The sequence below is a fragment of the Hemitrygon akajei genome, chromosome 2 (assembly GCF_048418815.1).
Source record: "Hemitrygon akajei chromosome 2, sHemAka1.3, whole genome shotgun sequence".
NCBI classification, from domain to species: Eukaryota; Metazoa; Chordata; class Chondrichthyes; order Myliobatiformes; family Dasyatidae; genus Hemitrygon; species Hemitrygon akajei.
Window position 1 is genome coordinate 197,478,059 of NC_133125.1, and position 101,003 is coordinate 197,579,061.

Consider the following 101,003-nt stretch of genomic DNA (forward strand, 5'->3'; position numbering starts at 1 on the left):
TCTCCTCTCACCATCCTTCTCCCTCAGCTGCCCATCGCCTCCCTCAGGAGGCCATCCACCTTCCCTGTCTCCCATGCTCCAGTCAGATTCCTCCTTATGCCCTTCACTCTACCTGCCGCCCCACCCTCACTCCTCCCCCTCCTGCCCAATAGGTGCTGAGTGGAGTGTTGGTGTTTGTTAGTTGAGGGATTGAGTTCAAGAGCCACAAGGTGAATTTGCAGCTCTATAAAACTCTGGAGTTCAGTTCTGGTCCCCGTTCTAGAAGGATGTGGAAGCTTTCGAGAGGGTGCAGAGGAACGTCCCAGGACGCTGCCGGATCAGAGAGCGTGTCTTATGAGGATAAGGCTTATTGAGCAAGCCAGGCCTTTTCTCTTTGGAATGAAGGAACACGAGTGGAGACTTGTAAAGGTGTCCAAGGCATAGATCAGGGCAGCTGGAGACCTTTTCCAGGGTGGAAATGGCTACTATGGAGCAGGGGGGCAACAATTAGATCCACGGCTGGGAAGATGTGGAGCAAAGGGCAGGACTGGGCATAGAAGTCATGGTCACCCACAGGCAAACCCCGTTTGTGACGATTACTCGTACCACTGGAGCTGGTGAGTCAGAGGAACTGCCCCGGTGCAGTGGTTTTTCCCTAGCTCTCCTGCACGACTCCGTAAGATACAGGTGTAGAAATGGGCCACTTGGCCCATCGAGCACATTCTGCCTTTCCATCATGACTGATATATTATCCCTACCCACCCTGTTCTCCTGTCTTCTCACCGTAACCTTTGATGCCCTGACTAATCAAGAACCTATCAACCTCCACTTTGAATATATGTCCTCCACAGATGCCTGTGGCAATGAATTCCACAGATTCTCCAGCCCGTCTAAAGAAATTCCTTCTACTCTCTGTTCAAAATGATGTCCATCTATTCTAAGCCTGGTCTCTGGTCCTAGACTCCCCCACTATAGGAAACATCCTCTCCACATCCACTCTATCTGTGCCCTCTGGTCCTAGACTCCCCCACCATAGGAAACATCCTCTCCACATCCACTCTATCTGTGTCCTCTGGTCCTAGACTCCCCCACTGTAGGAAACATCCTCTCCACATCTACTCTATCTGTACCCTCTGGACCTAGACTGCTCCACTATAGGAAACATCCTCTCCACAGCCACTCTATCTGTGTCCTCTGGTCCTAGACTCCCCCACTATAGGAAACATCCTCTCCACATCCACACTATCTGTGTCCTCTGGTCCTAGACTCCCCCACTATAGGTAACATCCTCTCCACATCCACTCTATGTGTGTCCTCTGGTCCTAGACTCCCCCACTATAGGAAACATCCTCTCCACATCCACTCTACTGGGGCCTTTTACCAGCCAATAGGTTTCAATTAGATCTCCCCCCCCCCCCCCACTCCAGCGAGTACAGACCCACAACCACCAAACCCATGAATTTCCTCTAATACATCTTTTCTTAGATAAGGGGCCCAAAAGCTCTCTCAATCTCCAAGTGTGCTCTGCCCAATCCTTATAGCGCCTAGCATCACCTCCTTGCTCTTACGTTCATCCTCTCGAAATGAACGTTAACATCGCATCTGCCTTCCTCACCACAGACTCAACCCGCAAGTTAACCTTTAGGGAATCCGGCACAAGGATTCCCAAGTCCATTTGCATCTCTGAGCGCTGAATTTTCTCAGCATTTAGAAAATAGTCTACACCTTTATTTCTTCTACCCAAGTCCATGACCATGCATTTCCCTACATTATATTCCACCTACCACTTCTTTGCCCACTCCCAATCCTTCTGCAAATTTGGCCACAAAGCTATACATTCCTTCATCCAAATCTTTGACATATAAGGTGAAAAGATGTTGCCCTACTGATGGAGCTCCACTAGTCACTGGCAACCAACCAGAATAAGCCCCCTTTATTCACCGTCTGCCTCCTGCCACTCAGCCAATCTATCCATGCTGGTATCTTTCGTATAATGATTTTTGGTTCCTTAAGGTTGTCATAGTCAGGGCTCCCACTACCTATTAAATGCTCCCAATGGTGAGCAGCTCTACGAGCCTCCAACCACCAAGTCCAGCTTCTGGTGTTTACATGGGGCTCAGCTACCAAGCCCTGCAGAACCATTTCTCCTGACAGGAGGAGGAGCAAAGGTGGGTTACTGTCGCCTTAAATCCAGTTGCTCTGGGCAGAAGGAGCTCCTCAGCGAGGAGAAGGAAACCTCTGATCTCAAACCTCCGCTGCCTCATGGGGTCGGCTTTGGGAGCAAACACCCAAGAAGAAGCCAGAGCTGGAGTCTGGAAGGCAGTCCGACGTTGAGCTGAACGTTTACCGGCAACTTCGGTGATGTTACTGGTGTCAAACTTTGGACTCATCAGCTGGGTGTAGAGGGGGAGCCTGCCACGTGGAACAGATTTCTCTCTGTACCGTCCTCTGCTGGCTTGTGTACCACATAAACAGCTACATGGTCACCTCTGACCAGACAGCCTCATGGGCTCTTACCTTGTCAAAGGCCTTCTGAAAATCCAAATAAATAACAACTCCTTTCTCCATTCTGCCTATTATTTCCAACATATTGGGCAGGCCAGATTTCCCCTTAAGGAAACCATGCTGACTTTGGATTACACCTCTTTCCACCATTCACTTGTAAAAATGCTAACCCCTTCTCTCACAAGAGAAACTCTGTGTGTGTTTCTTAGGATTTCCAGCATCTGCAAAGTACTGGAGGAACTCAGCAGGCCAGACAGTGTCTCTGGAGAAGATATTTTGGGCTGAGACCCTTCATCAGGATTCAATGAAGGTGTCGACTGGAAACATCGACTGTTTACTCTTTTCTATGATGCTGCCCAGCCTGCTGATCTCCTCCAGCACTGTGTGTGTGTGCTCCTCTTCTCTCAGTTCCTCCGTTTCCATGGCATCTGCTCTCAGGATGAGGCTTTTCACTCTAGAACTACTGAGATGTCCTCTTTTTTTACAAAACAAGGGCCTTCCCCTCCTCCACCATCAACACCACCCTTATCTGCATCTCTTCCATTTCACACACGTCTGCCCTCACCCCATCCTGCCGTCGCCACACCAAGGATAGGGTTTCTCTTACCAACCCACTAGCCTTGGTGTCCAGTAGCTAATTCTCCATAACTTCTGCTATCTCCAGTGGGATTCCACCACCAACCATTCCCCCCCCCCACTTTCCACAGGGATCGCTCCTAAGTGACTCCCTTGTCCATTCATTCCTCTCCACTCATCACACTCCTAGCACTTATCCTTGCAAGTGGAACAAGTGTTACACCTGCCCCTACACCTACACCCTCACTACCATACAGGGCCCTAAACAGTCCCTCCAGCTGAGGCAACACTTTACCTGCAAATCTGTTGGGGTCATCTACCACATCTAGTGCTCCAGGAGTCGCCTCCTGTATATCAGTGAGACCCAAATTAAGTCGGGCTTCACCTTCGCTCCGTCTGCCAGAAAAAGCAGCATCTCCCAGTGGCCACACGGGAACACTGATTTCTCAAATTTCCGGTAATTACGCACCCTTACTTATCTCCTTACCTGTCCACCACCTCCTGCTAGAGCTCCTTTCTTCCACGGTCTTCCACCCTCTCCTATCAGATTCCCCCTTCTCCAGCCCTTTCTCAACTTCTCAGCTCTTACTGCTCCATTTTGCACTTTGACCTCTCACCTACCACGTCCTCTCCTCTCCCACCTTCTTCGTCAGACCTCTCCCCTTCCTTTCCAGTCCCGATGACTGTACTCTTTTCTGTAGATGCTCCTGATCTGCTGAGTTCCTCCAGCATTTTGTGTGTTGCTTTGCATTTCCAGCATCTATCTGCACTTCCTCATGTTTGTGATGTTGACTTTGGCTTGCTTCATCATGAGCCTCCAAGTAGCCTGAAACCTCATCTTTAATAACGGACTCCAACATCTCCCGAACTACTGAAGTCAAGCTAACCGGTTTGTAATTTCCTTTCTGCTGCCTTTTTGAAGAGTGGAGTGATATTTGCAATTTTCCTGTCCTCCGGAACCATGCCAGAATCTACTGATTCTTGAAAGATCGTTACTAGTGCCTCCACGATCTTTCCAGCCACCTCTTTCAGAATTGTGGTGTGTAGTCCAGCTGACTTAGCTGCCTTCAGACCTTTCAGTTTCCAAAGCACCAGCTCCTTAATAATAGCAAGATCAATCACATTTACTCTCGAATTTCTGGCATACTGCTAGTTTCTTTCACAGTGAAGGTGGACCACCATTTCTTTGTTCTCCACCACCCCCCATTACCTCTCCTGCTTCGTTTTCCAGCAGTCCGCTAAGTGTCGCTCTATTGTACACCACAAGACATCGGAGCAGAGTTCAGCGCATCGAGTCTGCTCCGCCATTTCATCATGGCTGATCCCAGATTCCACACGACCTCTGATTTCTCACTGTATCCTTTGGTGCCCCAACTGATCAGAAAACTATCAATTTTCGCGTTAAATATATCCACAAGTCTCTGGCTAAAAAAACTCCTCCTTTCCTCTGTTCTGAAAAGTCGCCGTCAATTTTGAGGCTGTGTCCTTTCAACATTTGGCAGAAATGAGATTCCCTCCCCTCATTCTTCTAAATTCCAGAGAGTACAGTCCAAAACCTGCCAAACGCTCCTCATACATTAACCCCTTCATTCCCAGAATCATCCTCATCAACCTCCTCTGGACTCTCTCCAATGTCCACACACCCTTTCTGAGTTACGGAGCCCAAAACTGTTGACAGGTGCCACCTGCCTGTCAGCCATTCCTCTGTTCATGCCAGCATTTTTCCTGTAATGCCATAGGATTTTCTTGTTAAGCAGCCTTTTGCCCTCTCTTTTGTTTTTACATTGGCTTTGACTTCCCTTGTCAGCTCATCGGGACGTGTCTGTCCTGCACCTACTAACTGCCCCGGAAACTCCAGCCACTTCTATTCTGCCATCCCCCCCACCCCCACTGTGTCTCCTTCCGATCAACGCTGGTCAGCTTCTCTTTCTCGCCTCCACAATTCCCTTTACTCACTGAATACTGATAGTGAGACTTCGACTTCACCATGCAGTTTGAGAGAGAAGCTGTCTCCCAAAGCTCCAAAATCAAATCCGGTTTATTACACACCACTCAATCCAGAATACCTCCTGTCACAGTTTGATACGTCAGACAACTAACATTCCTTACAGAAAAGTTTATTGCTGACAAATGCCACTGCGACTGTGGGAATGAGCCAGCACTTCATACTGCACCCGGGGGAGATCCCACTCAGCTCCACTGGGGGCTACTTCCGGAAGCGGTCCAGAGCTGTAGTTGGACGAGATTCTCTCCGGGTGCTCGCTTGTCGATCCCTCTGGGCCTTCTGTTTCTGTTCCACGCTCTCCCGGATCACTTCCTGAAAGAGGAGAGAGATGGGGAATGTCAGGAAGCCAGCACCAGACTCTGGCAGTCAGTGACACATGGGGTGGCGGGGTGGAACGTCACTGTGTCCAGTATCTGCCGTCCACGTGAAGCTTGAATCGTAGGGTAGGGAGGTAGAGAGGAATGTACAGTTGAACTTGCTCAGATCACTCTTGGTCAATCCTTTTCAGGAAGGATGTAGAGTCTTTCGGGAGTGTGGAAAGGAGATTTACCTGAATGCTACCTGTATTAGAGATAGTTATTATGAGGAAAGGAGTGAGAAGGGGCTTTTCTGTTTGGAACGAAGGAGGCAGAGAGGTGTACAAGACATGAGGCAGGGGTAGTTTTTTATCCAGAGTGATGCGTGTAGAACACACTGCCGGGGTGGCTGATACTTTAGGGCAGGGGTCACCAACCTTTTTTCGCACTGCGGACCGGTTTAATATTGACAATATTCTTGCGGACCGGCCGACGTGAGGGATGGGTGGGGTGGTGTTAATCACGACCGGAATACAGCGATATTCAATGGGGTTTCCTTATGTCCAGTCTATTTTGCAATTTAGTTTTCGTGGCTCTCAGCACTTGCTTCTGTCCCGCTTGCTCACGTTTTTTCTGCTCAAAAAACTCAACGGGTTTGTCTCTAAGTGCAGGGTGCTTGGACTCAGGGTGCCAAGGCGGTTTTGAGGGCTTCATTGCCTCATTAGACAGCCTCTGGGCCCAAACTCCAGCCTCCTGCCCGCCCACCGCCAGACGCCATGGCCAGGTGCGGTTGGTCGTGGGACAGGTGAGAGGACAAGGTCAGGGCCGGAGGTCCCCGTGCTAGGGCCGCGGTGGTCGCAGTCCGGAGAGAGCGACCGAGCGAGGAGTGCGATAGGGCGCGCGCCTGCTCCCCTTGTAGGACCTATCAGCCGACCAAAGTTTGGCTTGAGGGATGACGTTCAGTAGATCGCAGTGAGGTAGCTGCTCTGCTACTTACGAAACACTGAGCCCGAATGAGGTTGTCTGAGAATATTTTAGCACCGGGTTCCCCACGAACATTCGGTGTGCTAAACAGGTTCAGAGGCGGCGCCCATCTGTCCGCGCCCCAGGCCAGTAGCAACGGCACTTCTCGCATCGGCGAGGCCAACCAGTGGTCCCTGGCGCGAGGGTATCTCTGCGTTTAGGTGACTGATGACCTCGCGTGTGTTCAAGTTCAACAGGGGGCGTGACAGGGAATGAGGAAAGGTGCATATCGTTTCATATCGCCAAATCACATCGTTTCCTCGCTTTAGGGACATTAAAGAGACATGGATGATAGAAAATGGAGGGTTGTGTAGGAGGGGAGGGTTAGATTGATCTTGAAGTTAAAAGGTCAGCAGAACATTGTGGGCCGAAGGGCCTGTGTTGTGCCGTGATGTTTCACGTTATACAACCTCACCTGGCGGCAGGTGTAAGTGAATGAATGTTGGACAGGACAGGGAGAAGGGAAGAATGGCCATCGGCAGAAGGATCGTGCTCCTGAAAGCTGGCCTCACGAGGTGCGAGGAGGTCAGTGAGTGAGGGAGATGCATCAGCAATAGGTCGACTGTTCGGCCCTTCGAGCCTGCTGTCCCAGTGAATCAGTGGCACTGGATGTGGTCCCACCCCGCCCCAGTAATGATCCCTCTTCCTCTCCCAAACAGAAGGAGACAGTATCCCCACCCCGCCTGGACCGACTGTACCTATCCTGCCATCACCCATTGCTGGCCCTGGACCACAATTATCCTCCTGCCCTTCACCCCACACTTTCATGCACCCCCTCCCACGCCACAATCTCACCCGCTGCTGGCCCTGGACCACAATTATCCTCCTGCCCTTCACCCCACACTTTCATGCACCCCCTCCCACGCCACAATCTCACCCGCTGCTGGCTCTGGGCCACTAGTTTCTTCCTTCGCTCCACGTGGCCGCTGGAACTCCGGCCCTTCGCTCTCCGGCGTGGCTCGAACTTCACTTTCTCCATTGGGTCGAAGCCCTGCAGACACAGCACAGTTAGAGAGGGGGGACGGGGAGTGGCAGTGTATCTGAGCTCAGAATGCTGGGGTTCGTGGTTCAAATCCGGCATCTTCTGCGAGTTCGTACATTCTTTCCTGCGTGCGCATGGGTTCCCTCGCACAGCCCGAAGCCGTACCGGATTTCAGCTTAACCGGTCATTGTGAATTGGCCCGTGATTAGGCGAGGGTTAAATCAGTGCAGTTCACTGGGCCGGAGGTGCTCTATTAATAAAGCACACCGAGGGGAGGGTGGGGAAACACAGTGGAGAGGACAGAGCAGGAGCCGTCAGTGGGGATTGACTGGTGCACGGAGGAAGGAAGGGCCAGAAACATCACGAAGAATTCCACACTCTGCTCATGGACTGCCTGGCCCACTCATTCTGGCGGCCACATCACCGACGGGAGCAGCACACAGTGAGGAGGTTTCTCACAGGTCGTTTAAAAGGTGAGCTTCGCCAGTGTTCGGTATCATTCCAACGGCCCAGTCAGTGGCGAGAGCGGTGGAGAGAGGAGTAAATAACAATCGGGGGGACAAGCGGAGCGGCCATTCTTGGGAGTGGGAGTGTCAAGCTTTGGCTCGGAAGAGGCATTGGCTCTAGGTATGTTTCTGTTAAAACACAGAAAACCTACAGCAAAATACAGGCCCTTCGGCCCACAAAGCTCTGCTGAACATGTCCATACCTTAGAAGTTACCTAGGGTTACCCATAGCCTTCTATTTTTCTAAGATCCATTTACTTGTCCAGGAGTCTCTTAAAAGACCCAACTGTATCTGCCTCCACCACTGTTGCCGGACTCAGCACCCTCTGCGTAAAAAACTTACCCCTGACATCCCCTCTGTACCTACTCCCCAGCACCTTACAACTCTGCTGGCAGCCCGTTCCACCCACTCACCACTCTCTGAGTAAAAACTTACCCCTGACATCCCCTCTGTACCTACTCCCCAGCACCTTACAACTCTGCTGGCAGCCCGTTCCACACACTCACCACTCTTACCCCTGACATCCCCTCTGTACCTACTCCCCAGCACCTTACAACTCTGCTGGCAGCCCGTTCCACCCACTCACCACTCTCTGAGTAAAAACTTACCCCTGACATCCCCTCTGTACCTACTCCCCAGCACCTTACAACTCTGCTGGCAGCCCGTTCCACCCACTCACCACTCTCTGAGTAAAAACTTACCCGTGACATTCCCTCTCTACCTACTCCCCAGCACCTTACAACTCTGCTGGCAGCCCGTTCCACACACTCACCACTCTCTGAGTAAAAACTTACCCCTGACATCCCCTCTCTACCTACTCCCCAGCACCTTACAACTCTGCTGGCAGCCCGTTCCACACACTCACCACTCTCTGCATAAAAACTTACCCCTGACATCCCCTCTGTACCTACTCCCCAGCACCTTACAACTCTGCTGGCAGCCCGTTCCACACACTCACCACTCTCTGAGTAAAAACTTACCCCTGACATCCCCTCTGTACCTACTCCCCAGCACCTTAAACCTGTGCCCTCTTGTGGCAACCATTTCAGCCCTGGGAAAAAGCCTCTGACTATCCACACTATTAATGCCTCTCATCATCTTATACACCTCTATCAGGTCACCTCTCATCTTCTGTCGCTCCAAGGAGAAAAGGCCGAGTTCGCTCAACCTATTCTCATAAGGCATGCTCCCCAATCCAGGCAACATCCTTGTAAATCTCCTCTACACCCTTTCTATGGCTTCCACATCCTTCCTGTAGTGAGGTGACCAGAACTGAGCACAGTACTCCAAGTGGGGTCTGACCAGGGTCCTATATAGCTGCAACATTACCTCTCAGCTCCTAAATTCAATCCCACGATTGATGAAGGCCAATGCACCGTAAACCTTCTTAACCACAGAGTCAACCTGCGCAGCTGCTTTGAGCGTCCAATGGACTCGGACCCTTAGATCCCTCTGATCCTCCACACTGACAAGAGTCTTATCATTAATACTATACTCTTCCATCACAATTGACCTACCAACTGAACCACTTCACACTTATCTGGGTTGAACTCTATCTGCCACTTCACAGCCCAGTTTTGCATCCTATCAATGTCCCACTGTAACCTCTGTTCCACAAAGCAATGTCCCCTCGGATTCCATGCCTCCTTACTTTCTCAGTAAGACTTGCATGGGGTACCTTATCAAATGCCTTGCTGAAATCCATATACACTACATCTACTTCTCTTCCTTCATTAATGTGTTTAGTCACATCCTCAAAAAATTCACTCAGGCTCGTAAGGCATGACCTGCCCTTGACAAAGCCATGCTGACTATTCCTAATCATATTATACCTCTTCAAATGTTCATAAATCCTGCCTCTCAGGATCTTCTCCATCAACTTACCAACCACTCTGGTCTATAATTTCCTGGGCTATCTTTACTCCTTTTCTTGAATAAAGGAACAACATCTGCAACCCTCCGATCCTCTGGAACCTCTCCCGTCCCCACTGATGATGCAAAGATCATCGCCAGAGGCTCAGCAAATTCCTCTCTCGCCTCCCACAGTAGCCTGGGGTACATTTCATCCGGTCCTGGTGACTTATCCAACTTGATGCTTTCCAAAAGCTCCAGCACATCCTCTTCCTTAATACCTACATGCTCAAGCTTTTCAGTCCATTGTAAATCATCCCTATAATCGCCAAGATCCTTTTCCGTAGTGAATACTGAAGCAAAGTATTCATTAAGTACCTCTGCTATCTTTTCCAGTTCCATACACACTTTCCACTGTCACACTTGATCAGTCCTATTCTCTCACGTCTTTTATCGTCTTGCTCTTCACATACTTGTAGAATGCCTTGGGGTTTTCCTTAATTCTGTCCATCAAGGTCTTCGCATGGCCCCTTCTGGCTCTCCTAATTTCATTCTTAAGCTCTTTCCTGCTAGCCTCATAATCTTCTAGATCATTACCTAGTTTTTTGAACCTTTTGTAAGCTTTTCTTCTTGACTAGATTTTCAACAGCTTTTGTACACCACAGTTCCTGTACCCTACCATCCTTCCCATCTCATTGGAACGTACCTATGCAGAATGCCACACAAATACCCCCTGGACATTTGCCACATTTCTTCTGTATATTTCCCTGAGAACATCTGTTCCCAATTGACATGCCAATTGATATTTAGGAAATTAAAATCTCCCATGACAGACATACTTTATTGATCCCGAGGGAAATTGGGTTTTGTTATAGTAGCACCAACCAAGAATAGTGTAGAAATATAGCAATATAAAACCATAAATAATTAAATAATAATAAGTAAATTATGCGAAGTGGAAATAAGTCCAGGACCAAAAATATTGGCTCGGTGCCTGACACCCTGAGGGAGCAGTTGTAAAGTTTGATGGCCACAGGCAGGAATGACTTCCTATGACGCTCGGTGTTACATCTCGGTGGAATGCGTCTCTGGCTGAATGTACTCCTGTGCCTAACCAGTACATTATGGAGTGGATGGGAGTCATTGTCCAAGATGGCATGCAACTTGGACAGCATCCTCTTTTCAGACACCACCGTCAGAGAGTCCAGTTCCACCCCCACAACATCACTGTCCTTACGAATGAGTTTGTTGATTCTGTTGGTGTCTGCTACCCTCAGCCTGCTGCCCCAGCACACAACAGCAAACATGATAGCAAACAACCCTGTTATTATTACATCTTTCCAGAATCTGTCTCCCTATCTGCTCCTCGATGTCCCTGTTACTATTGGGCGATCTATAAAAAGCACACAGTAGAGTTATTGACCCCTTTCTGTTCCTGACTTCCACCCACAGAGACTCCGTAGACAATCCCTCCATGTCTTCCTCCTTTTCTGCAGCCGTGACACTATCTCAGATCGACAGTGCCACATCGCCAACTCTTTTGCCTCCCTCCCCGTCCTTTCTGAAACATCTAAAGCCTGGCACTCGAAGTAGCCATTCCTGCCCCTGAGCCATCCAAGTCTCTGTAATGGCCACCACATCATAGCTCCAAGTACTGATCCATGCTCTAAACTCATCCGCTTTGTTCACAATATTCCCTGCGTTAAAATCGACACATCTCAAACCATCGGTCTGAGCTCGTCCCTTCTCTATCACCTGCCTATCTTCCCTCTCGCACTGTCTCAAAGCTTTCTCTATCTGTGAGCCAACCTCCTCTTCCCCAGTCTCTTCAGTTCAGTTCCAACCCCCCAACAATTCTAGTTAAACTCTCCCCAGTAGCCTTAGCAAACCTCCCTGCCAGGATATTGGTCCCCCTCGGATTCAAGTACAACCCATCCTTTTTGTATAGGTTACGCCTGCAGAAGAGGTCCCAATGTTCCAGAAATCTGAATCCCTGCCCCCTGCTCCAATCCCTCAGTCACGCATTTATCCTCCACCTCATTCTATTTCTATTCTCACTGTCATGTGGCACAGGCAGTAATCCCGAGATTACTACCTTTGCGGTCCTGCTTCCCAACTTCCTTCCCAACTCCCTGTAGTCTGTTTTCAGGACCTCTTCCCTTTTCCTACCTATGTCATTGGTACCAATATGTACCATGACCTCTGGCTGTTCTCCCTCCCACCGCAGGATATCTTGGACGTGATCTTAAACATCCTGGCACCTGGGAGGCAAACTACCGTCCGAGTTTCTTTCCTGCGTCCACAGACTCACCTGTCTGACCCGTGACTATAGAGTCCCCTATCACTACTGCCTTCCTCTTCCCTTCCCGACCCTTCTGAGCCACAGGGCCAGACTCTGTGCCAGAGGCACGGCCACTGTCGCTTCCCCCTCTGGCTGTTCTCCCTCCCACTTCAGGATATCTTGGAGTAGAGTCCCCTATCACTACTTCCTTCCTCTTCCTTTCCCTACCCTTGTGAGCCACAGAAGTTTTCCTTTGTTCTTACTGCATCTTACTGTAGTTAAAATGTCCTTTGTTTGTTCTTCATGCTAGATGCTGGTGTCCTGGGAGGCCCAGCGTCTCTCCGGGAACTACATCAGCGTGGTGCAGTCCCCTGAAGACGGTGCTTGGGATCTGGAGCAGCAGCTGGATGACCTTTGGCTTGTACGGAGAGTGAGGAAATAATCGATCAGAGTTACAGGGAAGCAGTCACCCTAAAGTTGCAGGAGACGGGCAGCTGGGTGACTGTCAGGAGAAGGAATAAGCAGTTAGCATAGAGCGCCCCTGTGGCCATTCCCCTCAGTAATGCTAATGCTGTTTTGGATACAGTTGTGGAGAATGATTTCCCAGTGGAATGCCACGGCAACCGGGTTACTGGCGTTGAGCATAAATCTGTGGTGCAGAACGAAGAGAGGGAGAAGAATAGAGCAGTAGTGATAGGGGAGTCAACGGTCAGAGGAAGAGACAGGAGATTCTGCGGACGTCAGCATGACACCCGGATGGTGTGTTGCCTCCCACGTGCCAGGGTCAGGGAAATCTCGGATCGTGTCCACAACATTTTGGAGAGGGAGGGGGAGCAGCCAGATGTCTTGGTACGTATCGGTGCCAATGACTTAGGAAGGAAAAGCAGTGATGTGCTGAGGAGAGAATTTAGAGAGCGAGGCAGAAAGCTGAGAAGCAGGACGTCCCGGGTAGTAATTTCTGGATTGCTGCCTGTGCCACGTATCGGTGAGGGTAGAAACACGATGATTTGGCAGGTAAACGCGTAGCTGGGGCAGGGGGCAGGGGGCAGGGCTTCAGGTTCTTGGATGATTGGAATCTATTCTGGGGGAGGTATGACCTGTACAAAAGTGACAGGTTGCACTTGAACCCGAGGGGAACCAATATTCTCGCGGGCAAGTTTGCTAGAGCTGTTGGGGAGGGTTTAAACTAATTTGGCCGAGGATGGGAACTGGAGTGAAGGGACTCAAGATAGGACAGATGGGAAAAAAGTAAAGATAGCATCCAGTCAGACTGTCAGGAAGGGCAGGCAGGTGACAGGACAAAATTGCAGCCAGCAGGTGAGTATCCGTGCATTAGGGATGCAGAATCAAAAAGCGTAGCGAATGCAGCTCTGAAAGTTTGATATCTCAATGCACGGAGTAGGAGAAATAAGGTGGATGATCTTGTTGCACTTTTACAGATTGTCGGGTAGGATGTGGCCATCACTGAATCGTGGCTGAAGGATGGTTGTAGTTGGGAGCTGAATGTCCAAGGTTACACATTCTATCAGAGGGATAGGAAGGTAGGCAGAGGGGGTGGTGTGGCTCTACTGGTAAAGAATGGCATCAAATCAGAAGAAAGATGCGACATACAGTCGGAAGATATTGAATACTTGTGTGTTGAGTTAAGAAATTACAAGGGTCCAAGGACTCTGATTGCAGTTACACAGGTCTCCCAACGTGGCTGGGAGGTGAACTATAGATCATTACGTAGCATCCACACCAGGACCACCAGACTCACACACAGTTACTTTTCTCAAGCATTAAGGCTGATCCACCCAGCAACACAACCATCACGACTTTATCATTTTGTGTCAGGCACCTCTGTCCAGACACTCCTGTGCCTGTGGATCTGCAATCCAAGCTATCTCTGTACTGATACTGATTGTGTCTGTTGTGCTGTATTGGATCTGAGGGAACAATTATTTCATTCTGCTTTACACTTTGTACTGGGAATGATGTTGAACGATCCTGAGAACTGACGATGCATGAGAGGACAGACCCACGGGGGTTAGAAAGGGCTTGTGGAGAGGGACATTGGGGTTAGAAAGGGCTTGTGGAGAGGGACATTGAGGTTAGAAAGGGCTTGTGGAGAGGGACATTGGGGTTAGAAAGGGCTTGTGGAGAGGGACATTGGGGTTAGAAAGGGCTTGTGGAGAGGGACATTGGGGTTAGAAAGGGCTTGTGGAGAGGGACATTGGGGTTAGAAAGGGCTTGTGGAGAGGGACATTGGGGTTAGAAAGGGCTTGTGGAGAGGGACATTGGGGTTAGAAAGGGCTTGTGGAGTGGGACATTGAGGTTAGAAAGGGCTTGTGGAGAGGGACATTGGGGTTAGAAAGGGCTTGTGGAGAGGGACATTAGGGTTAGAAAGGGCTTGTGGAGAGGGACATTGGGGTTAGAAAGGGCTTGTGGAGAGGGACATTGGGGTTAGAAAGGGCTTGTGGAGAGGGACTGAGGTTAGAAAGGGCTTGTGGAGTGGGACATTGAAGTGAGAAAGGGCTTGTGGAGAGGGACACTGGGGTTAGAAAGGGCTTGTGGAGAGGGACATTGAGGTTAGAAAGGGCTTGTGGAGAGGGACATTGGGGTTAGAAAGGGCTTGTGGAGAGGGACATTGAGGTTAGAAAGGGATTGTGGAGAGGGACATTGAGGTTAGAAAGGGTTTGTGGAGAGGGACAGTGAGGTTACAAAGGGCTTGTGGAGAGGGACATTGGGGTTAGAAAGGGCTTGTGGAGAGGGACATTGGGGTTAGAAAGGGCTTGTAAAGAGGGACTGAGGTTAGAAACGGCTTGTGGAGAGGGACATTGGGGTTAGAAAGGGCTTGTGGAGAGGGACATTGAGGTTAGAAAGGGCTTGTGGAGAGGGACATTGAGGTTAGAAAGGGCTTGTGGAGAGGGACATTGGGGTTAGAAAGGGCTTGTGGAGAGGGACATTGAGGTTAGAAACGGCTTGTGGAGAGGGACATTGAGGTTAGAAAGGGATTGTGGAGAGTGACATTGAGGTTAGAAAGGGTTTGTGGAGAGGGACATTGGGGTTACAAAGGGCTTGTGGAGAGGGACATTGGGGTTAGAAAGGGCTTGTGGAGAGGGACATTGGGGTTACAAAGGGCTTGTGGAGAGGGACATTGGGGTTAGAAAGGGCTTGTGGAGAGGGACATTGGGGTTAGAAAGGGCTTGTGGAGAGGGACATTGGGGTTAGAAAGGGCTTGTGGAGAGGGACATTGGGGTTAGAAAGGGCTTGTGGAGAGGGACTGAGGTTAGAAAGGGCTTGTGGAGTGGGACATTGAAGTGAGAAAGGGCTTGTGGAGAGGGACACTGGGGTTAGAAAGGGCTTGTGGAGAGGGACATTGAGGTTAGAAAGGGCTTGTGGAGAGGGACATTGGGGTTAGAAAGGGCTTGTGGAGAGGGACATTGAGGTTAGAAAGGGATTGTGGAGAGGGACATTGAGGTTAGAAAGGGTTTGTGGAGAGGGACATTGAGGTTACAAAGGGCTTGTGGAGAGGGACATTGGGGTTAGAAAGGGCTTGTGGAGAGGGACTGAGGTTAGAAAGGGCTTGTGGAGTGGGACACTGGGGTTAGAAAGGGCTTGTGGAGTGGGACATTGGGGTTAGAAAGGGCTTGTGGAGAGGGACATTGGGGTTAGAAAGGGCTTGTGGAGAGGGACATTGGGGTTAGAAAGGACTTGTGGAGAGGGATATTGGGGTTAGAAAGGGCTTGTGGAGAGGGACATTGGGGTTAGAAAGGACTTGTGGAGAGGGACATTGGGGTTAGAAAGGGCTTGTGGAGAGGGACATTGGGGTTAGAAAGGGCTTGTGGAGAGGGACATTGGGGTAAGAAAGGGCTTGTGGAGAGGGACATTGGGGTAAGAAAGGGCTTGTGGAGAGGGACTGAGGTTAGAAAGGGCTTGTGGAGAGGGACATTGGGGTAAGAAAGGGCTTGTGGAGAGGGACATTGGGCTGTAGTTGGAACGGTGAACCTCGCGAGGGGTGAGTGGATGTGTTGGACACTCACCAGCCGCTCCACCCGGTCCTGGTGTTTCTGCTCCATGGAGACAGCATCGACCTGCCCCAGTTTCGTGGGGTCGAGGGTGATCAGTTCCGGTTGGATCTGTGGGCAGCAACGAGAAGGGGGCAGGTAATGTCCCAGTGCCTGTGGGGGGAGGCTCCAGCCTCCTACACCTCCCTCTTCATCCCCTTTCCACTCCCTCCTGCCACGCTCTGCTTTTCCTCGCCACACTAACCTCTGCCTTCCCTACTACCCCACCCTCCCTCTCCATCCCCTTTAGATCCCCACAACAAACACACCCCTGCCCCTGCATTTTCCCATCCCACCACCCCCTCCCCCCGGCTGTGGTACCTTCCCTATCCCTCCTCTGTGCTCTCAGGGTGTGGCATTGCCCCCCACCCCCATACCTTCTCGAGCATGGCCCCCACCTCCCTCTCCTTCTCCCGTAGGTCATATCTTTTCAAACAGGACACCTCTCACTCCACCCTTCCGTCTCTCAGGGTGAGGGGGCACATATTTCCACCCCACCCTCGGCGATGGGAACAGGTCTTACCTTCTCAAGCAGGGCCTTCACCTCCCACTCCTGCCGCTGCTTCTTGCTCTGGTAGGGGTTACACTCCAGCCCGTCGAAGTTTGCCTCCCCGGCACCTGTGGAGATCAGAGAGAGGGGCTCACCTCTCTGTGGGTATGAAGTAAATCCAAACCCAACACCTCCCCTCCCCCGGACCCCAGCTGTACCCCCCTTACCCCTCTGTTCCACACCTTCCTCTCTGCTCTTCTCTTGCTCACCTATTGCACAGTCCAGTGCTGCATTACAGAGATGCGCACACTCGCACGTGTACACACACTCACGCACACACATGGACGCGGACACGGACACACGCGGACACGCACACGGACACGGACACGCACACACAGAGACACATGCACAAAGAGAGTAAAAGACAAGTTTGGATAGGTACTAGATGGAGGGCTATGATCCAGGTCTGTCTGTCTCTCTCTCACACTCACCCTCACACACAGACAAACACAAAGAGTACAAGACAAGTTCGGATAGGTACTAGATGGAGGGCTATGATCCAGGTCTGTCTGTCTCTCTCTCACACTCACCCTCACACACAGACAAACACAAAGAGTACAAGACAAGTTTGGATAGGTACTAGATGGAGGGCTATGATCCAGGTCTGTCTGTCTCTCTCTCACACTCACCCTCACACACAGACAAACACAAAGAGTACAAGACAAGTTTGGATAGGTACTAGATGGAGGTCTATGGTCCAGGTCTCTCTCTCACACACACAGACACAGACAAACACAAAGAGTACAAGACAAGTTTGGATAGGTACTAGATGGAGGTCTATGGTCCAGGTCTCTCTCTCACACACACAGACACAGACAAACACAAAGAGTACAAGACAAGTTTGGATAGGTACTAGATGGAGGTCTATGGTCCAGGTCTCTCTCTCTCACACACACACACAGACAAACACAAAGAGTACAAGACAAGTTTGGATAGGTACTAGATGGAGGGCTATGATCCAGGTCTGTCTGTCTCTCTCTCACACTCACCCTCACACACAGACAAACACAAAGAGTACAAGACAAGTTTGGATAGGTACTAGATGGAGGTCTATGGTCCAGGTCTCTCTCTCTCACACACACACACAGACAAACACAAAGAGTACAAGACAAGTTTGGATAGGTACTAGATGGAGGGCTATGATCCAGGTCTGTCTGTCTCTCTCTCACACTCACCCTCACACACAAACACAAAGAGTACAAGACAAGTTCGGATAGGTACTAGATGGAGGGCTATGATCCAGGTCTGTCTGTCTCTCTCTCACACTCACCCTCACACACAGACAAACACAAAGAGTACAAGACAAGTTTGGATAGGTACTAGATGGAGGTCTATGGTCCAGGTCTCTCTCTCACACACACAGACACAGACAAACACAAAGAGTACAAGACAAGTTTGGATAGGTACTAGATGGAGGTCTATGGTCCAGGTCTCTCTCTCTCACACACACACACAGACAAACACAAAGAGTACAAGACAAGTTTGGATAGGTACTAGATGGAGGTCTATGGTCCAGGTCTCTCTCTCTCACCCTCACACACAGACAAACACAAAGAGTACAAGACAAGTTTGGATAGGTACTAGATGGAGGTCTATGGTCCAGGTCTCTCTCTCACACACACACAGACACAGACAAACACAAAGAGTACAAGACAAGTTTGGATAGGTACTAGATGGAGGTCTATGGTCCAGGTCTCTCTCTCTCACACACACAGACACAGACAAACACAAAGAGTACAAGACAAGTTTGGATAGGTACTAGATGGAGGTCTATGGTCCAGGTCTCTCTCTCTCACACACACAGACACAGACAAACACAAAGAGTACAAGACAAGTTTGGATAGGTACTAGATGGAGGTCTATGGTCCAGGTCTCTCTCTCTCACACACACAGACACAGACAAACACAAAGAGTACAAGACAAGTTTGGATAGGTACTAGATGGAGGTCTATGGTCCAGGTCTCTCTCTCTCACACACACAGACACAGACAAACACAAAGAGTACAAGACAAGTTTGGATAGGTACTAGATGGAGGTCTATGGTCCAGGTCTCTCTCTCTCACACACACAGACACAGACAAACACAAAGAGTACAAGACAAGTTTGGATAGGTACTAGATGGAGGTCTATGGTCCAGGTCTCTCTCTCTCACACACACACACAGACAAACACAAAGAATACAAGACAAGTTTGGATAGGTACTAGATGGAGGTCTACGGTCCAGGTCTCTCTCTCTCACACACACACACACAGACAAACACAAAGAGTACAAGACAAGTTTGGATAGGTACTAGGTGAAAGTCTATGGTCCGGGTGCAGATCGATGAGACCAGGCCCATTAACTGATCAGCATGGCCTAGATGGGCTGAAGAGACGTTTCACACAGGCACCCAGAGCAGAATTGCAGCACAAGCCGTTCCCATGCTCAAACTCAGGGCTCCCCTCCCCCCCCCCCCACCACTCTGTACAGTTCTCTACAGCCCCCAACATCTTCCACGTCCATAGACCCCTCAAAGCTGCCATGCCAGTCGATAGGGAGGTTAAGAAGGTGTTTCGTGTGTTGGCCTTCATTCATCACGGGAGTGAACTCAAGAGTCGTGAGGTAATGTTGTAGTGAGTGCTGTCGAATCTTTGTCAACACATGGTGACAATGTGTATATAAACCTACAAGAGGAGAGGCTGTACTTGATCTGGAATTGGGAAATGAACCTGGTCAGGTGTCGGGTCTCAGTGGGAGAGCATCTTAGAGATAGTGATCACAATTCTATCTCCTTCACCATAGCACTGGAGAGAGATAGGAACAGACAAGTTAGGAAAGCATTTAATTGGAATAAGGGGAAATATGAGGCTATCAGGCAAGAGCTTGGAAGCATAAATTGGGAATGGATGTTCTCAGGATCGAAATGTGGCAAATGTTCAGGAGATATTTGCGTGGAGTTCTGCATCGGTACGTTCCAATGAGACAGAGAAAGGATGGAAGGTACAGGAAACATGGTGTACAAGGGCAGTTGAAAATCTAGTCAAGAAGAAAAAAAAGCTTATGAAAGGTTCAAAAAATTAGGTAATGATAGAGATCTAGAAGAGTAAAAGGCTAGCAGGAAGGAGCTGAGGAATGAAATTAGGAGAGCCAGAAGGGGCCACGCGAAGGCCTTGGTGAGCAGGATTAAGGAAATCCCCAAGGCATTCTACAAGTATGTGAAGAGTGAGAGGATAAGATGAGAGAGAATAGGACCAATCAAGTGTGACAGTGGAAAAGTGTGTATGGAACCGGAGGTACTTAATGAGTACTTTGCTTCAGTATTCATTACAGAAAAGGAGCTTGGCGATTGTAGGGATGACTTACAGCAGATTGAAAAGCTTAAGCACATGGACTTTGAGAAAGAGGATGTGCTGGAGCTTTTGGGAAGTAACGAGTTGGATAACTCACCGGGACTGGATGGGATGTACCCCAGGTTACCGTGGGAGGCTAGGGAGGAGATTGCTGAGCCTCTGCCAATAATCTTTGCATCATCAATGGGGACGGGTGAGGTTCTGGAGGATTGGGGGGGGGGGTTGTGGATGTTTTTCCATATTCAAGAAAGGGAGAATAGATAATCCAGGAAATTATAGACCAGAGAGTCTTACTTCAGTGGTTGGTAAGTTGATGGAGAAGATCCTGAGAGGCAGGATTTATGAACATTTGGAGAGGTATAATATGATTAGGAATAGTCAGCATGGCTTTGTGAAAGGCAGGTCGTGCCTTATGAGTCTGATTGAATTTTTTGAGGATGTGACTAAACACATTGATGAAGGTAGAGCATCAGATGTAGTGTATATGGATTTCAGCGAGGCATTTGATAAGGTACCCCATGCAAGGCTTATTGAGAAAGTAAGGAGGCATGGGATCCAAGGGGACATTGCTTTGTGGATCCAGAACTGGCTTGCCCACAGAGGCAAAGAGTGGCTGTAGACGGGTCATATTCTGCATGGAGGTCGGTCACCAGTGGTGTGCCTCAGGGATCTGTTCTGGGACCCCACTCTTTGTATTTTTATAAATGACCTGGATGAGGAAGTGGAGGGATGGGTTAGTAAGTTTGCTGATGACACAAAGGTTGGAGGTGTTGTGGATAGTGTGGAGGGCTGTCAGAGGTTACAATGGGACATTGATAGGATGCAAAGTTGGGCTGAGAAGTGGCAGATGGAGTTCAACCCAGATAAGTGTGAAGTGGTTCATTTTGGTAGGTCAAATATGATGAATATAGTATTAATGGTAAGACTCTTGGCAGTGTGGAGGATCAGAGAGATCTTGGGGTCTGAGTCCATAGGACACTTAAAGCTGCTGCACAGATTGCCTCTGTGGTTCAGAAGGCATACACTGTATTGGCCTTCTTCAATCGTGGGATTGAGTTTAAGAGCCGAGAGGTAATGTTACAGCTATATAGGACCCTGGTCAGACCCCACTTGGAGTACTGTGCTCAGTTCTGATTGCCTCACTACAGGAAGGATGTGGAAGCCATAGAAAGGGTGCAGAGGAGATTTACAAGGATGTTGCCTGGATTGGGGAGCATGCCTTATGAGAATAGGTTGAGTGAACTTGGCCTTTTCTCCTTAGAGTGACAGACTACGAGCTGTGACCTGTTGGAGGTGAATAAGCTGTTAAGTGGCATTGATCATGTGGATAGTCAGAGGCTTTTCCCCAGGGCTGAAATGGCTAACATGAGAGGGCAGTTTTAAGGTGCTTGGAAGTAGCTACAGAGGAGATGTCAGGGGTAAGTTTTTTTATGCAGAGAGTGGTGAGTGTGTGGAATGGGCTGCCGGCAACTGTGGTGGAGGTTGATACGATAGGGTCTTTTAAGAGATTCTTAGATTGGTACATAGAGCTTAGAAAAATAGACTATGGGTAACCCTAGGTAATTTCTAAAGTAAGTATACGTTCTGCACAGCATTGTGGGCCGAGGGGCCTGTATTGTTCTGTAGGTTCTCTGTGTTTCTCTGGATAGTGTAATTGTCCACAGGGGTTTTGTGTTCAGGTACGGAAGTAGATTTCCAGGCCTTTCTTCCTGCTGCTGCCCAGGTCGGGACCCAGCCGGATTTGAACTTGGCACCACTGGCCATGAGATAATGGGGCATCTGTGTAACACCCTAGTTGGACCACACTTGATGAGTTCATTATAGGCAGGGTGTGGAAGCTTTGGAGATTTCCCAGGATGCTGCCTGAATTTGAGGGCATGTCTGATGAGGTTAGATTGAGTGATCTCGAGATAGAGCTGGGCACTAGCCACGAGGTCATCTTCGTGGAGTGACGGGGGTCCTCCATCTGCAAGGACATGCCCTCATCTCACTGCTAACTCAGGTTGAAGACTCAATGATTCAGGAACAGCTTCTTCCCCTCTGCCATCACATTTCTGAATGGACAATGAATTCATGAACACTACCTTATTTCTTTTTTCTCTTTTTGCATGCTTACTGAATTCATTCTTATCTATATTTACTGCAAGTTAGGTTATTTTTATAATGTATTGCAATGTACTATTACCATATGACAACAGATCTCACAAGATCTGCCAGCCTGATTCTGATTTTCTCTTTGGAGTGAAAGAGGCTGAGAGGTGACGGACAGCCAGGGCTGAAACGGCCAATAAGAGGGGCACAGTTTTAAGGTGATTGTGAGGATGTCAGAGGGAGGTTTTGTGCTGGGTGTACACGGCAGCACGGGTCGATACATTTGGGTGCATTTAAAAAGCTCTCCGATATGCAGATGCATGGATAAGGGGAGGGCCCTGTGGGAGGATCCCGTTGGAAGTGACAGAAACTGAGGTGCTGGATATGGAGTTTCTCAGTGCCCCCACCCCCACCCAGCCAACGGACGTCAGCACTGCCCCAGGATGGACTCCACTCACCTGGTACCAACACACTGGTGAAACCGAGTCCGTGGCCCACACCCAGCACGTCCTCGTAGGGGCAGAACTGCAGCCCGTGCACTGCCTGCCGGACCGGGTGGCTCAGGTAGGGGCTCCTCACGGCCACGTTCTGAATGTCTTTGTAAACCTGCGGGCGACAGGGGCTCAGAGAGGCACAGAGCTGCCAGTTGCACTAGTGACGTGCAGCTAACCCACCACACTGTGTGCTTACTTTGTAAACCTGCGGGCGACAGGGGCTCAGAGAGGCACAGAGCAGCCAGTTGCACCAGTGACGTGCAGCTAACCCACCACACTGTGTGCTTACTTTGTAAACCTGCGGGCGACGGGGGCTCAGAGAGGCACAGAGCAGCCAGTTGTACCAGTGACGTGCAGCTAACCCACCACACTGTGTGCTTACTTTGTAAACCTGCGGGCGACGGGGGCTCAGAGAGGCACAGAGCAGCCAGTTGTACCAGTGACGTGCAGCTAACCCACCACACTGTGTGCTTACTTTGTAAACCTGCGGGCGACGGGGGCTCAGAGAGGCACAGAGCAGCCAGTTGTACCAGTGACGTGCAGCTAACCCACCACACTGTGTGCTTACTTTGTAAACCTGCGGGCGACGGGGGCTCAGAGAGGCACAGAGCAGCCAGTTGTACCAGTGACGTGCAGCTAACCCACCACACTGTGTGCTTACTTTGTAAACCTGCGGGCGACGGGGGCTCAGAGAGGCACAGAGCAGCCAGTTGTACCAGTGACGTGCAGCTAACCCACCACACTGTGTGCTTACTTTGTAAACCTGCGGGCGACGGGGGCTCAGAGAGGCACAGAGCAGCCAGTTGTACCAGTGACGTGCAGCTAACCCACCACACTGTGTGCTTACTTTGTAAACCTGCGGGCGACGGGGGCTCAGAGAGGCACAGAGCAGCCAGTTGTACCAGTGACGTGCAGCTAACCCACCACACTGTGTGCTTACTTTGTAAACCTGCGGGCGACGGGGGCTCAGAGAGGCACAGAGCAGCCAGTTGTACCAGTGACGTGCAGCTAACCCACCACACTGTGTGCTTACTTTGTAAACCTGCGGGCGACGGGGGCTCAGAGAGGCACAGAGCAGCCAGTTGTACCAGTGACGTGCAGCTAACCCACCACACTGTGTGCTTACTTTGTAAACCTGCGGGCGACGGGGGCTCAGAGAGGCACAGAGCAGCCAGTTGCACCAGTGACGTGCAGCTAACCCACCACACTGTGTGCTTACTTTGTAAACCTGCGGGCGACGGGGGCTCAGAGAGGCACAGAGCTGCCAGTTGTACCAGTGACGTGCAGCTAACCCACCACACTGTGTGCTTACTTTGTAAACCTGCGGGCGACAGGGGCTCAGAGAGGCACAGAGCAGCCAGTTGTACCAGTGACGTGCAGCTAACCCACCACACTGTGTGCTTACTTTGTAAACCTGCGGGCGACAGGGGCTCAGAGAGGCACAGAGCTGCCAGTTGTACCAGTGACGTGCAGCTAACCCACCACACTGTGTGCTTACTTTGTAAACCTGCGGGCGACAGGGGCTCAGAGAGACACAGAGCTGCCAGTTGTACCAGTGACGTGCAGCTAACCCACCACACTGTGTGCTTACTTTACACTGCTTGGACTCGATACAGTGCAGAACAAGCTCTTCCGAGTTGTGTTGCCCAGCAACCCCTGATACCCCCCGGTTTAACCCGAGTCTATCACAGGACAATTTACGTTGACCAACTAACTGGTACATCTTTGGACTGTGAGAGGAAAACCACATGATCACAGGAATGATCGTACAAATTCCTTACATACGGCACTGGGATAGAGCTCCGAACTCCCCCGGACCGAGCTGTAATAGTGTGCCGCTGACCGCTATTTGGGGAGGGGGGAGGGGGGGAGGAGAAGAGAGGGCTGAGGTGTGACTCGTAGGGGCAAGGAGAAGAGATAAAGGAGCAGGACTGTGTGTGTCGTCTCCCACTCAGAGTAAAGAGCAGACCGGGCAGGGGAAAGGAGGAAGGCAACAGTGATGCTTGTAATCCCATCAGCAGAGGTATACAGGACATCATTTTTGTTAGTGTGGAACAGAACAATTTATAATGACCAATTAGCCTACTAACTGTACATCTCTGGACTGTGGGAGAAAACCAGAGCACCCTCGAGGAAACCACGAGGAGAACGTACAGACTCCAGAGAAACCCACGTGATCAGTGGGACAACGTACAGACTCCAGAGAAACCCACGTGATCATGGGGAGAACTACAGACTCCAGAGATACCCACGTGATCATGGGGAGAACGTACAGACTCCAGAGAAACCCACGTGATCACGGGGAGAACGTACAGACTCCAGAGAAACCCACGTGATCACGGGGAGAACGTACAGACTCCAGAGAAACCCACGTGATCACGGGGAGAACGTACAGACTCCAGAGAAACCCACGTGATCACGGGGAGAACGTACAGACTCCAGAGAAACCCACGTGATCACGGGGAGAACGTACAGACTCCAGAGAAACCCACGTGATCACGGGGAGAACGTACAGACTCCAGAGAAACCCACGTGATCACGGGGAGAACGTACAGACTCCAGAGAAACCCACGTGATCACGGGGAGAACGTACAGACTCCAGAGAAACCCACGTGATCATGGGGAGAACTACAGACTCCTCTGGAATTGAACTCTGAACATCAATGCCCAGAGCTGTAGTAGCATCTCGCTAAACGCTACGTCACTGTGGTGCCCATGTGTGCAGGGTTTGTGGATAAGGTGCAGGGACACAGTCTTTTCCCCAATGCAGCAGTGTCTAACCTAAACGAGACAGATTCATGGGGAATCATTGTAATGTTACAGTTAGTGTAATGTTTTACAGAGACACTGGTCAGGGTTCAATACCCCCACTCCCCGTCTATAATGTGTGTGTTATCCCTGTGACCGTGTGTTCTACACAGACACTGGTCTGGGTTCAATACCCCTCTCTCCCGTCTATAATGTGTGTGTATGTTATCCCTGTGACCGTGTGTTCTACACAGACACTGGTCTGGGTTCAATACCCCCTCTCCCCCATCTATAATGTGTGTGTATGTTATCCCTGTGACCGTGTGTTCTACACAGACGCTGGTCTGGGTTCAATACCCCTCTCTCCCGTCTATAATGTGTGTGTATGTTATCCCTGTGACCGTGTGTTCTACACAGACACTGGTCTGGGTTCAATACCCCTCTCTCCCGTCTATAATGTGTGTGTATGTTATCCCTGTGACCGTGTGTTCTACACAGACACTGGTCTGGGTTCAATACCCCCTCTCCCCCATCTATAATGTGTGTGTATGTTATCCCTGTGACCGTGTGTTCTACACAGACGCTGGTCTGGGTTCAATACCCCTCTCCCCCGTCTATAATGTGTATGTTATCCCTGTGACCGTGTGTTCTACACAGACACTGGTCTGGGTTCAATACCCCCTCTCCCCCATCTATAATGTGTGTGTATGTTATCCCTGTGACCGTGTGTTCTACAGAGACACTGGTCTGGGTTCAATACCCCTCTCTCCCGTCTATAATGTGTGTGTATGTTATCCCTGTGACCGTGTGTTCTACACAGACGCTGGTCTGGGTTCAATACCCCTCTCTCCCGTCTATAATGTGTGTGTATGTTATCCCTGTGACCGTGTGTTCTACACAGACGCTGGTCTGGGTTCAATACCCCTCTCTCCCGTCTATAATGTGTGTGTATGTTATCCGTGTGACCGTGTGTTCTACACAGACACTGGTCTGGGTTCAATACCCCTCTCCCCCGTCTATAATGTGTATGTTATCCCTGTGACTGTGTGTTCTACACAGACACTGGTCTGGGTTCAATACCCCCTCTCCCCCGTCTATAATGTGTGTGTTATCCCTGTGACCGTGTGTTCTACACAGACACTGGTCTGGGTTCAATACCCCCTCTCCCGTCTATAATGTGTGTGTTATCCCTGTGACCGTGTGTTCTACACAGACACTGGTCTGGGTTCAATACCCCTCTCCCCCGTCTATAATGTGTGTGTATGTTATCCCTGTGACCATGTGTTCTACACAGACACTGGTCTGGGTTCAATACCCCCTCTCCCCCGTCTATAATGTGTGTGTTATCCCTGTGACCGTGTGTTCTACACAGACACTGGTCTGGGTTCAATACCCCCTCTCCCCCGTCTATAATGTGTGTGTATGTTATCCCTGTGACCGTGTGTTCTACACAGACACTGGTCTGGGTTCAATACCCCCTCTCCCCCGTCTATAATGTGTGTGTTATCCCTGTGACCGTGTGTTCTACACAGACACTGGTCTGGGTTCAATACCCCCTCTCCCCCTGTCTATAATGTGTGTGTTATCCCTGTGACCGTGTGTTTTTCCTCCTGGTGCTCCGGTTTCCTCCCACGTTCCATGCCACGGGTTAGTGAGCTGCGGGCGACGATGCAATGCTGGCACCAGAATCGTGGTAACACTACGGGCTACCCCCACAACATCCTCGAGCTGTGCAAACGAAACGATTCACAGTGTGTTTCGATGTATCTGTGACAAAGAACTCTGATCATATCTTTGGGCAGCCCTCGGGCTGAGTGGCACAAGAGGGGGGACACAGTGAGAGATCCCTCAGACGTCTGCTGAAACCCACCCTGGTTGCCACACCATCGGGCTGCTGTGGGGAGCTCCAACAGCACTAAGTCCTGGTACATCAGGGACGCGTTGACGTGGTGAGGAGCATGGGAAGGGTGGGCCCAAGGCGAGGTACAGGGAGCACAACGGTATGGGAGGGGATCTCCGGATCCCGCCGGGACCAGCTCCATTTTCAACAGCAGAAAGTCGAATTGACGGAGACAGGTTCGATTCGTTCCCTTCCCACCCTGTCCAATGGGAACTCACGTGCACGGTGTTGCCACAGGCAAGGCCCAGCAGGCTGCGCTGACTGAAGGTGAGGTGACTGGCCCCCGTCGGCAGCAGGTACGAGTGAAGTGGTTGGTAGGTGCGGAGGTCGAAGATGTTGAGCTTCTGGTCCAGCCCCGAAGTGGCCATGTACCTGACACAGAGCGAGGGAAGGGGTCAGCAAATGCCCACAACAACACACAGGACCCAGAGTAACATCCAGTGCCAGGTTTACCAGGCAGGGAATTTCCCATGCAACATCCCACAGCCACCGTGCCCAGTGTAACACCCCGTGGAATCTACAGTGCCCAGTATAATACCCAGAGGAACGTGCCCAACGAAGACCAGGTCATTGCTGGTGCCTACACCCAGTTCTGAGAGCGATCTAGCCTGGCACCCGCGTGCCCGTTAACACTCACACCTACGGGCCGCACTTCACACCAACCACCCCTGCTATTACTTAGCGGTATGGTGCGGAATACGCCCTTCGACCCAAACACCATCGCACCCTCCCAACAATCGCAGTTAAACCTAACCTAATCGCTGCACAATTAACCTACACACTGGCACTGGACCGTGGAGAAGACCTTGAAAGGAACTCTAAACTGCAATGCGCCAGCTGTAACAGCCCGGTGGTAACCACTACACTACCAGAGCGCCCATTAACTGCCCCCACCCACCGTCGCCAGGCACCCAGTGCCATTTCTGCTTACGTGCCAGTCTTGTCGACGGCGATGGCTCGCACAGCGCCTCGGTGACACAGCACCTTCACCAGTGGCTCCTTCACACTCGGGCTCCACAGCGTCACTGTACCTGCAGGAGACGACCATACAGTCAGAGTCGGAGCGTAGGAGGGCCCTGGGCCCACATCGTGATTTTCCACGGCACGCGTGTCAGAATCCCTCCTCCCACACACCGTTAAACCTGTTCCCTCTGCCAGTCCGAACCCCCGTAACAATAACACACAAAATGCTGGAGAAACTCAGCAGGCCAGGCAGGGGGAATAAACAGTCGACATTAGGGGACGAGACCCTTAGGGACCGTGAAGAAACGGGGAAAAGCCAGAATAAGGTGGTGGAGGGAGGGAGGGTGAGCAGTAGAAACCAGAAGGTGGTGGGGGCGGGGGAGAAGTAAGAGGCTGAGAAGTGATAGGGGCTGAAGAAGGAAGCTGAGAGGATAGGACATGGACCATGGAGAAAGGGAAGCAGGCGGGGAGTCAGGTGGGAATGGAAAATGTCGGATGGGATTGGGGGTAGGGGTAGAAATTGATGTTCACGGCATCAGGTTGGACACAACCCAGATGAAGTGTTGCTCCTCCAGCCTGAGCTTCATCGTGGCAGGAGAGACGGTCACGGGCAGACACGTCCAGACAGGAGAGATGGTCACGGGCAGACACGTCCAGACAGGAGAGACGGTCACGGGCAGACACGTCCAGACAGGAGAGACGGTCACGGGCAGACACGTCAGGAGAGGAGAGACGATCACGGGCAGACACGTCAGGAGAGGAGAGACGATCACGGGCAGACACGTCAGGAGAGGAGAGACGGTCGCGGGTAGACACGTCAGGAGAGGAGAGACGGTCGCGGGCAGACACGTCCGGACAGGAGAGACGGTCACGGGCAGACACGTCCGGACAGGAGAGACGGTCACGGGCAGACACGTCCGGACAGGAGAGACGGTCACGGGCAGACACGTCCGGACAGGAGAGACGGTCACGGGCAGACACGTCCAGACAGGAGAGACGGTCACGGGCAGACACGTCAGGACAGGAGAGACGGTCACGGGCAGACACGTCCAGACAGGAGAGACGGTCACGGGCAGACACGTCCGGACAGGAGAGACGGTCACGGGCGACACGTCAGGAGAGGAGAGACGGCCACGGGCAGACACGTCAGGAGAGGAGAGATGGCCACGGCCTGGCACGCCCGGACAGGAATGGGAAGCGGAATTGAAACATTTGGGAGATCCTCTATTTTGTGGTGGATGGAGTGAAGGCACTCGACAAAGTAGTCCTCCAGTCTTTGTACACAAGTCTCAACAGCTGCCTCATCGTCAGTCCAGCACCAAGGAGTCCCTGACGGATCGGGAACACTGAGGATTGGAGTGGCGGGGTCCAGTGCTGAGGCAGACGGTTAGTGTTACACCTGGCTCCTGTATCCTCATGTTGGTGCTGGAGGGACGATGAGACAGCTGTTGAGATCTCTTAGTCTTTCCCATCTCCCACCAACCCAGGGAGACAACCAGGGCTGTGCGAGGGGGCAAGGGACGGAGAGCGATAGAGGGTGCAGCCTCGAGGTTGGTCCTTACCCTGCGGGTGTCCCAGATGGATGATAGCGTTGTGAGGGTTCTGAGCCATAACGTCCAACCGTCCGGCCTTGGTACAGGTAGCCGCCACTTCCTTCCCCACCGAAATGTCCAGATACTGCAGGAACCCACGGGCACTCTGTACGCGGGGAGAGACACCCACACAGGTCAGAGGAGAAGGGACATACGGCAAGGAATGTAGTTAACAGAACACGTGGAGACACGTGAGGTAGAAAGCACGTCAGAGCGTTACAGGCAACCAAACAGTGACCCACCGTCCCTCCATCTCTGACACCCGACGATAACCTGACCACATGGAGGGGTTCCCTGCATGTACCAATCACACCCACCAGGCTCCCCGAGTGGGGCTGCTCAGGGAGCCAAGGACGGCAGCACCCATGGGTTCCCCCTCCCCTTTTTGTTCTCTCTCTGCCCATCACTGTCTCCATCTCCCTCTGGTGCTCCCCTCCCCCTTTCTTTCTCCCGAGGCCTCCTGTCCCATGATCCTTTCCCTTCTCCAGCTCTGTATCCCTTTTGCCAATCACCTTTCCAGCTCTTAGCTTCACCCCACCCCATCTGGTCTTCTCATACCATTTCGCATTTCCCCCTCTCCCCACTACTGTCAAATCTCTTACTATCTTTCCTTTCAGTTAGTCCTGACGAAGGGTCTCAGCCCGAAACATCGATAGTGCTTCTTCCTATAGATGCTAAACATAAAGTACACTGCAGGTGCTGTGGTCAAATCAACACGTACAAACACGCTGGATGAACTCAGCAGGTCGGGCAGCATCCGTGGAATTGAGCAGTCGACGTTTCGGTCCGAGACCCTTCTATAGATGCTGCCTGGCCTGCTGTGTTCCACCAGCATTTCGTGTGTGTTGCTTGAATTTCCAGCATCTGCAGATTTCCTCGTAGATGATGGAATAGATGGCTTTGTTGCCAAGTTTGCAGATGATACAAAGATTGGTGGAGGGGCAGGTAGTGTTGGGGAAAAAGGCAAACTGCAGAAGGACTTAGGAGACTGAGCAAGAGAGTGGCAAGTGAAATACAATGTTAGAAAATGCATGGTCATGCACTTTGGTAGTAGAAATTAATGTGTAAACTATTTTCTAAATAGGGAGAAAATTCAAAACACTGACATGCAAAAGTACTTGGGAGTACTTGTGTAGCACACCCTAAAAGTTAAAATGTTAGCATTCATGTCAAAGGTCTAGAATACAAGAGCAGGGATGTGAGGCCTCACCTTCAGTATTGTGAACAGTTTTGGGCCTCTCATCTAAGAAAAGTTGTGCTGGCATTGGAGAGGGTCCAGAGGAGGTTCACGAGGATGATTCCAGGAATGAAAGGGTTGTCATATGAGGAACGTTTGATGGCTCTGGTCTGGAATTCAGAAGGATGAGGGGAGGGGAGATCTCATTGAAACCTTCCAAATGTTGAAAGGTCTAGACAGAGTAGATGCAGAAAGGACGTGAGGGAGTCAAGAACAAGAGGGCACAGCCTCAGGGTACAGGGACAATCTAAAACAGAGATGTGGAGAAATTTCTTTAGACAAAGGGTGGTGAATTTGATGCCACAGGCAGCTGTGGAGGCCAGGAGGTTGGGTGTATTTAAGCCAGAGCTTGGTAGGTTCTTGATTGGACACGGGATCAAAAGGTTACGGGGAGAAGGCTGGGGCGTGGGTCTGAGGAGGAGAATGAGGATCAGCCCCGATTGAATGGCGGAGCAGACTCAACGGGCCAAATGGCCTAATTCTACTCTTATGTCTTACAGGCGCTGCCTGGCTTCTACCCCGGGAACAGTTTGTGTGCACTGTCCTGACGTCTTCAATGTTTGAATATTGAAGGACCAAGACAGAGTGGATGTGGAGAGGATGTTTCCTGTGGTGGGAGAGTCAAGCACCAGAGAGCACAGCCTCAAAATAGAATGGAGATGAGGAGGAATTTCTTTAGCCAGAGGGTGGTGAATCTGTGGAATTCACTGCCATGGACAGCTGTGGAGGCCGAGTCTTTGGGTGTATTTAACGCAGAGGTTGATCGGTTCTTGATTAGTCAGGGCATGAAAGGTTAACCAGGAGAGTGGGATTGAGAGGATTAATAAGTCAGCCACGATGGAATGGCAGTGGCCTAATTCTGCTCCGAGTCTCCTGTTCTGCACAGGTCTCCCGATGGCCTGCTGCTTCCGTGGGCTGGAAGAGACAATTTACGATGTGTACACAAAGTGTGTGAGGCTGCAGCCCACTTTCACATTGCAGCTGCTCCTTGCCTATTTATACTTGGTCAGGAGCAACACAGAAACGTGAGGTGGGAAAAAAGCAAGGAGTCAGTCCTTAGTAGTGTTGTGGAGCAGAGGGATTTTGGGATCCAAGTTCACAGCGCCTTGAAAGTGGCTACAGCAATCGATAGAGTGGTTAAGGCTGCTTACGGAACGCTTGCTTTTATTAGACAAGGCACTGAGTTCAAAAGTCAGGAGGTCACGTGCAACTTTATAAAAGTCTGGTTAGGCGTTCTGGTTAGCGCAGAGCAGATGTTGAGGCTTCGGAGAAGGTGCAGAAGAGGTTTACCAGGATGCTGCCTGGTTTAGAGGGCACGTGCTGTCACCAGAGGCTGGATAAACTTTCGGTGCTTTCTCTGAGAGAGATTTACAGGATTATGAGAGGCATAGATAGAGTTGGCAGACAGCACCTGTTTCTCAGGGATGAAATGTCTAACACCCGAGAGCAGTCACTGAAGCTGAGACGGGACGGGTTGAAGGGCGACGCGAGGGTAAGGGTTTTTTCACTCAGAGACGCGGATGCCTGGAATATGCTGCCTGCTATGGTGGCAGAGGCAAATACGTAGGAGGCTTTTAAGAGATGTTTAGATAGGCATGAGGTAGATTGGGAAAATCACTCTAAGAGGGGAACCTGTCGAATGCCTACGAGTTGGCTTTTTAGAGCACTTCATGATCCACCTAGGGGATCAGCTAATCTGGTTTGGGTATTGCGTATAAACCGGACTAATGCCCTTCCCTTGGACAACACTGGTGGTGTGGAGAGGGGAGACTTGCAGCTTGGGCAGCTACCTGTCTTCCATAAAAAAAAACCTTGCCCAGGCTTGCGCCCTGGAAACTTTCCAAGGTGCAAATCCATGGTCAGTCGAGACTAACGGAGGCCTACCCATAAACCGGAATTGATTAGAGAGCCTTAGGGAAGCGTGATCATGATATGATCGGATTCACCCTGCAGTTTGAGAGGAGGAGATCAAGTGGAGTAAAGGGAATTGGAAGGGAACCTAACAGGGATGACAGCACAGCAGCAAAGGCTGGAGCTTCAGGGAGCAATTCGAAAAGCGCAGGATAGATACACCCCGAAGAAGTATTCTCAGGGCAGGATAACGAAATCGTGGTTGACAAAGCCAACACTAAAGCCAAAGAGAGGGCATATAATAGAGCAAAAATCACTGAAAAGTTAGAAAATTGGGAAGCTTTTAAAAACCAACAGAAGACAATGAGAAAGGTCAAAGAAGGAGAAGATGGAATACAAAGGTAAGCTAATCAATAATATTAAAGAGGATTCCAAAAGCTTTTTCAGATAAAGTGTAAAAGAGATGTTACAGTAGATATTAGACTGCTGGAAGATGATGCTGGAGAGGTAGTACTGGCCAAGTTTGTGGATAATATGAAGATGGGTGGAGCGGCAGGTAGTGTTGAGGAAGCAAGAAGGCTACAGGAGGACTTAGACAGATTAGGAGATCGGGCAAAGAAGTGGCAGATGGTACACCATGTCTGGAAGTGAATGGTCATGAACTTTGGGAGAAGAAATAAAAGTGCAAAGAGAGTTGGGAGTCCTTCTGCAGGATTCTCCAAAGGTTAATTTGCAGGCCAAGTCTGTGGTGAGGAAAGCAAATGAAATGTTAATATTTATTTTGAGAAAACCAGAAAATAAAAGCAAAGGTGTAATTTATAAAGCACTGGTGTGGCCTCACTTTAAACTGAGAACAGTCCTGGGCCCCTTATCTAAGAAAAGATATAATGACATTGGAGAGGGTTCAAAGGAGTTTCACAAAAACTAATTCCGGATTGAAAGGAGTGTGTGATGACTGTGGGCTTGTACTCTGTGGAATTCAGAGACTGGGGGGTGGGAAGAAATCTCATTGAAACCTATCAAATGTTGAAAGGCCACAATAGAGTGGATGTTTCCTATGGTGGGGGGAGTATAAGACCAGAGAACACAGCCTCAGAGTAGAATGAAGATGAGGAGGAATTTCTTTAGCCCGAGAGTGGCAGATCTGGAATTCATCGCCATAGGCGGCTGTGGAGGCCAAGTCATTGGGTTTATTTAAGGCAGAGGTTAGCAGATCGTTAATTAGTTAGGGAATTAGAGGATAACGGGGAGAAGGCAGGAGATTACGTCGGAGAGATGAAATGAATCAACCATGATGAAATTATGGAGTAGACTCAATGGATGAAATGGCCTAATTCTGCTGCTATAAGACCATAAGATAGTTAACGCTAGTAAGTATAGTTGTTTGTGGTGCTGGAGACGGACAGAGAGGGTGCCACCCAGGCTGATTGTCTGATAATGCAGAGAACTGGAGGCGTTGTAAATGTCATCCTGGGTAGTGATGGAAAGATTTTAATTTTGTTCACGTTATTATTGTTCACTTGTAGAATAGCAAAGTTACAACAAACATTTTTGTAAAACTAAACAGTAAACCTCATCTTATAGCCCTAGATTGGAAAATCGTATGGGTAGTGGAAATGGTCCATCCACTGGGTGAAAATGCATCATCTGCTGGTGATGGGAATGCTTTAAAGCAGCTAATGCTCATCACTGCAAATGTTTCTGTGATTTGGAGAATAACGAAGGGTAGTTTTGTTTAAAACAAAGACAGTAGATCACAGCTCTGCTCCAGGTCCCTGGAGAGGGGAAGAGAGAGCTTGGAACAGACACTCACACAGGTGGCCAGCAGGAAGTGATAGGGCAGAAATTCCATCTTCAGCACGTCGTTGAACTTCTTCACACAGTGCAGCTCCACACCCTGGTTATCGTAAATGTACAGCCACTTCTTCTGGGCCACCGCATACATCGTCTCTGTGTGCAGCCACCTGGAGGGAAAAGAGCACAGGATATGGGTTACACCACTGGGTTGGGAGTGGGGGGAGTGCCGCTGGCCATGGGGTTGCTGGGGTGGGGGGGAGCAGCTGGTCATGGGGTTGCCGAGGTGGGGGGAGCAGCTGGTCACGGGGTTGCCGGGGTGGGGGGAGCAGCTGGTCACGGGGTTGAAAGGGTGGGGGGAGCAGCTGGTCACAGGGTTGAAAGGGTGGGGGGAGCAGCTGGCAACGGGGGTTGCCGGGGTGGGGGGGAGCAGCTGGCCATGGGGTTGCCGGGGTGGGGGGAGCAGCTGGTCACGGGGTTGAAAGGGTGGGGGGGAGCAGCTGGTCACAGGGTTGAAAGGGTGGGGGGAGCAGCTGGCAAACGGGTTGCCGGGGTGGGGGGAGCAGCTGGTCATGGGGTTGCTGGGGTGGGGGGGAGCAGCTAGATATGGGGTTGCTGGGGTTATGGGGGAGCGCGGCTAGTCATGGGGTTGAAAGGGTGGGGGGAGCAGCTGGTCATGGGGTTGCCGGGGTGGGGGTGCAGCGTGGATCACAGAGGGTCTGACGTCAGTCAGTGCCTGTGGTTGACAGACAGATGGGTACTGTGGTCACCAGACTGGGATGCGGGTGTACAGACAATCTGTGGGGTACACGGCGGTATATACCACGGAAACTGGTACGTGGATAGGCCTATCGACAGTGGGATGAGTCTGGCTGCTTCCTTTGCATGGCACGGGAGGTGTGGGAGGATGTGCATGAGTTAACAGCCCCAGAAGGACAGGGAGGGGAGACATGGGTGTGTACCGGATGTCGTTGACACGCTCCATGACATTTATCTCACACAGCAGACGCTTGCTGTGCCAATCCATCGCGGCCACGTGTCCTCTGCGCCCAGCCAGCACGAGGTGCCTGAGGACAGAGAGAGATCAGGGTCAGTGCCGTCCCTGCGCGCGCACACACAGTCATAGTATCATAGAAATGTACAGCAACAAACACCCTCTTCGGCCCATCTAGTCCGTGCCAAACCATTTAAAATGCTGACTCCCAGGACCATACCCTGCTATCCACACTTTCCTTAATCGTTGAAATCATGCTCGCGTGCACCATTGGTGCTCGTTCCACACTCTCATGACCCTCTGACTGAAGGAGTTTCCCTTCATGTTCCCCTTAAACTTCTCACCTTTCACCCTTAACCCATGATCTCTAGTTATCATCCTACCCAACCTCAGTGGAAAAAGCCTGCTTGCATTTACCCCATCTATACCCATCATAATGTTGTACTCCAAATTAGGCCTCACCACTGTCTTATACAGCTTCAAGATAGCATCCCACCTCCTCTACTCAGTACAATGATTTATGAAGGTCAATCTGCCGAAAGCTTTCCATCCCTGCGCTACCACTTCCATGAATGATGGACCTGTATTCCCAGCCCCCTTTGTTCTACCGCTCTCCTCAGTGCCCCACTGTCCACTGTGTAGGATCTGGTTGGTTCCACCAAAGTGCAGCACCTCACACTCTGCTGTTTTTCAGCCTATTGTCTCCAGCTGCAAGCCACAACAGCCTCCCTCGCTGTCCAGTACACGCCCCATCCACATGTAACGGGGGTTTTTTTTCTTTTTCTTTGTTACTGTGTATGTAATCAAAATGGCGTCTTTGTTTGTTACAAGTAGGAATCCTGGCGCCTGTCTTAATGGTAGGAATGCTATTGTCTTTGTTATGATAAGTGCTGGAAGCTTGTTTGGGACTGTAAACTGATTGTTGGTGGGGACTTTTGGGAGTCGGCACGATGGAGTGAGAGAGAGAGGACGGGGTGCTGGAAGCTGGGCGACGGTACGGACCCCGAGCGGGAGTCCCCGGCCCAAGGTTTTCGGTGATGAGAGGAGACGGAGACAGAGGAGTGTGGAGCGACTGGTCGACCACCGTGGGGGTCCCAGGAGGCGGGTCGAGGAGTTCGGAGGGGGATCGAATACCAGAAGACTTCAGTAATTGAGCTCCAACGGTTGTGCACGAAGTGGTTTGGACTTTGATAAGTTTGGCGCCTTTTCTTTTTTTTCTCTTATTCATATATACTGTATCGTTAGTAATCGCTTAGTTATAGTAATCTTTATAAATTGTACTCATTTAATCGCATAAGGTGTACTGTGTTTCTTTGGGCGAGGCGGGGACATCACACAGCATCCACACCAGCTGATTACCCAGCTTGGCGGGGCCGAAGGCCGCTCCCCCTAGACTAGAACGAGTTTGAGCGAGGCCTGAGGTGACCCAGGGGTTACATTGTGGGTGCGATCGTCCGGGATTGATTTCTGTGGAAGCTGTGTGATCGCCCTCTTTAAATTGTGTCTGCGGCGAAGAGCTGGTGTGCTATTGCCGGTTATCTCTGCATGTGTGTTGGGTGGGGTGGCTGCTGTTGGTAGCCCGGAGGTCGTTGTTCGAGTTCCGACTAGCGCTGACGAAATGGTGGTGGTACCATGGGTTGTCCGTACTGTTTGGAGAGTGAGGAGTGACAGGTTGGGATGTTTCAGCTATGGTGGGCTCCGCCCGGTTGTTGGAATAATGTCCAGCCCTAAAGGGGCAGAGACATGGGCGGAGCAGACCTCTCAGTTGTTGGGTGAGTGGCAGTGCTTGGCTGAGGGAAAGCGACAGGGATTGGTTGAAAGTTTGAGTAGGCGGGCTGGTAGCGTTGTTAGAACTGTCGGGCGAAATTACCTCGGAGTGACAGCTGCCAGTTCTGGGAAAGTGTGGGAAAATGCGTGTGGTTCGACTGGAAGTCAAATGCCGCAGCTGGGGGGCTTATCATATCCGTGGCAGGAGATTGGTGGGAAGTTTTTAGGGTATCCCTTTTGGTTAGGAGGGCAGATAAATTGCTTGCGGAGCCAGGGGGATCTGTCAAGGGGATCGGTTGTTCCGTTGCTCCGAGAGATGTCGGGAAACTTAGAGGAGGCCCAGTGGGGGAACGGCTTGGGGTCTCTGGGGGAGCACGTTCCCAGCAATGTACCAAGGAACTCCCGCAAGGAACAGACCCTATTCCTGAAGGCTTAGAGGGACCACGCACTCAGGTGTTGTTACGGATGGATGGAAGTCAAGTTAAAGCCATCCTCGGCACCGGGGGCACCGGTTAAGTTGCTGTACAGTTTGTTTTATAACCGTTTTTGGAAGCCTTTACCTTGATGACATTGACGACACTGGAGATTTGGGGTACCAGTGCCGGTGATTATAAAGACGACGGTTGTTGGTCAGTGAAAATGGAGTTCTTAGAGGCAAATGTGGAGGTGACTGAGGTTCGTGAATCGTTAATGCTGATGTGTCCGGACACTGTTGAGACGGGCCGCGTTTCGGTTATGGAGAGAACCAATATCCTGTTGGTGCGCTTGGGGGCCTGCCCGGAGGAGGCGGGTGAGAGCTGTTTGGAGGCATTATCGATGCACCCAGAGTTTCGAGCTGCTTGTGCGGACGTGTGTAGCAGCATTGGGCCGATACCGAATTCAAACGAGAGCCGGTGGTGGTATGGCCTGGAGGAGTATCTGAGGGTGAGACCCTCTTAGTGGACGCTGCGGAATGCCACCAGGGAGGGGAGTTGACTGCTGAAGACACCTCGGTGAGGCAGAGGTTGCGGCGACTGTCCCCTACAGCGTGGCAGACGTAGGCAGCGTGTGTGTGGAATATATTGGGCCGTAGAGGCGATGGCCTATCTGAGTGGTGCGAAGACGTTTAAGGTGCTGGATCTGAGGAGTGGATGTTGCCAGATCCCGATGAGCGAGGCCGCCAAGGAGAAGACGGCGGTTAAAAGTTTCCTAGGAGTCTTTCCGGTCCGAAAAGATACCACAGGGTATCTCCGGAGCCCTTGCAACCTTCCTGCAGGGCATGTGGAAGACCATGGGGGTGTGGAGGCGTTTGGAATTTTGACGTATGTGGATGATCTCCTGGTATTTGGATTTGCCTCAGGAGAATATGAAGTGAGGTCGTTGCTGGAGCGGCTGAGAACTACAGAGTTAGTGTTTTCTGGACACGTGCCAGGGCTGGCGAAGGTCGCAGCTCGTGAGTGTCTGTCTCTACGGAATCAAGTTTGAAATGAAGACTGAGAGACCGGAGAGAGTGATCTGGAACCATTTGAAAGACTTACAAGTTGGAGAGAACGAAGAAAGTTGTTTGACTGAGAGCCTGGAGAAGGTAGTTTGTGGAGGTGAAGAAATTGCGGACAAATCTTGGAAGGGGGAAGCGGTAGCTTGAAGGGAACCTGAAGATGACCATCGACAGTTCAAATGAAGTGCAAACCTGACGGTTGATCTGGAAGAAGTCATGAGGGGAAAAAAAAAAGAAGCTGGAGAGAAGTGCAGTGAATACTGAACTGTAGGGTGACCAATCGTTAACTGCTGCTTTTCAGGTCAGGGTGGAAGAAGTTGTTGGAGTAACTGCATTCCAGATTGAGATGGCCGGGATGCAGGAGTCAGAACTGCTGAGCCAGGGGCCAGAGAAGAGGATAATCTAAATTGCAGGAGGCTGAAGAGACTGCAGGAGCAGTGCAGGTCACGTGTTTCCGTTTGGAGAAGATCAAACAGCAGCTACCGATCAAAGAAATGAGGAAGAATACGGATTCAAAGGCTGATGGCTGGATGTGTGGTACATGCTGCCTTTTGCTGACTTTCCCTCGATTGAGGAAGAGACCTTTGGCCCTTCTTCCACTGAGTCAGGTGTAGTGGGGAGGGTTAGCTGTGTGCAGTGTGGGGTATGAGTGAGAGGTTGAAAGAGGAGTTGGTAGTGGACCCAAGGTATCCCCAGCTGTGTCCTAGCCTAAGGGTTTAGGTGAGGGGGGTACGGAGGTCTCAGAAGGGTTAGGGAACGCCCAGATAGTTGGCCTATATAGCTCCTAAGGAACAGGGCGTGAGGTTTACTGTGTGGGGAGGAGATGTCACTGCTGGTGTTTGGGTTATGGTGTGTTGGCAGGAAAGGTGACGAGTTATCTAATAGTCATGAGGACATGACTTTTATTTGGTGGGGGGAGAGTGTAACGGGGGTTTTTTTTCTTTTTCTTTGTTACTGTGTATGTAATCAAAATGGCGTCTTTGTTTGTTACAAGTAGGAATCCTGGCGCCTGTCTTAATGGTAGGAATGCTATTGTCTTTGTTATGATAAGTGCTGGAAGCTTGTTTGGGACTGTAAACTGATTGTTGGTGGGGACTTTTGGGAGTCGGCACGATGGAGTGAGAGAGAGAGGACGGGGTGCTGGAAGCTGGGCGACGGTACGGACCCCGAGCGGGAGTCCCCGGCCCAAGCTTTTCGGTGATGAGAGGAGACGGAGACAGAGGAGTGTGGAGCGACTGGTCGACCACCGTGGGGGTCCCAGGAGGCGGGTCGAGGAGATCGGAGAGGATCGAATACCAGAAGACTTCAGTAATTGAGCTCCAACGGTTGTGCACGAAGTGGTTTGGACTTTGATAAGTTTGGCGCCTTTTCTTTTTTTCTTCTCTTATTCATATATACTGTAATCTTTATAATCGCTTAGTTATAGTAATCGTTATAAATTGTACTCATTTAATCGCATAAGGTGTACTGTGTGTTTCTTTGGGCGAGGCGGGGACATCACACAGCATCCACACCAGCTGATTACCCAGTTTGGCGGGGCCGAAGGCTGCTCCCCCTAGACTAGAACGAGTTTGAGCGATGCCTGAGGTGACCCAGGGGTTACACACAAATTTGCTGATCTAGTTAATCACATAACCATCCACATCACTGACAACAACACCCATCCCGGCGGCATTCTGCTAGTCGCAGACCTCCAGTCAGAGGCAACCATCTGCTACCACTCTCTGGCTTCTCCCAAAAAGTCAATGTCTACTCCGATTTACTAGCTCATCCTGAATACCAAGCAACTCAACCTTCTTGACCAGCGCCCCCATCCGAGCCCTTGTCAAATAGACAACATTCATCCACTTACCTGGCAATTCCCTCGAAAAACTGGTTTTTGATTGGTTAGACACAACCTACCATGCACAAAGCCGTACCGACCATCCTTAATAAGGTCATGTCTATCCAAATACTCATATCCAGTCCCTCAGAATACCTTCCAATAACTTTTCCAGTACTGATGTCAGGCCCACAGGCCTGTAATTTCCAGGTTTATTCTTAGAGCCTTTCTTAAACATTAGCTATCCTACGATCCTCTGGCACTAAGGATGATTTAAATATCTCTGCTAGGGCCTGTAGAGTTTCTGCACTTGCCTCCCGTAGGGTCCAGAGGAATGCCTTGTCAGCCCCTGGGAAATTATCTACCCTGATTTGCCTCAAGATAGTGACACCACCTTCTCTGTAATCTGTCCATGAAGTTGATGCTGATTTCCCTCACTTCTAGAGACCTTTTGTGCATCTCCTCCGTAAATACAGAGGCAAAAAATCCATTTAAAATCTTCCCCATCTCTCTTTGCTCCATGTATAGATTACTGTTCTGATCTTCCAGAGGACCAGTTTTGTCCCTTTCAATCCTTTTGCTCTCAACATAGCTGTAGACCCGTTAGGATTGAACTGCCAGTCCTGTTCCTCCTGCAACCACGTCACACTAACGGCTACAATATCACACTCCATGTCCTGAGCTCTCAGAACATTATTTGCACATTTGCCTTTTGATTCCTGAATTTGTCTGAGGTCCTAACACCAGTCTCCACAACCACTCCACTCTGGCACTCTGGTTCCCATCCCTGTGGACACACACACACACAGGGACACCTGCACTGCCTCTGCAGCCCCGACAGTCTTTACATCAGTCACCACACACACACACACACACACAGTCACTTACACACACACACACACACACACACACACACACACAGTCACCACACACACACACACAGTCACCACACACACACTCACTTACACACACAGTCACTTACACACACACACACAGTCACCACACACACACTCACACACACACACAGTCACTCACACACACACACTCACAGTCACTCACTCACACATACACAGTCACACACACACACACAGTCACTCACTCACACAAACACTTACACACAGTCACTCACACACACTCACACACACACAGTCACTCACTCACACAAACACTTACACACAGTCACTCACACACACACACTCACACACAGTCACTCACACACACACAGTCACTCACACACACACACACAGTCACTCACTCACACAAACACTTACACACAGTCACTCACACACACACACACACACACAGTCACTCACACACACACACTCACAGTCACTCCAGTCACAGAGTTGTTTCACATGTAACCCCCCCCCCCCATTGGGATTGCTTCACGAGCACGAACACCCAGCAGGCAGGCCACCCTGACACAGCTGCCGACACTTGGGAGTGGGGGGGGTCAGCAAGGCTGGAGAGGGGGGTGGGGTTGGGGAAGGGGTGGGGAGGAGGTGAGGTGGAAGCTGAGCCTGACGATCGGGGCAAGGATGAGCCAGAAGGGGTTTGGACTGTGTACAGTTCATCCACAAATGAGGGAGCATGTGACACCACCAGGTCTGCTAATGTTTACAATGATTCAAAGGGATGTGATACCTGGATGGGAATGTGGGCAAGAAAGTTCAGAGGGATTTGGGCCAAGCGTGGGACAGCTAAGTTGGACTGGAGGGCCTATTTCTTTGGTGTGTTATTGAACAGCTTTATCAACGTCAGAAGGACAAGGAATTCAGGAAAGTCAAGGGAACACACACCAGTATTCCTTGAGGGGTCTGCAGTGAAAACGGTGAGCAGTTTCAGGTCACTGGGTGTCACTGTCTCTGAAGGCACGGCAGTGGCTATATTTCATTAGGAGTTTGAGGACACCTGGTATGTCATCAAAGACTCGCAAATTTCTACAGATGCACCGTGGAAAGCATCCTGACTGGTTGCAATGGATGGGCTACTGCACAAGATCAGAAAAAGCTGCAGGAAGTTTGAAACTCAGCTAGCTCCATCCCGGGCACTAGCCTCCCCAGCATCGAGGACACCAAAAGGCGATGCCTCAAGAATTTGGCATCCATGATAAAACATCCAGGGCACGACCTCCTCTCATTTCTAGCATCCAGGAAGAGGCCCAAGAGCCAGACACTCACTCAACAGCTTCTTCCCTTTGTCAGATGTTTGGATGGTCCATGAACCCAACACAACCTCACTTATAATCCAACGTATAACCCTCCGTAACTTCCGCCACCTCTTACGTGATTCCACCACCAACCACATCTTCCCCCCCCCCCCCCCCCCCCACTACTCTCGGCTTTCCGCAGGGATCGCTCCCTACGCAACTCCCTTGTCCATTCATCCCCCCCATCCCTCCCCACAGACCACCATCCCAGGCCCCCGACAGTCCTTTCAGGTGAGGAACCACTTCACCTGCGAGTCAGCTGGGGTGATATACTGTATACGGTGCTCCCGATGTGGCCATTTATACATTGGGGAGACCCGCCGCAGACTGGGAGACCGTTTCGCCGAACACCGGCGCTCAGTCCTCCAGCAGTGGCGGGATCTCCCTGTGGCCACACACTTCAATTCCACAGACCACTCCCACTCCCGACATGTCTGTCCATGGCCTCCTCTACCGTCAAGATGAGGCCACACGCAGGTCGATGGAGCAATACCTTATCTCCTGCCTAGGTAGCCTCCTACCTGCCGGCATGAACATCCAACTCACAGACCTCCGTTGACACCCCTGCACCCCCCCCCCCTTAACCCCATCCCTATCTATTATTTTAGTCTGGTTCTCTTTCTCATTTTCCCCCCTCACTATAATCTCCCCCCCAGCCCTACCTTTCTTTCTCTTTTATTTCCCATAATTCTCCACCTTCCCCCTAGCCCGTTTCCCTCCAACCTATCACTTCCCAGCTCTCTACTTTATCCCTCCCCCCACTTCTTATCCCCCCTCGACCATCCCATGTTACTTCACTCCTGATGAAGGGCTTCGGCCCGAAACGTCGTCACTACCTCCTCCCATAGATGCTGTCTGGCCTGCTGAGTTCTGTCAGCATTTTGTGTTTTTACAACCTCACTTTACTTTTTTTCTACACTCTTGTAATTTATTGTGCTTTTTATGCTTCGCATTACTGCAAAACAACAATGTCAGAGCTGACAAACCAGATGGTACGAAATGTAGAGGAACATGAAGACAGTTGTTGTAGCCCTGCTCACCAGTGAATACCCGAAGACTGTCCCACAATGACACACTGCTCCGACATGTCAGTCCGGACTCCCTTTCTTCCCCAGTGAGGAATAACTCAGGGTGGAAAAGCAATATCTGGTTGGGTAGCCTCCAACCTGATGGCATGAACATTGATTTCTCCAATTTCCAGTAATCCTTTCCCTTCTGCCTTCCCTCTTCTTCAATTCCCAACTCTGGCCTTTTATTTCTTTTCCTCACATGCCTATCACCTTCCCCTGGTGCCCCCCTCCTTCCCTCTCTCTCCCATGGTCCACTCCATTCCAGCCCTTTATTTTCCCCACCCACCTATCATCATCTTGCTAGTCCTCCTTCCCTTCCCCCTCCCCTACCTCCTTCTTCTGTCCTGATGCGGGTCTCGGCCAGAGAAGTCGGCGGTTGATTGATTTCCACGGATGCTCCCCGAGCTGCAGAGTTCCTGCAGCATGTTGTGTGAACCAGCACTGTTCCAGACTCTCCCTCACATTATCACACAACCATCACCCGACACTGAAACCAGCCCCTGCCCAGTCCGGTTCGGGAATCTGCACACTGTCCCTGCTCTGTGCCCAATACCTCCCCTACCCTGCCCCCGTACCTGCCATTCCGTGTGTAGTTTATTCTGTATGGTCCAAACTGTGTGAGGTCGAGATTGAAGTGCTGTGGACAAAGGTTCAATATTATTAAAGTCTGAAGGATGAAAACACTTATGACTCAGTTAGACAGATGGCAACAGAGATTTACAGAGACACAATTTACAGGAGCGCGGAGCAGGGACTCGGGACAGTGTGATCGCGGGACCGTGGCAGGAGGAGGAGGGGCTGAGGAGCTGAGGTGAGTGTGCTTTAAAAGGAGTGTGGAGGACAACTGAAGGGTTAAACAGAGTGTTGATTAGTTGATTAGAGGGAGTGAGTACTTGAGATAATTGTCAGGGACAAATAAAAGGACGGGTAACTGAAGAGGAGTGGCCAGTGTGTGAGTGGCTCAGGGTAGGAGTGAAGATTTGAGGCTTTGGCTCGAGAGGCTTCGGCGAGCAGAGGCTGAGGACGAGCTTGCACACAGTGAGGTAAGGCCGGGTAAGTTCCTTTAATTAATTTAGGAGTAGGCAACAGTTAGGGCAGTCGAGTGCTCCATATGCAGTATGTGGGAAGTCAGGGACAGCACAAATTCTATAAATTGTAAAGTTTCTGCATGTTAGACAGAAGCTCGTCATGAGCCGCCAGAGAGAGAGAAGAATTCTGTCTCTCTGATGTTTGGCTCCGAGCTTCTCGTTGACTGAGCTCGAAAAAATAAACCGTTGAAAAGGATAAAGAACCGTGTGATGTGATTATTGTTCCAGTGAATTTAAGTTTACATAGGAAGGTCGAGCTGAGGATGTTGTCTCTGTGGTTTGGTGAAGGTCGAGCTGAGGATGTTGTCTATGGGGGTTTGGGAAGGTCGAGCTGTGGATGTTGTCTCTGGGGTTTGTGAAGGTTGAGCTGAGGATGTTGTCTCTGGGGTTTGGGAAGGTCGAGCTGTGGATGTTGTCTATGGGGTTTGTGAAGGTCGAGCTGTGGATGTTGTCTATGGGGTTTGTGAAGGTCGAGCTGTGGATGTTGTCTCTGGGGTTTGTGAAGGTCGAGCTGTGGATGTTGTCTATGGGGTTTGTGAAGGTCGAGCTGTGGATGTTGTCTCTGGGGTTTGTGAAGGTCGAGCTGTGGATGTTGTCTCTGGGGTTTGTGAAGGTCGAGCTGTGGATGTTGTCTATGGGTTTTGGGAAGGTTGAGCTGAGGATGTTGTCTCTGGGGTTTTGGAAAGGTCGAGCTGTGGATGTTGTCTATGGGTTTTGGGAAGGTTGAGCTGTGGATGTTGTCTATGGGGGTTTGGGAAGGTCGAGCTGCGGATGTTGTCTATGGGGTTTGTGAAGGTCGAACTGTGGATGTTGTCTATGGGGTTTGTGAAGGTCGAGCTGTGGATGTTGTCTCTGGGGTTTTGGGAAGGTCGAGCTGTGGATGTTGTCTATGGGTTTTGTGAAGGTTGGGCTGTGGATGTTGTCTATGGGGTTTGTGAAGGTTGAGCTGTGGATGTTGTCTATGGGTTTTGTGAAGGTTGGGCTGTGGATGTTGTCTCTGGGTTTTGGGAAGTTCGAGCTGTGGATGTTGTCTCTGGGGTTTTGGGAAGGTCGAGCTGTGGATGTTGTCTATGGGTTTTGGGAAGGTCGAGCTGTGGATGTTGTCTCTGGGTTTTGGGAAGGTTGAGCTGAGGATGTTGTCTATGGGTTTTGGGAAAGTTGAGCTGTGGATGTTGTCTCTGGGGGTTTGGGAAGGTTGAGCTGTGGATGTTGTCTATGGGTTTTGGGAAGGTCGAGCTGTGGATGTTGTCTCTGGGTTTTGGGAAGGTTGAGCTGAGGATGTTGTCTATGGGTTTTGGGAAAGTTGAGCTGTGGATGTTGTCTCTGGGGGTTTGGGAAGGTTGAGCTGTGGATGTTCTCTATGGGTTTTGGGAAAGTTGAGCTGTGGATGTTGTCTATGGGTTTTGGGAAAGTTGAGCTGTGGATGTTGTCTATGGGTTTTGGGAAGGTCGAGCTGTGGATGTTGTCTCTGGGTTTTGGGAAAGTTGAGCTGTGGATGTTGTCTATGGGTTTTGGGAAGGTCGAGCTGTGGATGTTGTCTCTGGGTTTTGGGAAGGTTGAGCTGAGGATGTTGTCTATGGGTTTTGGGAAAGTTGAGCTGTGGATGTTGTCTCTGGGGGTTTGGGAAGGTTGAGCTGTGGATGTTCTCTATGGGTTTTGGGAAAGTTGAGCTGTGGATGTTGTCTATGGGTTTTGGGAAAGTTGAGCTGTGGATGTTGTCTATGGGTTTTGTGAAAGTTGAGCTGTGGATGTTGTCTATGGGGGTTTGTGAAGGTCGAGCTGTGGATGTTGTCTATGGGTTTTGGGAAGGTTGAGCTGTGGATGTTGTTTATGGGGTTTGTGAAGGTCGAGCTGAGGATGTTGTCTATGGGTTTTGGGAAGGTTGAGCTGTGGATGTTGTCTATGGGGTTTGTGAAGGTCGAGCTGTGGATGTTGTCTATGGGGTTTGTGAAGGTCGAGCTGTGGATGTTGTCTATGGGGTTTGTGAAAGTTGAGCTGTGGATGTTGTCTCTGGGGTTTTGTGAAGGTTGAGCTGTGGATGTTGTCTCTGGGGTTTTGGGAAGGTTGAGCTGTGGATGTTGTCTATGGGTTTTGGGAAGGTTGAGCTGTGGATGTTGTCTATGGGTTTTGTGAAGGTTGAGCTGTGGATGTTGTCTATGGGTTTTGTGAAGGTTGAGCTGTGGATGTTGTCTCTGGGGTTTTGTGAAGGTCGAGCTGTGGATGTTGTCTATGGGGTTTGTGAAGGTCGAGCTGTGGATGTTGTCTATGGGGTTTGTGAAAGTTGAGCTGTGGATGTTGTCTCTGGGGTTTTGTGAAGGTTGAGCTGTGGATGTTGTCTCTGGGGTTTTGGGAAGGTTGAGCTGTGGATGTTGTCTATGGGTTTTGGGAAGGTTGAGCTGTGGATGTTGTCTCTGGGGTTTTGTGAAGGTTGAGCTGTGGATGTTGTCTCTGGGGTTTTGGGAAGGTTGAGCTGTGGATGTTGTCTATGGGTTTTGGGAAGGTTGAGCTGTGGATGTTGTCTCTGGGGTTTTGGGAAGGTTGAGCTGTGGATGTTGTCTCTGGGGTTTTGTGAAGGTTGAGCTGTGGATGTTGTCTATGGGGTTTGTGAAGGTCGAACTGTGGATGTTGTCTATGGGGTTTGTGAAGGTCGAGCTGTGGATGTTGTCGATGGGGGTTTGGGAAGGTCGAGCTGTGGATGTTGTCTCTGGGGTTTTGGGAAGGTCGAGCTGTGGATGTTGTCTATGGGGGTTTGGGAAGGTCGAGCTGCGGATGTTGTCTATGGGTTTTGTGAAGGTTGAGCTGTGGATGTTCTCTATGGGTTTTGGGAAAGTTGAGCTGTGGATGTTGTCTATGGGTTTTGTGAAGGTTGAGCTGTGGATGTTGTCTATGGGGTTTGTGAAGGTCGAACTGTGGATGTTGTCTATGGGGTTTGTGAAGGTCGAGCTGTGGATGTTGTCTATGGGGGTTTGGGAAGGTCGAGCTGTGGATGTTGTCTCTGGGGTTTTGGGAAGGTCGAGCTGTGGATGTTGTCTCTGGGTTTTGGGAAGGTTGAGCTGAGGATGTTGTCTCTGGGGTTTTGGGAAGGTCGAGCTGAGGATGTTGTCTCTGGGGTTTTGTGAAGGTTGAGCTGTGGATGTTGTCTCTGGGGGTTTGGGAAGGTTGAGCTGTGGATGTTCTCTATGGGTTTTGGGAAAGTTGAGCTGTGGATGTTGTCTATGGGTTTTGTGAAAGTTGAGCTGTGGATGTTGTCTATGGGGGTTTGGGAAGGTCGAGCTGCAGATGTTGTCTATGGGGGTTTGGGAAGGTTGAGCTGTGGATGTTGTCTATGGGGTTTGTGAAGGTCGAGCTGCGGATGTTGTCTATGGGGTTTGTGAAGATCGAACTGTGGATGTTGTCTATGGGGGTTTGGGAAGGTCGAGCTGTGGATGTTGTCTCTGGGGTTTTGGGAAGGTCGAGCTGTGGATGTTGTCTCTGGGGTTTTGGGAAGGTCGAGCTGTGGATGTTGTCTCTGGGGTTTTGGGAAGGTCGAGCTGTGGATGTTGTCTATGGGTTTTGTGAAGGTTGGGCTGTGGATGTTGTCTCTGGGTTTTGGGAAGTTCGAGCTGTGGATGTTGTCTCTGGGTTTTGGGAAGTTCGAGCTGTGGATGTTGTCTCTGGGGTTTTGGGAAGGTCGAGCTGTGGATGTTGTCTCTGGGTTTTGGGAAGGTCGAGCTGAGGATGTTGTCTCTGGGGTTTTGGGAAGGTCGAGCTGAGGATGTTGTCTCTGGGGTTTTGTGAAGGTTGAGCTGTGGATGTTGTCTCTGGGGGTTTGGGAAGGTTGAGCTGTGGATGTTCTCTATGGGTTTTGGGAAAGTTGAGCTGTGGATGTTGTCTATGGGTTTTGTGAAAGTTGAGCTGTGGATGTTGTCTATGGGTTTTGTGAAAGTTGAGCTGTGGATGTTGTCTCTGGGGGTTTGGGAAGGTCGAGCTGTGGATATTGTCTATGGGTTTTGGGAAGGTTGAGCTGTGGATGTTGTCTATGGGTGTTATGAAGGTTGAGCTGTGGATGTTGTCTCTGGGTTTTGTGAAGGTCGAGCTGTGGATGTTGTCTATGGGTTTTGGGAAGGTTGAGCTGTGGATGTTGTCTATGGGTGTTATGAAGGTTGAGCTGTGGATGTTGTCTCTGGGTTTTGTGAAGGTCGAGCTGTGGATGTTGTCTATGGGGTTTGGGAAGGTTGAGCTGTGGATGTTGTCTATGGGTTTTGTGAAGGTCGAGCTGTGGATGTTGTCTATGGGTTTTGGGAAGGTCGAGCTGTGGATGTTGTCTATGGGTTTTGTGAAGGTCGAGCTGTGGATGTTGTCTCTGGGGTTTTGGGAAGGTTGAGCTGTGGATGTTGTCTCTGGGGGTTTGTGAAGGTCGAGCTGTGGATGTTGTCTATGGGGTTTGTGAAGGTCGAGCTGTGGATGTTGTCTATGGGGTTTGTGAAGGTCGAGCTGTGGATGTTGTCTATGGGGTTTGTGAAAGTTGAGCTGTGGATGTTGTCTCTGGGGTTTTGTGAAGGTTGAGCTGTGGATGTTGTCTCTGGGGTTTTGGGAAGGTTGAGCTGTGGATGTTGTCTATGGGTTTTGGGAAGGTTGAGCTGTGGATGTTGTCTCTGGGGTTTTGTGAAGGTTGAGCTGTGGATGTTGTCTATGGGGTTTGTGAAGGTCGAACTGTGGATGTTGTCTATGGGGTTTGTGAAGGTCGAGCTGTGGATGTTGTCGATGGGGGTTTGGGAAGGTCGAGCTGTGGATGTTGTCTCTGGGGTTTTGGGAAGGTCGAGCTGTGGATGTTGTCTATGGGGGTTTGGGAAGGTCGAGCTGCGGATGTTGTCTATGGGTTTTGTGAAGGTTGAGCTGTGGATGTTCTCTATGGGTTTTGGGAAAGTTGAGCTGTGGATGTTGTCTATGGGTTTTGTGAAGGTTGAGCTGTGGATGTTGTCTATGGGGTTTGTGAAGGTCGAACTGTGGATGTTGTCTATGGGGTTTGTGAAGGTCGAGCTGTGGATGTTGTCTATGGGGGTTTGGGAAGGTCGAGCTGTGGATGTTGTCTCTGGGGTTTTGCGAAGGTCGAGCTGTGGATGTTGTCTCTGGGTTTTGGGAAGGTTGAGCTGAGGATGTTGTCTCTGGGGTTTTGGGAAGGTCGAGCTGAGGATGTTGTCTCTGGGGTTTTGTGAAGGTTGAGCTGTGGATGTTGTCTCTGGGGGTTTGGGAAGGTTGAGCTGTGGATGTTCTCTATGGGTTTTGGGAAAGTTGAGCTGTGGATGTTGTCTATGGGTTTTGTGAAAGTTGAGCTGTGGATGTTGTCTATGGGGGTTTGGGAAGGTCGAGCTGCAGATGTTGTCTATGGGGGTTTGGGAAGGTTGAGCTGTGGATGTTGTCTATGGGGTTTGTGAAAGTTGAGCTGTGGATGTTCTCTATGGGTTTTGGGAAAGTTGAGCTGTGGATGTTGTCTATGGGTTTTGTGAAGGTCGAGCTGCGGATGTTGTCTATGGGGTTTGTGAAGGTCGAACTGTGGATGTTGTCTATGGGGGTTTGGGAAGGTCGAGCTGTGGATGTTGTCTCTGGGGTTTTGGGAAGGTCGAGCTGTGGATGTTGTCTCTGGGGTTTTGGGAAGGTCGAGCTGTGGATGTTGTCTATGGGTTTTGTGAAGGTTGGGCTGTGGATGTTGTCTCTGGGTTTTGGGAAGTTCGAGCTGTGGATGTTGTCTCTGGGTTTTGGGAAGTTCGAGCTGTGGATGTTGTCTCTGGGGTTTTGGGAAGGTCGAGCTGTGGATGTTGTCTCTGGGTTTTGGGAAGGTCGAGCTGAGGATGTTGTCTCTGGGGTTTTGGGAAGGTCGAGCTGAGGATGTTGTCTCTGGGGTTTTGTGAAGGTTGAGCTGTGGATGTTGTCTCTGGGGGTTTGGGAAGGTTGAGCTGTGGATGTTCTCTATGGGTTTTGGGAAAGTTGAGCTGTGGATGTTGTCTATGGGTTTTGTGAAAGTTGAGCTGTGGATGTTGTCTATGGGTTTTGTGAAAGTTGAGCTGTGGATGTTGTCTCTGGGGGTTTGGGAAGGTCGAGCTGTGGATATTGTCTATGGGTTTTGGGAAGGTTGAGCTGTGGATGTTGTCTATGGGTGTTATGAAGGTTGAGCTGTGGATGTTGTCTCTGGGTTTTGTGAAGGTTGAGCTGTGGATGTTGTCTATGGGTTTTGGGAAGGTCGAGCTGTGGATGTTGTCTCTGGGGTTTTGGGAAGGTCGAGCTGTGGATGTTGTCTATGGGTTTTGGGAAGGTTGAGCTGTGGATGTTGTCTATGGGTTTTGTGAAGGTTGAGCTGTGGATGTTGTCTATGGGTTTTGTGAAGGTTGAGCTGTGGATGTTGTCTATGGGTTTTGGGAAGGTCGAGCTGTGGATGTTGTCTATGGGTTTTGGGAAGGTTGAGCTGTGGATGTTGTCTATGGGTTTTGTGAAGGTTGAGCTGTGGATGTTGTCTATGGGTTTTGTGAAGGTTGAGCTGTGGATGTTGTCTATGGGTTTTGTGAAGGTTGAGCTGTGGATGTTGTCTATGGGTTTTGTGAAGGTTGAGCTGTGGATGTTGTCTATGGGTTTTGTGAAGGTTGAGCTGTGGATGTTGTCTATGGGTTTTGTGAAGGTTGAGCTGTGGATGTTGTCTATGGGTTTTGTGAAGGTCGAGCTGTGGATGTTGTCTATGGGTTTTGGGAAGGTCGAGCTGTGGATGTTGTCTATGGGTTTTGTGAAGGTCGAGCTGTGGATGTTGTCTCTGGGGTTTTGGGAAGGTTGAGCTGTGGATGTTGTCTCTGGGTTTTGGGAAAGTTGAGCTGTGGATGTTGTCTATGGGTTTTGTGAAAGTTGAGCTGTGGATGTTGTCTATGGGTTTTGTGAAAGTTGAGCTGTGGATGTTCTCTATTGTTTTTGTGAAGGTCGAGCTGTGGATGTTGTCTCTGGGGGTTTGTGAAGGTCAAGCTGTGGATGTTGTCTATGGGTTTTGGGAAGGTTGAGCTGTGGATGTTGTCTATGGGTTTTGGGAAAGTTGAGCTGTGGATGTTGTCTATGGGTTTTGTGAAAGTTGAGCTGTGGATGTTGTCTATGGGTTTTGGGAAGGTTGAGCTGTGGATGTTGTCTATGGGGTTTTGGGAAGGTCGAGCTGTGGATGTTGTCTATGGGTTTTGTGAAGGTTGAGCTGTGGATGTTGTCTCTGGGGTTTTGGGAAGGTCGAGCTGTGGATGTTGTCTATGGGTTTTGTGAAGGTTGAGCTGTGGATGTTGTCTCTGGGGTTTTGGGAAGGTCGAGCTGTGGATGTTGTCTATGGGTTTTGTGAAGGTCAAGCTGTGGATGTTGTCTCTGGGGTTTTGGGAAAGTTGAGCTGTGGATGTTGTCTATGGGTTTTGTGAAAGTTGAGCTGTGGATGTTCTCTATGGGTTTTGGGAAAGTTGAGCTGTGGATGTTCTCTATGGGTTTTGGGAAGGTCGAGCTGTGGATGTTGTCTATGGGTTTTGGGAAGGTTGAGCTGTGGATGTTGTCTCTGGGGTTTTGGGAAGGTTGAGCTGTGGATGTTGTCTATGGGTTTTGTGAAGGTTGAGCTGTGGATGTTGTCTATGGGGTTTGGGAAGGTTGAGCTGTGGATGTTGTCTATGGGTTTTGGGAAGGTTGAGCTGTGGATGTTGTCTCTGGGGTTTTGGGAAGGTTGAGCTGTGGATGTTGTCTCTGGGGTTTTGGGAAGGTTGAGCTGTGGATGTTGTCTATGGGTTTTGGGAAGGTTGAGCTGTGGATGTTGTCTATGGGGTTTGGGAAGGTTGAGCTGTGGATGTTGTCTCTGGGGTTTTGGGAAGGTTGAGCTGTGGATGTTGTCTATGGGTTTTGGGAAGGTTGAGCTGTGGATGTTGTCTATGGGTTTTGGGAAGGTTGAGCTGAGGATGTTGTCTATGGGTTTTGTGAAGGTTGAGCTGTGGATGTTGTCTATGGGGTTTGGGAAGGTTGAGCTGTGGATGTTGTCTATGGGTTTTGGGAAGGTTGAGCTGTGGATGTTGTCTCTGGGGTTTTGGGAAGGTTGAGCTGTGGATGTTGTCTCTGGGGTTTTGGGAAGGTTGAGCTGTGGATGTTGTCTCTGGGGTTTTGGGAAGGTTGAGCTGTGGATGTTGTCTATGGGTTTTGTGAAAGTTGAGCTGTGGATGTTCTCTATGGGTTTTGGGAAAGTTGAGCTGTGGATGTTGTCTATTGTTTTTGTGAAGGTCGAGCTGTGGATGTTGTCTCTGGGGGTTTGTGAAGGTCAAGCTGTGGATGTTGTCTATGGGTTTTGGGAAGGTTGAGCTGTGGATGTTGTCTATGGGTTTTGTGAAAGTTGAGCTGTGGATGTTGTCTATGGGTTTTGGGAAGGTTGAGCTGTGGATGTTGTCTATGGGTTTGTGAAGGTTGAGCTGTGGATGTTGTCTCTGGGGTTTTGGGAAGGTCGAGCTGTGGATGTTGTCTATGGGTTTTGGGAAGGTCTAGCTGTGGATGTTGTCTATGGGTTTTGGGAAGGTCGAGCTGTGGATGTTGTCTCTGGGGTTTTGGGAAGGTCGAGCTGTGGATGTTGTCTCTGGGGTTTTGGGAAGGTTGAGCTGTGGATGTTGTCTATGGGTTTTGGGAAGGTCGAGCTGTGGATGTTGTCTATGGGGTTTGTGAAGGTTGGGCTGTGGATGTTGTCTATGGGTTTTGGGAAGTTCGAGCTGTGGATGTTGTCTCTGGGGTTTTGGGAAGGTCGAGCTGTGGATGTTGTCTATGGGTTTTGGGAAGGTTGAGCTGTGGATGTTGTCTCTGGGGTTTTGGGAAGGTTGAGCTGTGGATGTTGTCTATGGGTTTTGTGAAGGTTGAGCTGTGGATGTTGTCTATGGGGTTTGGGAAGGTTGAGCTGTGGATGTTGTCTATGGGTTTTGGGAAGGTTGAGCTGTGGATGTTGTCTCTGGGGTTTTGGGAAGGTTGAGCTGTGGATGTTGTCTCTGGGGTTTTGGGAAGGTTGAGCTGTGGATGTTGTCTATGGGTTTTGGGAAGGTCGAGCTGTGGATGTTGTCTATGGGTTTTGGGAAGGTTGAGCTGTGGATGTTGTCTATGGGTTTTGGGAAGGTCGAGCTGTGGATGTTGTCTATGGGTTTTGGGAAGGTCGAGCTGTGGATGTTGTCTCTGGGGTTTTGGGAAGGTCGAGCTGTGGATGTTGTCTATGGGTTTTGGGAAGGTTGAGCTGTGGATGTTGTCTCTGGGGTTTTGGGAAGGTCGAGCTGTGGATGTTGTCTATGGGTTTTGTGAAGGTTGAGCTGTGGATGTTGTCTCTGGGGTTTTGGGAAGGTCGAGCTGTGGATGTTGTCTATGGGTTTTGTGAAGGTCAAGCTGTGGATGTTGTCTCTGGGGTTTTGGGAAAGTTGAGCTGTGGATGTTGTCTATGGGTTTTGTGAAAGTTGAGCTGTGGATGTTCTCTATGGGTTTTGGGAAAGTTGAGCTGTGGATGTTCTCTATGGGTTTTGGGAAGGTCGAGCTGTGGATGTTGTCTATGGGTTTTGGGAAGGTTGAGCTGTGGATGTTGTCTCTGGGGTTTTGGGAAGGTTGAGCTGTGGATGTTGTCTATGGGTTTTGTGAAGGTTGAGCTGTGGATGTTGTCTATGGGGTTTGGGAAGGTTGAGCTGTGGATGTTGTCTATGGGTTTTGGGAAGGTTGAGCTGTGGATGTTGTCTCTGGGGTTTTGGGAAGGTTGAGCTGTGGATGTTGTCTCTGGGGTTTTGGGAAGGTTGAGCTGTGGATGTTGTCTATGGGTTTTGGGAAGGTTGAGCTGTGGATGTTGTCTATGGGGTTTGGGAAGGTTGAGCTGTGGATGTTGTCTCTGGGGTTTTGGGAAGGTTGAGCTGTGGATGTTGTCTATGGGTTTTGGGAAGGTTGAGCTGTGGATGTTGTCTATGGGTTTTGGGAAGGTTGAGCTGAGGATGTTGTCTATGGGTTTTGTGAAGGTTGAGCTGTGGATGTTGTCTATGGGGTTTGGGAAGGTTGAGCTGTGGATGTTGTCTATGGGTTTTGGGAAGGTTGAGCTGTGGATGTTGTCTCTGGGGTTTTGGGAAGGTTGAGCTGTGGATGTTGTCTCTGGGGTTTTGGGAAGGTTGAGCTGTGGATGTTGTCTCTGGGGTTTTGGGAAGGTTGAGCTGTGGATGTTGTCTATGGGTTTTGTGAAAGTTGAGCTGTGGATGTTCTCTATGGGTTTTGGGAAAGTTGAGCTGTGGATGTTGTCTATTGTTTTTGTGAAGGTCGAGCTGTGGATGTTGTCTCTGGGGGTTTGTGAAGGTCAAGCTGTGGATGTTGTCTATGGGTTTTGGGAAGGTTGAGCTGTGGATGTTGTCTATGGGTTTTGTGAAAGTTGAGCTGTGGATGTTGTCTATGGGTTTTGGGAAGGTTGAGCTGTGGATGTTGTCTATGGGTTTGTGAAGGTTGAGCTGTGGATGTTGTCTCTGGGGTTTTGGGAAGGTCGAGCTGTGGATGTTGTCTATGGGTTTTGGGAAGGTCTAGCTGTGGATGTTGTCTATGGGTTTTGGGAAGGTCGAGCTGTGGATGTTGTCTCTGGGGTTTTGGGAAGGTCGAGCTGTGGATGTTGTCTCTGGGGTTTTGGGAAGGTTGAGCTGTGGATGTTGTCTATGGGTTTTGGGAAGGTCGAGCTGTGGATGTTGTCTATGGGGTTTGTGAAGGTTGGGCTGTGGATGTTGTCTATGGGTTTTGGGAAGTTCGAGCTGTGGATGTTGTCTCTGGGGTTTTGGGAAGGTCGAGCTGTGGATGTTGTCTATGGGTTTTGGGAAGGTTGAGCTGTGGATGTTGTCTCTGGGGTTTTGGGAAGGTTGAGCTGTGGATGTTGTCTATGGGTTTTGTGAAGGTTGAGCTGTGGATGTTGTCTATGGGGTTTGGGAAGGTTGAGCTGTGGATGTTGTCTATGGGTTTTGGGAAGGTTGAGCTGTGGATGTTGTCTCTGGGGTTTTGGGAAGGTTGAGCTGTGGATGTTGTCTCTGGGGTTTTGGGAAGGTTGAGCTGTGGATGTTGTCTATGGGTTTTGGGAAGGTCGAGCTGTGGATGTTGTCTATGGGTTTTGGGAAGGTTGAGCTGTGGATGTTGTCTATGGGTTTTGGGAAGGTCGAGCTGTGGATGTTGTCTATGGGTTTTGGGAAGGTCGAGCTGTGGATGTTGTCTCTGGGGTTTTGGGAAGGTCGAGCTGTGGATGTTGTCTATGGGTTTTGGGAAGGTTGAGCTGTGGATGTTGTCTATGGGTTTTGGGAAGGTCGAGCTGTGGATGTTGTCTCTGGGGGTTTGGGAAGGTTGAGCTGTGGATGTTGTCTATGGGTTTTGTGAAAGTTGAGCTGTGGATGTTCTCTATGGGTTTTGGGAAAGTTGAGCTGTGGATGTTGTCTATGGGGTTTGGGAAGGTTGAGCTGTGGATGTTGTCTATGGGTTTTGGGAAGGTTGAGCTGTGGATGTTGTCTATGGGTTTTGTGAAGGTTGAGCTGTGGATGTTGTCTATGGGGGTTTGGGAAGGTTGAGCTGTGGATGTTGTCTATGGGTTTTGGGAAGGTCGAGCTGTGGATGTTGTCTATGGGTTTTGGGAAGGTTGAGCTGTGGATGTTGTCTATGGGTTTTGGGAAGGTCGAGCTGTGGATGTTGTCTATGGGGGTTTGGGAAGGTCGAGCTGTGGATGTTGTCTATGGGTTTTGTGAAGGTCGAGCTGTGGATGTTGTCTATGGGGGTTTGGGAAGGTTGAGCTGTGGATGTTGTCTCTGGGGTTTTGGAAAGGTTGAGCTGTGGATGTTGTCTATGGGTTTTGGGAAGGTCGAGCTGTGGATGTTGTCTCTGGGGGTTTGGGAAGGTTGAGCTGTGGATGTTGTCTATGGGTTTTGGGAAGGTTGAGCTGTGGATGTTGTCTATGGGTTTTGTGAAAGTTGAGCTGTGGATGTTCTCTATGGGTTTTGGGAAAGTTGAGCTGTGGATGTTGTCTATGGGTTTTGGGAAGGTCGAGCTGTGGATGTTGTCTATGGGTTTTGGGAAGGTCGAGCTGTGGATGTTGTCTATGGGTTTTGTGAAGGTCGAGCTGTGGATGTTGTCTATGGGTTTTGGGAAAGTTGAGCTGTGGATGTTGTCTATGGGTTTTGTGAAAGTTGAGCTGTGGATGTTCTCTATGGGTTTTGGGAAAGTTGAGCTGTGGATGTTGTCTATGGGTTTTGGGAAGGTTGAGCTGTGGATGTTGTCTATGGGTTTTGGGAAGGTTGAGCTGTGGATGTTGTCTATGGGTTTTGGGAAGGTTGAGCTGTGGATGTTGTCTATGGGTTTTGTGAAGGTCAAGCTGTGGATGTTGTCTATGGGTTTTGGGAAGGTTGAGCTGTGGATGTTGTCTATGGGTTTTGGGAAGGTTGAGCTGTGGATGTTGTCTATGGGTTTTGGGAAGGTTGAGCTGTGGATGTTGTCTATGGGTTTTGGGAAGGTTGAGCTGTGGATGTTGTCTATGGGTTTTGTGAAGGTCAAGCTGTGGATGTTGTCTATGGGTTTTGGGAAGGTTGAGCTGTGGATGTTGTCTATGGGTTTTGTGAAGGTTGAGCTGTGGATGTTGTCTATGGGTTTTGGGAAGGTTGAGCTGTGGATGTTGTCTATGGGTTTTGTGAAGGTTGAGCTGTGGATGTTGTCTATGGGGTTTGTGAAGGTCGAGCTGTGGATGTTGTCTATGGGTTTTGGGAAGGTTGAGCTGTGGATGTTGTCTCTGGGTTTTGTGAAGGTTGAGCTGTGGATGTTGTCTATGGGGTTTGTGAAGGTCGAGCTGTGGATGTTGTCTATGGGTTTTGGGAAGGTTGAGCTGTGGATGTTGTCTATGGGGTTTGTGAAGGTTGAGCTGTGGATGTTGTCTATGGGTTTTGGGAAGGTTGAGCTGTGGATGTTGTCTATGGGTTTTGTGAAGGTTGAGCTGTGGATGTTGTCTATGGGTTTTGGGAAGGTTGAGCTGTGGATGTTGTCTCTGGGGTTTTGTGAAGGTTGAGCTGTGGATGTTGTCTATGGGTTTTGGGAAGGTTGAGCTGTGGATGTTGTCTCTGGGGTTTTGTGAAGGTCGAGCTGTGGATGTTGTCTATGGGGGTTTGTGAAGGTTGAGCTGTGGATGTTGTCTATGGGTTTTGGGAAGGTTGAGCTGTGGATGTTGTCTATGGGGGTTTGGGAAGGTTGAGCTGTGGATGTTGTCTCTGGGTTTTGGGAAGGTCGAACTGTGGATGTTGTCTATGGGTTTTGTGAAGGTTGAGCTGTGGATGTTGTCTATGGGTTTTGGGAAGGTTGAGCTGTGGATGTTGTCTATGGGTTTTGTGAAGGTTGAGCTGTGGATGTTGTCTATGGGTTTTGGGAAGGTCGAGCTGTGGATGTTGTCTATGGGTTTTGGGAAGGTTGAGCTGTGGATGTTGTCTATGGGTGTTATGAAGGTTGAGCTGTGGATGTTCTCTATGGGTTTTGGGAAAGTTGAGCTGTGGATGTTGTCTATGGGTTTTGGGAAGGTTGAGCTGTGGATGTCTCCCGGGATTTGAGAAGGGTTGTGTGTGACTTTGCTGCATGCATGTTTTTCACTGTATTAGACTGTGCACGCAAGCATACACACACACACACACACACACACACAGTAGTGATGCCTGCAATAAGAAACTTGTCAAATAGTTTGGGCAGTTAAACGCAGACAGAGCTGTGAAGCCCACTTCTCTTGCATGTCATATGAAATGATGAAACAAACGATGCTTTACAAAACACACTGCTAAACTACCAGCATTGACAGTCAAAGAACTGTGTAGGCGAGACAACATGGTATATAACCGTCATTCCAGAATGTGAGGGAGCAGGTCGTTTCTGGTTCATGGGCATCGGAACCCATCGCCCGAAGGGGTGCTAGAGACCTGACCTTTGAGCTGCTGGCGATATCCACGGCTCCCGCGATGTCCTCTTGTCGGATCAAGCATGTGTCCTCACCCTCATCGGCTTCCAGGAAACTGGGGACGACCACAGAGTGTGAGTAGTGAGTACGGGGATGGCGTATTGTACGGGGTTTTTCTGAATTTTTTCGTGACCATCCAGCTGCATTAGGAGTAGCAGAGGCTGCCAGCTAAGTGCTGTTCTCACCGTACTGTGCGGCTGAGGGCAGTTGGAGGTACAGGGCACACCACGGAGGGTAAACAGACAGAGGAGGTGGCTTGTCTGGAGTTACTGGAACATATCCGGACCCTCACACCGCAATTCTGAGATTTTATAACAAACCACCCTCCCACATTGCTGCTCTGCCTCGTCACCACCTCTCCCAGAGTACAGCAATCTCTCAACACGATGTCTCCTGCAGCACGGAACTCTCCCCTTGCCACATCTCCACAACTACTCACAGCACCCTCCTGTCTAGCAGAGACCACCCCCTCCTCACCACCTGTCCATCCGACAGAGACCACCCCCTCCGCACCACCTCTCACTGTCAGAGACCACCCCCTCCTCACCACCTCTCACTGTCCGACAGAGACCACCCCCCTCCTCACCACCTCTCACTGTCAGAGACCACCCCCTCCTCACCACCTCTCACTGTCAGAGACCACCCCCTCCTCACCACCTCTCACTGTCAGACAGAGACCACCCCCTCCTCACCACCTCTCACTGTCAGACAGAGACCACCCCCTCCTCACCACCTCTCACTGTCTGAGACCACCCCCCTCCTCACCACCTCTCACTGTCAGAGACCACCCCCTCCTCACCACCTCTCACTGTCAGAGACCACCCCCTCCTCACCACCTCTCACTGTCCGACAGAGACCACCCCCTCTTCACCACCTCTCACTGTCCGACAGAGACAACCCCCTCCTCACCACCTCTCACTGTCAGAGACCACCCCCTCCTCACCACCTCTCACTGTCAGACACCACCCCCTCCTCACCACCTCTCACTGTCAGAAACCACCCCCTCCTCACCACCTCTCACTGTCAGAGACCACCCCCTCCTCACCACCTCTCACTGTCAGAGAGCACCCCCTCCTCACCACCTCTCACTGTCAGAGACCACCCCCTCCTCACCACCTCTCACTGTCAGAGACCACCGCCTCCTCACCACCTCTCACTGTCAGAGACCACCCCCTCCTCACCACCTCTCACTGTCAGAGACCACCCCTCCTCACCACCTCTCACTGTCAGACAGAGACCACCCCCTCCTCACCACCTCTCACTGTCAGAGACCACCCCCTCCTCACCACCTCTCACTGTCAGAGACCACCCCCTCCTCACCACCTCTCACTGTCAGAGACCACCCCCTCCTCACCACCTCTCACTGTCAGAGACCACCCCCCTCCTCACCACCTCTCACTGTCCGACAGAGACCACCCCCTCTTCACCACCTCTCACTGTCAGAGACCACCCCCTCCTCACCACCTCTCACTGTCAGAAACCACCCCCTCCTCACCACCTCTCACTGTCAGAGACCACCCCCTCCTCACCACCTCTCACTGTCCGACAGAGACCACCCCTTCCTCACCACCTCTCACTGTCCGACAGAGAGCACCCCCTCCTCACCACCTCTCACTGTCAGAGACCACCCCCTCCTCACCACCTCTCACTGTCAGACAGAGACCACCCCCTCCTCACCACCTCTCACTGTCAGAGACCACCCCCTCCTCACCACCTCTCACTGTCCGACAGAGACCACCCCCTCCTCACCACCTCTCACTGTCAGAGACCACCCCCTCCTCACCACCTCTCACTGTCTGACAGAGACCACCCCCTCCTCACCACCTCTCACTGTCAGAGACCACCCCCTCCTCACCACCTCTCACTGTCAGAGACCACCCCCTCCTCACCACCTCTCACTGTCAGAGACCACCCCCTCCTCACCACCTCTCACTGTCAGAGACCACCCCCCTCCTCACCACCTCTCACTGTCCGACAGAGACCACCCCCCTCCTCACCACCTCTCACTGTCAGAGACCACCCCCTCCTCACCACCTCTCACTGTCAGAGACCACCCCCTCCTCACTGTCAGAGACCACCCCCTCCTCACTGTCAGAGACCACCCCCTCCTCACCACCTCTCACTGTCAGAGACCACCCCCTCCTCACCACCTCTCACTGTCAGAGACCAGCCCCTCCTCACCACCTCTCACTGTCAGAGACCACCCCCTCCTCACCACCTCTCACTGTCAGACAGAGACCACCCCCCTCCTCACCACCTCTCACTGTCAGAGACCAGCCCCTCCTCACCACCTCTCACTGTCAGAGACCACCCCCTCCTCACCACCTCTCACTGTCAGAGACCAGCCCCTCCTTACCACCTCTCACTGTCAGACAGAGACCACCCCCTCCTCACCACCTCTCACTGTCAGAGACCACCCCCTCCTCACCACCTCTCACTGTCAGAGACCACCCCCTCCTCACCACCTCTCACTGTCTGAGACCACCCCCTCTTCACCACCTCTCACTGTCAGACAGAGACCACCCCCTCCACACCACCTCTCACTGTCAGAGACCACCCCCTCCTCAGCACCTCTCACTGTCAGAGAGCACCCCCTCCTCACCACCTGTCCATCCGACAGAGACCACCCCCTCCTCACCACCTCTCACTGTCAGAGACCAACCCCTCCTCACCACCTCTCACTGTCAGAGAGAGACCACCCCCTCCTCACCACCTCTCACTGTCAGAGACCACCCCCTCCTCACCACCTCTCACTGTCTGAGACCACCCCCTCCTCACCACCTCTCACTGTCAGAGACCACCCCCTCCTCACCACCTCTCACTGTCTGAGACCACCCCCTCCTCACCACCTCTCACTGTCAGAGACCACCCCCTCCTCACCACCTCTCACTGTCAGAGAACACCCCCTCCTCACCACCTCTCACTGTCAGAGACCACCCCCTCCTCACCACCTCTCACTGTCAGAGACCACCCCCTCCTCACCACCTCTCACTGTCCGACAGAGACCACCCCCTCCTCACCACCTCTCACTGTCAGAGACCACCCCCTCCTCACCACCTCTCACTGTCCGACAGAGACCACCCCCTCCTCACCACCTCTCACTGTCTGAGACCACCCCCTCCTCACCACCTCTCACTGTCAGAGACCACCCCCTCCTCACCACCTCTCACTGTCAGAGACCACCCCCTCCTCACCACCTCTCACTGTCAGACAGAGACCACCCCCTCCTCACCACCTCTCACTGTCAGAGACCACCCCCTCCTCACCACCTCTCACTGTCAGAGAGAGACCACCCCCCTCCTCACCACCTCTCACTGTCAGAGAGAGACCACCCCCTCCTCACCACCTCTCACTGTCAGAGACCACCCCCCTCCTCACCACCTCTCACTGTCAGAGACCACCCCCTCCTCACCACCTCTCACTGTCAGACAGAGACCACCCCCTCCTCACCACCTCTCACTGTCAGAGACCACCCCCTCCTCAGCACCTCTCACTGTCAGAGACCACCCCCTCCTCACCACCTCTCACTGTCAGAGACCACCCCCTCCTCATCACCTCTCACTGTCAGACAGAGACCACACCCTCCTCACCACCTCTCACTGTCAGAGACCAGCCCCTCCTCACCACCTCTCACTGTCAGAGACCACCCCCTCCTCATCACCTCTCACTGTCAGACAGAGACCACACCCTCCTCACCACCTCTCACTGTCAGAGACCACCCCCTCCTCACCACCTCTCACTGTCAGAGACCACCCCCTCCTCATCACCTCTCACTGTCAGACAGAGACCACACCCTCCTCACCACCTCTCACTGTCAGAGACCACCCCCTCCTCACCACCTCTCACTGTCAGAGACCACCCCCTCCTCACCACCTCTCACTGTCAGACAGAGACCACCCCCTCCTCACCACCTCTCACTGTCAGAGACCACCCCCTCCTCAGCACCTCTCACTGTCAGAGACCACCCCCTCCTCACCACCTCTCACTGTCAGAGACCACCCCCCTCCTCATCACCTCTCACTGTCAGACAGAGACCACCCCCTCCTCACCACCTCTCACTGTCAGAGACCATCCCCTCCTCACCACCTCTCACTGTCAGAGACCACCCCCCTCCTCACCACCTCTCACTGTCAGAGACCACCCCCTCCTCACCACCTCTCACTGTCTGAGACCACCCCCTCCTCACCACCTCTCACTGAGACCAACCCCTCCTCACCACCTCTCACTGTCAGAGACCACCCCCTCCTCACCACCTCTCACTGTCAGAGACCACCCCCTCCTCACCACGTCTCACTGTCAGAGACCACCCCCTCCTCACCACCTCTCACTGTCAGAGACCACCCCCTCCTCACCACCTCTCACTGTCAGAGACCACCCCCTCCTCACCACCTCTCACTGTCAGAGACCACACCCTCCTCACCACCTCTCACTGTCTGAGACCACCCCCTCTTCACCACCTCTCACTGTCAGAGACCATCCCCTCCTCACCACCTCTCACTGTCAGAGACCAGCCCCTCCTCACCACCTCTCACTGTCAGAGACCACACCCTCCTCACCACCTCTCACTGTCTGAGACCACCCCCTCTTCACCACCTCTCACTGTCAGAGACCACCCCCTCCTCACCACCTCTCACTGTCAGAAACCACCCCCTCCTCACCACCTCTCACTGTCAGAGAGCACCCCCTCCTCACCACCTCTCACTGTCAGAGACCACCCCCTCCTCACCACCTCTCACTGTCAGAGACCACGCCCTCCTCACCACCTCTCACTGTCAGAGACCACCCCCTCCTCACCACCTCTCACTGTCAGAGACCACCCCCTCCTCACCACCTCTCACTGTCAGAGACCACCCCCTCCTCACCACCTCTCACTGTCAGAGACCATCCCCTCCTCACCACCTCTCACTGTCAGAGACCACCCCCTCCTCACCACCTCTCACTGTCTGAGACCACCCCCTCTTCACCACCTCTCACTGTCAGACAGAGACCACCCCCTCCTCACCACCTCTCACTGTCAGACAGAGACCACCCCCTCCTCACCACCTCTCACTGTCAGACAGAGACCACCCCCTCTTCACCACCTCTCACTGTCAGACAGAGACCACCCCCTCCTCACCACCTCTCACTGTCAGACAGAGACCACCCCCTCCTCACCACCTCTCACTGTCAGAGACCATCCCCTCCTCACCACCTCTCACTGTCAGAGACCATCCCCTCCTCACCACCTCTCACTGTCAGAGACCATCCCCTCCTCACCACCTCTCACTGTCAGAGACCATCCCCTCCTCACCACCTCTCACTGTCAGAGACCATCCCCTCCTCACCACCTCTCACTGTCAGAGACCATCCCCTCCTCACCACCTCTCACTGTCAGAGACCATCCCCTCCTCACCACCTCTCACTGTCAGAGACCATCCCCTCCTCACCACCTCTCACTGTCAGAGACCATCCCCTCCTCACCACCTCTCACTGTCCGACCAGCCCCTCCTCACCACCTCTCACTGTCTGAGACCATCCCCTCCTCACCACCTCTCACTGTCAGAGACCACCCCCTCCTCACCACCTCTCACTGTCAGAGACCACCCCCTCCTCACCACCTCTCACTGTCAGAGACCACCCCCTCCTCACCACCTCTCACTGTCAGAGAGAGACCACCCCCTCCTCACCACCTCTCACTGTCAGAGACCACCCCCTCCTCACCACCTCTCACTGTCAGAGACCACCCCCTCCTCACCACCTCTCACTGTCAGAGAGAGACCACCCCCTCCTCACCACCTCTCACTGTCAGAGACCACCCCCTCCTCACCACCTCTCACTGTCAGAAACCACCCCCTCCTCACCACCTCTCACTGTCAGAGACCACCCCCTCCTCACCACCTCTCACTGTCAGAGACCACCCCCTCCTCACCACCTCTCACTGTCAGAGAGCACCCCCTCCTCACCACCTGTCCATCCGACAGAGACCACCCCCTCCTCACCACCTCTCACTGTCAGAGACCACCCCCTCCTCACCACCTCTCACTGTCAGACAGAGACCACCCCCTCCTCACCACCTCTCACTGTCAGAGACCACCCCCTCCTCACCACCTCTCACTGTCAGAGACCACCCCCTCCTCACCACCTCTCACTGTCAGAGACCACCCCCTCCTCACCACCTCTCACTGTCAGAGACCACCCCCTCCTCACCACCTCTCACTGTCAGAGAGAGACCACCCCCTCTTCACCACCTCTCACTGTCAGAGACCACCCCCTCCTCACCACCTCTCACTGTCAGAAACCACCCCCTCCTCACCACCTCTCACTGTCAGAGACCACCCCCTCCTCACCACCTCTCACTGTCAGAGACCACCCCCTCCTCACCACCTCTCACTGAGACCAACCCCTCCTCACCACTTCTCACTGTCAGAGACCACCCCCTCCTCACCACCTCTCACTGTCAGAGACCACCCCCTCCTCACCACCTCTCACTGTCAGAGACCACCCCCTCCTCACCACCTCTCACTGTCAGAGACCACCCCCTCCTCACCACCTCTCACTGTCAGAGACCACCCCCTCCTCACCACCTCTCACTGTCAGAGACCACCCCCTCCTCACCACCTCTCACTGTCAGAGACCATCCCCTCCTCACCACCTCTCACTGTCAGAGAGAGACCACCCCCTCCTCACCACCTGTCCATCCGACAGAGACCACCCCCTCCTCACCACCTCTCACTGTCCGACAGAGACCACCCCCTCCTCACCACCTCTCACTGTCCGACAGAGACCACCCCCTCCTCACCACCTCTCACTGTCAGAGACCACCCCCTCCTCACCACCTCTCACTGTCCGACAGAGACCACCCCCTCCTCACCACCTCTCACTGTCCGACAGAGACCACCCCCTCCTCACCACCTCTCACTGTCAGAGACCACCCCCTCCTCACCACCTCTCACTGTCCGACAGAGACCACCCCCTCCTCACCACCTCTCACTGTCCGACAGAGACCACCCCCTCCTCACCACCTCTCACTGTCCGACAGAGACCACCCCCTCCTCACCACCTCTCACTGTCAGAGACCACCCCCTCCTCACCACCTCTCACTGTCAGAGACCACCCCCTCCTCACCACCTCTCACTGTCAGAGACCACCCCCTCCTCACCACCTCTCACTGTCAGAGACCACCCCCTCCTCACCACCTCTCACTGTCAGAGACCACCCCCTCCTCACCACCTCTCACTGTCAGAGACCATCCCCTCCTCACCACCTCTCACTGTCAGAGAGAGACCACCCCCTCCTCACCACCTGTCCATCCGACAGAGACCACCCCCTCCTCACCACCTCTCACTGTCAGAGACCACCCCCTCCTCACCACCTCTCACTGTCAGAGACCACCCCTCCTCACCACCTCTCACTGTCTGAGACCACCCCCTCCTCACCACCTCTCACTGAGACCAACCCCTCCTCACCACCTCTCACTGTCAGAGACCACCCCCTCCTCACCACCTCTCACTGTCAGAGACCACCCCCTCCTCACCACGTCTCACTGTCAGAGACCACCCCCTCCTCACCACCTCTCACTGTCAGAGACCACCCCCTCCTCACCACCTCTCACTGTCAGAGAGCACCCCCTCCTCACCACCTGTCCATCCGACAGAGACCACCCCCTCCTCACCACCTCTCACTGTCAGAGACCACCCCCTCCTCACCACCTCTCACTGTCAGACAGAGACCACCCCCTCCTCACCACCTCTCACTGTCAGAGACCACCCCCTCCTCACCACCTCTCACTGTCAGACAGAGACCACCCCCTCCTCACCACCTCTCACTGTCAGAGACCACCCCCTCCTCACCACCTCTCACTGTCAGAGACCACCCCCTCCTCACCACCTCTCACTGTCAGACAGAGACCACCCCCTCTTCACCACCTCTCACTGTCAGACAGAGACCACCCCCCTCCTCACCACCTCTCACTGTCTGAGACCACCCCCCTCCTCACCACCTCTCACTGTCAGAGACCACCCCCTCCTCACCACCTCTCACTGTCAGAGACCATCCCCTCCTCACCACCTCTCACTGTCAGAGACCACCCCCTCCTCACCACCTCTCACTGTCTGAGACCACCCCCTCCTCACCACCTCTCACTGTCAGAGACCACCCCCTCCTCACCACCTCTCACTGTCAGAGACCACCCCCTCCTCACCACCTCTCACTGTCAGAGACCACCCCTCCTCACCACCTCTCACTGTCAGAGACCATCCCCTCCTCACCACCTCTCACTGTCAGAGACCATCCCCTCCTCACCACCTCTCACTGTCAGAGACCATCCCCTCTTCACCACCTCTCACTGTCCGACAGGGACCACACCCCCTCCTCACCACCTCTCACTGTCTGAGACCACCCCCTCCTCACCACCTCTCACTGTCAGAGACCATCCCCTCCTCACCACCTCTCACTGTCAGAGACCACCCCCTCCTCACCACCTCTCACTGTCAGAGACCACCCCCTCCTCACCACCTCTCACTGTCTGAGACCACCCCCTCTTCACCACCTCTCACTGTCAGAGACCACCCCCTCCTCACCACCTCTCACTGTCAGAAACCACCCCCTCCTCACCACCTTTCACTGTCAGAGACCACCCCCTCCTCACCACCTCTCACTGTCAACCACCCCCTCCTCACCACCTCTCACTGAGACCAACCCCTCCTCACCGCCTCTCACTGTCTGAGACCACCCCCTCCTCACCACCTCTCACTGTCTGAGACCACCCCCTCCTCACCACCTCTCACTTTCAGAGACCACCCCCTCCTCACCACCTCTCACTGAGACCAACCCCTCCTCACCACCTCTCACTGTCAGAGACCACCCCCTCCTCACCACCTCTCACTGTCAGAGACCACCCCCTCCTCACCACGTCTCACTGTCAGAGACCACCCCCTCCTCACCACCTCTCACTGTCAGACAGAGACCACCCCTTCCTCACCACCTCTCACTGTCAGAGACCACCCCCTCCTCACCACCTCTCACTGTCAGACAGAGACCACCCCCTCCTCACCACCTCTCACTGTCCGACAGAGACCACCCCCTCCTCACCACCTCTCACTGTCAGAGACCACCCCCCTCCTCACCACCTCTCACTGTCAGAGACCACCCCTCCTCACCACCTCTCACTGTCAGAGACCATCCCCTCCTCACCACCTCTCACTGTCAGAGACCATCCCCTCCTCACCACCTCTCACTGTCAGAGACCACCCCCTCCTCACCACCTCTCACTGTCAGAGACCATCCCCTCCTCACCACCTCTCACTGTCAGAGACCACCCCCTCCTCACCACCTCTCACTGTCTGAGACCACCCCCTCTTCACCACCTCTCACTGTCCGACAGGGACCACACCCCCTCCTCACCACCTCTCACTGTCTGAGACCACCCCCTCCTCACCACCTCTCACTGTCAGAGACCACCCCCTCCTCACCACGTCTCACTGTCAGAGACCACCCCCCTCCTCACCACCTCTCACTGTCAGAGACCACCCCTTCCTCACCACCTCTCACTGTCAGAGACCACCCCCCTCCTCACCACCTCTCACTGTCAGACAGAGACCACCCCCTCCTCACCACCTCTCACTGTCCGACAGAGACCACCCCCTCCTCACCACCTCTCACTGTCAGAGACCACCCCCTCCTCACCACCTCTCACTGTCAGACAGAGACCACCCCCCTCCTCACCACCTCTCACTGTCAGAGACCACCCCCCCTCACCATCTCTCACTGTCCGACAGAGACCACCCCATCCCTCTTGCCCCCCTCCTCATCCATCGGAGGGTACTTCCTCCTCGCCGCCCCTGCTCACCCTGCTTCGGCGGGCAGCAGTTGGTCGAAGCGTGCTGCCAGTCTCTGAGCGTACTTGGACTTCTTGTGCAGACTCTGGAGGTCTCCTTTCGCCCTCCCGGCAGCCAGTTCGCCCTGCGGAGAGAACCAACGGCAGATCAGGATGTTGCCGAATCGGCGGGCCTCACTAATACTCTGCAGCGTTTCGGTCAAGTGGATTTTGTTAACTGGTACTGTGGGGGAGGCGCGTATTTGGGACAACCGTTAAAGTACAAAAACTCATCGAGAAGACAGCCCGGATTCGGTTTGTTGGCTTGTGATGCTGTGCCACTGCATTGTTCGCCATTTACAACCGTGAGATTCACTCTCCTGCCAGCATTTTCAGCAAATCTATAGACTAGGAACTATAACAGGATCAAAGAAAGATCAACCAGAGTGCAAATGACAACAAACTGTGCAAATGCAAATATAAATAAATAGCAATACGTAACCGGAACATGAGATAATGAGATGAAGTGAGATAACTGTGGGAACTTCTCAATGATGGGGCAAGTGTAGGTGAATCTAGTTATCCCTTTTTATTGAAGAGCCTGATGTCTGAGGGCTAGTAACTGCTCTTGAACCTGATGCTGTGAGCCCTGAACCTCTTGTACCTTCTACCTGATGGCAGCAGCAAGAAAAGACCATGTCCTGGGCGGTGAGGATCTCCGATGACAGCATTTCAGATGGATGTGCTCACTGGTTGGGAGGGCTTTACTCGCGACGTACTGGGTTGAATCCACGACCTTTTGGAGGACTTTCCATTCAAAGGCATTGCTGTTTCTATACCAGGCCAGTCAATCCACTCTCCACTACACATCTACAGGCAGTGCCCGGGTTACGTACGAGTTCCGTTCCTGAGTCCGTCTTTAAGTCGGATACGTACAAGTACATCCGGTATTATTTAGCGTCAGTTAGTCAAACGTTTGTCTTAGTATATAGTATATATTTTACCTTTCTATGCATATAAAACACTTAAGAAACATATGTATTCCAATAATTAAACTACTGCGTTGCTTAGTAATAATTGTAGCTTACGTCAGGGCAGGGCCTTTCACATGCTCCATTATTCTCACTTTATCCTTTAAAATTGTTCCGATCGTTGACCAACTGTAGCCTAACGCTTTTCCAATGACAGATGGCGTTTCACCTCTTTCCGATCGCTTTATTATTTCCACTTTATTTTCAATCGCAATCGCTTCCCATCAACGGAACAGAAACACTGCGGGCGGCGGGTCCCAACCTCCGCCGGCTCCCAAGGTCCGCTGGGTCCTAAGGACCACCGTACTGAATTCCCCGAGTCCGAAAGTCCATCGCACTGAGACAGGTTATATGGGACAAGTGGGGGCTGTGCTGGGTTTGAGTATTTGATCCTCCACAATATTCCACGTGGGTATTTAAACTGGAGATGGCAGTGTTTTTGTTTTTACAAGGTCGAGTTGTGAGCTCGACATCAACCCGCCACAGATGGTACGGGAGTCACTGGATCGACATCAACCCGGCACGGGAGCGGTCTGTCACTGGATCAAACTCTGGAACCTCCGTTCCCCAGTCGGGCGCTGAGCTCACTGCGCCACCAACCAACCGGAACCGGGGGGGGGTCAGGGTGAATCTAGCTAAGAAAAATTTAAGCCAAATACAAAGTTAAACACTCAACACTGTGTCAACAGCAAGGACTTAAAATGGCGGATGGCGTTCTCCTTCCTCGGTTCATAGGTACGAGTTGTCCGTAAGTCGGACGTTCATAACTCGGGGACTGCCTGTACAGTATAAAAGCTGCTGAACAGTTTCTAACTAGTTGCAGTCACATGTAGTTATGTGGCTGTTAGACACTACACGTGCCTAGAGTGATCTGATTGTGATTAGTGTCAGTTGTATGCATTTGAGTTCAAAAAGCAGTGATTTTTGTCACTGATAATTGGCAAAAAATAAGCAAGAAGACAAGTCAGAACTGTATTGCTCACTGCGGTTTCAAGTATTTAGGCTTGGAATTGACAGAAACAGCTGGGAGTGAAAATGTAATAAAGAAATTGAAGGTATCAACAATAATCTTGACTGCTACAATGAAAATGAAAATTTGGAGGATGCAATGTATCTGGAGTGGCTCACAGAAGGTTAAAAGGACTGACTTCTGAAATATCTACCACCCTGAGCATGCTATTTTGGTGCTGGAATGTGTGGTGACACTTGTGGGCTGCCCCCCACATCCATGGTCAATGTTGGTTATTGTTGCAAACAATGTATTTCACTGTGTAACGTCCTGGTTAAGAGTTTTGCTGCTGTGCTGTAAGTATTTCACTTCGGCAGTTCCGGAAGGGCAGTCTGTCCTGCTTTTAGTATGTTTGCGTTTCAGCTAAAGATTCCACCATCTTGATTGGCAGACACAACATTCCTAAATAGTCATTCAAAGCCTCGGCCATTTCCTCATTACCCAATATCAATTCCCTCTTCTCATTCTACAAGGAACCTACATTCAATTTGGCCACCCTTTTCTGCTTAATATAACTATAAAAACTTTTACTATCCAATTTTATATTTTGTGCTAGTCTATTTTCAAAATCTATCTTTTCTTTCTTTATTGCTTTTAAAGTTTTCCCTAATCTTCCAATTTCCCACTACTCTTGGCGACTTTGCATGCACGAGCTTTTAATTTGATAACTTCCTTTATTTCCTTAGTTATCCATGACTGGCTGTTCCCAACCTTACTGTCCATATAACCGTATAACAATCACAGCACGGAAACAGGCCATTCCGGCCCTCCTAATCCATGCCGAACTCTTAATCTCACCTAGTCCCACCTACCCGCACTCAGCCCATAACCCTCCACTCCTTTCCTGTCCATATACCTATCCAATTTTACCTTAAATGACACAACTGAACTGGCCTCTACTACTTCTACAGGAAGCTCATTCCACACAGCTATCACTCTCTGAGTAAAGAAATACCCCCTCGTGTTTCCCTTAAACTTTTGCCCCCTAACTCTCAAATCATGTCCTCTCGTTTGAATCTCCCCTCTCAATGGAAACAGCCTATTCACGTCAACTCTATCTATCCCTCTCAAAATTTTAAATACCTCGATCAAATCCCCCCCTCAACCTTCTACGCTCCAATGAATAGAGACCTAACTTGTTCAACCTTTCTCTGTAACTTAAGTGCTGAAACCCAGGTAACATCCTAGTAAATCGTCTCTGCACTCTCTCTAATTTATTGATATCTTTCCTATAATTCGGTGACCAGAACTGTAAACAACTGTCCTTGCTTTTAACTGGAATATACTTTTGTTGAGCACTATGAAAAATCTTTCAAAGTCTTCTACTGTTCCTCAACTGACCCACCATACAGCCTGTGTTCCAAATCCTCCCTCATCCCATTGTAGTCGCCATTGTTTAGACATAACAGACTGGCTTTAGATTGATCTGTTGCACCCTCCATTTGTATCAGAAACTCAATCATACCATGATCACTCTTTCCCCAACCACAAGATCACTAATTTTACCTGTCTTGTTGCACAGGACCAGATCTAAAATAGCACGTTGCCTTGTAGGTTCAGTAACGTGCTGTTCAAGAAAGCCAACATGGATGCCTTCTATGAAGTTCTCCTCAAGACTGCCTCGACCAACTTGATTCACCCAATCTAGGTGCAAGTTATGGTCCCCCATGATAACTGGGCAGGGGGGGGGGGGGGGGGGAGAGAGAGACTGAGTTCAACGGATTGGAGAAATAAAGTAATAAAGAAAGTGTGGATAAAGAAAAAGCAAAAGATAAAAAAGAAAAAAGAGTGAAGTAAAGAAAAGTCAAGTGCAAAAGAGTAAAAGATTGCAAGATTTTAAAAGTACAATGAGTGTAAGGGCACTTAATTTGAATGCCTGTAGTATTTGAAACAAGGTCAGTCAACTTGTGGCACAAAGGTATGCCCACCTCCGGCACAGAGAATCCAGGGAACCCTCCCCTCTCAAACCTGATGGACAAGCTGAAGGGCTGAGGCTCCTCCATCACTCCTCCTACAACGGGTGTGCCCACCTCCGGCACAGAGAATCCAGGGAACCCGCCCCCTCTCAAACCTGAGAGGCTCCTCCATCACTCCTCCTCCAACGGGTATGCCCACCTCCGGCACAGAGAATCCAGGGAACCCGCCCCCTCTCAAACCTGAGAGGCTCCTCCATCACTCCTCCTCCAACGGGTATGCCCACCTCCGGCACAGAGAATCCCGGGAACCCGCCCCCTCTCAAACCTGAGAGGCTCCTCCATCACTCCTCCTCCAACGGGTATGCCCACCTCCGGCACAGAGAATCCAGGGAACCCGCCCCCTCTCAAACCTGAGAGGCTCCTCCATCACTCCTCCTCCAACGGGTGTGCCCACCTCCGGCACAGAGAATCCCGGGAACCCGCCCCCTCTCAAACCTGAGAGGCTCCTCCATCACTCCTCCTCCAACGGGTGTGCCCACCTCCGGCACAGAGAATCCAGGGAACCCGCCCCCTCTCAAACCTGAGAGGCTCCTCCATCACTCCTCCTCCAACGGGTATGCCCACCTCCGGCACAGAGAATCCCGGGAACCCGCCCCCTCTCAAACCTGAGAGGCTCCTCCATCACTCCTCCTCCAACGGGTATGCCCACCTCCGGCACAGAGAATCCAGGGAACCCGCCCCCTCTCAAACCTGAGAGGCTCCTCCATCACTCCTCCTCCAACGGGTGTGCCCACCTCCGGCACAGAGAATCCCGGGAACCCGCCCCCTCTCAAACCTGAGAGGCTCCTCCATCACTCCTCCTCCAACGGGTATGCCCACCTCCGGCACAGAGAATCCAGGGAACCCGCCCCCTCTCAAACCTGAGAGGCTCCTCCATCACTCCTCCTCCAACGGGTGTGCCCACCTCCGGCACAGAGAATCCCGGGAACCCGCCCCCTCTCAAACCTGAGAGGCTCCTCCATCACTCCTCCTCCAACGGGTATGCCTACCTCCGGCACAGAGAATCCAGGTAACCCGCCCCCTCTCAAACCTGAGACGCTCCTCCATCACTCCTCCTCCAACGGGTATGCCCACCTCCGGCACAGAGAATCCCGGGAACCCGCCCCCTCTCAAACCTGATGGACAAGCTAATCCAACGGGTGTGCCCACCTCCGGCACAGAGAATACAGGTAACCCGCCCCCTCTCAAACCTGATGGACAAGCTAATCCAACGGGTGTGCCCACCTCCGGCACAGAGAATCCAGGGAACCCGCCCCCTCTCAAACCTGAGAGGCTCCTCCATCACTCCTCCTCCAACGGGTATGCCCACCTCCGGCACAGAGAATCCAGGGAACCCGCCCCCTCTCAAACCTGATGGACAAGCTGAAGGGCTGAGGCTCCTCCATCACTGTCTCTTGTAACCTCTACCCGCCTCACACACAGTCACACCCTCTTGTCCCTGACACAGCCTGAAGTTGTGGCAGCTAATCCAACGGGTATGACTACCTCCGGCACAGAGAATCCAGGGAACCCGCCCCTCTCAAACCTGAGAGGCTCCTCCATCACTCCTCCTCCAACGGGTATGCCCACCTCCGGCACAGAGAATCCAGGGAACCCGCCCCCTCTCAAACCTGATGGACAAGCTGAAGGGCTGAGGCTCCTCCATCACTGTCTCTTGTAACCTCTACCCGCCTCACACACAGTCACACCCTCTTGTCCCTGACACAGCCTGAAGTTGTGGCAGCTAATCCAACGGGTATGACTATCTCCGGCACAGAGAATCCAGGGAACCCGCCCCTCCCTGATGTGCCACAGTGTTTGAAGCTCAGATTCCAGGTCATCAACTTTGAGCCTGAGTTCCTCGAGCAGCCGACACTCGCTGCAGATGTGGTCACCAGGAACCGCAATGGGGCCCACCAGCTCCCACATCATGCAGCCACAGCACATCACCCCATCCTGCATCATCGCTTTAATTAGCTGTGATTTAGTGACTTCTTACTCAACAACTACAAAAGCCTTCCTTGCTACTTGCCGGTGCCCCCTCGTTGAAGCCTCTTGAGCCTAAGTCTCAAGTTCCCACTCCTACTCTGGTCCACTCACACATGGCTGCTCTGCTTTGACCCACTTTGCTTTTAATTGCTTCTGCTAATGAGTTGTGAATCGATCGGTCTGCCGCTAATGCACTCAGCCCCACGAAATGCTCTTTTTTAAAATTCTTCTCCCTGACGTGTGCAAAGCTCTCTTTCTGCAAATCGATTGATCCGCTGTTAACGCGCCGAGCCCCACAAAACGCTCCTTTTTCAAAACTCCTCTCCCCGACGTGTGCAAAGCTCTCTCTCTTTTTGAATCGGTTGGTCCGCTGCTACTCTCATGGAGGAGCCCGTTTGTTTGAGGTAGAGTTCAAGCGACACATGGAAGGGGGCGTGTGCTTTCCTGCAGACTCCTGGTCCAGACCACTTCAAGATGAGCTCCAACTTGGGCTGGTTTAACTAGAATGGGCCCTTTTCACTTCTTTCCTTTTCTTCTTCCTACTAAGTGTTGGATGAAGCTGACGTTTGTAAATATACTTCCTTTATAATTGTAGGCAGTGTACAATGTTATTTCTTGCCAACAGCTAATTGCATGGGGGCAGTATTTATACAGTACTTGCACAGATAGGGGTTCGGGTGATCAAGACATCCCAACTTCCCAGTTTTGGTGGGACCCAAGTCATACCAACCCAAGATGCATGGAGTCTGAGAAAGGTTTTCGTACCGCTGAGTCTGTAGCTGTTAGCGAGGGGCTAACGGGCCACATCTCTAATGACACCCAGTAAAAAGGGGTTTCATGTACATGTGATGAGTCGATCTGAATTTTGAATCTCAACCCCACCGTTTATTTATTTAGAGATACAGCACAGAGCAGGCCTCTCGGGCCTACTAATTAACCTACTAATATCTTTGGACTGTGGGAGGAAACCCGAGCACACACAGGGAGAAATGTACAACCTTGCTGACAGATGATGCTGGAGTTGAACTCCGAGCTGTAACAGCATCACGCCAACCACTGCGCTTCCATGGCACCCAGTTAGTAGACAGCCAGCGCTTTCCTCACAGTACGCGAATAGGTAATGTGAGGGGATGCTAACAGGACTGATGAAGATGGACACAGGACATCGTGCAGATGCAGCAGCGCCCATGCAGAGTCAACATTGTGGGCTCAGACCCTTGTCGGTGAAGATGGTACCTGTTGCCCAGCATGGATAAGATGGGCCAAAGGGCCTGCTGCTGTGCAATGTGATGCGGTGACTAGCTGCAGTACGTCTTGGCTCAGATGGAACACAGTGCAGTACAACTTCAGCGTGGTGAATCTCTGGAACACACCTCCCCGAGAGGGCTGAATCACTACTCATTCTGTGGATCTCGGTACTAGTACATTTTGGCCCAGTTAGCTTCCACTTCACAGAAGCAGTTAAAAAAAATATTAAAAAAGACAAAACTATCATTTAACTGAGTAACAAATTATGTACTTAAATCAAATACAGAAGTGTCAGTGGTACTGTACCTATAAAACTGTGAATTAGTTCCTGATAGCTACCGACAGAGGAATTCATCCAACGTAGTAAATGAACACAATCAGCTCAGACAATGCACTGCCTTCATACAATGCTTTCAACCTCCAAATCTTCATTTTCATTGTCAATGCCTTCTAATTCTTCATAGCTCCTAACTTGCTGAAGCGTTGAAATTGTTTCATTTTCACTCCCGGCTGTTCCTGGTGTTCTGAAGCCCGAAACCGTGGTGAGTAAAACAGTTCTGAGGTGTCTTTTGCCGCTTACTTCTGACCGACTATCAGTGACAAACATTTCTGCTTTTTGAACACAAACACACGACTCTAATCAAAAACTGATCACTAAGCACGGTGTGTTTAATGGCTGAACAAGTGCACACAGCTAACACTAACAGTTAGCGTCTGTTGAGCAGCAGTCTCTTGCGGCATCGTATCCCAAATAAACAAAGGGAATTCTGGCTGTTCTCTCAATTAGATTTTGTTCTTTAAGAGTTGTCCCAAATAAACAGCTGACCTGATTAACTGATGGTCTAATTAACCTGAATCTACAGTATTTAAAGTAGAGACATTTCACAGATGCTGTTCATAGACTTCAGTTCAGCATTTAACACATTCATCCCTCAGAAACTGATTGGAAAGCTGAGCCTACTGGGCCTGAACACCTCCCTCTGCAACTGGATCCTAGACTTCCTGACTGGGAGACCTCAGTCAGTCCGGATCGGGAGCAGCATCTCCAACACCATCACACTGAGCACGGGGGCTCCCCAGGGCTGTGTGCTCAGTCCACTGCTGTTCCCTCTGCTGACCCACAACTGTGCTGCAACACACAGCTCGAACCACATCATCAAGTTCGCCAATGACAGGACTGTGGTGGGTCTCATCAGCAAGAACGACGAGTCAGCTTACAGAGAGGAGGTGCAGCGGCTAACGGACTGGTGCAGAGCCAACAACCTGTCTCTGAATGTGAACAAAAGAGATGGTTGTTGACTTCAGGAGGGCATGGAGCGACCACTCCCTGCTGAACATCGATGGCTCCTCGGTAGAGATCGTTAAAAGCCCCAAATTTCTTGGTGTTCACCTGGCGGAGAATCTCACCTGGTCCCTTAACACCAGCTCCATAGCAAAGAAAGCCCAGCAGCGTCTCTACTTTCTGCAATCCCCCATCCTCATCACATTCTACAGGGGTTGTATTGAGAGCATCCTGAGCAGCTGCATCACTGCCTGGTTCGGAAATTGCATCATCTCAGATCGCAAGACCCTGTAGCGGATAGTGAGGTCAGCTGAGAAGATCATCAGGGTCTCTCTTCCTGCCATCACGGACATTTACACTACACGCTGCATCCGCAAAGCAAACAGCATTATGAAGGACCCCATGCACCCCTCTTCTCCCTGCTGCCGTCTGGGAAAAGGCACTGAAGCATTCGGGCTCTCACAACCAGACTATGTAACAGTTTCTTCCCCCAAGCTATCAGACTCCTCAATACCCGAAGCCTGGACTGACACCTAACTGTCCTACGGACCTATTATTTTGTTGTAATGCCTGCACTGTTTTTGTGCACTTTACGCAGTCCTGTGTAGGTCTGTAGTCTAGAGCAGCTTTCTGTGTTGTTTTTTATGTAGTTCATTCTAGTTTTTGTACTGCGTCATGTAACACCATGGTCCTGAAAAACGTTGTCTCATTTTTACTATGTACTGTACCAGCAGTTGTGGTCGAAATGACAATAAAAGTGACTTGACTTGACTTGACGAGATCAAACAACTGAGAGATGTCAAAGACAAGGAGACTGGTGCCTGCAGAGATCAGCCACGCTCGCAAGGAAGAGTGGGGCAGTTTTGCTGGGTCGTGTGCTCTCCTGCTCTGTCCCTGTGTTGAGAGAAGGTGTGGGGACACGGGGGGGGGGGGGGGGGGGGTTGTAAATTGCAGTGATACCTCCCTGCAGGACAGAACCACTCACCATTTGGACGTCTTTTCCTCGCTTGTACTTCTCCAGTGCTTCGTCAGGGAGGGGAGCTGGCCCTGGGAAAGGGTCCTTCCGCTGCAGAGGAGGGTATATGGTCAGCACAGAGAGCCTTGTCAATGGAGCGGCCACACTGACACCCAGACTCTGGGACATCGAGAAACCCAGAGACCGGGGGGGGGGTAACGTGGGGAAAACCACATATATGAAGGGACACCCAGATACCCCCTTCCCTCCCCATCCCGGTACCTCCATCACTCCCTCCCTCCATATCCATTCCCTGTCCAGCCCCACTCCCTCCCTCTCTCCAATCATATACGAAGGAACACCCAGATACCTCCTTCCCTCCCCATCCCGGTACCTCCATCACCCCCTCCTTCCATTCATAGCCCCTCCCTCCCTCCATATCCATTCATCCATTCCCTGTCCACCCCCTCCCTCTCTCCATTAATTTCCCCTCCCTGTCCCCCCCCTCCATTCATTTCCCCTCCCTGTCCACCCCGATATTTTTATTTATTTGAGATACATTGTGTAGCAAGCTCTTCTCGCCCTTTGAGCCCGCCACCCAACAACCCAATTTAGCCGTAGCCTAACCACGGGACAATTTATGATGAATAACTGGTCCGTCTTTGGACCGTGAGAGGGAACTGGAGCACCAGAGGAAACTCAGGTGGTCACAAGAAGGACCTTCGAGATGGTGTCAGAACTGAGCTCTGATGCCCTGAGCTGCAATGGCATGCAAACTCCCTCTCCTCCTCGTCACTTGGGAGGGCACACACAGCCCTGGAGCCACCCGAGATCAGAAAGACCACATGGGTCCCGTGCCAGGTACACTGGTTCTCCCTCACCCTCACCCGAGCCCAGCGAACACTCACCCCTGACATAGCTGACGGGCCGTGGGTTGGTCTTCTCCAGGGTTTGTGTGGTTTGTTGTTGGCAGCTGCTTTTCCTTGGACTCTCTTGGCGGGGGAGACCTGTGTTTCTGACATAGCTGACGGGCCGTGGGTTGGTCTTCTCCAGGGTTTGTGTGGTTTGTTGTTGGCAGCTGCTTTTCCTCGGACTCTCTTGGCGGGGGAGACCTGTGTTCCTGCATCCCCCTCGGCCTCCCAGTACCGCTTCCTCTGCTGGAACATAACAGGACAGCGTCAACAGCGACCCCTGCAGGTGGTGGAGGGGAAATACCCCCAGGTCTATTCTCACCCCCCTCCCCAGTGGGGAGCCTTGTGCACCAAGAACCTACTGAGTGAAGTCTTTCACTACGAGAGGGGGTAAAAGTGGCAGGTGGGGTTGTGTGGTGTCACACACTGCGGCCGGGGGGGGGGGGGGGGAGGTAGAGGGACAGGGACAAAAAGAATGATGAGGGGAAGGGATGGTGAGAATGGGGGGGTGAGGCGGACAGAGGCCATTTAGGGAAAAGGGTTGGGGTGCAGACGTCTGTGACCACTACACCCCCTACCCCAAACACACTCCGATCTCCAGCTCTTCTCTACTTCAATCACACGCTCAAGATTCAAGATGGTTTCATGTCATTTCCAATTCCAAGAGTGAAGGAGAACGAAACCATTGTTACTCCAAACAAAATATGATTAGATAGAGACAACAATAATTTACAAAACACTATAACTACATCAGATAGCCGATATACATTGATTATAATGCCCATAAGAGACATTAGGCTCAGGAGGACACAAGGTGACTGACAGGAAACGATAAAGTAAGACCATAAGATATGGGAGCAAAAGTAGGCCATTCGGTCCATCCAGTCAGCTCATTGTATCATCGGCTGATCCAATTCTCCCAGTCATCCCCACTCCCCTGCCTTCTCCCCATACCCTTTGACACCCTGGCTAATCAAGAACCTGTCTATCTCTGCCTTAAACACACCCAATGACTTGGCCTCCACAGCTGCTCGTGGCAAAAACTTCCGCAGATTTACCACCCTCTGACTAAAGTAATTTCTCCGCATCTCTGTTCTAAATGGACATCCTTCAATCCTGAAGTCGTGCCCTCTTGTCCTAGAATCCCCTACCATGGGAAATAACTTTGCCATATTTAATCTGTTCAGGACTTTTAACATTCAGAATGTTTCTGTGAGATCCCCCCTCATTCTCCTGAACTCCAGGGAATACAGCCCAAGAGCTGCCAGATGTTCCTCATACAATAACCCTTTCATTCCTGGAATCATTCTCATGAATCTTCTCTGAGCCCTCTCCAATGTCAGTATATTCTTTCTAAAATAAGGAGCCCGAAACTGCACACAATACTCTGTGTGGTTTCATGAGTGCCTTATAGAGCCTCAACCTCACATCCCTGCTCTTATATTCTATACCTCTAGAAATGAATGCCAACATTGCATTTGCCTTCTTCACCACTGACTCAACCTGGAGGTTAACCTTTAGGTTAATCTGCACAAGGACTCCCAAGTCCCTTTGCATCTTTGCATTTTGCATTCTCTCCCCATCTAAGTAATAGTCTGGCCGTTTATTTCTTCCACCAAAATGCATGACCAGACACTTTCCAACATTGTATTTCATTTGCTACTTCTTGCCCATTCCCCTAAACTATCTAAGTCTGTTTGCTCAACACTACCCACTGATCAACCTATCTTTGCATTATCAGCATACTTAGCCACAAAGTCTAAACCATAAAAAGCAGTCCCAGCACCGACCGCTGTGGAATTCCACTGGTAACCAGCAGCCAGCCAGAATAGGATCCCTTTATTCCCACTCTGCTTTCTGCCGACCAGCCAATGCTCCACCCATGCTAGTAACTGCCCTGTAATTCCATGGGCTCTTATCTTGCTAAGCAGCCTCATGTGTGGCACCTTGCAAAGGCCTTCTGAAAACCAAGTACATCACATCTACTACATCTCCTTTGTCTACCCTGCTTGTAATTTCCTCAAATAATTGCAGTAGGTTTGTCAGGTAGGATTTTCCTTTCAGGAAACCATGCTGGCTTTGGCCTATCTTGTCATGTGCCTCCAGGTACAGGTAATCCCTGAGTTACGAACGTCCAACTTACGGACAACTCATACTCATGAACCGAGAAAGGAGAACGCCGTCCGCCATTTTAAGTCAATAGACAATAGGTGCAGGAGTAGGCCATTCGGCCCTTCTAGCCAGCACCACCATTCACTGTGATCATGGCTGATCATACACAATCAGTACCCCGTTCCTGCCCTCTCCCCATATCCCCTGACCCCGCTATCTATAAGAGCTCTATCTAACTCTCTCTTGAAAGCATCCAGAGACTTGGCCTCCACTGCCTTCTGGGGCAGAGCATTCCACATATCCACCACTCTCTGGGTGAAAAAGTTTTTCCGCATCTCTGTTCTAAATGGCCTACCCCTTATTCTTAAACTGTGGCCTCGAGTTCTAGACTCACCCATCAGCGGGAACATGCTTCCTGCCTCCAGCGTGTCTAATCCCTTAATAATCTTATATGTTTCAATCTCATTCTTCTAAATTCCAGTGTATACAAGCCCAGTCGCTCCAATCTTTCAACATATGACAGTCCCGCCATTCCGGGAATTAAACTTGTGAACCTACGCTGTACTCCCTCAATAGCAAGAATGTCCTTCCTCAAATTTGGAGACCAAAACTGCACACAATACTCCAGGTGGGGTCTCACCAGGGCCCTGTACAGCTGCAAAAGGACCTCTTTACTCCTATACTCAATTCCTCTTGTTATAAAGGCCAGCATGCCATTAGCTTTCTTCACTGCCTGCTGTACCTGCATGCTTGCTTTCATTGACTGATGTACAAGAACACCCAGATCTCGTTGTACTTCCCCTTTTCCTAACTTGACTCCATTTAGATAGTAATCTGCCTTCCTGTTCTTGCCACCGAAGTGGATAACCTCACAGTTATCCACAGTTGTTGTCGTTAACACTGTGTTGAGTGTTTAACTTTGTATTTGGCTTAAATTTTTCTTAGTAAGATTCACCTTGACCCCGCCATCCCCTCTCGTTCCAGTCAGCTGGTGGTGCACTGAGATCAGCGCCGGGCTAGAGATTCCCGAGTTCGATCCAGTGACAGACCACTCCCGTGCCGGGTTGATGTCGAGCTTGCAACTTGACCTCGTAAAAAACACACTGCCACCTCCAGTTTAAATTCCCATGCGGAATATTATGGAGGATCAAATACCCAAACCCAGCACAGCCCCCACTTGTCCCATTTAGCCTGTCTCAGTGCGGTGGTCCTTAGGACCCAGCGGACCTCGGGAGCCGGTGGAGGTTGGGACCCACCACCCGCAGTGTTTCTGTTCCATTGACGGGAGGCGATCACGATTGAAAATAAAGTGGAAATAAAGCGTATGGAAAGAGGTGAAACGCCATCGGTCATTGGAAAAGTGTTAGGCTACATTCGGTCAATGATTGGAACAATTTTAAAGGATGAAGTGAGAATAATGGAGCATGTGAAAGCTACAATTATTACTAAGCAAAGCAATGGTTTAATTATTGGAATACATACGTTTCTTAAGTGTTTTATATGCATAGAAAGGTAAAATATATGCTATAAACTAAGACAAACGTTTGACTAACTGACGCTAAATAATACCGGATGTACTTGTTCCGACTTCCGTACAAATCCGACTTAAAGACGGACTCAGGAACGGAACTCGAATGTAACCCAGGGACTGCCTGTACTCAATAATCTCATCTCTAACAATTGATTCCAACCACTGATGTCAGGCTAACGGGTCTATAGTCTCCTTTCTGCTGCCTCCTACCCTTCTTAAATAGTTGAGTAACATTTGCAATTTTCCAGTCATCCGGTACAATGCCAGACTCTACCGATTCTTGAAAATTCATTGTTAACGCCTCCGCAATCTCTCCAGCTACTTCCTTCAGCACCCGAGGGTGCATTCCATCAGGTCCAGGAGATTTATCCACCCTCAGACCATTAAGCTTCCTGAGCACCTTCTCAGTTGTAATTTTCACTGCGCATACTTCACCTCCCCGACACTCTTGAATGTCCGGTATACTGCAGACATCTTCCACTGTGAAGACTGATGCAAAGTACACATTCAGTTCCTCTGCCATTTCTGCGACTCTCATTACAATATATCCAGTGTCATTTTCTATTGGTCCGATATCTACCCTCAACTCTCTTTTACCCTTTATATACTTAAAAAAGCTTTTAGTATCTTCTTTGATATTAGTTGCCAGCTTCCTTTCATAATTCATCTTTTCCTTCCTAATGACCTTCTTAGTTTCCTTCTGCAAGTTTTTAAAAGCTTCCCTATCCTCTATCTTCCCACTAGCTCTGGCTTCCTTGTATGCCCTCTCTTTTGCTTTTACTTTTACTCTGACTTCACTTGTCAGCCACGGTAGTGTCTTTCTTCCATTTGAAAAATTTCTTCTTATTTGGAATATATCTGTCTTGCACTTCCCTCATTTTCCACAGAAACTCCAGCCATTGCTGCTCTGCTGTCCTTCCTGCCAGTGTCCCTTTCCAGTCAACTTTGGCTGGAAGTTCCTCTCTCATGCCGTTGTAATATCCTTTATTCCACTGTAATACCGATAAATTGGAATTTACTTTCTCCTTCCCAAATTTCAAAGTGAACTCGATCATACTGTGATCACTGTTCCCCAAGGGTTCCTTAACCCTAAGCTCTCTTATCACCTCCAGATCATTGCACAATACCTAATCCAGCGCACCTTTAGTGGGCTCAACAAGCTGTTCTAAAAAGCCATCCTTTAGACATTCTACAAATTCTCTCTCCTGAGGTCCAATACTGACCTGGTTTTCCCAATCCACTTTCATGTTAAAATCCCCAACGATTATCATGACATTGCCTTTCTGACACACCTTTTCCATCTCCTGCTGCAATTTGTAATCCACACCCCAGCTACTGTTTGGAGGCCTGTATACAACTGCCATTAGGGTGCTTTTACCCTTGCCATTTCTTAACTCAACCCATAGAGACTCTACACTTTCCAATCCCATGTCATCTCTTTCTAATGATTTAATATTATTTCTTATACACAGGGCCACACCACCCCCTCTGCCTACTAATCTATCTTTCCAATACTCAGTAAAGTGGTGGTTGGGTGTGTGAAGGTGTTGATCAGACTTACTGCTTGGGTCTGGTGGTCCTGGTGTGGATGCGACGTAGCCTCCTCCCTGATGGGAGAGGGACAAACAGCTATGAGCAGGGTGGGTGGGATATTTCATGATGTTGCCGGTTTTTCACTGGCACCTTGATGTATATCGAGTCTGTATATACCCAGGTCTTTACCAAAAAAAAACAGCTTTGTCTTGCAGAGAGCTATTTCAAGGGCAAAGAGACAATTTCAAATGAAGTTGGAGATGACATCGGATGTACAACTCTGGCAGGATTAGGGTTAGGAACATTAGTTCCTATAAAGTGAAACCCAGTAGCATGAATGGCAGTGATGCTTCACTACCAGGTGAACTCAATGCCTTCTATGGACTCTTTGAAAGGGAGAATATAACGACAGCTGTGAAGATCCCTGCTGCACCCGGTGACCCTCTGATCTCTGTCTCGGAGGCCGATGTTAGGCTGTCTTTAAAGAGGGTGAACCCTCGCAAGGTGGAGGATCCCGGTGGAGTACCCGGTAAGGCTCTGAAAACTTGTGCCAACTGACTGGCGGGAGTATTTGAGGACATCTTCAACCTCTCACTGCTACGGGCAGAAGTTCCCACTTGGCAACAATTATACCAGTGCCTAAGAAGAATAATGTGAGCTGCCTTTCTTTTACCCAGTAGCACTCACAGCTACACTGATGAAATGCTTTGAGAGGTTAGTCATGACTAGACTGAACTCCTGCCTCAGCAAGGACCTGGACCCACTGTAATTTGCCTACCGCCGCAATAGGTCAGTGGCAGATGCAATCTCAATGGCTTTAAACCACCTGGACAACACAAACACCCATGTCAGGATGCTGTTCATCGACTATAGCTCAGCATTTAATGCCATCATTCCCACAATCCTGACCAATAAGTTATAGAACCTGGGCCTCTGTACCTCCCTCTGCAATTGGATCCTCGACTTCCTAACCGGAAGACCCCATTCTGTGCAGACTGGTGATAACATATCCTCCTCGCTGACAATCAACACAGGCTCACCTCAGGGGTGTGTGCTTAGGCATAGCTCAAATAACATCTATAAATTTGCTGATGATACAACCATTGTTGGTAGAATCTCAGATGGAGACGAGAGGGTGTACAGGAGCGAGATATGCCAACTAGTGGAATGGTGTCACAGCAACAACCTTGCAATCAACATCAGTAAGATGAAAGAGCTGATTGTGGACAAAGACAAGGAACACATACCAATCCTCATTGAGGGATCAGAAGTGGAGAGAGTGAGCAGTTTCAAGTTCCTGGGTGTCAAGATCTCTGAGGATCTAACCTGGTCCCAACATATTGATGCAGTTATAAAGAAGGCAAGACAGTGACTACACTTCATTAGGAGATTGAAGAGATTTGGCACGTCAACAAATACACTCAAAAACTTCTACAGATGTATCGTGGAGAGCATTCTGACAGGCTGCATCACTGTCTTGGATTTGGGGGGGGGGGGGGGGCACAGGACCGAAAGAAGCTGCTGAGGGTTGTAAATCTAGTCAGCTCCATCTTGGGTCCTTGCCTACAAAGTTCCCAGGACATCTTTAAGGAGCGGTGTCTCAGAAAGGCAGCGTCCATTATTAAGGACCTCCAGCACCCAGGGCATGCCCTTTTCTCACTGTTAGGAGGTACAGAAGCCTGAAGGCACAAACTCAGTGATTTAGGAACAGCTTCTTCCCCTCTGCCATCTGATTCCTAAACGGACATCGAACCCTTGAACACTACCTCAGTTTTACAATCCATATTATTTGTTTTGGCACGACATTAATCTATTCAGTGTACTGTCATTGATTTACTTACGATTCCTCTTCTATGTGTTGCTGCTAAGTTATCAAATTTCACGACACACAACACAGATAACAAACCTGATTCTGTTATGTCCTTAATGGCAAGTAGGCTGTTACAAGACAAAGATGTGTTAAACAGTGTTTAACTAGAGCCTTCCTGTCTGCCACAGTGCAGCACAGTACCTGCAGTGGTGCAGCTTCTCAGGATGCCCTCTGTTGCACGAGTATGAATGTGCAAAGACCAGCTCTCTTCAGAAAGAAGAGGCATTGGTAAGCTTTCCTGATTGTGTAGGATGTGGTCTCCGCACATGAGGGAATGCAAGTTTGTGCACTTCCAGAAGTTTGAAACAGCTTGCAGTTTCCACTTCTGTGCTGACGATGTAGAGGAGTGTGAGTGGTGAGAGCTCTCCTGAAGTCGATAACCATTTTCTTTGTCTTGTTAACATTGAGGAAGAAGTTATTTGTCTGGCACAAGGTCTGGAGTTCCTCCACCCTGCAGGCCATCTCATTGTTGCTGGTGATAAGCCACAAGACTATCATTGTTTCTTTCCCTCCACCACCTCTCCAACCCCTTAAATCCATCCTCTACTCCTGCTCCCTCCTCACCACCACATAACTCTCCCTGGGTCCACCCTAACCTCCCCTCCCCACTGTCCTAACTCTCCTCCTTCAACTCCATGCCCCCTTCCTCTCTCTCCACCCCACTCCCCTACCTCACTACCCCACCTCCCTACCCACTCTCTCCTTAGACTCCCTACTCACCTCTCCCTGCCCTACCTCACTACCCCACCTCCCCACCCACTCTCTTTCGACTCCACTAACTCACGTTCCTTCACTGTCCTATCTCCGTACCCTCTCATTTAATTCCCCCACTTCAGCGCTCTCCATTGTCCTACCTCCTTCGATTCCTCTACTCCACTACCCTACCTCACTATCCCACCCTCTCCCATCTTTCTTCCTTCGCCTCCTCCCTACAAAACTTCTCTAACCCCGTTCTCGCTCGGCTCCCCTCCGCCCTTTCGTACTCCCCTTCCATCACCTCCCTCCCTCACCCTGTTCCCCCTTGACAGCCCTACATCTCCCTGTCTCTTTCCTACCCCTTCCTTCCTCACTTACCACATTGCCTCCGCTCCTCGCCGTCTCCCGCACCGCCATCTTGTCCCGACCTGCACCGCGCGGCGAACAGGAACAATAAAGTTTGTTCAGCCGCGTCTCCATGGTAACAGCGCCGATCCCGGACTCTGCGGCCTGCTGCTCAATTCGACTCCCTCACTAACCTATGTAAGATAATAATTTTTGGAGTGCGGACTATTATCTAAATGGGGAGAACAATGACGAGGTGGCCTGTCCCTCGATGTCGCAGAAACGAAGGAGCTGGTTGTGGATTACAGGAGGAATGGAGACGGGCTAACCCCCATTGACATCACTGGATCTGGGGTTGAGAGGGTCAACAGCTTTAAGCTCCTCGGTATCCACATCACCGAGGACCTCATGTGGTCTGTACACACCGGCTGTGTGGTGAAGAAGGCACAACAGCCCCTCTTTCACCTCAGACAGTTGAGGAAGTTTGGTATGGGCCCTCAAACCTTGAGGACTTTCTACAGGGCCACAACTGAGAGCATCCTGACTGGCTGCATCACTGTGTGGGAACTGTACTTCCCTCAATCGAGGAATCTGCAGAGAGTGGTGTGAACAGCCCGGCGCATCTGTAGTTGTGAACTTCCCATGATTCAGGACGTTTACAGAGACAGGTGCGTAAAAAGGGCCTGAAGGATCACTGAGGACCCAAACCATCCCAACCACAATCTATTCCAGCTGCTACCATCCGGGAAACGGTACCGCAGCATAAAAGCCAGGACCAACAGGCTCCGGGACAGCTTCTGCACCAGGCCATCAGACTGATTAACTCACACTGATTTGAGTGTACTGGATATTACATTGACTGTTCTATTTATTATAAATTACTATGATTGCACATTTAGATGGAGAGGTAACGTAAAGATTTTTACACAGGTCGAGTCTGTGGTGAAGAAGGCAAACACAATGTTGGCATTCATTTCAAGGGGAAAAGAATATAAAAACAAGGAGATAATGCTGAACCTTTATAAGACACGAGGTGAACTGGGTACAGAGGGGTACGGGGTGAACTGGGTACAGAGATACAGAGCGAACTGGGTACAGAGGGGTACGGGGTGAACTGGGTACAGAGATACAGGGTGAACTGGGTACAGAGGGGTACGGGGTGAACTGGGTACAGAGATACAGGGTGAACTGGGTACAGAGGGGTATGGGGTGAATGGGGTACAGAGGGGTACGGGGTGAATGGGGTCCAGAGGAGTACGGGGTGAATTGGGTACAGAGGGGTACGGGGTGAACTGGGTACAGAGATACAGAGCGAACTGGGTACAGAGGGGTACGGGGTGATCTGGGTACAGAGGGGTACGGGGTGATCTGGGTACAGAGGGGTACGGGGTGAACTGGGTACAGTGGGGTACGGGATGATCTGGGTACAGTGGGGTACGGGGTGATCTGGGTACAGAGGGGTACGGGGTGATCTGGGTACAGAAGGGTCTGGCGTAAGCTGGGTACAGAATCAACAGTTTTACTCTGGCCTCTATCCTTTGACCTGTTTGGCATGGGTTATTCTGCCCAGAGCCAAAGTATGAAGCCCTGATGCAAGGGGGCATAACTCTGCAGCTCATTGTGGTAGGTAAGGACATAAGAACTTAAGAAATAGGAGCAGGAGTAGGCCATCTGGCCCATCGAGCCTGCTCCATCGTTCATTAAGATCATGGCTGTTCTGGCCATGGACTCATCTCCACCTGTCTGCCTTTCCCCTAGAACCTTTCATTGCCCTAAGCCTCCAAATCATGGCATTGTGTAAACCTGGCTTGTGTAAACAGTGTGCAAGAGAAGTTGTGCTCCTCTTGGAGGATGAATCAAAATATTTTCCGGAACTGTGATGTTTCTAATTTTTATTGCCTGGGTGCAGCATGGACGTTGCTTGCATGCGGTTTACACAAGCCAGGGCAGTACAATCTGGACAGCAAACTGTTACTCCTCTCCACGTAGCTGACGAATCCGAACAAACGTACATTTCAGCGGGAGTTGCCATTCAGCGTTGAACTCAGCAACGGACTGCCTTAGGGACTCGGCTCCGGACTTTTCTCTCTGGCTTTCCCCATGAGTGGGTGTGGCCCCAAGGCAGTGGAGGTTTGACATCAAAATTTTCCTTTTAGATGAGCTGCCAACCACTGCTGCCAAGCCCCATCTGCCCAAAGCAACTGGTAACCCAGTGGTAACAAAGGCACTTGTACCCACCTTCGCTCCTCCTTCCGTCAGTAGAAACAGCAATGCCAGGCTTAGAAGCTAAGCCACATGAGAAGGCCAGGAGCTGGACCTCGTGATCAGAGGCTGTTCGTGACGCAAGTCATTGGAAGCATTTACTAGAGTGTCCTCACTCCATCCCTCACCACCTCCACCCGGGCTATGGGAACTTGAAGGAGCTGTTTTTATAATTAACTTCCTTCATACTCAGTATGCACCCTGGATAGTGTAACAATAAATACAGTTAATTATCTGAAGCAATAACGTTTGCCTTTGTTGTACAACTATCTTTGGAATTCATCATTGGGAAATTCACAAGGAAGGGGTTTAACAATTCAGAGCTTAATTACAGGCTGGGAGTTTAATGCGGTGTTTCATCCTGTAATGAGTGGCACTCAGTGCTGTGTACGTGGAGAGCATCACAAGGGCTTACAGACTGCTGAGAGGATCTTTGTGTCTCTCTTCCACCCATCAAAAATATTTGAAAGTACAAAGTAAATTTTTTTATCAAAGTACATAATTGTCACCATATACAATCCTGAGATTCATTTTCTTGTAGGCACACTCAATAAATCTATGGAATAATATCCATCACAGAATCAGTCAAAGTCCACAACACTTGAGCATTCAACCAGAATGCAGAAGACAACAAACTGTACAAAAAAAGAAATGATAATAATAATAGTAAATAAGTAAGCAATAAATATCAAGAGCATGAGATGAAGTGTCCTTGAAAGTGAGTCCTTGGTGGGAACATTTCCATGACGGGGTGAGTGAAGTTGAGTGAGGTTATCCCTTCTGGTTCAAGACTTTGCTGGTTGAGGGGTAGTATCTGTTCCTGATGGGTTGATTGTGTGTGTTATCAGGAGTGCTGCATCCTCAGGGCCCTTAGCATTGTCCACGATCCCTCCCATCTATCTAACAATCTCTTTGACCCCCTACCATCAGGCAGGAGGTACCATAGCAATAGGACAAGAGCTGTTCGGATGGGAAACAGCTTCCTCCTCCAGGCTGTGAGACTCTCTGCCACCACCCAGGTCTCATCACGCATGAAGTGCCAGTAGTGGATACAGTTTACATGTTTAACTTGTATCATAAATGCATTCAAAGATTTAAAGTATGTTGATTATTAAAGCATGTATGCAGTGTACAACCCTGAGGCTCGTCTTCCCACAGACAGCCATGAAACGAAGAAAATCATGGAACCCACTCAAAGAAAAACATCATTCCCCACATAAAAATGCTACAAAAAAAGTGAAAACACAAAATCAAAACAGGCCAGGTGTAAGTTAATTTAGCTCAGTGTTCATTATTTGCAGGCTGCCCCAATTGAAATAGCCAAAAAAAGGAGCGACCACAAAGCAGAGAAGCACATCATAATGCGAACTGTGTCGACAGCATTGAGGGAGGGAGGGAGATAGAGCATTAATACTCGGGGACCTTCCTTCAGGGAAATCACAATGTGAACTGTGTCGACAGCATTGAGAGAGAGAGAGAGAGAGACCATTCATACACAGGGACTTCCTTCAGGAGCAGCAAGCGAGAGGCTGGTAGATGGCGTGGAACCCACTCATCTTCTGCACCCACCTTGATGTTTTCAATCTTCCTTTAAGCTTTAATTGGTGAGATTGGCAAGAAATAGAGGCCACTGGCCTTCTGGAATCCTCTCAGAGACAGCAAAGCGCTGGATTGCTAGCCCAAAAACACACAATCAAACTGTAGATCACAGGCTCCAACAATTGCAGAACCACACTTGAAAGGAAAAAGAGGTTTCAAATGCAATGTTGGCATTTATTTCAAGGGGAATAGAATATAAAAACAAGGAGATAATGCTGAGACTTTATAAGACACTAGTCAGGCCGCCCTTGCAGTATTGTCAACAGTTTTGGACCCCATATCTCAGAAAGGATGTGTTGTCATTGGAGAGAGTCGAGAGGAGGTTAATGAGGATGATTCTGAAAATGAAGGGTAACCTTTTACTACAGAAGTAAGGAGGAATTTTTTTAGCTGAAGAGTGGTGAATCTGTGGAATACTCTGCCACAGACTTTAAAATGGAAGTAGATAGATCCCTGATTGACTGGGACATCAAGGGATATGGTGAGTGGACAGGTGTATGGGGTTGAATGGGATCCAGGATCAGGCATGATGAAATGGCGGAGTGGACTTGATGGTCTGAATGGCCTAATTCTGCTCCTATGTCTTATGGTCTAAGATGTAAAAGGAGTGAAAGAAATAGTTTCATGGACCATCTGGAGGATGTTGCCCTTGGTAGTGTTTGCTGGCACCATCTTCTCCATTGTTGATGCATCTTAATATTTGTTAATTTACATGTGGTAATACTGGTTTACATGTTATGTGTGTGAGTTACATGTACTGTGTTGTGCACCTTGGTCTGGAGGAACATTGTTTCGTTTGGTGGTATGCATGTGTACGGTTGAATGACAATAAGCTGAACTTGATATGGTTTGTGAAGGATGGGTGTAAATGGCTGCTTGATGATCGGCAGGGACATGGTGGCTGTTACAGCTTGTATTACAGAACCTAGAACAGTACAGACCCTTTGGCCCCATGTTGTTGTGCCAAACTTCTAACCGACCCCAAGATCACACTAATCCTTCCCTCCCACATAGTCCATTTTTCTATCAGTCATGCTGCCTTTCTAGAAGTCTCTTAGTGTTCCCAAAATCCCACCTCCAATAACCTTAAAATTATGTCCTCATGTATTAGAAATTTCCATCCTGGGAAAGTCTCTGGCTGTTCACTCAATCTATGCCGCTTATCATCTTGTCATCTCTATCAAGTCTCATCCTCCTCCCCTCCAAAAAGAAAATCTCAAACTCGCTCAACCTACCTTCATAAGACATGCTCCCCAATTCAGGCATCATCTTTGGTAAACCTCTTCTGCACTATCTAAATCTTTCACATCCTTCCGATCATAAATAAGAGAACATCTGCAGATGCTGGAAATCCAAGCACCACACACAAAACACTGGAGGAACTCAGCAAGTCAGGCAGCATCTATGGAAAGAAGTATGGTCAATATTTTGGGCTGAGATCCTACATCCTTCCCATAATGAGATGACCAGAACTGTACAAGTGTGATCTACTCTGGTTTTATAAAGCTGCAACACTACCTCACAGCTCTTGAACTCAATTCCTGAGTAAAGAAGGCCAACACACTGTATGTCTTCTTAACTACCCTATCAACTTCCTCAGCAATGTTGAAAGATGTATGGACGTGGAACCTAAGATCCCTCTGTTCCTTCACACTGTTAAGAGTCTTCCCATTAACCCTATATTCTGCCTTCAGTTGCAACCTTCCAAAGTGAATCACATCACACTTTCAGATTTAGCTCCATCTGCCACTTCTCAACCCAGCTATGCATCCTGTCAATGTCCTGCTGTAATTTACAACAACCTTCTGCACTATCCACAACTCCACCAACTTTTGTATCATCTGAAAACTTACTAACCGACCCTCACACTTCCTTATCCAAGACAGGAGTCCCAGAACAGAACCCTGTGGTATACCACTGGTCACCGACCCGGCCTCCAGACAGAATACACTCCATTTTCTACCACCCTCTGCCTTCTATGGACAAGCTAATTCTGAATCCATTTAGCCAAGTTTCCTTAGGTCCCATGTCTCCCGCTTTCTCAATGAGCCTACCATGGGGAACTTTGTCAAACACCTTACTAAAATTTAAAACACTACATTCACTGCTCTACCTTCATCAATGTGCTTTGTCATATCTACAAAGAATTCAATTAGGCTCGTCTGGCATGATCTACCCCTCACAAAGCTATGCTGACTGCCTCTGATCAGACTATGCTTCTCCAAATGATCACAAGTCCTGTTTTTCCACTATTGACAAAGGCAATCTCCTCCCACCCTTCCCGTGGTAATCTGGGGTATATCCCATTTGATCCTGTGGGTTTTCAGAAGTTCCAACACATCCTCTTTCTTAATGTTGTGCAGGTCCTATTCAGTGTCTCCACCTCCATAGCTCTTGGCGATGAAGGTGTAGTGGTATGGAGGAGCCACCGCACAAGATCAGGAAAAAATGTAGAAATCAAAAAAAGAAAAAGTATTATTCAGAACTTTGAGATTATTTATTTACTGATTGAGATACAGCGTGGAGTAGGCTCTTCAAGCCCTTTGGGCCAGCTGTCCGCAACCCTTTGATTTAATCCCAACCTAATCAATTTACGAAGGCCAATTGACCAACCAACCAGTATGTCTTTGGACTGTCTGAGGAAAACGGAGCACGCAGATGAAACCCACGTGGTCACGGGGAGAACATACAAACTCCTTACAGGCAGTGGTAGTAATTGTCGCTGGTACTGTACAGTGTTGTACTAACCACTATGCTACCGTGCTGCCCTACTTTATGTGTTTAATCTTGCAATGTAACAAAATGGAACCTGTACAATCCGAGAGTGTTTTGCTATAAGCTAAGTGTGTACGCATCAAAAGGCATGTAATATCCTGATCATTGTTCACTGAATAACTTAAGGGGAGATTGATATACATTAGCCTTGAGTACTGCAGCTGTACCCTAGTGATCTTGCAGAACAGATAATAGCTAAAGAATGGATTCAAAACTTGTATAAAAATGAGCTTTGTAAATCAGCTGCCATCAGTGAGCAGTTGAGTTGTTCCTCATTGCTAACAATAAATACGTCTTTGAACAGATTCACTGCATTTTTTAACTCCCTGAACCCCCTTGACTCTCTTCAGAATCGGAAACAGAATGATGAGGTGGTGTTCATGGGTTCAATGTCCACCCAGAAATCAGAGGTGCAGAGGAGAAGAAGCTGTTCTTGAACCACTGAGTGTGTCCCTTCTGGCTCCTGTATCCCCTTCCTGATTGTAGTAATGAGGAAGTGCTTGTCCTGGGTGGTGGGGGGCCTTTAGAATGGGAACCACCTTTTTGAGGCACCGCTCCTTGAAGATGTCTTGGATACTATGGAGTCCAATGCCCACGATGGAGCTGACTAATTTAGCAATGCTCTGCAGCTTAACTCAATCCTGTGCTGTACAATGATTTTCCCAGGACTTGAGGACCCAAGTTAGAGGGAAAGGTTGAATATGTGAGGAGGTTATTCCCTGGAGCATAGAAGAGTGAAGGGAGATTTGATAGAGGTATACAAAATTTTGAGGAGTATAGATACGGTAAAAGCAAACAAGCTTTTTCCACTGAGTTTGGTGAAACTAGACTAGAGGTCATAGTTTAAGGGTAAAAGGTGAAATATTTAAGTGAGCCTGAGGAGGGAGCTTCTTCACTCAGAGGGTGGTATGAGTGTGGAACGAGCTGCCATTGACAGTGGTGGATGCAGGTTCGAGGGCAGCGTTGAAGAAACATTTGGAGTTCATGGATGGGAGGGGCTATGGTTTAGGCGTGGGTCGAATGGACGAGGCAGATTAACAGTTCAGCACGGTCTAGAAGGGCTGAAGTTTCTCAGTTGTGGTAGCTCAATGACAGGGTGATAAACACAAGAAAGTCTTCAATCTATTGTGTTTAAGATTCTGCAGATGCAGGAAATCTGGGGTAAGATGTACAAGATGCTGGAGAAACAGCAGGTCAGACAGCACGTATGGAGGTGAATAAATGGTCAACATTTTGGGCTGAGAACCTTCATCAGGACTGGATGATCTACTGGGTTCCTCCAGCATTTTGTATGTGTTATACACAGATTGATGTGTCCCTGAACCTCAGCTCCCAATGGTTTGTTGTAGAAGGCAGTGGAATGCACACAGGACAACTTCACCTCTTTCCCATCAGTGACGCCAATAGGTTTTTGGAACAATTCACTGTCCTTAATCCCATCATCAATTCCAGGTGATTGTCAAGGTGCCAGGTATTGCGAAGGAGTTGGGTGTCAGCTCTGTGACATGCAGTGTTGAAACCATGAACAAAATGGAATGCAGTTTGGGAAATCGGGCAACACCTACTGAGAATATTTGTGGCATTACCCAGCTCTGCAGACACTTCAATGAAGCTTTGAGTCATTGATTGGATACCCAGCTTCCTGAGCAACAGTGTGGCATGGTGTGAATGTATGATCAGTGTCCTAACAAAACAAGGCACACGGTGTCCGCGAGGAGACTGAGAGTGAATCTCAGAGGACAATAACACAACAGGTAAGGGCAATATGTGGCCATTCAGCCCACTAGCTCATTCCACTATCCAGTAAGGTGATCCATCTCAGTACCAGCAGTAGTTAGTGGTGCTGCCTCATGGCCCAGGTTATGTCCCAGAGCTGCCTTCTTAACCACACAGTCAACCTGCACACAGCTCCTAGTGTCCTATGGACTCAGACCCCAAGATCCCTCTGATCTTCCACACTGCCAAGAGTCTTACCATTAATACTATATTCTGCCATCACATTTGACCTACCAAAATGAACCACCTCACACATATGGGTTGAACTCCATCTGCCATTTCTCAGCCCAGTTTTGCATCCTATCAATGTCCCGCCGTAACCTCTGACAGCCCTCCACACTATCCACAACACCTCCAACCTTTGTGTCATCAGCAAACTTACTAACCCATCCCTCCACTTCCTTATCCAGGTTATTTATAAAAATCACGAAGAGTAGGGTCCCAGAACAGATCTGAGGCACACCACTGGTGACCGACCTCCATGTAGAATTTGACCTGTCTACAACCACTTTGCCTTCTGTGGGCAAGCCAGTTCTGGATCCACAAAGCAATGTCCCCTTGGATCCCATGCCTCCTTACTTTCTCAATAAGCTTTGCATGGGGTACCTTATCAAATGCCTTGCTGAAATCCATATCCACTATACACTTCCTTCATCAATGTGTTTAGTCACATCCTCAGAAAATTCTATCAGGCTCGTAAGGCACGGCCTGCCCTTGACAAAGTCATGTTAACTATTCCTAATCATATTATACCTCTCTGAATGTTCATAAATCTTGCCTCTCAGGATCTTCTCCATCAACTTACCAACCACTGAAGTAAGAAGACTGGTCTATAATTTCCTGGGCTAGCTCTACTCCCTTTCTTGAATAAAGGAACAACATCCGCAACACTCCAATCCTCCGGAACCTCTCCCGTCCCCATTGATGATGTAAAGATCATTGCCAGAGGCTCAGCAATCTCCTCCCTCACCTCCCACCGTAGCTTGGTGTCCAGGTGACTTATCCAACTTGATGCTTTCCAAAAGCACCAGCACATCCTCTTTCTTAATATCTATATGTTCAAGCTTTTCAGTCTGCTGCAAGTCATCACTACAATCACTAAGATCCTTTTCCATAGTGAATATTGAAGTAAAGTATTCATTAAGTACCCCTGCGATTTCCTCCGATTCCATACCCACTTTCCCACTGTCACACTTTATAGGTCCTATTCTTTCACATCTTAACCTCTTGCTCTTCACATATTTGTAGAATGCTTTGGGGTTTTCCTTAATCCTGCCCACCTTCTCATAGCCCCTTCTGACTCTCCTAATTTCCTTTTTAAGCTCCTTTCTGTTAGCCTTATAATCTTCTAGATCCCTAACGTTACCTAATTCTCTGAACCTTTTGTAAGCTTTTCTTTTCTTCTTGACTAGATTTATTACAGCCTTATTACAGATTTATTACAACACCACTGTTCCTGTACCCTACTATAACTTCCCTGTCTCATTGGAATGTACCTTTGCAGAACTCCACACAGATATCCCCTGAACATTTGCCACATTACACAAATATCTCCTGAACATTTGCCACATTACACAAATATCCCCTGAACATTTACCACATTTATGTTGAGCGAACTTGGCCTTTTCTTCTTGGAGTGACGGAGGATGAGAGGTGACCTGATAGAGGTGTATAAGATGATGAGAGGCATTGATCATGTGGATAGTCAGAGGCTTTTTCCCAGGGCTGAAATGGCTAGCACGAGAGGACACAGTTTTAAGGTGCTTGGAAGTAGGTACAGAGGAGATGTCAGGGGTAAGTTTTTTATGCAGAATGGTAAGTGCGTGGATGGGATACGATAGGGTCTTTTAAGAGACTCCTGGATTGGTACATGGAGCTTAGAAAAATGGAGGGCTATGGGTAATGCTAGGTAATTTCTAAAGAAAGGACACGTTTGGCACAGCTTTGTGGGCCGAAGGGTCTGCATTGTGCTGTAGGTTTTTCTATGTTTCTAGATCACGTACAGCCTCTCCTCTTGTAGGCTTATCTACAAATTGTGTCAGGAAACCTTCCTGAACACACCTAACAAACTCCACCCCATCTAAACCCCTTGCTCTAGGGAGATGCCAATCAATATTGGGGAAATTAAGATCCCCCTTCATGACAACCCTGTTATTATTACACCGTTCCAGAATCTGTCACCCTATCTGCCCCTTGATGTCCCTGTTTGTATTGTGCGACCTATACAAAACACCCAGTAGTTATTGACCCCTTCCTGTTCCTAACTTCCACCCACAGAGACTTTGTAGACAATCCCTCCATGTCTTCCACCTTTTCTGCAGCTGTGACTCTATCTCTGATCAACACTGCCACGCCCCCACCTCTTTTGCCTCCCTCCCTGTCCTTTCTGAAACATCAAAAACCCGGCACTCTAAGTAACCATTCCTGCCCCTGAGCCATCCAAGTCTCTGTAATGGCCACAGCATCTTATCTCCAAGTGCTGATCCATGCCCTAAGCTCATCTGCTTTGTTCATGATAGTCCTTGCATTAAAATAGACACACCTCAAACCATCAGTCTGAGCGTATCCCTTCTCTATCACCTGCCTATCCTCTCCCTCACACTGCCTACGTTTTCTCTATTTGTGAGACAACTGCCCCTTCCCCGGTCTCTTCAGTTCGGTTCCCAACCCCCAGCAATTCTAGTTTAAATTCTCCCCAATAGCCTTAGCAAACCACCCCACCAGAATATTTGTCCTCCTCACATTCAAGTGCAATCTGTCCTTTTTGTACGGGTTACACCCGCCCCAAAAGATGTCCCAATGATCCAGAAATCTGAATCCCTGCCCCCTGCTCCAATTCCCTCAGCCACGCATTTATCCTCCACCTCATTCTATTCCTATACTCACTGTCACGTGGCACAGGCAGTAATCCCGAGATTACTACCTTTGCGGTCCTGCTTCTCAACTTCCTTCCTAACTCCCTGTAGTCTTTTTTTCAGGACCTCTTCCCTTTTCCTCCCTATGTCATTGGTACCAATATGTACCACGACCTCTGGCTATTATCCCCCACACTGCAGGGTATCGTGGACTCAATCAGAAACATCCCAGACCCTGGCACCTGGGAGGCAAACTACCATCTGTGCTTCTTTCCTGTGTCCACAGAATCACCTATCTGGACCCCTAACTGTAGAGTCCCCTATCACTGCTGCCATCATCTTCCTTTCCCTACCCTTCTGAGCCACAGGGCCAGACTCTGTGCCAGAGGCACGGCCACTGCCGCTTCCCCCAACGAGATTGTTCCCCCCCAACAGTTAATATGTTGTTAAGGGGGACAGCCACAGGGCTACTCACTAGTATCTGACTCTTCCCCTTCCCTCTCCTGACTGTTACCCACTTATCTCCCAAGGCCCCTGACCAGACGGAAGTCATCGAGCTGCATCTCCAGTTCCCTAACTCGGTCCCTAAGGAGCTGCAGCTCGATACACCTGGTGCAGATGTGGTCGTCCGGGAGGCTGGGAATCTCCCAGCCGTCACACATCTGACACCCAGTACAGAACACCAGCGTCACGGACATGCTTCCTATTCCAATTCTTCACAAGTAACTTACCTCGCCTCAACCCATTATCAGCGAAGCCTCATTGAGCCAAAGCCCTCCTACTCTGACTCCCTCTATGTCACCCACTCTATAAAACTCTTCTTTTTAAATTCTTCCTGCCGGTCTAACTCGCTGACGTCCACATGCCTCCCAGACCAAGCTGTGAATTGGCCTTGGAAAGTTAAATTTCAGTGCAGGCAAATAGCGAGAGAGGTGAAGACCATAAGGAATACTTTTGGAACAGAATTAGGCTCCACACTTCAATCATGGCTGAATTATTATCCCTCTGACTCCTATTCTCCTGCCTTCTCCCTGTAACCTTTGATACCCTGACTAATCAAGAACCTGTCACCCTCTACTTTAAATGTTCCCAATGACTCGGCTTCCACATCTGCCCGTGGCAATGAATTCCACAGATTCACCATCTTTTGGCTGAAGGAATTCCAACCCATCTCTCTGCTAAATGGACCTCCCTCTATTCTGATCTGTGCCCTCTAGTCCTAGACTCACCCACATCCTGTCCACTTGCATTCTGTCTTGGCGTTTCAATATTCGATAGGTTTCAATGTGAACCCCCCTCTTTTTTCTAAACTTGAGCAAGAATAGGCCCAGAGCCATCACAAGCTCCGCAGATGTTAACCCTTTCATTCCTGGAAGCATCCTTGTGAACCTCCTCTGGACCCTCTCCAATGCCAGCACATCCTTTGGGGCACACAATTTTGCTCCATTTCCGGATGTGGTCTGACCAGTGCCTTATGAAGGGAAGTCTGGGAACAATGTGGAGATTGAGGGGCCGGCCGAAAGGGCTTGGCCTCGGTTCTCTGGAGGTTATCAGAGCCAGAGGCCACCTCATTGAAACCATAAGATACAGGAGAGAATGAGGCCATTTTACCCGTTGAGTCTGCTCTGCCATTTGCTTATGGCTGATCCATTTCCTTTTCAGTCCCAATCTTCTGCCTTCTCCACAAATCCCTTCATGCCCTGACTAATCAAGAATTTATAAACCCCTGCCTTAAATATACTCAATCACAGCTGTCTGTGGCAATGAATTCCACAGCTTTACCACTCTCTGGATAATTAAATTCTTCCTCATCTCCATTCTAAATGGCCATTCCTTTATTCTGAGGCTGTGACTTCTGGTCTTAGATTCACTCACCATAGCAAACATCCTCTCCACATTCACTCTGTCAAGGCCTTTCAAAACGATAGTTTTCAATGAGTTCCACCCTCATTCTTATGAATTCCAGTGAGTGGAGACCCAGAGCCACCAAACGCTCCTCATATGAAAAGCCTTTCAATCCCGGAATCATTTTCGTGAGCCTCCCTCTGGACCCTCTCCAATGGCTGCACATCCTCTCTAAGGCAGGGGGCTCAGACATGCTCACAATACTCCCGGTGAGCCCTCAGTCCTGACGAAGGGTCTCAGCCCGAAATGTCGACAGTGCTTCTCCTGGTAGATGCTGCCTGGCCTGCTGTGTTCCACAAGGACTCCCCGGTCTCTGCACCTCAGATTTCTGAATTTCTCTTCATTTAGAAAACAGTCTACAGTTTTAGTTCTTCTACCAAAGTGCCATACACTTCCCAATACTGTATTTCATCTACCATTTCTTTGTCCAATGTTCTAACCTCTCAGTCCTTCTGTGGCTTTTCTGCTTCCTCATCACTACTGCCCCTCCACCTATCCTCGTACTAATTTCATCATCCAAATCAATGCTAAACAACATAAAAAGAATTGGTCCCACCGCAGGCCCTGTGGAACA

The 101,003-nt window shown here is 50.3% G+C and overlaps 1 protein-coding gene across 2 annotated transcripts; it reads right to left on the reverse strand.

Annotated features, from left to right (window-relative positions):
• Positions 1–5,080: 5,080 nt before the first annotated feature.
• Positions 5,081–87,397, reverse strand: wdr46 (WD repeat domain 46). 2 transcript variants are annotated; one of them, XM_073034872.1, is made up of 16 exons: positions 87,291–87,397; positions 79,168–79,416; positions 78,290–78,370; positions 68,824–68,936; positions 58,965–59,052; positions 44,519–44,580; positions 35,567–35,671; positions 34,624–34,774; positions 29,693–29,828; positions 28,099–28,198; positions 27,386–27,539; positions 22,484–22,631; positions 16,578–16,672; positions 16,031–16,126; positions 7,262–7,375; positions 5,081–5,377 (listed from the first exon to the last, which is right to left on the reverse strand). In XM_073034872.1, the coding sequence occupies exons 1-16, from the start codon at positions 87,390–87,392 to the stop codon at positions 5,267–5,269; spliced, it is 1,905 nt and encodes a 634-aa protein (XP_072890973.1). In that variant the 5' UTR covers positions 87,393–87,397; the 3' UTR covers positions 5,081–5,266. The 2 variants fall into 2 exon arrangements, with proteins under 2 accessions (XP_072890973.1, XP_072890979.1); XM_073034878.1 differs by having other exon boundaries at positions 79,168–79,413; positions 87,291–87,342.
• Positions 87,398–101,003: the final 13,606 nt, after the last annotated feature.

What these genes read in the sequence shown, in the direction of transcription:
- wdr46 (XM_073034872.1), bottom strand. Translation starts at nt 87,392, where the DNA reads ATGGAGACGCGGCTGAACAAACTTTATTGTTCCTGTTCGCCGCGCGGT. An exon ending in ACTTCCTGCTGGCCACCTGT is followed by an intron (nt 29,829 to 34,623) that starts GTGAGTGTCTGT and finishes CCCCGCGTACAG; the next exon opens with AGTGCCCGTGGGTTCCTGCA. An exon ending in CCTGTGGCAACACCGTGCAC is followed by an intron (nt 22,632 to 27,385) that starts GTGAGTTCCCAT and finishes TGTCGCCCGCAG; the next exon opens with GTTTACAAAGACATTCAGAA.